Below are 144,179 nucleotides of genomic sequence, written 5' to 3' on the forward strand. Positions count from 1 at the left end.
TTTAAAGCTATATGAAATTTAATGCTTCCTTTGTATCCTAATATATTTTCCTTTCAGAGTATGTTCACTTTGCTTTCAATATTTGCTGTAGAATATGTTTTTAAATGTCTCAGAAATAATATCACATCACTTTAAACTCCTATGTCTTAAGCACATAAAATATTTTCAGGTCTCTCCCTATCTTAAAAAAAGTAATTCTTCACATTCTCATTGGAGTTCCCCCATTCTGTCCCCAATAACCAAATGTATTTATTTTATCTGTTTCACATCCATATTCTCCTGACTTTACTCTTTCACATTCTGGTTTAAAATACCTTTTTTTTGTACATAGCAGATTCTTAGTTGGGAAGAAAAAAACCCTTAAATGTCTTTACTCTTATTCCAGGAACTTTTTAAGAGACAGCAACTCTTAAATAGAATGTGTCAAATGTAAATTTACATTTAGAACGTTTTACATTAAAACACCATATTTTACCCGATAACCCAAAATTTTGTTCTATGATTTTGTCCTAATCCTAATCAAAACCCTACATTAAGGGTTAGACCTCAAATACTTACCTGTTCCTGATAGCAATCTTTTCTCTGAAAACTGAGCAGACTCTAAGTGTGTGTGTGTGTGTGTGTGTGTGTGTGTGTGTGTGTGTGTGTGTGTGTCCTTGTTGCAGGAAGCAGTAGTTTGCAGCAAAGCCCTCAAGAAAAACTCCAAACTCTACCTGTAGGAAGTTAAAGCGAATCACATTTAGATAAAGACGGTGGTGATTCTGTTTTAAGGAGAAAATGGCTCACTACATGAGCCAGTGTGTGGCATGAGTAGATAGAAAAGTCTTCAAACATTGTCTTTTGACAATAATACATTTCCAAGAATCTTGTCAATATTAGGAGATAAGTATTGCATTAAGTGCAAAGCATAAAAGACAGCTTTTTCACTCTGTTATATGAGTGAGTATAAACATAGAAAATGCATATATAGAGAGAAACAGAGAGAAAGCTGAAATGATTCTAATATCACACACACACACACACACACACACACACACACACACACACACTTCCAAGATTCTCAGGTACAGTCCCTCTTCTGTCTGCAGCGGGGATGGGGGTTGGGGGGGAGCCTACTTAGAAGACTTTGTTATAATTGAAATACGAAAGCCCCATTACCCAAACCACAAAAGTATAATATTCACTTCTCTTAAAATATTTCTCATCTCCAAATATCCAGAAAGAATCTGTGATTTTCATAGACGAAGGCTGCGAGCAGGTTGAAGATGAAGTTGTATTGGATCTGCATCTAAATTTGTTCTTAGCTGAGGAACTGAGGCAATTCGAAGAAGGAAAAGAATACCAATCACAGTGGGACGAAGCTCAGCTAGACTGGGTTTCAAGAACATGGACAAGTGGAACCCAAAAAACAAGTATTTCATGTTAAAGATGTGAACTTCTATGCATATGTCTTTTAGAACTAATGAAGCAGTTTGGCCAGCAGTGATGTCATATACCATGATGAGTTTCTCTGATTCAAGTGGCTTGATTCCCATATCATAATCATGTCTAGCTCAGTTACCTTTTTTTTTTGGGGGGGGGAGTTAGGAACTAAACCCAGGGCCTTGCGCTTGCTAGGCAAGCGCTCTACCACTGAGCTAAATCCCCAACCCCTCAGTTACCGTTTTTTTAACACACCGATTACATCTAGACTTAATTGATTCCCTAAATATTTCAGAAAATCTATCATTGACCCCATTTTTGAAATAATAAAATGTTGGTTTGACAGGTGAAAAGAAAAAGTTTCCCTGTGCTCATAGATTGAGTGTATAACAGACTTTAGACTCAAACCGAACCCTTAAGCTACCCAGTTTGGCTCTAAAAAGAAGTGAATTCCATAAGATATAGTTTCACAATTAACTAATCTAAGGTTTGAAAGTAAATGCAGTCAGTGCACATGTGCCAACATCAGAATTTGGAAAGATAAAAGGGATCCCTGCTGCCCTCACTTGCTAATTGTGAGCAATTACAGTACAAAGAGTGGACTCCACTGAGTGACTAGTACTCTGCACTGCACGGCATTAAAGAGGACTGTGACTCCTAAAACACCTCAGCGCGGGTGCCATTCAATAATTACACTGGCAGCGGTTCTGTAATGAGCACTTACTTCTCTCCCTCCAATCAATACAAATGCCTGTCAATGCAAAACAGCTACGCAGCCTTCCAATCTAGAGAGTAGAATGCAATCCCAAGCTGACAAGAGTACCTGGGATATATTTTAGCACACTGCTTATTTTCGAAATGCATTACTGGTGTTACTTAACATGCATAGAGGGTGGCCTGCATGTGGGGATAATTAGAGTATTGGACACCTCAAATAGAACACACAGATGCCCTGCTGTACTGATAATGAAAGGTGCTATCAGAAGTAAATCACAGCCAATTAAGACATAAAAAGGGACATTACTAATGCTTAATTCTGGCTGTGTCAAGAATCTCTGCTTTCCTGTATTGCTGATAGCACTTTTGCCTTGACCCTTACATCAAAGTTAATACTCTCCATCACCTCATACTAACACTACCCGGTGGAAATGTGCAGTTGTGGGAGTAGGTGTGTTTGTGTGCACGTGCATGCGTGTGTGCACACACATGCATGTATCTACACATGTGCATACCTTCATGCATACGTCTATGGAGTCACAATAGTCTCTTTATGTTAACAGATCGCTTGATTTTCACTTGGCTCACACTGATTTCATTGTTTTTAAGTTTTTTTTAATCTTTATTAACTTGAGTATTTCTTATTTACATTTCAAGTGTTATTCCCTTTCCCGGTTTCCAGGCCAACATCCCCCTAACCCCTCCCCCTCCCCTTCTATATGGGTGTTCCCCTCCCCATCCTCCCCCCATTACCGCCCTTCCCCCCAACAATCACATTTACTGGGGGTTCAGTCTTAGCAGGACCAAGGGCTTCCCCTTCCACTGGTGCTCTTACTAGGATATTCATTACTACCTATGAGGTTGGAGTCCAGGGTCAGTCCATGTATAGCCTTTGGGTAGTGGCTTAGTCCCTGGAAGCTCTGGTTGGTTGGCATTGTTGTACATATGCGGTCTCGAGCCCCTTCAAGCTCTTCCAGTTCTTTCTCTGATTCCTTCAATGGGGGTCCTATTCTCAGTTCAGTGGTTTGCTGCTGGCATTCGCCTCTGTATTTGCTGTAATCTGGGTGTGTCTCTCAGGAGAGATCTACATCTGGTTCCTGTTGGCCTGCACTTCTTTGCTTCATCCATCTTGTCTAATTGGGTGGCTGTATGTGTATGGGCCACATGTGGGGCAGGCTCTGAATGGGTGTTCCTTCTGTCTCTGTTTTAATCTTTGCCTCTCTATTCCCTGCCAAGGGTATTCTTGTTCCCCCTTTTAAAGAAGGAGTGAAGCATTCACATTTTGATCATCCGTCTTAAGTTTCATTTGTTCTAGGCATCTAGGGTAATTCAAGCATTTGGGCTAATAGCCACTTATCAATGAGTTCATACCATGTGTGTTTTCTGTGATTGGGTTACCTCACTCAGGATGATATTTTCCAGTTCCAACCATTTGCCTACGAATTTCATAAACTCGTTGTTTTTGATAGCTTAGTAATATTCCATTGCGTAGATGGACCACATTTTCTGTATCCATTCTTCTGTTGAAGGGCATCTGGGTTCTCTCCAGCTTCTGGCTATTATAAATAAGGCTGCGATGAACACAGTGGAACACATGTCTTTTTTATATGTTGGGGCATCTTTTGGGTATATGCCCAAGAGAGGTATAACTGGATCCTCAGGCAGTTCAATGTCCAATTTTCTGAGGCTCCTCCAGACTGATTTCCAGAATGGTTGTACCAGTCTGCAATCCCACCAACAATGGAGGAGTGTTCCTCTTTCTCCGCATCCTCGCCAGCATCTGCTGTCATCTGAGTTTTTGATCTTAGCCATTCTCACTGGTGTGAGGTGAAATCTCAGGGTTGTTTTGATTTGCATTTCCCTTATGACTAAAGATGTTGAACATTTCTTTAGGTGTTTCTCAGCCATTCGGCATTCCTCAGCTGTGAATTCTTTGTTTAGCTCTGAACCCCATTTTTAATAGGGTTATTTGTCTCCCTGCGGTCTAACTTCTTGAGTTCTTTGTATATTTTGGATATAAGGCCTCTGTCTGTTGTAGGATTGGTAAAGATCTTTTCCCAATCTGTTGGTTGCCGTTTTGTCCTAACCACAGTGTCCTTTGCCTTACAGAAGCTTTGCAGTTTTATGAGATCCCATTTGTCGATTCTTGATCTTAGAGCATAAGCCATTGGTGTTTTGTTCAGGAAATTTTTTCCAGTGCCCATGTGTTCGAGATGCTGCCCTAGTTTTTATTCTGTTAGTTTGAGTGTATGTGGTTTGATGTGGAGGTCCTTGATCCACTTGGACTTAAGCTTTGTACAGGGTGATAAGCATGGATCAATCTGCATACTTCTACATGTTGACCTCCAATTGAACCAGCACCATTTGCTGAAAATGCTGTCTTTTTTCCATTTGATGGTTTTGGCTCCTTTGTCAAAAATCAAGTGCCCATAGGTGTGTGGGTTCATTTCTGGGTCTTCAATTCTGTTCCATTGGTCTATCAGTCTGTCTCTGTACCAATACCATGCAGTTTTTATCACTATTGCTCTGTAATACTGCTTGAGTTCAGGGATAGTGATTCCCCCTGAAGTCCTTTTATTGTTGAGGATAGTTTTAGCTATCCTGGGTTTTTTGTTATTCCAGATGAATTTGCAAATTGTTCTGTCTAACTCTTTGAAGAATTGGATTGGTATTTTGATGGGGATTGCATTGAATCTGTAGATCGCTTTTGGTAAAATGGCCATTTTTACTATATTAATCCTGCCAATCCATGAGCATGGGAGATCTTTCCATCTTCTGAGGTCTTCTTCAATTTCTTTCTTCAGAGTCTTGAAGTTCTTATTGTACAAATCTTTTACTTGCTTGGTTAAAGTCACACCGAGGTACTTTATATTATTTGGGTCTATTATGAAGGGTGTCATTTCCCTAATTTCTTTCTCGGCTTGTTTCTCTTTTGTGTAGAGGAAGGCTACTGGTTTATTTGAGTTAATTTTATACCCAGCCACTTTGCTGAAGGTGTTTATCAGCTGTAGTAGTTCTCTGGTGGAACTTTTGGGATCACTTAAATATACTATCATATCATCTGCAAATAGTGATATTTTGACTTCTTCTTTTCCGATCTGTATCCCCTTGACCTCCTTTTGTTGTCTGATTGCTCTGGCTAGAACTTCAAGAACTATATTGAATAAGTAGGGAGAGAGTGGGCAGCCTTGTCTAGTCCCTGATTTTAGTGGGATTGCTTCAAGTTTCTCTCCATTTAGTTTAATGTTAGCAACTGGTTTGCTGTATATGGCTTTTACTATGTTTAGGTATGGGCCTTGAATTCCTATTCTTTCCAGGACTTTTATCATGAATGGGTGTTGAATTTTGTCAAATGCTTTCTCAGCATCTAATGAAATGATCATGTGGTTCTGTTCTTAGTGAAGCATTCACATTTTGGTCATCCCTCTTGAGTTTCATGTGTTCTGTGCATCTAGGGTAATTCAAGCATTTGGGCTAATAACCACTTATCAATGAGTGCATACCATGTGTGTTTTTCTGTGATTGGGTTACCTCACTCAGGATATTTTCCAGTTCCATCCATTTGCCTATGAATTTCATAAAGTCATTGTTTTATAGCTGAGTAATATTCCATTGTGTAGATGTACCACATTTTCTGTATCCATTCCTCTGTTGAAGGGCATCTGGGTTCTTTCTAGCTTCTGGCTATTATAAATAAGGCTGCTATGAACACAGTGGAGCATGTGTCTTTCTTATATGTTGGGGCATCTTTTGGGTATATGCCCAAGAGAGGTATAGCTGGATCCTCAGGCAGTTCAATGTCCAATTTTCTGAGGAACCTCCAGACTGATTCTTTCTCCAGCACCATGCTTACCTGCCTGCCACCATGCTCCTTGTCATGACGATGGTGGGCTATACCTCTGAAACTATAAGCTAGCTCCAATTAAAGAATTTCTTTTGAAAGAGTTGTTGTGGTTGTTTTGTCTCTTCACAGCCACAGAACACTGACCAAGACAGATGGAAAGATGTCTTCTTCAAAGACATGAATTAAAAATATGCTTTAGTAGATAAAGAAAAAAGGAAAACAGAAACTCAGTGTCTTCAATAAGCATAGAAAATATCAAAGCAGGAGACATTTAACCCTGATCACCAACACTGGGGTGCTTCCCTGTCCAGACTTCCCCATATCCCTTGTCCATCCTTATTCTAAAAACTCTAAAGACAGCCTGGGAATATGGAGATTCTTTCCCTATATTCAATATTTTTCAATATTTTTCAATATTTTCCAATATTATTCAATATTTTTCAATATTCAACATTTAAAAATTAACTATGAAATGTAAGATCAAAAGAAATTAAGTAGACAGTATAATGATTATCTGAGGACAAAAATAGAAAATATTTACAGCTTTCTTTATTCATGCCGTAGAGCAACCCTCATAATGTTAGAGAATGCCTTACTGGTTATATTTTTGTCACCACCTACATGTTTGATTTGTACTCACTTTTGAGTCTCTGTTTTCTCTCACCTCAGAGAATCAATTTTAGTTTGAAATCTGAGTTTCTCAGATCCTGTGGATCCCCAGTTACAAGTTAAAGTGAACAACTCCCTCTGAAAGAGAGGAAAAAAATGTTCTATATGAATCCTTACCTGCCTATGTTTTCTACATGTCACTGTACTTTCAACTGCAGAACAGTTGCTGATTTTCCAAAACTTTGGATATTAACAGGTCACCAGTCTGTGTCCTATGGCTAGAGGACAGAATTATAGCAATGCCTGTGTCTTTGTGCCAGCCATATACTTGTAGCCTGCCTCTCACTTGCAACAAGAGACTGTCCATTTCTTCAGCATTTTGTAGACATCATTTGAAAGTAAAAGACTTCATTTATACCTGTGCCAAAAGGGTGGACTCCCAATCTCTAAGAGCACCATCCTTTGTGTAATTCTCCATTTGCTTCCTCCCTAATATGAGTTTGGTGGTTATTCTCAAGGCTGCTGTTTCTTTCATATCACTGGTCTCTAAAGCCACCAACCCTCACTGTGATCATGTTTCACAAGTTAGCTCTGTGCAGAGAAGGTGGCATCACATTTTCACAATCACTGATGTTTCTAATAACCAGTGCACCTTTGACCCATTGTATAGCCTCTTAGGTCCACTCTGGTTAAAAAAGGAAAATACTGTTCTTCCTAGCTCTTCTCTTTTTGGATTCTGTTCCTGCTATTTCTACTTACTTGCTTTCTCTGCACAGGTTACATCGATACTTTATTGGATTTTCACAGACTTATGACTGAGTCACCACACACAGCCTCTAACTAGAGGGCAATAAAAACTTTCCCACAACCCTTTATTCCCAAGGGACTCAACATCATAATTTACTAGGTTTTAGTAACTCTAAACCTGTGCAAGTCCAAAGTATGTTTGAAACTCAATCACATACTAGAAATCAATTCCAAGATTCACACTCCTTCAAGATTATATTCTGAGAGTTAAGAAAAGTGGAGTATTCTCTTGGAGATGGGGAGGAATAGGATGAAGAACTGTGGAAGAAAGGACAGGGGGGCAACAGTTTGGTTTTAAATAAATAAAATAATGGAAGAAGAAAAAGAAGAAGAGGAGGAGGAGAAGGAGGAGGAGAAGGAAGAGGAAGAGGAAGGAGAAAAAGAAGATAATGAGGTAGTGAAGTTGCAAAATGATGTGAAGCTATGGGTAGTAAACACAAACACAATTATGTGTATAATACATTCATAGCACACACACACACATATATATCCATCCATACATATATATATATATATCCATACATACATACACACACACACACACACACACACACACACATATATATGAATCCCTTTCTAGCCCACTGTCTAAAGGTAGCGGGGAAAGATGGTAATTAGCACAAGGGGATATAGAACTGTTTAGAAGTAGTTCTTTAGGCCAATTCTAATCTCCATTGTCAGGATACCAACAGTCCAGTTCAAAGAATGTCACCAAACAGGAATCAGCAGCAGTGGCATGATCCAGCAGAAACAGCCAGGCCTACGCTAAATCTGTACAAGTCAGAAGGAGTGAACAGAGCCAGGAGAGGTTCTCTGCCATGCTTCTCTCACAAAGTGAAGATCAGCAAGCACCCTGTGACTGTCTTTTGCATCCTATAAGAAATAAAGATTATACTATAAAAGTAAGAAAAGGCTGTGCCACATCCCTAAAGATCACAACGAAATAAAAATATTGTGTTTCTAGTTTCTTCATTAGTTGGTTAAAAAATGAATTTAATGTCATTTCTGTTCTTTAATTTTATGTCACACAATTGATGTATACAGGAAGAGTTAGGTTATCAGTATTCTATGGTAGCCTAATTTTATATACATATAGTTATATAGTTATATAGTTATATAGTTATATAGTTATATATAATTGCTTTGTAAATGTTTTCCCTTTTATGAAGTATATAATGCAGATATATATATTTATATATACATTCATATATATATAAACACACTACACAGTTTGTATCTATATTTGGTAAAGGTCAAAAAGCTAAAGTATGGGAGCTGGAGAGACGGCTCAGTGGTAAAGGATATTAGCTACTCTTCAAGAGGTCCTGAATTCAATTCACAGCATCCGCATGGTGGTTCATAACCACCTGGAACGGAATCAGATTCTCTCTTCTGCTGTTTGTGTAGAGAGAGCACTCATCCACACTAAAAAAAAATCTGAATTATGGATCTAGAGAAACAGTCTCTACAGCTGCCTAGCCAATCAGTAAATTCCAAGTTCATAGAGAGACCCTGTCTCAGGAAAAAGACAGGAGAATGAAGGAATATCCTGATTTTTGCATTATAAGCATGACACATGAGCACACAATATCCATTCACACTCATACACTAAACACACACTCAGAATATAAAGTGTGAAATATCTTTATATAGAAGAAGTAAAAAAGTTATTATTAGCATAAATGTCAAAAACAAAATAACTTGTTGTTTTCAGTACCACCAATTTAAATTAGTCCTGTTATCAGCGTTGTAGTGTGTGAGCCAGCGAAGATTCTTTTACAGTGCCTAAATCACAGGAATGTTTTTAAGAAATGAAGTACAAGGTTGTCGGTCTGCATTTCTGCCTCACTGTGTCATAAAGCCACAAATATGCTACTCAGGGGAGGCAAAAATGCAGGCGTGACCAGGGGCATGTCTGTCTTGCTGCTGGGAATTGGAGTGTCGCTCAGGGAAGGCAGAATACAGACCAGGATGCGGGCTCCAGCCTGTCTTTCTCCAGGTGAGAAACAGAGGGAGAAGGGATGGATTCGGAGGTTCTCAATGTCCTGCGTATGGAGACATCACCAGGGACCAGGGGGATTTGAAAATAGGGATCTGTAGGCCTGAGCAGAGCCCAGGACTGAACAGAATCCAGGTTTGGCTCTAAGTGAGAGCCAGAAGTATGGAAGGACTGGAAGAGGGGCCTTCTGTGGAACATTTAGGCATCTCTTTGTGGTCAACCCCCTTCCCAACTCCCATTGTGGTCATTGAAGAGGGAGATGGCCCTTGCTTATCTAAACTGTTTTATTCAGGGCGGATGAGGATGCATACATCTTACTCAGGGTAAGCCAGAGAGTAAATCCTTTTGCAGAAAGGGTTGCCCAGGAAGAGAAGCTCATTGGATAAACACTTGGGGACCTATCTAGATACCTCATTAGCTTGGAGAACTTTAGAATTTTATGCTACCACATTGGTCGTCACAGACATCTTAGTGAGGTGTCATGGTCATGGGATGCAGGACAGGTAGTCTGACCAGGAGCTGATTCTAATGTCTACTGCTCTTAGTAATAAGCTTTCCTGGGGCTTTGAATCTGATTCCACCCTACCAGTTCTTCTATCTGGTAGCAGGGTTCCACTTGCCCCACACAAGGCAAAGCATGATTTAGAAGTGAAAAGAGTAAATTCAGGCACAATTTTAAGATGAGCAAGCCGTATCTAGCAACTACTAAGTTTTAAGCAGTATTTCAAGGTATATAAGTTCAAAGAAATACACAGAGTCACACTTTCAGTCCAAGTTAAATTGGTGAAACACAGTAATGTTATGAACATTCTAGGGAGGGATGGGGGTTGGATAATCATCAATATTGTGAAAATGTGAGTTAATAAAACATTATTTTGTTACAAAATCAAGGCAATTGATGCACTATAACCTTTTCTTTTTTCTTTTTATTTATTTATTGATTGATTGGTTGGTTGGTTGATTGAGGCAATAGAAGAGAAATCACCAGAATAAGAAAATAAAGGAATATAATTATAAGACAAGAACAATAACACCATTGTACTTTCCAAAGCCAGGGTGTTTCAAGAGACTTTGATTTAGACATACACAAGGAGGAAGGCCGTGGGGAGATTTGGTTTTACTGTGGCTACTGGCCAAGTGTTTTGACAGCCTCTTCCTTGTACAATATGAGTGAAAAGTAATTTGCATAATGCCAATAAAGGGATGTTCTACTTTGGAAGTGCTGTGAATAGTGACCTTTCTACTAGTACAAATGACAAAGCACTTCACAAATAAAACCCTGCAGTCAGAATAATCAATATGAAGTGATGGTGTGGGAACGAAGGGGGACAGGCAAGAGCAGTGGGGAGCGGTTGGCAGGGATAGAGAGCCACTTCAATCTAACAAAGCAGAAAAGCAGCTATTGGATTAGCTGCCGTCTACAACTAGTGGTTTCTTTTCCAGCGCCGCACCCTACATGTTCTTTCTCAAATGTGTCAATTCGTGAACAATACTGATTTTGACATTTCCCATAATATGGAATGGCTCGAAAATCATTACAATCAACAATGATTACAATCAACTGTGTGAAATGGCTAGAAGATGCTTAAATGCCTTTAGTGCCAGCTTCTTGCTGGTGGAAGCAGACTTCAGACCATCTCTAACCTCTGATTAAGCCATCACTTAATGCATTGTAGCTGGGACTCTGATTTACTAGAAGCATGGAGAAAAAGGAAAAGGGAAAAATCCGATGTTTCAATAAGAACTGACACGATTTCCTTACGTGTTTGTATATTCTGTAAATTCACTTCAGCAATGATGCTCTGTGTTGACAAGACATCTTCTTGAGTCAATATTTCTGCAAGATTATATGGGCACTGTGATTGTTTCATCCATTGAGTAGATCTGAGAATATTATCCCTGTGTGGGAATAAATTACAATAAGTTCATATGGAGTAGAGTTATATACTACTACCCAGGAAGATATGAAAAGCTGGGTTCTGTATAGTAGAGAAAGTCATAATTTTTATTCAGTCTTCCTAGGACTTCCTAGCCTTTGGGAATAAATAGCTAAATCAACACATGGTTGTTCTGGCTTGAATAAGATTCACCTTAAAGAATTAATATTGAGCTCTTGATGTGGAGCCATTTGGAAATGTTGGAACCTTCACAACCTGATAGCATTTGGGGCGTTGCTTTCTGTGCATCAGTGCAGACCTTCTACCTCCATGTCTTCTAGTTATGATGTGCTTCCTTATGCCAGATCCAAAAGCAGTGAGCCAAACAGACATTTCTTAAAATTTACAAACTGACATGCCCCAAATAAATCTAACCTTTCTTCTTATTTATCTGATTGTACCAGGAGTGTGAACCAAGAAGAAATGCATCATCTCTATCCCAAAGTAGGTTTCATTTGTACACATACATTTCACTGATATAAAAGAATGCCTGAGGGAAAAAATCTTGTGATATTTTTGCTCATAGTTGCAAATACTTCAATCTCTGTCTAGATGGTTTCATAACCGTGGGCTTCAGTGAAGCAGAATATCACAACAGTAGGAGCATATGGCTGAGGAGATAGTTCACATTAGGGACTGGGAAAAACAAAGGGAGAAAGATAAACAAGTGGCTTGGGCCAAGATATACTCAACAATACAGTGACTAACTTCTTTTAACCAGGACCTCTACCTAATGGCCACTTTATCTAGGAAATCAGCACTTGATTAATTGTTTACAGTAAGAACCTTTATGATCCAAACACTTATCGATAGTTCCAACAGCTGGGAAGCCAGCCCTTAGCACTTGAGCATCTGGGGACATGTCAAATCCAAGCTACAGTAATTTAGACCAGCCAAATTCAGCAAATGGGAAAGGGAAAGCACCATTAACAAAATTTGAAGTTCAGATAAATAATAAATGTTTTTATCGTAGAATGCCACGTGAAATATCTGATGTATGTTTTTGTTACACATCTAATCATTCTGAAATTCAAGGTAGACATAATAGTCCATTGACCAAGTAATCCTTATATGAATTTTCAATTTCTCTTTCATCCTGAGGATGTTATCCTAGTCAACACTTAGTGTGTAGCCAACATCAGTGGTTGTAAGTTGACATTCCTGAAAGTTTTGGAGGAAGGTGTCTGTCTTAGAGAAATTCACATGCAGCACTGGAAATCTTAAAAGCAAAAAGGAAAGCTTTCAAAATAAGCCATGGCAGTTATAAGACATTTATTCCTGCAAAATTACCAAAGATGCCTTAACTATGAGGGTCTGTTACTCATTACTCTTTGATGAAATATCATTTGTCCTAAGGAGGATATATTCCATGGTCTTTGAAAACCTATATAAGTGAGAGTGCCCATGTTTCCATATATGGCTTCTGGTGATCATGTATAAATGACTCTTGTTAGACCAACAAAGGAAAGGAGGACAGTGCTGTTCTATTGCTTAAGCTGAACTCCATGATTTCAGTGAGTAGTAAACTAGATGCAGAATTGCCTTGTGTCTGTAGTACATGAGGTGCTTTACCTGGGCATTTTTTTCTGCTGGTGATATGGTCTGCTACTCCAAACAATTATAGTTTCCATTTTGTCTTAGTCTAGGGCTAGAGAAAAATAGACTGTATCCAAATACCAGGAGAAAGAAACTAGTGTTAATCTCTTCTGTTCATTTAGCTCAAAGTACAGAGGCTCAAATGATTTCAGTAAAGAATAGAGGTAACATCAATGAGTGAAAATAATGCGAGTTTCTTGTCACTAAAGGGTACATTCTCTGAAACCAGGACATGTGGCTCAATAGCAAGTAGTTCTCCAGTGGGAAAGGTATCCCAGTGTTTCCCATAGGGGCTGAGAAACTGAGTGCTCAAGGACTGGTGCTGTGACCTGATGAAAGGCCTTCAACTCCAACCTGGGTTCAAGGTCTCTGTCTTTCCTCTGAAGTGTTGGGGAAACCTGTTGGTAACTTGTCTTTATCCCTTCCTCTCCAGAAAAAGAACACAGTAGCCTTCAATCTGTTTACTGAAGTTACATTAACATGATAATGTTACATTCATGCTCTTGGGAGGAATTTTTACATCCTGAAATTTATAATTATGTTGAGAGCCATGAAGAACTTTGTATTGGTCCTTTGCTTCTTCTTTGTGCCCATTCATCAGCCATAAACATAAGAACAATAGTTCGAAATGTCTATATGCTGTTTCCCTTTCCCTATGTGGAAATGAGGTGCGTTTCAACCACATAGACAAACTTTAATTCCTGTACATTGATATGGCTCTCATTTCTGCAAATTAGTAAATTCTGTGTCCTTTGTCCAATAATCTTTTTGTTGCCCTTGTCTAAGATCTCTGTGACACATATTCTACACAAACAGCGTAAGGATGGATGATTCACTTTGTCTCCTAGTTTAAGAGGGTTCAGTCCCCTTGGACTGGATGAAATAGTAGAATAGAGCAACAATTCACGCCGTGGTCCGAGGAAACAGAGAGGGTTTCTTTTGTTCACCTTTTTATTACATCTGGAGCCCAAGCAAACTAAGGATCAGGTTTTTCTACCTACCACTTGTTAACCCTCCTTGAGAAGGCTTTCACACACAAACCCAGAAGCGTGCCACGCTGATCTTTTACATATGTCACCATCCAGTCAAATTGACAACTTAGATTAAATATCATAATTTTACTTCCAATACTGGTGTTATGGAAACTGCAGAGGAACCATTTGTTCTTCATTATATCAACAATTTCCATTATTTAATGAAAACTGGATATTCATAACCAGTTTGCTTACATAAGCTCTGCCCCTTTCTCAGTCTAGCTCAAGAAAATATAACCAATGGCAGCTGTCTCATTGAAACCTGTTGTTGATTGATAGCTATTAAAAATCATATTACATGCCTTTCATGAACTCACAACAGCTGTGGTTATGGGCATAAGACCTACATAAGATCAAGCCAGTCAATATTTTAGCACAGACAGGGAAAGGATTTGTGAGGTCCTACCTTTAACTGAGAAAATGTTGGCAGTTACTGACTTCTGTGGGCAAGTCAGTTTCTTTCAATTATTTTAAATTTAAAAAAATTTAATGATAGGACCCATATGTGATCTTATACATAAAAACCTATAAGCAGCACTGACTATAGTCAGTCTGTTATTAAAACAGTAAGAGAGTTCACGAAACAAAGATGCAGAGTGTTAAAGAAACAGTTCAATGGTTAAGAGCAGTTATTGCAAAGGACATAGTTTTGGTTACTAGTATCCATGTGTGTAGCTTAAAACTTCCAGTAACTTTAGTTTCAGGGGATCTTGTGCCCTCTTCAGGTCTATGCATGAACCAGTATTGTGCATGACGAATATACACAGACAAAATACTCATACACATAAAAATTTAAAACCTTTTTAAAAATTGTGGAGTATGTTACAGGTTCTGGAGGAGTTGAAGGGAAAAAGGATGATGGTTGTACTAGAAATACATTCTATTCATCTATAAAATTACCAAAGAATAAATAAAAATTAGGAGAGAAAACCTGTATTCTAGAAAAGGTTACATAATTCAAGAAAGGAAAAGAAAATCAAATCTCTTTGTTCAAGAGACTTAGAAACATGTAAGGTTAAGGAAATATGCTAGAAGAAAATTGTATCTCTTCTCAATCTGGAGACATGGATGTAAGCCTCCATGTTGGTACTATGAATTTAATTCAGGTCCTTTGGAACGGTAGCCAATGCACCTAAGCACTGAACTCTTTCCCCAGTCCTTTAGGAACATCTTTATCCCAGGCATTTTGTTATGTTACAGAGATGACTAGGACAGAGCCCAACGAGCCTCTAGACCTTGAGTTTTTTCACTTGATGTCTAGCTCTGAACTTTAGGTCATTTAGCACTTACTTCAGAACCATGCATATGATTTTCATGTGTTTTCTCTAACTCCAGTTCTTTGTCTTTTAAGCTAAGATATGGTATGTGACTATTGGTCACATATTTAGCTTTCATTCTCATCTTTTCTATTATTAGCCTATAACAGTATGCCACATCCATTAAATGCAGCTTCAGTTAAGCAAAAACATCAATGTCACATGCATAGGTGCAATAACACAAGTCATTGTTAACCATCTGATGGGCAATGTTTGAGGAACAGAGGGATACAACATATCTACTTTTATTTTCTGTGAGAATTAGCTATGACTAGTAGTAAAATACTATAGAATGCAACTATAGTACTCATGGAATATTCAACTATGGTTCTGGTAATGAAAGAACGTGCAGGAAAGTGATGACCACGGCGGGAGGTGGGTCAGTAAACTCTGTAATGTCAATTGACATTCATGTGATTGAATGAGACATGCAGGAAGTATAAACAGGTGTGTAGAATCCCTGAATTCTGGAAGAGAATTTTAATTTTAACTTGTGTGTCCATGAGATTGCCATTTGAAATTGGGCACAGGATGAGAAGAGCATTAGCTACCAACTTTCGGCCAGTTTTAATTCAACACCTTCTCTTATGAGTGTATTCAAACCATGAAGCAAAAAACATTAAGTTGTAAAGAATCGCTTAGTGTATCTTAATTGCAATGTGTTTAACATAACTCTATAAATATGTAGAATATTCATATAAGTTTTAGGTCCATGTAGTTTTATTAATTATCCCTTTGTGAACATTGTGTTTTATATGGAAGTTCATCTGAGACATTCGCCATCATATACTGGGATTTTACACATGCAGAATCAACCATTTGTCCAATCTGTGAGCTAAATGGAATAAAGTAGAATTGCTTATATATGTTGTGCAAATTTTCTATCATTCTGGAGTTACACAGCTTTGTATTTAGAGAGGAAATTTGAAATAATAAAATTATGCAGGTGATAAAGGCAAGAGAATGTAGATTTCAAATATAGTATTGCTTAGGATTTGTAAGAGAACCGAATGATTAAACTGCACTATTATAAATCATGCTTGTACTATGCAAACAGCTTCAAGGTGACTCATGGGTTATTGTTGTAAGAAAAAAAACCCTTGACTCTACCTAGCAGCCACCCTACATATGTTTTAATTTCACACATGCTTTCATCTCTATGGTATTTTTGAGGACATTTTAAAAGAGTGCTGCTTTTAAATTCGAAATGCTAACATCAATCTCTCACTTGTTTTAAATGAAATCATTTTATACCTCTTCAACTAAAGAAAAGCAAGGCTATATGCAGTTCCTTAGGACAAAGCATGTTAGCAAAAGTTGTTTGCTACAAGCATTCTTGAAACAGTTCAGTTACAGCAACCCTGTCCAATAATACTAACCACAGCAAAACTATGAGAGGTGTCCGAACTGGCAGAACTTCTTTCAGTTAGAATGAGTAGTTTTTGGAAACAAAAAACCCAAAGCTTCATGTGTGTGTGTTTGGGGGGGGTGTACAATTTGTAAAATTTAACTTCAGACCTAATTTTCTCCCTCCCTTCCTCCATCCCCTCCTCCCTCCCTTCCTCCATTCTTTCCTACTTCTAAGGAGATGGGTATGCTAAAGCTTTGGCCGTAAAGATAGCACCACAGGAGAAGGTTTCCAAACAGTCCACAAGATGATGTCATGTATGGATTAGATAACATTCCAATTTCTGAAACGTTGATGGATAACAATGATGTGAAAGACGTACTTCTTATTGTGTCAAATACATAATCAACATTTGACCCTTGGGTGATTTTAGGTAAGAAATGCAAATGCCATGACACACCAGTACTACATTGAGTAGCTGATCAGCTCAGTGGACCATTGCAGACATTGCAGATGTTGTTCCACTGGAGTGGACAACTCTTGGCAGAGCCATTCTGCTAATGCATCTATAGTTAAGTTCACTGGTGTTAGAGTCACACCGCCACTTTGGTGATCCAGCCTCCATAAAGTTGCTCTTGCTCTCTCTCAAGCTTCAGATTTTTCAATTGATGATGTAGATATAGGTAGAGTTAGAGATAGAGACAGAGATACATAGATAGATAGATAGATAGATAGATAGATAGATAGATAGATAGATAGATGATAGATAGATAGATAGATGATAGATGATAGATACATGATAGATAGATGAGAGAGAGACAGAGAGAGATAGATAGATAGATAGATAGATAGATAGATAGATAGATAGATGATAGATAGATAGATAGATAGATAGATAGATAGATATAGATAGATAGATGAGATACACACACACACAGAGAGAGAGAGAGAGAGAGAGAGAGAGAGAGAGAGAGAGAGAGAGAGAGAATCAACAGATGCAAGTAAGGTACGAGTCATTGTTATTTTTCTGTACATACACAGTCAAAGTCAACTTGGAACTGTAGTTAAAATCTAGAAATGTCAGATTTCCCCACACAGCAGTTCATTATGTTTCCACATTTTCCTGTTTTGTTGCGTTTCCTTTTCTGTTATCTTTCCTTAAGACTCTGTAGCTGTTTGCTTCGTTGCTCTGAACCTTGGGGGATGTTAGCAGATTAGGTTTTTGTTACCCATCTTTTTGAAACATGTGTTCTCAGACCCTCAAATGTAGAATTGCATCTTGCTTTTTTATTGCCAACTGTTTAAAAAAAAAAGTTGATTCATTTAACTGACCACATATGTTGTTCGAATGAGGCTCTCACAATCCTTGAGAACAAATAAAACCTTCCAAGTTCTGTGGCTGTACATTCACCAATGAGCTGGCTGTTTGCAGCTTGACTTACATTAGAGCCACCTCAGCATCCAAGATGAGAATTCGAGTGCTCAGGAATTCTAGTGATTGTTCATAAATTTTGCAGAGACATTTTGGGTTCAGAGTTAATGGACCAACTCTGAATGCTTTTTATCATTTCTATCTGCCGAAGATAAATTATCATTCTGAATGCCCCCACGAAATACTGATGCTGGTATTTTTGGTTCAGTTTTAAGTTAGTACTCCCTCAACCCTGTTTCTAGATGCAGTATTTAAGAGACTATAAATTCATGTACTCTTCCTATCTGCATTTTCTATTTAAAATTCTCTATCTATTGCTTTTTCAATTAAAAAAATAACCTAAGTAACAATGTTATATTTGTTTCCTAAGCATAACTGGAATGCCATCAATTATGTAGTTAAAGCAATAGATGTATGTTGTGTTACAATTTTAATACAGACATCCAGTCCTCTCTTCTAACGCTACCCTAGATGGCACAAAATGACTCTAGACTTGCCCTGCTACATGTCTGTCTTTATGTCAAAATGGATTCGAAACCAAAATCGTTCAGATTTCATCTAATTCTGTCTTCAGAGACCCTAAGTTGTACTCTGATAGTTTGAGGACTAAAGCTTGAATTAGGAACACATAAAGTAACTGAGCATCTAATTTTATTTGCGCTTTAAGTGCTTTATCCCAGCAGACTAATTTCCATACGAGTCTCTGGCATATTGATGCAGCAGATAAGAAGGCTGAAGATGTCTAAGGGCTCTAAGTGATATCCAGAGAAGCACAGGGACAGCACTCACTAACTCTACTGTGTTTGCAAAAGTAGAAATAGATCTCATCTTTTCAGCGGAGAGGCTGAGCATCACACTGTACAGCAGCTCTGAAACATTACAGCCAACGGGAAGCAAAGCCTACAACACCGATGGCAGAACAAGGGCCTCCCTCAGTCTGGGTAAAAGAGGGCACTGTTTGATGAGTGAAGATCTAAACTGCGGTTAAAAAAAAAATGAGTGCATGAGCACGGGTGCAGATGAAATACATTGTTAATTCATTAACTAAGTTGTTAAATCATCTCATTTTCATAAAGGTAAGAATTTACTATAAATTTCCATCTCTATACCTCTTACATTCCACTTCCACACAGTACAGTCATTAAATTTTAAATTATTTTGGGGCTGAGTAGATAGCTCAATGATTGAATGCATTCCTGTTCTTCTAGAGGATACAGGTTTAGTTCACGGAACCCACGTGGCAGCAAAAAACCATCAGCAACCCCAGACTCAAGGTTTCCCATTGCGTTCTTCTAGCTTCCGCCGGCATCAGGCATACAAATTGCAAATAGACATACATGCAGGCAAAACAGTCATAAACATAAAAAGTTACTAAAATACTAAGTGTTTACCCCTTACATTAATAGGTAGGATATAGTGAACAGTCTGGGACAAGGAGTTTTATTTATATTTTGCTATTAATAATGGCTGCATTGAGAAATAATTATATAGATTATAAATGTGCGTTTGTAATGACACATGCCTATATGGTGGCCTAAAAACCATGTATGCACAGAAATTATTAGCATAGCATTATATCCCTCTATGTTTGTTGAATGACTTAGATGACTTACCAAAAAAAATCATTATTTGCCTGCCTTTATTTTTTTTATAAGCATTCATTCACTGAGCATAAAACCTGAACTGAAGAACAAAAAAAAAGAGAGAGAGAGAACAAACAGAAAAGGGAAACCCTGAAAACAGAAAGTAGGAAAAATGAGAAAGACAAAGGTAGAAAGGAGAGAGAGAGAGAGAACGCAGAATGGATCAAAACGACTGCAGAGCCTCCATTCTCTTCACCGTGTGATGCTGCTATAAGAGAGGTGATTCTTATTAAAACACTCTTTGTCAAACCTCAGACACATTATGGACTTTGAAATGTTCTTTCTTAATACAGCATATTCAATTAATGTGAAATAAGTGATTTACTAAAGAGGAGGAAAATCCAAGAGTCTGAATCATGACAAGAAGTGCTAAATTCTATTGGCTTATTTTGACTGCATTTGCAAGTACCTGATGGAAATGCTCAGATCAGGCATCTCGGCATCTGAGGCTTCCTGTTGATTGTGTGACAGAGTTGCCAGGCACATAACACATTTGTTTTACAGCACTGCATGATGAACTCACAGTGTTTAATCTCCAGGACTGAGAGTCCTTAATTTGTTCTTTGAGGAACAGTCTGTTTTCATCAAGAGACACGCTTTAGTTGATCAAGCAGTTCTACAGAGAGTGCAGTAGAGAAAAAGAATCAGGGGGTAAGGGTGAGCAAGAAAGGGTCCACCTAGTCCATGAAACCATAGCAGTTTTTATTTCCCAGTAAAACATGTGTATTAATTTGTGCATGAAGTTTCCTAATATTCCCTCATCCAACACAATAAAATCCTCCAGGCCAAAGAGAAGGGGAAGCAACAAGCATGGGAAGAGACCAGTGAGCTAGCAAGGAACACTCATTCAAAGAAAGGAACGTATTTGCCTAAGAGATCTAATACATTTCAAAACGACTTTAGTAAAATAAAGATGCTTGTTTCACATTATTTATCAGAAACTGTCCTAAATGTAGGTTAATATGAGGGATAAGAATAATATATGGATGAGAAATATGGCTTCTCTTATTAGCATACAACTTCCCCTTTGAGAATATACCCTGAGGCACTCATTCATTAGACCTCTAATCTCTCTGGGGCCTCCAGTCAATTGAGGGTTATCTGCGTCTTCTCTGACTGAACCCTCACATGGTAGTTCTCTGCTGTATATGTGTTGGGGACCTCTTATCAGCAGGTGTATGCTACCTGGTTGGTGAGCCAGTGTCTGAGAGATCTTGGGGTCCAGGTTACTTGAGACTGCTGGTCCTCTTACAGGGTCATCCTCCTCCTCAGGTTCCTCCAGCTTTTCCCTAATTCAACCACAGGGGTCAGCAGCTTCTGTTCATTGGTTAGGTGCAGATATTTGCATCTGACTCTTTCAGCTGCTTGTTGGGTCTTTCTGAGGGAAATCATGTTAGTGTGAGAGCTAGTATTTTCCCACCAGCCTCAGACAGCCCCTCCCATCCAGGAGGAAGTGCAGCAATCACTCCAGGGGCAGTTCCCAGAGGTGGCCAGGAGCCCTGTCCTCACAGCAGGACTATCTCAACTTTTATCTAAAGCAGTGCATTTCAAGGACCCCAGCCCTGCCCTGGATTGGAAAGACCTAAGGGTCAATTGAGCTCACCAATCCCCCTATGCCCAATCTCCATCACTGTAACCTGCCCTTTAAGGAATGTATAAAACTGCACTATCAGATTGTTTGGGGCTCACCTCTCTTCATTAGGTAGGCAGACCCCAGCTTGCTGGAATAATAATAATCCTCATGCCATTGCATCATCTCTGGTCTCACATCTCATTCAGGGGAGTCTCCTGCTAATTAAGACTCAGGTCCAGTCTTACAATTAATTAAGACTCAGGTCCATATTTGTGAGTGCTCCATAGCCTCAGTAATGGTGTCAGACCTTGTGGGCTCCCCTTGAGCTGAATCCCCTTTGGGCCTGTCCCTGGACCTTCTTTTCCTCAGGCTTTTCTCCATTTCCATCCCTGTAGTTCTTTCAGACAGGAACAATTATGGGTCAGAGTTTTGACTGTGGGATAGCAAACCTATCCCTCAACTGATGCCCTGTGTTTCTGCTGAAGGTGGGCTCTACACGTTCCCTCTCTCCACTCTAGGGTACCCTCTTTGAGTCCTGAGAGTCTCTCACTTCTCAGGACTCTGGTACATTCTGGAGGGTCCTCCCATCCTCCGTCCTTCCAAGGTTGCCTGTTTCCATTCTTTTTGCTGGCCCTCAGGGCTTCTGTCCTTTCCCCCCATATTGAGTGGGGAAAGAGTTTAAGATTTTAAAGGAAAAAAATACCAAATATATCTACAAGCCACCAGTTGACATGTAAGTATGGCTGGAGAAAAAATATCACTGGAAGAATAAAGTGTTAGGGGCAATTAGTGACTATGGAGAGAGAATTACTTCAGGAATGAGTCTACTAGATTGCTATCCAATACTATGTATCTGTATCTATATCTATATCTATATATCACTAAATGGATTAAAAGCTTATATTTATATATTTATTCATATATATGTAACAATGTTAATTAAAGCAAAATGCCATGGAAAGCAGTAGCCGAAGGGGGTATAACGGTGATTAGAGGGAGGGAGAGAAATTATATAATTTAATTAAAAATAAAAATTTTAAATGGAAATAAAAAGTCTGAAGATGGGGCAGTGAAGAAATCACTTTAAGTCTAAGTGTAGCCTATCTGTTAAACTGTTCTCTTTGTGAAGACCCAAATTACTGGAAGTCTAGACTCAGCCTCTGTTGAATAACAAACAGACATAGAGAAGAAAACTGATGTTCTGCAGAGGCTAGAAAGTGAGGCAGAGATGTCACAATAAAAGGCAGCAACAAAGGAGTTACAGGACTCTTGGGGGATCAGTAGTGAGATAGAACTGTAAGATGATCTATAAGAATGCAGGGCAGCCAATGAGAACCATTGCTCAGTTCTCTCTCTCTCTCTCTCTCTCTCTCTCTCTCTCTCTCTCTCTCTCCCTCACCCCCCCTCTAGCACACACACACACACACACACACACACACACACACACACACACACCACACACACACAGTAAGGAAATGAATAAATCCCATAAAGAAAACCAAGCATATACAAACTAAAAAAAATGGATGAAATGAATAGATCCTTTTAAGAATGCAAAGAAAACACAAGCAGTTGAAAGAAAATATTCAAGACCTGAAGATGAAAATAGAATCAATAAAGAAAACAGGAAATTCTGGAAGGAAAAACTTGGAAATTTGAACAAGAACAAGAGAGGAAAGCTTCACCAACAGAATACAAGAGATGAAAGAGAGATTCTCAAGTGTTAAAGATACAATAGAAGAAATGTATACATCAGTCAAAGAAAATGTTAAATCTAAAAATCTCCTGACACAAAACATCCAGGAAATCTGGGACACCATGAAAGACCAAACCTAAGAATAATAAGAATAGAAGAAAGAGCCTTAGCTCGAAGGCCCAGAAAATATTTTCAACTGGAACAAAGGAAAAAATTGTTCTAATCTAAAGAATGCAATGCCCATAAAGGTATAAGAAACATTCAGAACACCAAGGAGATTGGAGCAGAAAAGATGCCATAAAATAATCAAAACACTAAACATACAGAACAAGGAAATGATATTAAAAGCTGCAAGGGGAAAAGACAAAGTTGCATATAAAGGCAGACCTATTAGAATTATAGCTAGCTTCTCAGTGGAAAGAGTAAAGTCTAGAAGTGCCTAGACAGATGTTCTACAGACTCTGGGAAACCACAAATGCCACCCTAGACACTTTATGGTCAGCAAGATTTTCAATTAGTACAGGGTGGAAAATAAGATATTGCATAATAAAGTCAAATTTGAACCCTACAAATTTAGCCCTAACAGGAGGAAAATTCCAACCTCAGAAAGTTAACTACGTTCTTGAAAACAAAAGAAGTAAATAGTCCCACATGAAAATCACTGCAAAAGCAAAAGAAGGGAAATAAACACAGCGAAAAATAGAGGAGAGAGAGAGAGAGAGAGAGAGAGAGAGAGAGAGAGAGAGAGAGATCTTATACTAACAACTTAACAGCATGTCCAAAATCTCTAGAACAAAGAGCAGTAACCATACCCAAGAGAGGTAGAAGGGAGGAAATAGCCCAACTGAGGACTGAAATCAGTAAAATAGAAACAAATAGAATAATAAAAAGAATCAATGACACAACAAGTTTGTTTTTTTTAAAGAAAATCAATAAGATAGACAAATACATATCTAAACTAAATAAAAGGCAGACAGCATGCCTAAATTAACAAAATCAAAAATGAAAGGGGGACATAACAACAGACACCAAAGAAATCTAGAGAATAAAAAGAACATACTTTAAAAAAAACTGTATAATCCAACAAACTGGAAAATCTAAAACAAATGTATGAATTTCTCAATAAGTGCCAATGAAAGACCCAAGCATAAATCCACATACCTATGAACACATGATTGATCATGAAGAATTCAGAAAGGCACACTGAAAAACAGACAGCATCTTCAACAACCGGTGCTGGTCAAACTGGATATCTATTAATAGAAGAATGCAAATAAATCCATATTTATCACCTTGCAAAAAACTCAAGTCTGAGTAGATCGAAGACCCCAACATAAAGCCACACACACTGAACCTAATAGAAAGGAAAGTGGGGAATATCTTTGAATGCACCGGCACCGGAAAAGACGTTCTAACTGAACACCAATAGTGCAGGCATAAAGATCAACTACTAATAAGTGGGATATCATGAAAATGAAACGTTTCTGTAAGGAAAAGAATACATACAAACAAAAACAGCAGCCTACAGAATGGACCAAGATATTTCCAACTCCATGTCCAATGGAAGACTGATATCCAAAATAAACAAACAACTCAAGAAACTAGATATTAGAAAACCAAACAGTCTAATTTTTTCAAGTGGAGTACAGATCTAAACAGAGAATTCTTAATATCAGAATCTCAAATGGTTGAGAAACACTGAAAGAAATCTTCAACATTCTTAGCCATCAGGGAAATGCAAATCAAAACTACTTTGACATCCCATCCTACACCTGTCAGAATAGCTAAAATCAATAACACAAGTGACAGCTCGTGCTGGTGAGGGTGTGGGGCAAAGGAGCACTCTTCCAATGCTGGTAGAAATGAAAACTTATACAGCCAATTAGAAAATCAATAGTTTGGTTCCTAAGAAACTTGATAATCAATCTACCTCAAGATCCAGATATCCCACTCTTGGGCATATACCCAAAGGATGTTTTATCCTACCACAGAGACACTTGCTAAACCATGTTCATTGCTGTTCTACTCATAATAGCCAGAAACTGGAAAAAACCAAGATGTCCCTCAACAGAAGGAGAAATAAAGAAATTTGGTTCATTTATACAATAGGTTATCATTCAGCTATTACCAAAAAAATAAATAAACAAATAAATAAAGTGACATCATGAAACTTGCAAGCAAGTGGATTGAACTAGAAAAAAATCAACTTCACTGAGGCAACCAACCGAGACCCAGAAAGATGAATATGGCATGTATTCACTTATAAGTGGATATTTGCCATTAAGAGAATGATAAATAAGCTACAATCAGTACATGTGAAGTAGTTAGGTAAGTGGAGGGGCCTGGGGGGGGGCATCCAGAATCTCCCTGAGAGGGGTAAATAGAATAGATGTCATGAGGCAGACTGGGACCAGGTGGTGAAGGAAGCTGGACAATCAGGTGTAAGGGAGATGAGTTGGATGGAGAGAATGCAGCTGGAGACGGCTAGAATTGTTGGGCTTTTGCTGGGGTGGTGTGGAATCTTACTGCAGGGAAAGTGCCTAGAATATATGAAGGTGACCCTCATAAGGACTTCTAGTAATGGGGAATAATGATTAGAGAACCATGGATATCAAGACAACCATAAAACCTTCAACCTATAATCTGTCTTACCTGCAAAGTATGCTAAGGCAGTGGCGGCACAGAATTTATGGGCTATAGCCAGCCCATGTCTGATTTCAGTCAAGGCTAATGCCCCAAAAAGGAATCCATCACGACACTGTTGAGGTAACCAAGAACCAGAGACTGGATAGCCAGAGCCCCAAGGTAAGACCAAACACTACTGCTAAAAAAATAAAATAAAATATTAATAATATAATGCCCAATTATGTTCTGCTATCTTTTGACCTCAGCATGCACATGCACACATGCACACATGCACATACTTTCACAAACATTAGCAGGCACACAAACCTGTACTGCATGCACACACACACATGCATATATATATATATTCAATTTTATACAAATACAGAGATGATCAACTGAAAGGAAGTAAACTAGAGGTGTTGGAATTAAAACAGGGCTCCTAACACCCTGGGTAATTGCTTCACATAATTTTAACAAACATCAGAAATTAAAATTCTATAATATACTAATGAACATTCATACTCAGAATACACACCAGTGATTATGATGGAGAAATACAGGGCTTCCATTCAAACCTGAGCAGCTTGCCAAGTAAGATCATACCTAGTTTCCATCTACCATAGATTAAATAATAGTTTATTTGTTAACTTGCCTCTAAATTCACATACATACCACTGTCATGGAATACTAATTCAATTTAAAATGAACTAGATGTGTAATCAAAGAAGATGAAACCAAATTCTAAAATTTACTCCTAAGTTTTTTAAAGGTTAAATGAATCAAAATAAATCAGAGAAGCATAGTGAAGTTTGCTCTCAATCGGTTTCCAGGAATACCTGTGCCTAGGAGACATGCCATCAGTAAGATAACATTCGTGATGTGAACATAGATCAGTACTGTTCATACTCTACTAAACACAGTTGCTATTCTCCCTTGTTTATACATGGGGTTTAGTATGATACTATCTAGAGGTCTTGATCAGGTTTATTTTCTCTGACCATTAATGAACTAAAATTCAGGAAAGATATCGTAAGTGTAACAGAAAGTCTTAGATGCAGCAGAAAGCGGTAGATAGCGCCATCCTCCAAAGAGAGACTTCTCTTAGGGGTGAGAAAGTACACACACAGCAAAGAATACAGAGAAAAATGCCATCTGCCAATCATACAGGAAGCAGTTGCACTGTCTCTTTTTGGGGTTTGGGGGACTTAAGGGTCTTTGAGGAGGTCTTTCTTCTCAAGTTTAAGGTTGGTCAGTTTGAATCCAGACAGAAAGACTGGATGTTCCTTTTACCTAGCAATAATCATTGTGCTTTTCAATGAGTTCTTTATAACCATAGAAGTTTATTTTAAGACTTATTGAAGCCTGTAAAATTTAGATATAGACAAAAGGGAGAGAGAGGAGAGTGAAATCGACAGACAGAAAAGGGTCACAGTATTAAACAATACAAGCACACACACAAACCTATACTGAATGACAATCTACCCATTTGCCTTGACTGTACAAATGGTAGCATTTCAGCCAAAAAGCTTCTAGTTTAATCTGAAAAGAAATGAGTGGGGAGAAATTGGGAATTTCTTCTGAGCAACAAATAATCTAGACCATTTGAGGACCAGCGACAATCTGGAGACATTTTTGCCATAATTTCAATAAAATTTTGTTCTGTTACCAGAAGTTTAAGTTATAGTTATATATGACATGTGGTTTTCACTTTTACTGAGATGTAGGGTCTCATGAGCCTTTCTGACTTTTCCTACAGACTCATACAGCTATGGAACAGTGCTCTTATAAGAATGCACGTACCTTTTAAAAGAAGTAATTTATACTTTCTCAAACATTATTACTAAAAACCTTAACGTTTATTTACATTTTAAGGTGCTTTGTGTAAAACTAATACATATTTTCATTCTACTTCTTAACCATTGTGTCTAAACGTAGAAAGCAGAATCTGTATTCCCAGGGCATTCACAATCAAAGGTTAAAAAAAATCCCAGATTATAGGAAACATAATAGGTTTATTTCTTCAACAATACTTAATATGGGAGGCTCTTTGTGAGGAACAGCTCATACTAACCCTACTTCCCATTGCCAACACCTGTTCATTTGATAGAGAAATTTAAAGCACACAGTTGAAGATTAATATCTGACCGCAGCCCCTAGTATGAGGTATGCATCCTATGACCTGTCATTTTTGTTTCTCTTAGAAATTGTATGTTGAAAACTTAACTCTCAAAGTAGAGATATTTATGGGGGCTGGGGTTTGGTTATTAGAAGAGAGCTCTCACAGATAGAATTGATGTACTATTGAAGAGGCCAAGGAGAGAATTCTTACCTCTTCTTCCATGGGGGTTATGAAAAGCATTCCATCTATGAACTAGGGAGGGATTTCTTACCAGACACCAAATTGTCAGTGCCTTCATCTTTGATTTCTCCAGAACCGAGAAAAGAAGGAGAAATTCTATCATGAAAAAGCTTTTCAGCTCATGGGCTGTCTGAACAAATTAAGACAATATATCAATACCAGGTTCTTTTGCCCATTAGACTAAATAAGTCTGCAGCATTCGTTCTTGTCTGTCCTCCAGAGACACTTAGTCACAACGTGTTCTTGTTTGATAATGTGTTTTCTGATCAGAAGGTGATCTTTCTGTTCAGTTTCTCCTGCTCTCCCTAAAGATACCTGGAATCACCTCATCACATTACCAGTGATGGTGGACCACCTCTGTGGATCTTCTTTAATAGGAAACCAAACTAAAGCAGTAAGTAGATGGGTTGCTTTTAAGGCACTGTACTAGAGCCAGCAATTTTTCCTTCTGTAGCCCCTTTCCCCTGGTTTTTAGCATCAAAGGTAATTATAAGTGCTATTTATATTGTAGGGACTAAGCTAATTATTGGGTTCTTATTATTTAAAATAACAACATTGGTCATTCATCTAAAATATCCCCTTTAATGATATTTATGTATTTCACTTCATTTTGTTTCAACTGGCATAATGTAAAGGCGCCTATTTATAGGACACACAGTCATATTTGACACATTCAAACACATAGATACACATTCAAAATAATGATTAGGTGATGGTATTAAAATGCCCTCTTTCATCTTAAACATCGATCTCTTTATGTTATGAACAGCAAAATTTCTCCATCTGGCTAATATTAGTAATAATAGTCATCCAAACTAATTATTCCCAAATATTATACTATATTCATGGAACACTCTATCTTTTCCTCTTTCCCACTATTAAATATTTTCATTCCCAGTAATTCTATGAGATCAGCTTATTTAGATCCTACCATTGAGTGAGATCAGGTGAATACCTACACACTTTGTGTGTTCTGTTCTAAAAATACCTCAAAAGCACACAATCTCTATTTTTCAAATCCTCATAGTCTGTAAAGGCAAAACAGTTATTAAATGATGACTGACATTACACACAAATGATTGAAACTCCCCCAACAAATAGTATTGAAATACACAAGGAATATGGCATCTTTTTTATCTCCATGTCCATTTGTACTGTTTTATTATGGCCTTCTTTTTCTTGTGCAATCCAGAGAATGATAGAAAATATCAATAGCAATTGATATATTCTTAGGTAGCATTCTGAGTAGATTCTAACACATCATCTTTGAAATGCATTATGACACATCTTACCTTGGACCGACACCAGGCAGAAAACAGGAAAGAACCAACACAGTCCACCATCACCACTAAGAAAACTGCTGAAACTCCCAATGGCACAAGAACAACATTCCATAGGTAGAAAACACTTATGGCTTGTTTGTGTTTTAGCTTTATGTATTAGTGAATGAAGATTCATTCACTAATAGTAAAGGTTCTAGGGAACATTCTCTTCAGCAACCAGAAAATCTCAAAATCTACATGAATTCATGTGAGTAGTAACTTTCCAGATTATCTGTAGTTATTCTTATAGAATTAGGTTAGATAAGTAACAGACACACAGACACACAGACTGACTGACAAATGAGAGAGAGATAGATGATGGATGCATACATACACGTACACATAGATGAATACATAGATACATGATAGATTAATAGATGTAAGATAGATGATAGATTGATGATAGATATAGATAGGCAGACATACATGCATACATGCATACATGCATACACGCATACATACATACGTAAATACACAGATGGTAGATACATACATACACATAGTCATTTACATATACATATACTAAGATATATGCTGAAGGATATAGAAGACCAAGAGTAAATTCACAATTCTTTGCCCACCATTAAACATATGAGCAAAATTAGAATTAATTAAAAACAATTAAAAGTTTTTGTCCAATTTATCTATTTTCACTAATTTAGCTACTTTGCAATGTATATCTTGTTGGAGATTGGAAGAAATAGATCTCTTGCCATGAAGAAATCTATTAATACTATCACCATTGCTTTAATTTTCTTTTGTGTTGTTGTAATAAATACCATTGTAGAAAGAAATTTCAAGGAAGGAAGGGTTTATTTTATTTTACATTTTTAAGTCACAGTCCATCATGGAAGAAAGTCAGGAAATGGATTCAAACAGTAACTCAAGCAAAAACCTTGAGGAATCACTGCTTATTGGCTTCCTCTTGGCCTTTGTTCTGGGAGGTCGCCCTCTTCTTTCTCTTCTTTTAAATTAGATGTTTTATTTATTTACATTTTAAATGCTATCCCCCATTTTGGCTTTCCCTCTGCAAACCCCCATCCCATCTCCTGCTTACCCTGTTTCTATGAAGGTGCTCCCCCATTACCATGCAGCACCACCCTAACATTACTCTACACTATGGCATCAAGTCTTCAAAGGACCAAGGGCCTCCCCTCCCATTGATGGACATGGCTCTTTCAGCTCCTTCAGTCCTTCTCCTAACTCCTCCATTGGGGTCCCTGTGATCAGTCTGATAGTTAGCTTCCAGCATCCACATCTGTATTGGTCAGGATCTGACAGAGCCCTTCAGGAGACAACTGTATCAGGCTTCTGTCAGCAAGCACTTCCTGGCATCAGCAATAGGGTCTGGGTTTGGTGTCTGCATGTGGGATGGATCCCCAGGTCGGGCAGTCTCTGGGTGGCCTTTCCTTCAGTCCCTGCTCCACTCTTTGTTCCTGTATTTCCTTTAGACCTGATAAATTCTGGGTTAAAATTTTGGAGATAGGTGGGTGGCCCCATCCCTCAACTGGGGGCCATGCCTAATCTCTTGATATGATCTCGACAGGTTCTCTCTCCATTTTGTGGGTTATTTCAACTAATGTCATCCCCATGGGGTCCTGGGAGCCTCTTGCTTTCCTGGCATCTGGAACTTGCTGGTGGCTACCCCCAGCTCCCCATTTCCCATTGCTACACACCTCTGTTCAATTTCCTGACCCTTTGTACATCTCCTCCTTCTCCTCCCATACCTGAGAAACACTCCTCCATTGCTGGCGGGATTGCAAGGTGGTATAACCACTCTGGAAATCAGTCTGGCAGTTCCTCAGAAAATTGAACATAGTGCTACCTGAGGACACAGTTGTACCACTCCTGGGCGTATACCCAAAAGATATACCAGCATGTAATAAGGACACATGCTCTATGTTCATAGCATCCATATTTATAATAGTCAGACACTGGAAACAACCCAGATGTTCCTCAACAGAGGAATGGATACAGAAAATGTGGTTCATTTACACAATGGAATACTATTCAGCTATTAAAAATGACTTCATGAAATTCACAGGCAAATGGATGGATCTAGAAAATATTATACTGAGTGAGGTAACTTAGTCACAAAAGAACACACATGGTATGAAGTCACTGATAAGTGGATATGAGACAAAGGGCTTGGAATACCCACGGTACAACTCACAGACCACATGAAGCTCAAGAGTAAGACCAAAGAGTGGATGCTTCAGCCCAACTTAGAAGGGGGAACAAAATAATCAAGAAAAGTAGATGGTGAGAGGGACTGGTAGGTCTTCTTATATTGCCCACACTCACTTCCTAAGAATGGTGCTACTAACATGGTCAAAGGTTAATCTTATTGAGGCAAATATTCGCATGAGAGTCCTTCTTCCTGTATAACTCAGGGTTCTATCAGTTTGACAGTAAAAACTAACCAGGGCAACCACAATTATAACTAAAGATAACAATTTAAAGTTAAGAAATACTGGAATCTAGAAAAAGGAGAAAAATGACTCCTACTCTGTCATAAAAGGAACATTCTGCTTCCATTGAGTATTTAATACTGAACTGTTGGCCAGATACAACCTGAGTTTGTACTTCTGGGTTAAGTGTTAAAGGGGCAGAAAGTTGAAACTCATTTAGCAATTTCATAAATTAGACATTGAGAAGAATATATTGAGATGACCACATTGCCATGAAAACAATGTAAATAGTGAAATAGAGAACATGAAATTAATCCTTCTTGTCCCATATAATTTGGCTTTAGACAACAAGAAAATTAATCTAGCTACATTTACACACACACACACACACACACACACACACACACACACACACAAATATGCCAGTTATTATAATTCACAAAATCAAGCAAGAGCATCTTAAGTCCCTGTGCAAAGTCAGATATAATAAGTAGCTTCCAAAGACAGCCTTAGATATGTACAATAGACACACAAAGAAGAGGTTCATATCTCAAGGTATTCTATGTCTTTGCGGTATTGCTAACAAAAGGACAAGCATTATTTAGAAAAATATTATCTTTTGTTTTTATTATTCCATTATACATATCTATTAGAAAGCAAAAACACACTCATTTTCATCTATTTGTAAGACTCAATATAGTCAGACTCTCAGACACTATATACTTTGCACAATGTCATGTTGGTATTTCCAAAAGGGCAGACATTTATTTGAAACTCTCAATGTAGATGTAATTCAGGGGAGTTAATTGTGTGTGTTGAGGTGGGGGAAATAAATAACAGGCTTAGCAAATTTCTCCAATTTGTACTAAGTAAAGGGAAGTGGCTTGGATTAATGGCTATGTTGAAGTCAATGTCATCTTTTTTCCCTTTTCAGTGTGTTTGGGACTTCACACTAGGCTAATAAAACGTTGCCTGGAAGCCATCATTAGAGAAACTGCTTTACTAAATAAGAATGTAAATAAGAAAGCCACAATTTGCAGTGTATTGATTGTTTTAAGGGATTATTTCAAAGTACAATTTACATAAACTAATTAAGGACAAACCCAACAAGCTTGCTTCTACCGATAACCCCAAGCCATGGGTTCCTATCCTGCAGAGCAATAGTGTAAAAGTTTGTGGCAGCCCTAACACAAACACTACAACAAGGATTCTATTCCTCAATGTTGATATCATATCCACTATACCATACGTCCAAAGTAAACACTGAGACTTCCCTACAAACAAGTATATATGTATATGTGTATAGATTTTGCTAATACTTACCAAAGAAGAAATAAATATACATTATTTGGTTCCTGTTTTCTAGATCCTGTAAAAATATTTTAACTGTCCAATAGGAAATAGTGTAACGTTTTTATTTTATTTACAAGATTTTTTCCTCTATCTTTATTAAATTGGGTATTTCTTATTTACATTTCAAATGTTATTTATTCTCTTTCCCAGTTTCCAGGCCAACATCCCCCTAACCCCTCCCCCTCCCTTTCTATATTGGTGTTCCCCTCCCCATCCTCCCCCCATTACCATCCTCCCTCCAACAATCCTGTTCACTGGGGGTCCAGCCTTGGCAGGACCAAGGGCTTTCCCTTCCACTGGTGCCCTTACTAGGTTATTCATTGCTACCTATGCAGTTGGAGCCCAGGGTCAGTCCATGTATAGTCTTTGGGTAGTGGCTTAGTCCCTGGAAGCTCTGGTTGCTTGGCATTGTTGTTCATATGGGGTCTCAAGCCCCTTCAAGCTCTTTCAGTCCTTTCTCTGATTCCTTCAACGAGGGTCCCATTCTCAGTTCAGTGGTTTGCTGCTGGCATTCACATATGTATTTGCTGTATTCTGGGTATGTGTCTCAGGAGAGATCTATAATCTGGTTCCTGTCGGCCTGCACTTCTTTGCTTCATCCATCTTATCTAATTGGGTGGCTGTATATGTATGGGCCACATGTGGGGCAGGCTCTGAATGGGCGTTCCTTCTGCCTCTGTTCTAAACTTTGCCTCACTATCCCCTCCCAAGTGTATTCTTGTTCCCCTTTTAAAGAAAGAGTGAAACATCCGCATTTTGGTCATCCTTCTTGAATTTCATGTGCTCATGAAGGGGAAGGCTCTGAATGGGTGTTCCTTCAGTGTCTGTTCTAAACTTATTTACAAGATTTTTAATAGTAAAGTTTATTTTAAAAAGAATATTTTCAATGTTGTAAATTAAAACATCGCAAAAAAATCAGAACTTTGAACACAAATGCTCTTCTCAAGGAGGAAAAAGAACCAGGAAAAAAGAATGAAAAATTGAAGGCAATACTAGAGCTTATAACTATTAAAGAATAATTTTCAATAAAGTTTTCTTTGGGGGGTTGTAAATTTGAGCCTGTCATGGTGTAGTTACTCTACAGTCAAATTCTGGTGGTTCTGTCCAAGGTGGATTAAAAACGAGGAGAGAATTAAGACAGCACTTTTGAAAACAGGATTCTACTAATCAAGCTATTTGGTTGGGATGCAGACAAATGTATCTGGTGCCTGTCCTTCCCAGTACATTCTTGTTACAGAACAAAGTGATTTGTTAAATTGGGGACAGAAAACAACCATCACACAATGTAACAAAGACCTTCTCTTGTCAAGAAGCTGGCACTGGACTTATCAGAATCACAGGCCACTAGTAACTAAAGTCCACGTTCAATGTATTTGTTTTAGCCTCTGGAAGCTCCAAGTCATCGATAATTTTTTTTGGTTCTTTTTTTTTTTTTTCGGAGCTGGGGACCGAACCCAGGGCCTTGTGCTTCCTAGGTAAGCGCTCTACCACTGAGCTAAATCCCCAGCCCCATCATCGATAATTAATATGGATAAGTCTACGCATTCTTAAAAAGTATGTATTTTCTAAAACCACCTAATTTTCCTCTATTTTGGTTGCTTTCTTGTTTTAATCTGAGCTTCAGAGGAGCCCACACAGCATCCAGAACAATATGGAGGCAGGAAGAAATTGACTCACTGGATCCGATCAACTTGGGACAAACGATTTCCACTAGAGGGAACTGTCCTGATAGTTTGTCTATAACTTAGTGCAGTGGCTGTTTCTCTGAAAGAGTGCCTTAGTTACAATTTCAGTTGCTGTGAAGCCACTATGACCATAGCAACTCTTATAAAGGAAAACATTTCGCTGGGTCTGGCTTACAGTTTCAGAGGTTTAGTCCGTTATCATCATGACAAGAAGCACAGTGGCCTGAGGGTAGACATGGTCCTGGAGAAGGACTTAAGAATTTTACATCTTGATCCACAGGCAGTGGGGAAATATTGAGAGCCACTAGGCCTGGTTTTGAGCTTCTAAGATATCAAGCCCAACAGGTAATGACACATTTCTGCTATCAAGGCTACACCTCCTAATAGTGCCAACTCCTTAGGAGTTGGTGGGGCCTATTTTCTTGCAAAGCACTATAGAGAAATAGAAAACTAGATGACAAGCACATTAGCAGTTCACACTTCCATTTTTTTCTCATACATGTGACCAACTCATTAGTGAGTAAAAACTCTACATATATAGGTTGGTTGGTAGCATGGCTGTCTAGCTTATGGTCCAGGATTTGATGTTCACCTGGCATGAAACAAAGCCTGATGATGAATGCCTAGACTCCCAGAGTGTGAAAGGTGAGCAGGAAAATGTATTTAGAGTCCTAGAACATTCTGCACTTGAGTTTCAAGCGAGCCTGAAAAGCATGATATCCTGTGTTATCAAAAACAAAAAGAAGAGGGAAAAACAAAGAATAATATGAAGACATTCTACAGAGAATATATTTTGAGGCTTTAAGTATAGTCTCTTCTGGCATTGCTAGAATCATAAAGGACACAGTCAGGCCATATTACTGTCAACGCCAGTAAAATTGCCAGTGACATGGACACTTGAGTTGTTGAAAAATGTACAGTGTCTACCCATTCTTTTAACCCAACATTTGACAAAGCTTTCTGAATATATTACATATGGCATGTATCAACTTCTGACATTTGGCCAATGATGAAGGATAGAAATTCAACTTGGAAAATTAGATATGAAGGGCATACTAACCCATTAACAATTTTTATTACTTACCATTAGCAACAATACACAAGTAATTTAGTGTGACAAAATTAGTGAAGAGATTGAAACCATTGTCACCATTAAATTTCTATGAGGGAGTTTAGTGCAGAGAAAGATAAAACTTTCAGTGCTTTCTGGAGTTATGGAGGGGAGCCTTGTCAATGCTCTTCCAGGGCCTCGATATATACATGCCATAGTCACAGAAAATAAAGATTGTATCAGTCAGAGAAATGTAGTGTGTTACTGCTAAAGCAAAGTATTTTCATTGGACAAGCAAGGCAGCAATAATTAGACAGCATTATTCATCATGTTCTAGGACTGTTGAGTCCAGCCAGAGAATACAAAGAACACACAGACAGCAATTACTTTCTTCAAGACAAAATTATCCCATTTTCAGTTTCTGCAAACCAAAAAGAAATCAACAAAATCTATAGTGGCTTGAAAATCAAAATACCCCCAAAGGCAGTGTTGTAAAGGTTTGGACCCAAAGTACCAATTTGTGTAAGGTAATGGAGCCTTTAATAAGTGGGGCCTTGTGGTAAAAGCGTTCTTGAAGAAGACATTAGAACCCTAACCCCTGAGTGAATGTTCTCATGTGCTCTTTTCCTTCTCAACCCTCCTCTCTCTTTCCTTCCCACCCTCTGTTACTGCCTGTCTCCTTCTATCCATCCGTCCCTCAATCCCTCTATCTAGTCTCTTCTTCCCTCTTCCTCTGTCCATTCATATCCTCCTCCTTTCTCTATTTCCTTGCCATCCTTCTCTGTCAAATTCCTATCAATAGCATATTCTGCTACTCATTGGCCCAAACCAGCAAAGCTAAGTGAAACGTCAGACATCATGAGGCAAAAATGAATGTATCTTCCTTTACAGTTGTTGAGACTGTATTGAGTTTGTAAATTGAGTAGGTGGACTTCTGTCTGATAATACTCGTCTACTCATGAACAAGGTAGATTATGCCATTTAATCAGGCTTTTCATCATTGAGACATCTCTCATTGAGTTTGCAAACTTAAAATAGTTTAGTTCATAATAATAGAAACTTGGAACCAACCTCTTTTTCCTCCTTCTATTTGGAAAACACTTGAATTTCAAACCAGAGAATACTCTCCTGAATTCTTATTGTTTTTTTTTCATATGACACCAATCTCATCAGCACACATAAACAGAGCCATCAAATTAATTAATTAATTAAGCTGAGGATGATTATCATTACTGTTTAGAATATGACCATATCACTAATAAGAGATAATAGGCAATGATTAGCCAACAGTATTCAGACTGAAAAAACAAAAACAAAAACAGAAGGGTCATTTGACTTAGGTGTTTTGGGGAAGGAAGAAATGGGTTGGGCATGTTCTTATTATTAGAACATGATGCTCCCAATAGAATAGAACTTACTAGCACAAGGCAAAAGCTTTAGATCGGCCCTGCCCCATGCTGCAGATGCCCACAGTGCTATGGAGCTCTTGAAGTGTGTCTAATGCAACTGAGAAAGTAAATATGAATTGTATTTAACTTTCACTAATTAAATTTTAAATTTAAGTGGCCACAGGAGGCTATTAGAGAGTGGGAAATCACTGAAGCTTTAGCCGAGAAAGACAGAATGCAAACTGATTTTAACGTACGTGAATTTGGCAGCATTGTTTAGGGACTTCTAAAGAGAAGTGAGATGGTCACCCAAGAACTTAACTTGATCTGGAGAAATTGACATCTCTGAGAAATTGATACACTGCCAACTACAACCATGATGGGCAGTTCTACTCAGTTAAAACTTCACATTAAATGTCTCTCAAGAAGGCTCCTAAACTAGTAGAAATATAGTTCCCAGCAATCAAAACCTGGAAGCATCCCAAATATCCATCAAATTTTCACGCCTATGCAAACATGTATTGTACTCAGCCAAATAGATGTGGTTGTTACAATACACATGATAGTGAGTAAACAAAAACAAAATATAAAATACATAGTGCTGTAGCATACATAAAATATAAGTGCAGGTTGACAAAGTTGATTATCCATGTGCATAGTAGAACCAGAAACACAAGTAACTAAGTGGAGAAGAAGGAAGATTCCTTCAAAAGTGGAATGAATGATGTTGCTCTGTGGGCATTTATTGGGCAATTAGTAAAATGGCTACTTCCTGATTTAGGTGACAGATTTATAGATGCTTACTTTATAATCACTTATTCTACTGGAATGTGTACTCTACACTTTTCAAGGTGTGTAGCCCAATAACTAAGGAAGATTCTTTGAAATAAAACTAAAATGGTAAGCATTAAAATCATTAGAGAAGACCAATGTAAAACCATAACCTCTAATTTTTGTACATGATTTTGATATTTGTCATTCAAGACTAGAGTGAGGCTGGTTTACTTCTCTCATATTTAGGCAGTCTTTGTGACTTACATGGGGTCTCAGGTGTCAGTAGGCAGACTGCATGGAAAAGCTTTGAAAGCGACTGCATGTGGAGGCTTGATTTTCTTACAGCTGTTTTGGAAGAAAATGGATCCACTCGATGCTAGACACACTGGGCTTGGTATTTCTTCCAACCCCAGCAAACCATCAAACACTAGACTAGAAGCCTCGGCTTCCCATGAACTACTTGACTACATGAAGGGGATAGCCTAAGACACAGGGAGGAAATTCCTGCCTAAGCATAGCCCACGGAATGACCAAATACAGTACATTGGCAAAACCCAGACATTTCAAGATTTGGGTTACCTAGGTAACAGGGCAGCAGGACATTTCTCTTTCAACCAAATTTTAGCTCAGTTGATAAAGGGCTCTAAGTCCAAGAGTTTTGCAGTAAAGAGAAAAGACACTGAAATACATAATTTCTATTTTGTGATCCACATCTTTTTTTTTTCCCGGAGCTGGGGACCGAACCCAGGGCCTTGCGCTTGCTAGGCAAGTGCTCTACCACTGAGCCAAATCCCCAACCCCTGTGTTCCACATCTACCAACAAAAGACAAAGAATAATAAGAGAACTCAGACTAGCCTATTGACTAGCTACAGGCAAGAATTCTTCAGATGTCTCCTTTAAAATAGAATTAGGTTCAAAATGAAGATGAGTTTCAACTTTGAAAGTCACAAAGAAGTTCCACAAAGAAGTCAAGAAAAAAAAATAGAGTATCTGGATATGGTGGCTCATGCTTGTAATTCCAGAACTCAAGAAACCAAAGCAGGAAAAAGCAGAGAATCCGAGGCCAGTCTGGGCTACACAGTGACTTTAGAAGAAGAAGAAAAATCCAAAAGAAAAGAATAAATGGAGAGATATAGGGGGTAAAGAGGGATGGTAAGTCAATAATTCAAGGAAAACATTCAGGATGGAGCAGGGAAAATATTGGCCAGATAATTTGCCATCTGATGCTAAACATCACTGTGATGATGTCATATCTTTGAAACAGTATTTTGGAAGTGGTTGTGCTATACTTCACTTATGAGCAAATCTGTAAACCCCATATATTATTTAAAGTATAGGTATATGACTAAATAAATGGAAGGATATACCTTTAAGCCATACATGAGTTGAGGACAATTTATTTTGCTGAAATGTTAAACTTTCACCATATTTTCTTCACATTTTAATATTTTCATTAGAGATTCTTATTGCCTTCCTTATTATAATGGTTCATCAACTGAATAAATGACTTGCTAAGGCATTTATTTGTGAGGCATATTTTCTTGTGCGTTCTTAATGTGTTTTCTTGTGCGTTACTTACAAAGAGGATACCCTGAGTATGGGTGTCACCATCTCACAGCCTAGGGCCAAGTATCAGAGAAGGGGAGAGAGAGAGAGAGAGAGAGAGAGAGAGAGAGAGAGAGAGAGAGAGAGAGAGAGAGACAGTGACAGAGAGAGACAGAGAGAGACAGAGAGGGAGAGAGACAGACAGAGACAGAGACACAGACACAGAGAGAGACAGAGAGGTGGGGGGAAATGAGATGAGAAAACGCCAAATGAACCTCAAAATTTTGCCTTCCCTGTCTCCTGATAGACTCGTATGTGAACATGCAGCCTCACACACCTGCAGCCACGCTCTCTCTGCTTTGATGAAGTTCACTTTCAACAAGGAACAGAACACCTTTGCCTTCGTGAAATGGCTTCTTGTCAGCTATTTGCTCACAGGAATTAGAGATGTAACTATATATGCATTATTTTAAATGGTTTATTAAAAATTTAAAGGGCTGTTAAATTAGGAGGTAAAGCAAGGTGTCATAGAATGTAGAGTCTGATGACTTGAATTCAATCCCTGGAACCCATTTTAAGATGCTGGAAATAAATGTGTCTTCTGTTCACCTGGAGCAATTGTCATCTCAGAGGCTTTACTGCTGAATAAGCTCAGTGTTTCTAGTTCTTTCTGAACTTTGGTTGGCTGATTCGACTCAGCTGTTCTGAACCAAATTCTTCAAGCTGACTGATTCAATCTGACTTCTTTACATCTGTCTGAATTGGTCTGCTTGAGCTCAAACTCTAGCAATCTGTTTTAATCTCCTGCCTCTTTCTCATTCTTTGACTATTCTGTCTTCACATACAGCCTGTCTCTATAAAGCTGTCCCAGTAAACCTACCTCTGAACTCCAGGAACTGAACTGCCACCAACTCAACTTCCCTGCACTGCCTCACTACTCACTCTTGAGTGCTGGGTTTAAAGAAATGCACCGCCATGTCTGGATCTTAGTCTGTCTTTCTTTCTTTCTTTCTTTCTTTCTTTCTTTCTTTCTTTCTTTCTTTCTTTCTTTCTTTCTTTCTTTCTTTTTTTTTTGACCTGGAACTTGCTCTGTTCCAGGCTTTCCTTGAACTCCGAGATCTGCTTGCCTGTGTCTCCTGGGTTTACAGGCATGTCTGGATTAAAATCTCTGCGAGGTCCACCAAGTTGACCTCTCATCTACACAAACAAGCTGTCGCATGAGCGCACCCCACTTCACAAATCACACACACACACGGAGAGAGAGAAGGCAAGAGAGGGGCTGAGGGAAGAAGGGAGAGAGACAGAGAGGGAAGCTAAATTGTATTAACTTATTTATTTTTATCATTGCTGTATAGCCTAGCCTTAAATTTGTGATTCTTGCCCTCCAGAATGTTAGAATAATGGATGTGAATCAGCGTGTCCAGAACTTTAAGCTTCATTCATATGTATGTATTTGCATATATATACATATATTAAATTTTAATAGTAACACACACTTGTGTGTGTGTGTGTGTGTGTGGAGAGAGAGAGAGAGAGAGAGAAAGAGAGAGAGAGAGAGAGAGAGAGAGAGAGAGAGAGAGAATTTTACTCTCAATTTTAAACATGATCATACTAATCTGAAACCAAACAATTGCCTGGACATCCTGCAGATCCTGAATGTACCGATGCAAAGACAAAGCTATGTTCCCTGTTGAAAAATGCACAGACTGAATCAGCAGAAGTCTTGCAACAGGCTGCCTTGCTTCTGGAAGCACCTTTAATACCCCTTAACCATGCACGCTCTTTTCCTCTCCTTTATACCAATTTTAGAGTATTCTTTCTTGCTGTAGCCATCACTGTTTCCCCTCTTAGCTAGGTATACTGAAGGTAAACATTGCTTGTTATTGATTCTTCACCAGAATCTGGACCTAAAATAATCATTTCAGTAGATACTCGGTAACTTTAAACTTCGGGATCCAATCTTACAACTTCAATCAGTAAGATCAGCTTACTTCAGCATGAGCACGCGTCTGTAGGTAGAAGTGAATTTAATTTGGCTAAAATGTTCTGAAACCTATAGGTGTTGAGGTTTGGTCTGTTTCTATGTATTGGCATACTAAATTCTGTCTAGTTGTCTCCAAGTAAATTCCCAGATTTACCAGCTTTTGTTGTGCAAATCTCGTTCCTGAATTTAAAAGTATTAGTTTAATAAAAATGATACAGCCATTTACTGGAGGGATTAGAAGTAGATGGGTTTGGAGTTACCTGGTTGGGGGGTTGCAGAGAGAGAAGAAGAAACACAGAAGTTTAAAGGAAAGAGGAGGAAGCTGCCCTGAGAGGAAATGGACCAGCATATGGCTAGGAGAAACAGAAAGTATATGGGATACAGCTCTGGGGAAGTAGCCAGGCCAACAGTTAGAAAAGTAGACTAGGGGAATGCCAGGGTAGTGAGGTGGGAGTAGGTGGGTGGGTGGGGAAGCATCCTTATAGAAGCAGGGGGAGGGAGGATGGGATAGGGGGTTTGAGGAGGGGAAATCTGGAAAGGAGATAACATTTGAAACATAAATAAATAAAATATCCAATAAAAAAAGTAGATTAGTGTTACCCACAAATAACTGTCAAAGCCAAACAAAATAACAATAGTCCGAGTCACTTTCATTTGTAAGCCAGACAGTTCAACTACATAGGGGCAGTGGCACTATGGAGAGAAGGTTTGCAAAGCTGTCTGTGCTTATGGTATTGGTATCTCATAAAGTCTAGACGTATTTCTCCAAAATACAGAACGGCAGTTACAGGAAGGAGAGAATGTGAACCATGAAGTGTTGGAACCACTGATGAAAACACAATGGAACTTAGAAGTGACTAGAATGTCTTAAAAACTGATATTCAGGCAGTGTTGTGCAAGGCTGAGGAGGGGCCCTGGTTTACCTGAGGAACTGCAGTGCTGTGTGCATTAGCAACCACACTCCCTGAGAGTCTTCCTTTGAGCAGAGTTATCAGTCACAGCCCTGAAGACCTTAGATTCGTTCACTTTTATCACTCATAACGCATGCCTTTAAAATTTGTCTTATATATTTACCTAGCTAATATTTCTTGATTTGACTTTTGCTAATTTCTGTATTTTCCTGTAAGTAGATTAGCACCACCTTTTTAAACAAATGAAGATATATATATATATATATATATATAGTTTTAATGAAAAAAATCTTTATTTTAAGGACCAAATGAAAGAAGAACAAAGAAACAGTCATTATTTCTAAGCAATATAGCTTTTGCTGTTGACGGACATTAATAATAACAATATTTAAAGTATATATAAATTGTATCTTTTGAAAAGTCATCACAAAACTATTCTAGATTACAAAAATAGGAGCTTAACTGTGCACACAGGTGAGTAGACAAAAACATCGGATTAAAGCTACTGCCACAAACAATTTAGAATTTGTCGGTTTGTTTACAGGGCTGCTTCCCTGTGTACGTCCTGGGATGACTAAGCCTTACTAACCACACGATAAAATCATCACCGTTTCCAGCATCACGGTGCCCTGATGTCTAACTGAGGTCATCCATTAGGGTTTTTTTCTGCTGTACAGACGCATGCGTTTTGACATCATTACCTACCTAAAGTGTTGTCAAAAGTCATAAATATTGTGCTAAATCAGAAACCATAGGTCTTTTATTATTAAACTGTTGTTCACGTGTGTGAGCATGGGCATATTTCTATCACCTCGGAAATTTAAATAAAGCATTTAGAATAATAGATAAAATGAAAACTAAGGTCTGAAGAAGACTTGCTGTAGCCTGTTATACTCCGTCCTCCTTGCTGGTTATTCAGTATGCTCACTCTCGTGTGTATAATTTCAGATCAGTCGTGAGTGTGCTTTCATTGGCTGTTATCAAAATTTCCAGTGATAAGACTCCACAACTAAGTGGACTTGCTAAATCAAAGGTAGTGGTAATCACAGAATGTGATTCCAGGTTAACAAAAGCAACCTCTCAACCTCTCAAAGCAGCGTCTTCAACATGTACACACATATTTTTACGTGCTAAATCGATCCAGTGTCCAGAGTTCCCTGTATTTTATGAACTTTATAAATTTCTGGAGATCATGTAAAATTCTTGTCATATGTCACCGAGGTAGGTTAAAAATAACAGTACAGATATCAAAATTGTGCTCCATGCAATATTTTAAAAATAAGACATTCACATACTTAACATAGCTTTCCCAAGCTACCTGCTCAGTGACACAAGCTATACAATGAGGGCGAGAGGCTAGCATGGGGATTTAGGAAATATTTCTGCACTGTTCCATTCCAAACTTTAGAGGCTATTAATCTGGATCTCATTAAAGGTGTCGTTTTTATCATAAATGTGAACCAAAAACTAAGTTTTAGTATCTCTAACATCAATATATTTTTAGTAAACACACTGTAGAATAGCTGCTGTTATTTTTTTAAACCAGTTCTGTTTGTTTTTTTTATTTTAAATTATGATTTTTTTTTAAAATGCTAAGATTCAGTCAATTCAGTCATTTCAGGGGCATATGGAAGTGGCAGAATAGAATGCTTACCAGGTCTCTCAGAAGTATCCCCACATTTGTTATTTTATTTACTGGCTGATTCCTGGATGACTTTGTGGTGAATGGCTTAGAATAGAAGCGAGTGACATTGTTTGGAAGGTGGAAAACTGCAGCATTTAGTGGCAAGAGAACAGACTCTATCAGTACCCAGCTCAGGAAGAATGACAGAACAGGCTAAACATTATAGACCCGAGATACTTTCCTGGACCCGGAAGGAAAAAATGTGGGGCTATGTTGATGGAAGGCCTGTATTGACGTGCTAAAAAAAAACTGTCCTGACAGCCCATAAAATAATTAACCCTAAATGCCTAGGAATAAGTCCGCCAGGAATGCTGACCGTTGCTTCATTTTAAATTCTGAATCCGAAGTCACTGTCAACCCAAGTGTCTTTCTCTCCAGTCAGTACTACTTAGCACACGCCAAGCATTAAGCCACTTTCTATTTGTCCACCCGTGACTGTGTCACGGGCCTCACGATACGGTTCAGAACAAATCTTACCTTCATCTATTTCAAGTGGGATCCATACCATCTCCTAATTACTAACCCTCGCGTCATCAATAATGCTAAGTGTTACCCGGAAGATTGTAATGTATAATGCAGGCACCGATATTCGAAGAACCCCGTTTGAAATCTCAATCTTTTTCTGCCCCTACTAATGGAGTTAAGATGATTAAATTGCGAACGGCAGGACTGCAAGGTGATGTTTTGACAAAATGAGCTTGGTTGTTTGGAAGCAGCCCCGAAGCAGTCACTCTGAATCGGGGCCTTGTGAGTGTCTCTGTAAAGCAGATAGAACTTCATGATATATTTAAATCCTTTTCCGCAAACATTTCCCTGATTTGTTGCCAAGCCATCACTGAATTTAGTAATCCAGACAGATTACCAGAGGGGGCCTATTTTTAGGGTCCGTCTGTTGCCGTGGCCGTTGCAGCTGATCGGATTACGGCTCCATCCTACCCATGTAGAACGCATTGATGCTTCCAGAGAAACCTCACTCCACTCCTGTAATTACAATGTCAGACTCTGAGCTGGATATTTCTCTCTGAATTTATTTTGTAGCTCTGTTGTGGCCTAACGGTTATTAACTCCTGAGATGGTGTGTTGTCTTTTCCCTTTGCTCTCTGCCACTTACATTCTCTCTCTCTCTCTCTCTCTCTCTCTCTCTCTCTCTCTCTCTCTCTCTCTCTCTCTCTCTCTCTCTCTCTCTCTCTCTGTCCTGTTGGAGGAGAGTAGGTGATAGTAAATTCATGTTGTGGGTCACAGAGGACATATATAATTTTTCTTAGAGGGTAGAAAAAAAGAAGACACCCAGCCCCGCAGCCATGGCTGTCTTCTATAAATGACAATACCGCCATCTAGTGATCACAAGGCCAACATTCTACTTTTTCATCAGATGAATAACGTGGTTTCTTCAATTTGTCTCAGAAGGAACTTTGCTTTACCTTGACAATAAAATGTTTTCCTAAGAAGAATGGCAATTCACCAAGTGACATTTGCTCCAAATTCATAATTTTGTCCATAAAAGGTAGGAAAAAAAGAAAAAAAATGACACAGCGTTAGAGGGAAGTTTATCTTTCCTAACACTGCTTAAACAAAGTTTATCTTTCATAATAATCTTAACCATGATCTTTACAAGCACTGTAAGTCAGGCAGTTAGAAAATTAAATGAAATAAACAAAAGTGAACTAGTTCGCCGGTTTTGTATTTGGTCGAGAAATAATTACCCAATAAATGTCACATCTTTTCTTAAATGATCTGTCGTCAACATCCCAGCTTTCACGCCAAAAAAAACTAATATATATATTATGCACATGTAAACAAATAAACATTGGCATACAGGAAGAAATAAGAACTAGATCAGATTGCTGATAAATATTTTTTAATAATTTATCATAACCATACTCTTCAAGCTGCTGTGGTATGAAGGCAGTAATTTTAAAATCCTTTAAAAAATATTCTTGATTTCATTATTATTATTTGTTAATGCGAATTCAAGATTGTTTTATCTACTGGTCCAATTAAACAGCTTATAGTACCAAGTGTATTGCTGTCAACAGAGGAACTGTCATCAGGACGCAAGTGCCCAGCTCAGCCACCAGGGGGCAGCACTGTACTAGTTCTGAATGATCTGGATCGGTTTCCTGAGCTTTACAGCATCCCAGTTTTGCTGGTCTTCTGAGATATACTGTCCCTTGAGAGGAGCCCAGAATGCTGGTTGATAATTGTAAAACTGAAGTATGTAAAGTATTTTCTGAGATTAATATTGTAAGGTACACACATGCACGCACGCATGCACGCACGCAGAGAGCACGTGAAGATTATCTACAAATTTGAATGTGTTTGTAGCCTTGATAACCTTTTTATCTTTCTTATGACCAAGTCCAGTGACTTCTCATTGCCCTCCACTTTCTTCCCTTTTATTTTCTGTTTGTTTCCTTTTGTACTTGGAAGTGAATTCATTCTAGAGACAGATATCAGATATCTAAAGAGAGCTATCAGAAATACACAACGAGGGGCCCAAGACATAGCAATTTCTCAAAGAATCTCTGCTGGGAGAAGAAAATTTCTGCTCCAGTCAGAGCAATAAACACTCTTCTCTCCAAAACAGGAAAGAGATTTGCAACCTTCCAGAAACATCAATGGGTCAATAGTACATAGGGCGACACCTTAGCCAAGACTACTTATATGTGACTATCGCTGGCCCACTATTTAAACCTTGCTTCAGAACTTCAAAGATATATTCGAGGGAGCCATTGGATCTCTTTATCCTTCATCCCAATGTGTACCCATTAACAAATTCTCTTGTTCTGCTTTTTGCTATTATTTTGATTCTTTTGGTATTATAAAGGACAGGTACTTTAGCCTGACTACTTGGAACACACGCTGTGACCCTAAATTCTGTACACTTTTGTCTCTTAATTTTTCTCTATTTTTGCTTGCTCATCTTTTCTCTTTTTATTTTCTTCTTTACGTATTCTCTCCCAATGCTTTTTACTTATTTATAAATAACTCTAATGTGTTGATTTTATATTTATTTATTAATATAATAAACATTATTATGTATATACAAATATATAATAAATGTTCTTACTAAAATAAAATATAATAATTTATTTATTGATAAATAATATTTATCTGTTAAGAAATAATTTTAAAGATTACATCATTTAACTTTGCTCTCCTCTCTCTCGCTACCTAAGTATACAGATTAGTAAACTGAGAAATGGTTTGGTCAAGCGAACTTTCAAAGTACTAATTTATAGTAAATTTTTAACACATACTTTGTAAAAGATGAAACTGGAATAAAATCATTGGGATTCTAAAATAAAAGACAGGGTATGAACAATTTTTTGTTTTATGATTTCAAAGATGATAGTCGATCACGGAGAGGAATGCAGGTAGCTACATGGTGGCAGAAACATATGTCTGATGACCACCATCTTCTCAAAAGTTAGTATAGCACTAGCAGAGACCAAACTAAAAGTATATGTATCAGATTGTGTAACTCGAAAACTTCTGGAGGTGACTTACTTCCTCAATCAAGGTTCTGAACTCCTTAAAGTTCCACACGCTCCCAAAACAGCGCCACCTGCTGGAAACCAGGTGAGCGAGCAGGGGGCCTGTGGGGGATTATTTCACACTCAAATAAAACAGTATACACTTTTTAGAAAGGTGCTGTTAGAGTCGCCTACTGACTGATATGTGTTCATGTGGTACTACAATGTGTGCAAACACATCTAGGTAATGAAGAGACTGTATCTTGAATCTGGCATCTGCTGGGAGACATGAAGAAATCAATCTCAAACTGACCTAGGATCTTCCACCCTGCTGGCTAATTTTGATAACGCTGTAAGGTACCACACAGGCTAATGGGTAGCACAGATATTGAGCATCTTATACAGTCATGGACCATGTATGCTGCAATATTAACCTACCAGGCATAATGTGTTCACTTGTATAATAGTGGCAAAAGCTATTAGGGAATAACCAACTACTTTCTGATTGGGTTTAGGCCTGCTCCACAGAAGAAAATGTCTTATCTGGGACTTTAATTCTGATCAAAAGATCATGGCTGAAGAAGTCCTATTTTTCTAGCATACAATTTGCTATTATTGATTTATAAAATGGCTATGTTTTCAAATTGCCTTCTAAATATATATTAGTGTAATCATAGATTTTTAGCTGTTATCAACCTTGGTCAGAAAAGTTGTTTTGTTTGTTTGTTTGTTTTTATTGTTGTTACTGTTAGGGGGTTTGTTTTTATTGTTGTTACTGTTATTGTTGTTGTTGATGGGAAGTTCATTTGCTTTTGTTTTTGTTTGTTTTTATTGTGTTGTTAGTGGGTTTTTTTGCTGTTTGGGGTTTTGTTTTTGTTTTTATTTTTTTCAGTGATCAAGCAATACGGTGACACATAAACTGGCCAAAGTGAGCACTAAATGAGTACTCAGGGTTAAATTTGACACCTTTAATAAACCTCACAGACCCCACCCATACCCCTTTTCAAGGCTCAATGAACACTGCAAAAGAGGAGGTGAAACGAATATAAGAGCTGGAGCATAGGAAAGAATGCTGTCAAATGTCTCCTGGACACTACATGCTATAGCAATTATGAGTTCAGAGCAAATTTGGTACTTCTCTTCAGAAGATCTACATGAGATCAAAATTCTGCACAGCCTAAATTCTGGGATGGATGAAGATGTGGTTTCCAGACCACACCCTCTAACGAGAAGTCATTGGAAGTTGATAGAGTCAAGGGAGGGAGAACCACCGTTTACTCCCCATACCTATGCACATGTGGAAAGTACTTTTTAGATATGCTGGGTTATTAAAAAAAAGAAGACATAAAGTCGTAATATGCTGAGGGATGTAGTAGGAATTGGAGAGGGGAAATAGACATGGAAATAGTAACATTCTAATTTACACATCTGTAAAATTTTCAACGAAAAAAATTCATAAAGAAAGGAAAACAATAAGTTGAGAACATGTCCTGCAACTAATAAATATATACACAAAATAAGTATTCAGCTTATTGCCTATCTGAACTGTTGTTGAATTCAATTTGCGTGTATTTCTTGTACATTGTAGTTTTTCTTATTTGTTGTGGTCTTTCTGTTTTACTATCCTTCGTTTCATAAATTCTAAACATATTAGACTTTAATAATTTTAATAGTATACATTAATCTTGCATTCCTCCACTATGCGTCCATTCAGATGATAACTCTTCTTGAAGTGATTTGTAGATAAAATAGCAAACTTGGTCAATATCAATGCTAGTCATGTTGCTATGACTTTGTAAGCAAATATACTTGGTTTGACGGAGACATGACTAAGGGTTGGATATACATGGATCTGCTGAGACAATGGATGAGAAGCTGGCACGTGGATGTGAGTCTAGAGCTGAACCTCCAGGGCATGATGGAGGGTCCTGTCCCTGCCTCAGTGAGAGAGGTCGTGATAGCCATAAGGCATACTGGCAACACCTGTGCAGAAACTCAGGCCAAGGGTGATGTGATTCACCTCCACTGGGATACTACACACCCACAGGCCCGACAGGTCTGAACTGGAGTTATAACCTGCACCTGCCTATGAGTACAGTCTATTACAGGAATCATCACATGTCAGGACAAAATTCAAACTCACCTCACTGAAACAAACACTGCGCAGTGGCAGTCTGTGTTATCTGTAGCATTTTCATTTCACTTTCCCTTCGACTTCTCAATTTGTTTTCATGGTTCACCATTCCTCATGATATATCTTAGTAGTTTTTCTTTAGTTTTTGATTTGATGATGAGGTCTTATGACTAGCTTGCATGTCTCTGTGCCCATGTTTCCTTTGTTCCTCATTTTATTCCTAATGTACAAGTCAGCTATGCCATCTATTTCCTGACGTCCCCATCCTCATCTCCTCCCTTTCTCTTTTCCCCATTCCCTCTTATTTTCAATACTAAAGTCACCATTTTAAGTGATAAAATACTCTACCATCCTTCCTTATGATTTCTCTTCCATTCCTAACCTTAATAGCAATAAATACTGTTACCAAAAATTAGAGGAAACCCAACTAGAGCACTATATACTACTATGGGAATAGGGCCCTTTCTTGGGGTTCATGATCACTTAATAACAGAATTTAAGAATGGACTCAAGTGGAAGTGTATGGATAACTCGTTAGTGCTTGAATTAAAAAAAATAGGTCAGGAAAGTTATAAATCTAAGTAGCAGCTCCAAAGAGGAGATGGGAGAAGACAGGAGAAGTAAATGTCACCTGAGCTAAGCTGGCACAGAAGTCAGACATGTGACGAACAAGCAGCTGCAGGGCAGTGAAGCACTCAGTGTTAGAGGAAGAATAAGCAAGCTCCAAGTACCAGAAGGAGCATTTTCAGGCTCTGGCCAGAAAAACAAATGGACAAATAAGCACAGAGTGAGAAGAAAGAGAAGAAGAAAGAGGAAATAAAGAAAAAGGAGGAGGAGAGAGAGCAAGGAAGGGGAAGGGAAGGAAGAGGAGGAGGAGGAGGAGGAGGAGGGGGAGAGGAGGAGGAAGAGGAAGAGGAAGAGGAGGAGGGGGATGTGGAGGAAGAGGGGAGGGGGAGGAGGAGGGGGAAGGGAGGAGGGAGAGGAAGAGGAGGAGGAGGAGGAGGAGGAGGAGGAGGAGGAGGAGGAGAAGAAGAAGAAGAAGAAGAAGAAGAAGAAGAAGAAGAAGAAGAAGAAGAAGAAGAAGAAGAAGAAGAAGAAGAAGAAGAAGAAGAAGAAGAAGAAGAAAGGTAAAGTTACACCTGTCTGAAGCATGACTTGCCCAGAAAGTCAGTCTAACCCAAAAGAACCTCGTGGCCATTTGTAAGGACTGTGCTAAGAGGGTGCGTATTCTGGTAAGGAGAAGTGCATTATTTCATTAAGGATTAATTCTACTTCCTCTTGCTTTAGTAAACTTTAAAGTGGACCTACCTTCCTAGGGATGGTCTTCCTTTCTGAGCAAGTAGTTCCTTATCCAGCTCATTGACCTTCCTAACAGGAATGTTGGGCCTCTACCTCGGTCAGGGATTTTACTGTCTTGACTAAAAGGAAATTGTCTTTCAGAACTGGGTTTTGACAGGTGCTATGTCAATGATGTGTAACTATTCTACTATCCCTGTTCTTCTATGTTTCTCCTCCCAAGTCATTAAAGTTAAAGCAGTCATTTTACCTGGATATCACAATATTTGCACATTAGGACTATCCAGCTGTTGTGATGTGTGTACAGTCAAGTCTACTCTTGGCATGGTGTTGACAATTGTACCAGGCACTCGGACCATGTGAACTGAGAGTTTGACTATTGGATTCCTTGGGACCATTGGGGTAAAAGAGAGTAATACAAAATACTTACACTTGAATAATGTAGTAAGTTCTTCAACTGAAAGACAGGAAAAAATAAAGCACTGCTGTATATGCCCAAAGGTCTCCAAGGTAACATAGCAGAAATACATCACTGCAGCTCTGTTCACGACAGCTAAGCAAAGGAGCCCGCTGAAGTGTTTGCCAACAGATGAACGGTAAAGAAAACGTGGCACAGTTCAGTCCCCAGCATCACAAAACTGCATGATGTGACCTCCTGCCATCCAGTGAGTGTCAGAGAAGTGAGGAAGGCCCAGAGTTTGGACTATATAGCAAGTTCAAGGCCAGTGTCAGCTACATGGAACCTTTTCTCAGAAGATAAAGAAAAGGAAGTAAAGATAGAAGAGAAAGTAGAAAGGAAAGAGGATGAGAAGAAGGGAAGAAAAGATGTGATACATACATGAACTTGTATCTAACTTCTTCTATCATGAAGAACAAACATATGTTTTTAAAACATGATTGCAACAGAATTACCATAATAAATAAATTAGAGAAGACTAAGGGAGACTAATGTCACATTTCCTCACATTTGTGGAGTATAAGTTTCATACAGATATAAAATCGTGTATAACTGTATGACACAAAAGTAGAAAGGAATTGTTTAGGAAACAAAGGAATCATTTCTCTCTCTCTGTGTGTGTATGTGTGTGTGTGTGTGTGTGTGTTGTGTGAGTGTGTGTGTTCGCACGTGTGTGTGTGCACGTGTGTGTGTGTGTATGTATGTATTTATGTATGTGTGTGTGCAGGCACACGTGTATGTGTGCCTGTGTGTGTGTGTGTGTGTGTGTGTGTGTGTGTGTGTGTGTGTGTGTAGAAAAAGGACAGAAAATGGGAAATGTTAAAATGAAGAGATTTGAAATAAATGTACTTGAAAATTTTATGTTCTAGACTTACAACTTTTATGACAGTCTGAAATTGTTTAAAATAAGAAAAACAAATATACTGTTTGGATCCTAATACTAAGAATAACTACTGACATTACAACTTTCATCAGTGGTCAGCCATTAAGAGCATTGGCTGCATTGTTAAAGGACCTGGTTTCGATTGCCACCGCATGGTAGCACTTATCCTTTTTTAACTCCATTCCCATCTAATCTCATGCCTTCTTCTAGCTTCCTCGGACACCAGGCATGTATGTATATGATGAACAAAACTGCATGCAGGAAAAAGCCTGCTTTTTTATAAAATAAAAATTAGTATATTTAAATCATCATAAATGTCAAGTTTTGAATAAAAATCTTCAATAAACAATGGGATTGAATCTCATGGGGGTATGGTAAAGAAAATAAAAAATTCCCTTCAACTTTTAGTTCACAAGGAGAAACTTTAAGTTGGTGCCTGCCAAATTTTTGTGTAGGAAAATGGGAATGTTCATCCAGTCCTCTCCCAATCTCTATGAATATTGCGATAAACACATGCAAACTGGTATTACTTACAAAGTACAAAGAAGAAAAGATGATACCAATCAGTCACATAAATTTTGGACTTTCTACAGCACTGAAAAACCACTTCTATTCATGGAGAAATTAGAATATAAAAAGCAATTAAAATTATGGACATTGAGAAAATGGTGAACATTATTTCTTCATGTGGTTCACCGAAGAAACCAGTTAAATCAGAGGATGAAAGATGTGGAATACGGGACTTCCAGTCACAGCACTCAGTGAAAGCTGAAGCTAAGATCGCCAAGCCTGGGTCCTTGAGCTGGCTATCCTATGGCCCCCCAGGTCATGCTCAAAGGAAAATGGGAATCTAGAGCTATTCATTCAGCCTCAGAGGCAAACACAAGGGGCATCAGAGACACTGTGCAGGGCCTTGCTCAAGCTTGAACCTTGATGGATCTCACGGTTAAGCACCTACAAACTCCCTGTTATGACCAAGAAGTAAATCCCGATGTGTTCAATAACAAGACACAATAACAAGATCAGAGTTTCTTTCACAAGGACCCGAAATCATTTAAAAATACAGTCTACATTTAAATATGCAAATGCAATTATCAGAGAAACTCAAAATTACGATATAATTATCAGACATTTGTAGAGCAGGTAGTGTTAAAGAGAGAGAGTAAGATTCTGTCCTCATCTTTTACAGTCAGAGCCTTAGCCTATATATACTGTATTTAATTAGCAGAAATAGATCTATAGGCTTTTTGGAAAAAATTAGTGAGTTCCAAACCTCAAGACTATCAATATTTAAAATGTATTAGCCAATGTGGAAAAGACAAACTAGGAAAAGTAACAAATGAATCAAAAGAATTCCATATGTGACAAAGGGCAATTTTATATGACATTTATTACTCTCTCAGTTTATCATGTCCTTATTTACTTGCTCAAAAGAAATTACTATAAATACTATCTGTATTCCCTAGGATTTTGTGAGTTACTTTATAATCTATTTCTAAAGAATAAGCCAAGAAACATATTTGTCTTTTATTTTCGCAAACCTGAAAAAATAATTATTTTTCACTACAAAGAAAACACACAGTGTTTGGGGCAGGTATTTGAAATGTAAAGTACCCTGGAAATAAGCAAAGAGAATGATTAGTTAATTTCATGAACCCCTAACAGGCACGTTTCTTCCCTTGTATTCCCTTTCATAGCTCTTTCTAAATCCAGTCTCTTAGTATCAAACATATACCTTTGACTCCATGACAACACTCTTGAGCATTTAGGAAGCTGCCTTTCATTATGACCCCACATTGGACAATCTGTGTGAATCCAAGAGGCAGCACAGGGCTCCCAACACCAAGCAGGAAGCACTCATCCAAAGGATTGGTTAATAATAGTTTTACTGGCACTGTACCCGTGGACACCCGGAATACTCTGACTGTGTTCATGACCAGTTCATTTGTTGGCATGGTTGCTGTTCTTGCTGCCTTTCTCTTGGTTTCTGCTGTGATGATCAAGATAAGCAGTGGCCATGCGTGCCCATCTCCCACAGATCTATTCCTTTCAATATCTTTTAAATACACTTCCAGATCAGAGAACCCAGTAGGAAGGACAGAGGACCAATAGAGAATCAGACCAGAGTCTGGGGAGATAGAGGAGCATCATAGACCTGAAAGTGGCTATAATTTGATGATGAGGTCACTGGTGCTTGGTCAAGATCATGTAAAGGGAAGAGCATAAGTGGAGAAAAGGAAAGAACCAAGAACTCTAATCTTGTAAGAGTTGTGAGGAAGAAGGAGATAAGAGTGACTAATGTGGTTTTAAATATTTTAACATCATGCAATGAAAGCATTAGATAGGGAAAGTTTTAGATACGAGTTTATTAATAATTTATTTCAAATAAAATAGCACGTATGTAGAAACCGTAATTTCCTATTTCAGTAGTGCACACATGAATGTGTAATTTAGAGTTAATGCAATAAACAGTGCAGTAGGGAGAAGGACTTGCTGTGCAGACTCGGCAATCTGAGCTCAAACTTCAAAGTGAAAGAAGAGAGCTCACTTTCAAAAGTCATCCTCTGACCCCAGAACCTCTGATCCACATTCATACACATACATCATACATTACATAGCACATAACAATAATGAATACCTATTTCAAGTTTAGTGCATAAATTTTCTCCGCTGTCAGTTTTCTATAGTATTCTTTCTATAATGAGATCTTGCACTTTCCATAGATACTTTTAAAATATGTCTTGGGCTAGATTGTAAACCCTAGAGAGACAGAACAGTTTTCCTAGTTCTTTTGCGCTTTATCGAGTATGTCTTTATACTAGAGGAAACTCTACAATCTCACCACTAGATGGTAGTAAAGATCGAAAGATGGATGAACACAGGGGCAAGTCTTTGAACAGAAGTAATCATTTGTAAATACATTTTAAATGTGTCCAACTGAAAACAATATAAATAGCACATTGCCCTAATATGTATCTAGAAAATGTCTAAATATATGTACTCTCCTAGTACTAGCGTTTAAAGGTGAATTACCTGGAAAATATAGTGAAAACTTTGTTGCCAAGTTACTAAGATTCAAAACTTAATCCTCATACTCATGTGACAATCCTGTTGTCATAAACCCCTAGGGAAAAAACTTACAAGCATTTTGTACTGAGAGAGAACTGTGCCTAAAACAGCATAGCTTAATGCTTGCTTGCCTTTCTTGTTGCCACAAGATCACTAATGTTCAACGGTAGTGAATTTTTCTCAATTTGTGCCTTAGCTTTTCTCTTTGTAGCACTTTTACCCATTTTCCTGTAATACCTGGATAAAATAAACAACATTAAGAAGTTATATAGTGATTCTAATAGAAACTCTGTAATTAACTATATTTAGTATTATATTTTGGATATTTTCAATAATTCACTAGTTCCTCACTTTACATCAGCGTTTTATTCTGGGAAAGTAAGTCTTGCTCTCAAATGTATGTAATAACCTAGTGAGTTTTAGTTACTGTCTCTGCACTCTAGGTAATTCCACGTACTTTGACCAGAATTCTGAGATCATGTAGCACTTGGGTGAACATGTTTACTGACAAAAAAGAATTGTGGCATTCAGTTTAACAAATTGTTTTCAATCTGTTTCTGATGCCTTGTCCTGTTGAATACCATGTGATGCATTTATTGCTTAAAATTGTATTTTTTAATTTTTATTTTATGTGCAAGACTATTACCTGTGACATGTGTATGTAGTTCATGTGAAGGCCAGAAGAGGGCGCTAGAAGCACTGGTATTGGCATTAGATTGTTGTGAGTTTCCATGGGGGACTGTATTGGTACGCAGCTGTCTCTACAACTTGTCTCAGTTCTAGAAGCTGTGTTAAGTTTTCTTTATTTTCAGTTAATATTAGTCACCCTCAGATTTCTGATGGGGTTGAAGACTAATTATAGTCTCATAGCCTACCCAGGCTATTTAACATTGAGAAAACATGTTTGATTGGATAGTTTTCAGATAGTATACAAGCTAGCCAGGACCTAACATATGGATTTTAAGCCTTTCTTAAGTTAGAATAGATAACAGAGTGTTCTTTTTAATTGATAAAAATGATGGACTCGGTGGTGGGTGTATTTTGTTCTTTATAAATTACAGAATGGTAATAGTTATGCTCACTTTCTATCTGAAAGAAAGGAGCCTTTTAATTGGACAAAAAGGGGGAAATGTAGATTGCTGTCTGTAAACAAGTGAGGGCAGGTGAAAGACAAGGCTAGAGCCTGTGATTGGACACTGGGAAGGAGGGCGGGCTGAGAGTTTTTGAGAGGCGGGAGAAGTAGGAGGGAGAATGGAAGGAAGGACGATGGAGAAAGAGGACGACCCAGACTTGTGTGGTTTTAAATAGCCACCGGGAGCTGTGAATATCATATTAGGGATGGATTATTACAGGACTATTTGTCCGATCTAAGTGGGCAGCTTATATCAATATCAATTGGCTCTGAGTTTACTGTGTGGACATTTTATGGGTTGAGAATTTACTGATAAATTACAGTTGGAATCTGACTGATAAATCACAAGCCTCTGGTGTTTTGATTTTATCGGGTTACAGGGATTTGTGACAGCTAACCATGATATGGGCGGTCACAGCATGGGGCAGCCATGGAGGCCATGAGACCGCTGGGGCCAGAGAGTAGCCAGAGTTAGCATGGGATAGTGCTTCTTTTTTAGTATTTAACACAACCCCAGGTTTTCTGTAAGAGCATCATGTGCTCTTAACATCAAAGCCATCTCCTCAATCCCTTAGTAACTTTCTTAGCATACTGTGGTATACTATGCAGTAGCCCCATACTAAGTGAGACACTACTAAGTTTGCAATTTTTCAAACTTAGAAAATTCTTCAATCTTTACCTAAAGATAGAAAAGAAGCAATAAATACATATAAAGTAAAGACCATCTGTAATGGTATGAGAAAGGCCACGTTCCATTGAATGCATTAAATCACATAGAGAAAGAAGAAACAGTGGGCATCTTGACTGCATCTAGAATCAACTAAGCATGAGCATCTGGGTAAAGGGTTTTCTAGACTGGCTCACTGGGCAGTTCTGCCCTAACCTTAACTATGCACACCTGCTGGTGCAGCCTACAGAAAAGAACACAGAAAAAGGAAGCCTTTGCTTTGTGTCTCACTAGCAAGTTCATGTACACTGCTCCTGAAGCATTCTTTTGCTTTGCTGGGGCTAGAACCTACTTCTTCAGGGTTCCAATGTAGACTGATGACAAGCAGCAGTCTACGACTTTTCTGGAACTTCAGCACAAGGTTAGACAAGGATCTAGGACTGCCAGATCCTTGGCCTTTCCTTCATAAGACAGCCATTGTCAGACTACTTAGACACAGCCTGTAAACCACCACAATACATTCCTTTTAATATAGATATACTACCTGTTTTCTTCCTCAGAACACAGACCAACACCCTCAGCTAGCTTTCTTATTTATTCCAGGCCCACCTACCTAGAGATCATACGGCCTATGGTGAGCTGAGTTCTCCCACATTAATTCAAAGACTTGATCACAAGCCAATCTGATCTGACCAATTCTTTTTTCCCTCCCCATACACCCCCCCTTCCCCTACACTGGGAGTCAAACCTTGGCAAGACCAAAAGCTTCTCCTTGCATTGGTGCCCAAAAAGGCCATCCTCTGCTACATATGCAGTTGGAGCCATGGGTCAGTTCATGTATAGTCTTTGGGACTTCAGTCTCTGGGAGCGCTGGTTGGTTGGCATTGTTGTTCTTATGGGGTTGTAAGCCCCTTCAGCTCTTTCAGTCCTTTCTCTACTTCCTCCAGTTGGGGGTCCAGTTCTCACTTCAATGGGACCAATTCTTTAGCTAATACTCTTTCTTCAAAAGTTACTATAGTTTGTGTCAATTTGACAAAACTAACTATCACATGTGCCAAACTATGTTTTTTCTGACATTTCAAATTATTCTACGACTTTACCGTATTATCCCAGTATAAATAAGACAGAATGTTCTCTCTCTCTCTCTCTCTCTCTCTCTCTCTCTCTCTCTCTCTCTCCTTCCTCCTGTGCTGTGCCTCATCTTCTCTTTCAGCTTTCTCCTCTGTCCTGCTCTTTTTTTCTTTATTTTCATTTGAAAATAAGCATTAAATACAGCCTTTTTATGAATTGTGAATAAGGTTTGCGCACACTTCTTTGATGATTTCTTCAATTTTTAGTAGATTTAGAAAGACTAAAGTAGAGCCCAAGCTTCCGGCAACCAAAAGACATACATGTAGATGGTAAACATACCACACCATGGAATAATGTCATTTAAAGATATAAGAGTTGAAACATTTGAAATCTGTTAGCTGGCTTGTATTCTGCCAACACAAATGTTCCAGTGCTCACACGGTCTCCACAAAAATGCTGCCATGATCATTGTTTCCAGACAGAGGAAAGAGTATAAAATTGTATTTCCATTGCACTGCCCTAAACTGTCTTTTCACAGAGGGACAGTTTGGTTAATGACTCAGCCTGGGGTTATGCCTGAGTTTATGTAGACTTCTCCTTGGGGCCTCAAATAGGTGCAGTTCTCTCCCCCCATCCCCTCTTTGTTTCTGTGTGTGGAGTGTGTAGTTCAATTACATAATTAATTAAGCTGAAATCACTGCTAATTGCATAAAATCTACACATGCATGCCAAAATCTAGGAGATTCATATGGAATTTTTATCATACAAATAAGAAACAAATGTTATACTTACTTTAACGAGAAAATAAGTCCATATGTAAGTGATGAAGGCTGGCGAGAAGGAATCCATCCGCATGTCCATTCCAGTTGCTAGAGTGGTTTTGGGTCATGCAGCTGACACTTTCGTGCTAGACATGAAAGGCTTCCTCTCTGTAATCTCCTCTGTCTTCCACCAGGTGGGCTCCTGCTTATCTCACGTCAACCATGTCCAGGCCTCACAAATGCCTCTGTCCACTGACAGTGTTGGGTCTCTGATCATTTGTCATGTGTCTGGACATAGACAGTGTCTTACATTCCCTTCCCTAGTCCCATATCTATGACATCTCTGGATTCTCTCTGGATTCAACACCCTTGGCAATAATAGTGCCCTAGCAGTTACTGTTATGTAAATACATTCATCATTTTATTACACTTTTTATCTCGTATTCAATATTTCCACTTTCTTCTGTTCTTTTTTTTAATGTTCTTCCTGCTCCTGCATTATCCTTATTTGCCGTCCATATTTTCCGAAAAAGACAAGGGATTCCACTACAACTATTGGATTTGACAATCTGTAGAAGTAAGAACATAGATCATATAACCCATCACATTTTACTAAAGATGAAAACTCGCATCACATTTGTCTTCATAGTAATGGAAAATGGCAAGATCTCTCAAATTATAAGCCGTGTCCCACATGATCATACTAAAGGACAATCTATTGCTTAGAAAGGCGACACAGCTCCAGACAGTGGAAGCCTATGTTCTAATGCCTACTGAGGGGCTTCTGGATTATAGATGCTGATCTGCTTGTTGTATTTTGTTATTTATAATCACCACTGACCCTCTTTCACGCTCAGACACAGACTGTGAGAGACTGAGGAAGGACTCCATCAATGAGAAGGACTGCATTGTGAATCAAGCGTCCAGACTAAATGGATTCCATCTGTGAAGATGGTGGTTAGGGCTGGTTTTCAGTCTAAGAGGTAGGCGGGATGGTAAATGCAAAAAGACGTGTTGTTTTCATGCCAGGACCAGTCGAAGGATTTGGGAATGTGGTTCCTTTGGCTACTGAGTCAACAATCAAATCTGCACTTGCGTGTGACTGGCTGCACTCGCGGTTTCCCTGTCCTAGTCCTACTTTTGTTTTTCTGGCCCAGATTGTAGCTTGCACACAGAACAGGAGAAACTTCCCTTCTGGAACAATCTATAATTTTCTAGTCCATTCAGTGTGGAAACAAGTTTAAGCATCTCAGGGTCTGTGGTATCTGCATCAACAAGTAGATATGTAAGGACTGACCAATTATACTGGTTGACCTAACATTATAAATTATTTGTTTATTTCATAACAATTTTTTCTTCAATTTCTCTTGCTTGGTTTAATATAAAGTGTTCTTTTCAAGTTCTTTTATTTTGGGATATATTTTTTTTAATTTTATTATTTAATTATTTTTTACAGTCCAGACTTTATCCACCTCCTGGTCCACCCTCTGACTGTTCCACATCCCATACCTCCCTACCCTGTCTCCACGAGGATGTCACCACAACCGACCCCCAGCCCACCTGACCTCCCCACTCTCTGGGACCTCCAGTCTCTTGAGGGTTATGTGCATTTTCTCTGACTAAGTCCTCTGCTGCGTATATGTTGGGGGTCTCATATCAGCTGGTGTATGCTGCCTGGTTGGTGACTCACTATCTGAGAGATCTCAGGGTCCAGGGTAGTTGAGACTGCTGGTCTTCTTATAGGGTTGCCCTCCTCCTCACCTTCTTCCAGCTTTTCCCTAATTCAACCAATAGGGTCAGCAGCTTCTGTTCATTGGTTGGGTGAAAATATCTGCATCTAACTCTTCCAGCTATTTGTTGGGTATTTTGGAGGGCAGTCATGTTAGGCCCCTTTTTGGGATGACACCATAGCATCAGTAATCACAACTTGGGGCCTCCCCTTGAACTGGATCCCACTTTGGGCATGTTGCTGGCCTTCCTTTTCCTCAGGCTTTTCTCCATTTTTGTCCCTGCAGTTCTTTCAGACAGGAACAATGATGAGTCAGAGTTTTTGACTGTGGGATTGCAATCCCATCCCTCCACTTGAAGCCCTGTGTTTCTACTGGAGGTGGACTCTACAAGTTCCCTCTCCCCACTGTAAGGCATCTCCCTTTGAGTCCTGAGAGTCTCTCACCTCACAGGTCTCTGGTACATTCTACAGGGTCCCCCACCTCCTACTTCCCAAGGTTGCCTATTTCCATTCTTACTGCTGGCCCTCGGGGCTTCAGTCCTGTCACTCCCACCTAATACCTGATCATGTTCCCCTCTTCCCCTCCCTGTCCCTGTTCCCACCCAGGTCCCTCCCACCCACCATCCTCCTGTGATTGCTTTCATCTCCCTCCCACGTAGGAATAAGGCATCCTCACGTACTCTGTACTCTTTTTTGGCTAATATCTACTTATTAGTGAGTACAATCCATGCATGTCTTTTGGGGTTTGAGTTACCTCATTCAGCAAGACATTTTCTAGTTCCATCCATTTTCCCGCAAAACTCATGATGTCCTCATTCATAATAGTTGAGTAGTATTCCATTGTGTAAATGAACCATGTTTTCTGTATCCATTCTTCTGTTGTGGGACATCTGGCCTGTTTCCAGCTTCTGACGATCACAAATAAGGCTACTATGAACATATTGGATCATGTGCCACTGTGACGTGGTGGGGCATCTTTTGGGTATATGCCCAAGAGTGGTACAGCTGGTTCTTCAGGTAGATCTACTTCCAATTTTCTGAGGAACTTCCAGACTGATTTCCAGAGTAGTTGTACCAGCTTGCAATCCCACCAGAAATGGAGGAGTCTTCCTGTTTCTCCACATCCTCAACAACATATGCTGTCACCTGTGGTTTTGATCTGAGCCATTATGATTGGTGAAATGTAGAATCTCAGGGTTGTTTTGATTTGCATTTCCCTGATCACTATGGACTTTGAACATTTCTTTAAGTGCTCCTCAGCCATTTGACTTTCCTCTGTTGTTAATTCTCTGTTTAGTTCTCTACCCCAATTTTTGATTAGGTTGTTTGGTTTCTTGGTGGTTAGTTTCATGAATTCTTTATTTATTTCGGATATAAGCCATCTGCCAGATGTGGGATTAGTGAAGTTTTTTTTTCCAATCAGTAGGTCAGTGATTTGTCCTATTGTCTATGTCCTTTGCCTTACAGAAGCTTTCCAGGTTCATGAGGTCCCACTTATCAATTCTTGATCTATGAGCATGAGCCATTGAGTTCTGCTTAGGAAATTTTCCCCTGCGCCAACGAGTTCAAGGCTCCCACTTTCTCTATTAGGTTGTGTGTATCTGGGTTTATATTGAGGTCCTTGATCCACTTGCACTTGAACTTTGCGCATGGTGACAAATATGGGTCTATTTTCATTTTTCTACATGCAGGCAGCCAGTTAGACCAGCACCATTTATTGAAGATCCTTTCTTTTTTTCCTTTGTGTATTTTTGGCTTCTTTGTCAAAAATCAAGTATCCGTAATTGTGTGGTTATTTTTGGGTCTTCAATTCTATTGTATTCATCAACATGTCTGTCTCTGTACCAATACCGTACAGTTTTTATCACTACTACTTTGTAGTATAGCTTGAGGTCAGCAATTCCCACAGAACTTCTTTTATAGTTAAGAATTGTCACTATTCTGATTTTTTTTGCTTTTCTGTATGAATTTGAGACTTGTTCTTTCCATGTCTTCCCTACAGATTCAATTTCTTATTAAGAGTCAGCCACTTTAGCACTGTTGAATAAAACTTTTACAGAATTCTAAAGAGTTTTAAAAGTATTGTTTGATGAATGGACACAATAGCTTAGAAAAGGTAGTTTCTCTTATGGGCAGCTAAAGTGGTTCAAATGAGAATCCCCTCCCCACTTAGGCTTATATATTTGAATATTTGGTTCCTAGTATTAGCCCTGTCGTGGGAAGGATTAGGAGATGTGGCCTTGTTGAAAGAGATGTGTCAACTGGGAATGGGCTTTGACATTTTTTTAATTGTATTTTTCAATTTACATTTTAAATGTTATCCCTTTTCCTGGTTTCCCCTTCAGATATCCACTATCCCACCCCCTCCTTTTATGAGGGTGCTTCCTCACCCACCCACAAACTCCTTCCCACCTCCCTGCCCTGACATTCCCCTACACTAGGTCATCGAGCCTTGACAGGACCAAGGCCCTCTCCTCCTATTGATGCTTGACGAGGCCATCCTCTGCTACATATGCATTTGGAGCCATAGGTCCATTTCTGTGTTCTCTTGGGATGGTGGTTTAGTCCCTGGGAGCTCTGTGGGTTTTGTTGGTTGATATAGTGTACTTCTTGGGGTTGCAAACCCATTCATCTACTTCAGTCCTTTCTCTAACTCCTCCATTGGGGACCCTGTTTTCAGTTCAATGGTTGGCTGCGAGCATTCATCTCTGTATTTGTAAGGCTCTAGGCCCAATCTCACTCCCTCTGCCTCCTGCTTATGGATCAGGTGTATGCTCTCAAATACACCACACCTGTTTGCTCCCTACTATGATGGTCATGCACTCCCCCTCTGAAGTTGTAAGCAAGCTCCCAACTAAATTTGTTCTTTTATAAACTGCCTTGGTCATGGTATCTCCTGAAATAGAAAAACAACTAAAGTGGTAACCTAGCAATGAGTAGAGATTTAACAGAAGCATGGTGCCAGTATCACTGTTGTGTGACTTGTCCTAGAGACATGTGAGTAAATGTCTTTGTACCCCAGATGGGACACTGAGGACTACCAAGTGCACCAAGGTCTAGCTTACTCAAACAGTAAAATTTCATGGGTCACTTACAAGGGCATGAGTGACTCAAGTGAGGGCCATATTATGAAGAAAACACTACAGTGCGTGTGAACACTTTCAACATCTGCAGCCCTGGAGCGTGTTCATTTTTGTCTACTTCTTAGCAGTTTTTCACTGTTTTTATATCCTAGAAAAGGGACATTGTGACTCTTGGAAGTCTCAAGCACTTTTGTTTTACTTCATGGTTTTGTTTACTGTTTTAGTCTTATGAGCATCCCTCCTGCCTCTCTCCCAGAGGTAATGTATCAAGGAAGAGTTGCTCCACAACTCTTATCCCACCCCGACCCTCATGTAATTCTAAACACTTAGTGTTCAAAATCCCTTTTCTCCTCCTTCTTCTTGGCTGACAATATTTTGTGGTGGATGTAGAGTAATACGCCATAACTAATCTTCAGGCAATTTTCATGTACCTCTGAACTGTGAGATTTTATGCCCATAAATCAAACATAAAATACTAATACTGACACCAACTCTCATTCTAAAGTAGACACTGACAAATGATAATAACATAACACTATTTTTATAATTCTAATTCTGTAAAGGATATTTTAGTTTTGGTGGAGGATAAGTGCATATAATATATTCAGTACTGAAAAAGTAAAATTTGATGTAAAGTTTTATAGCCTCCACTTTGGCAATTCTAACTATTAATAAATTTATTAAGTTGTATGAACTTTGAATATTGTTAATTTTAGTGTGTTTTTGTTTTATTTATTTGCAAGTATTTTACAATCCAGTTTATGCATTTTAAATGAGGAAATACAATAATATGTAGACCAAAGAAGTCAAAAACCCCAGATGTGGGCAGGTGCACACCAAATGTAGAGATGATGCAACAGTAATGTTGGTAAAATACACACAGCTCCAAGAACAGGCTGGCCCAAAACGAAAGAATCAGGAGTGGGGGGAATAAGACTACGGCAATCTGTCTCTTCTTCTGCAAAAGTTCTATAAAAAAGATCTTCTCTTTGTGTGTATGCATGTGTGTGTGTGTGTGTGTGTGTGTGTGTGTGTGTGTGTGTGTGTGAGAGAGAGAGAGAGAGAGAGAGAGAGAGAGAGAACTAATGACAGTGATGATCAAATTTCATTCGTAATTCATTTAATGTTTTCTTTAACTGTGTTATTGTATCTAATGGAAAGCAGTGTTGGGTGGGAAAGTACCATGCACCTTCTGGTGTTAATATAGAACATCTAAACAGTCCAATAAGAACAGAGATGCTAATTTAAATCCAAAATGCATCATTGAGTATTCTAGTCATTGACTGTAACACATTGTGATTGTAGTCATTGCACTAAAGAATGTGTGCTAAGATAGAGAGAGATAGATGTAAGTGGATGACAATGAGTGTTTGCTTATGGAAGTGGAGAAAACAAATGGGGGCAAAGGTCCGAAGTTAATTGACCTCAGCAAATCAGACAAAAAGACTGTGTGTTTGTGGTGTGGGCTGAGGTAAGATTTCAGAAAATACTAGAAAAGGGACTTCTGGAATATCAATGGGATTAGCTAATAGGTTACTTATGCCAGATAACAGCAATCTACACCAGAAACTCACCTTCTTCAACACAACCACACCTGTAATTCTTTCTAAATAATTCCACCAACTCGGGGCCAAGGGTTCAGGCATATGAGCCTATGGTGGACTTCCTCATTCGAACCTCATTAACCATTGTTAATGCAATGCCATTGTGTTTATGTATCACTTTTTTCATTATCCATCCGACTGGAGAAGGATGTTTAGGTTGTTCTATTTTCTACCTATTGTGAATAGAGCAGTAATGAACCCAGCTGAGCAAGTTTCTGTAGTAACATATCAAGTCCTCTGAAATACACAATGAACACATCCCTGAGCTATGTAATGGTGGGTTTACTTTTAGACTTCTGAGAATTCTCCACATTGATTTCCATAGGGGTTGGGCTGATTTTAGTGTTACCTACAATGAATTATGATGCCCTTTTTCTGTGCTTCCACACCAGCATTTGCTATCATGTTTATGCAATATTACTTTGGCCATCATTATTCAACTCAGATTAAATGTCAGTGTTGTCTTTATTTTAATTTGCTTTTACGTTTTTTTTAAAAAAGGAATACTCTTTTGTTTTATGAAAGTAAACTAAATTCTTTTTATAATAGCACTGTTTAAAACGTCAATGATTACACCAAAATATGCTACTACTGTGAGGAAAGTCTTATAAAGTTTAGATATCATGAGTAGACATCATATACTTTCAAAGGGCTCTTAATTTGTCTTTCCCCTAGTAGCTAATGTTATCAAACATCTTAAAAAGTTAATCTATAGCCATTTTTATTTCTTTTTTAACTCTCCATTCAGACCTGCATTCTGTTTTTAATTGGATCATTTGCTTTCTAAATTTTGTGTCTTTTGAGTTCGTTTTATATTCTAAATGTTAATTCTCTAACAGATGTACATCTGGCAAAAATCCCCTCCACCCTGTGATCTTCCAATTCACTTGACGGTTTCATTTGCATACAGAAACTTCTTAGCTTTCTGAGGCCCAACTTTTCAACGATTGGCCCGTAGGTCCTTAGCAAATAAAGTGCTGAGAGGGTCTTTCTGCACCCATACCTGATAAGACACTGCCTGTATTCTTCCCCTAGCAGTCTTGTGCTTTCTTCAGATTTCACATTAAGTGCTTTGATCCACGTGGAGCTCAAGTTTGTTCAATGTGATAAATGCATGGCTGATTTCATCCATTTACATTTGGATAACCAGGTGTGCCAGCACCATTTGTTAAGGACTCTGTCCTTCTTACAATGTGGATTTTTCTGCACCTTTCTCAAATATTGGGTGGCTGTAATTTTGTACCTTAATAATTAGATGTTCTGTGTTGTATCATTGATCCATGTGTTTGTAGGTCAATACAAGGATGCTTTCACTATCATGGCTCGGTAACTAGCTTTCCATCTGGTATGGTAATCCTTCCAGGTTACTTCTTACTACTTAGGAATATCTTGGCTATCTTTAGCCTTATGTGGTTCCATGTATATTTTAGGAGGTTTTTGTGGGTGGTAGTTTGTTTTGTTTTGTTGGGGTGTGTGTGTGTGCGTGTGTGTGCGTGTGTGTGCGTGTGTGTGTGTTTCTGTTACAAAGAATGGAATGGAGACTTTGACTGAGTTTACATCATTTTGTAAATTGCTTTGGTAGGATGGGTATTGTCACAATATTAATTCTACCAATTCATGAGTTTGAGAGGATATTCCTCTTTTTAGTATCTTCTTCAATTTCTTTCTTCTGATTAAAAATTTTGCATGTAGATGTCTTTTAGCTCCCTTGTTGTGGTAAATATTATTTAGGGGTTTCTGCCCCATTATAGATTATTTAGTTCCCAAATAAAAGACATGAAACCTTTATATTTATAATAAGCCTTAAAACCACTAGAGCTAGGACGATATCAACCCTCTATGCTATTTCTGTTTAGTTCTCTGTCAATAACCTTGATTTGTTATTAACTTCTTGTCATAACTTGTCATGTTCTTCCTAGGCTGGTCCTACTCCAATTGGCCAGCCCTTATGGACATGTTCCTTCATGATCCACCTACACGATGGCATCTTCTTCTTTCTGTCTCCTCTCTTCTCTCCTCCCTGGTAGCCTCTGCCTCAGACCCGAAGCCTGGGAACCGAAGCCCTTGCCTCTATCTTCTGTCCAAGTATAGGCAACTTTATTCAACCTAATTTTAAATTAGGGAGCAAGGTGCTTAGCATCATTTGTTGTGCGTGAGGATCTCCTTATCCCTGGAGGCAACCAGACCTTGGGGGCCAGTATTTAGCTTTAGGATACATAGCAACAGACCAAACTTCAACACTTCCTTGTTAGGTTTATTCCTAGATTGTTTTTTAGATGTTATTATGAATTATACTGCTTCCACATGTCTTTCTCAGCCTGTTTAATATTGATATTCAGAAAGACCATTGATTTTTGTTAATTGATAGGTGTCCTGCTGATTTGGTGAAATTGTTGGTTATTTAATGAAACTTTCTGGTAAAGACTTTGATGATTTCAAAAATCACAAAATTATCTTCAAATGGGGAAAACTGACTTTTCTTCTTTTTTTTTTTTGCACTTTTTCATTTTTATTGTTTACTTTATTTATTTACATTTAAAATGTTACTGCCTTCCTAGTTTCCCTTCCACAGACCCCCTATCCCTTTTTCCTCCTTCCCCATACACCTACTCACTCCCACCTCAGCCTCTTAGCCTTCCCCACACTGGGTCATCAAGCCTCCACAGGACTAAGGCACATTGCACTTTTTTACTCAGAGTTTTGTATTTTCAGAAAACTTTAAAATTATGCTCCACTTTTTTCTGACTTTTCTTCTTAAACTACGCCATTAGATATATACACACACAAAAGAAAATCATGAAAGGAGAAACAATGACACACCAATTGTCTTATAAAATTGTTTTATTTTAGTCTATGTAAACTTCTTTCTCAGGAATGGTACCAAAGTGACTTGCTTACAGGGATTTATAATTTGGGATAAACATAATTAACAAAACAAGTATTTCTCTATTGTACAGATGAATGATCTAAAACATATTTATAGGCTACATTATTCAAAGAAGGTAATTAGACTTACTGACAAAGCAACTTTCCTACTTAAGCCTTGCAATAGGAAGAAAACAACGGCTAAGAGATGTTCTCCTCGGAATCTTACAGAGCAGTTGGGATGTTTAGTTTCCTCCACACAGAGCCACCAGGATTTTTTCATAGTCTCCTTTGGTTTCATCCTGTTGGTGCAAAAAGAGAATATATATGGCATGTTGCAAAATCATGAGGAATGCAAGAGATTTTAATTGTAGAAGTAGCATGGGACCTGTAGAGTCGTTACAAAGCTAGTCATGCATTACAGTGTATAATAAAGCTATAATTTAAAATCTAAATTAAATGTTCTCCAGAGGAGAATCAGAACAAAATCTACTCTGAAATAATTGTTGTATATTAGAACAAGTTATCCTAAATATTAATATATTATATAATTAATTGAAGTGTTTTATAATTTAATATCCCACATAAGAAAATACCTGAATCACTTGACAAAATGAGTAAAAGCTATAGGTCTATAATGTTCTCATTTGAACTTCATTTATTTTAATTATCAGATACAAATAATGTGAATATAAATGAAATCTTTCTATAGGATCAGCCTCCTTGACTTTTTGTAACATGCTATTTTCTAATACCATAATACATGACTTGAATATATATTTTGAACATTTCATACAAAAATATAAAGTACAAGTAAAACACTGAAAATTAATTTTAGTACCAAACTTATAATCCTTCAATTTTTAACTACAAAATAAATCAAGACACATATCAATAGTGCCAGGAACTCTTAAATATTCCAGAATTATTTATGCACAAAAGACTAGACATTTCTATATGGTTGAAAATGTACTTAGTTTTTTTGGTTATCTAGATTTAATTATGTAAAGTTTAATTTATTTATGAATCATTCATCCTAAGAAGCTCGACTATTATTATATATACTGTTTTTAGCTGTAGCATATCACATTAGCTCTAATCTTGGAAAATGTTGCATAAAGAACTTTCTTTTATGAGGTGCCATTATAGAAAATACAACATACCAGGATGGCTTGGCAGAGAGGGATTCCGTACTTCTTCTGGTAAAATACTTTGATTTCATTCATGTCAATTTCCGAACGGGAGACCATAATCCTGATCAATGTCTTATGGCGAGTTCCAGCACCCTATGTAGACAGATCATGATTTCACGACATGTAGGAAAGCACTCAACGAAGGTACTGGATCTCAGATTTGATGGCCAGTGCTTTTATCTGCTGAATTATGTCACTTGCCTGAACTTAAGGTTTTAGATTATATCCCAAAAAGCACTAATGACTTCTGAAACTTGGCACATATCTCCTTATTTCTTACCCAGACATTTGCCATTACTTATCTTAATATTACACAGAAAAGAAAACAGTTGGCATGGGGGATGGAGGGAAAATTCATTAATATTCAAGTATATTGATTGTGCCTGCCTGAATTGATAAAAATGAGAAACATGCATATCATTTCACAGAGCTCCTCAATTAATCAAGTTGTTAGCTCTTTCCATGGCTGTCTCTGTCTCTTAAGGCTCCCATATACATGGGTTACAAAGGGAAGATCTTGTCATAACTCCTGTCTTCACATTACAGAATACAAGTGCTGGGGCAATCTGCTGTACAGCAACCTCCTTGCTTGATGATGTAAAAATGAAACGGTCCGAGTATCTCAGATGCATCTCAATACCACCTTAGACTTCTCTAATCACAGAATGATATTTTAAAATATCACTGAGTCTACGGCATGAAAGCCATCGTTAGCAAGTCAAAAGAAAGCTAGAAAGTGGAATACTATAAAGTTCTCAACCTCAGTTGACATAGGTTATTAAAAAGGGAATTGTACCACTCTTCTCTTGGTGATTTGGGTGTTAAGTAAATTGTAAATCACCAATGGACTTCTTGCTAGCTCACCTCATAATCATATTTACATATACCTTTTCTAAAAGTGCACCGAATCCAACAAGCTTATTCTAACGCAGTAGCGTGCTTCCCTTCAAAATTGAATAAAGCAATAATTTTCTGCAAAGGAAATATATATAATGCAATTTTCAAGCAAAAAGATCTCTGCTCTTCTATTTGCAGGTGATTTCTCCTTTAAATAAAGTCTCCAAGCAGAGCAGTACCTTCATGGCTTCATACAGTTTCTCAGCAAAGAAAGCTGGAGTGCTGGTGGCACACTTCACTGTAAGAGATGCAAATTTCAGTTGAAATATTCATCACAAAATCAACATACATATTTAAAAACTAGAAAATAATTTTGTAAAATGAGTTCTGTCCCTCTGCCTAATGTAGGATGTTTAGTTTATTAGAAGACAGAGTCACTTTCCACAAAATGGTTTTCACCATTCTTTTTCTAGTCAATATACAGTAGTGACTCTACCCTGAATATACTCTCCTCTCTGTGGGCTTGGGGAAACCAGTATAAAGGTCAGGCTTCTTAGCTTCTTAGAAATTCACAACCATGGCCTACCTAAGCAGTGTATGTCTCTGGGAGACACGTAAAAGATTCATATTTTTAGAAATTAACCGACACCTACTAAATTAGTGTGTCCAGGACTTGCTCAAGACTATACAAGTGATTACACAAGAAATTCAATCTGTTTCTCATGGTGACCATCCATAGTGACCCAGGAGGTGTGTCCTGCTTGGTGCATTGCCTTATAAACAGGGGTTCAAAAATGTATTCTGTGTATCCATATCTTAAAGAACATCTGTTTCATTAAAAAGACTTTCTTAAGCCAGGCAGGGTGGAGTACAGCTTTAATCCAGGCACTTGGGAAGCAAAGGCAGGAGGATCTTTGTCAGTTCAGGCCAGCCTGTCTAGAGAGTGAGTTACAGTTACAGAACAGCCAGGGCTGTTACACAAAGAATCCCTGCCTCAAAAACAAAAGAAAAGAAAAGAAAGAAAGGAAGAAAAGAAAGAAAGAAACAAAGAAAGAGAGAGAGAAAGAAAAAGCCTTCCAGTTTATTATTTCATCATCAGACTTATATTGCCTCACAGTGAATATAGAGGCAGAGATGTATCATCTCGGGAATTCTTTTCTGATATTATTTTTTATAGAGCAGCAGTGAAATGCAAGTGCACCAGTTCAGGTTTGAAGCTTCGCCTGTGCTACATACCAATGGTTGTGAGGCACTTCTCAATGTCACCCTTCAGTTCCAGATCCAGGGCTTTGTTCATGTCATGTTGACTGTACTTTCTATAATTCTGAAACACTGAATGGGAAACTGAAGTTAAGATTTGTGCAAAGCATCCTGTCTACTAGTAAACTTTAGCAAAATCAGGCTAACTGACTCAAGAGCCCCTTGGGTACACTGAACTCACGTGTTGGAATTCAATAATGAACTTTGCATTGCTGTTCTTACAGTCTGCCTTTCCAAAAGATTCAGAGACTATGTCTTAGCTCTGAATCATTGGGAATTTGGAGATTTTTTTTGCTCTCTCTTGTTTCTGGACCAACTACACATTCTTCCCTTCATTTAGACCCTCTGGGTGTCTTTCTATCTATCTATCTATCTATCTATCTATCTATCTATCCATCCATCCTTCTTTCTTTTCTTCTTCTTCTTCTTCTTCTTCTTCTTCTTCTTCTTCTTCTTCTTCTTCTTCTTCTTCTTCTTCTTCTTCTTCTTCTTCTTTTCTTCTTCTTCTCCTTCTCCTTCTCCTTCTCCTTTTCCTTCTTATTAGTATTAGTATTGTCTCATATGTCATTCTTTTACTTATATATCTTGCCATACTACTCCAAAACTTTGGATGAATAGAAACAGTAAAAATAAGTTATGTTCCCCACTCCAAAACAGGAAATAAGTTCTCAGTGGTGTGAATGGTAGCATATCAAAGCTGACCAACAGGCATACAGCAATAAGTGGGCAGTATCACTAAAGCCATTTGATAGGGAAAGACCCTTTCTTTCTTCCCTCTCACTTGTCCTCCATAAACACCATGTGATCTTCCCCAAACACAATCCATAAAAACTAATTTCTTGTTACCTTTCCGAAGATGAGGATAGCTTCTTGTGGTCAAAATTGTATTGAACACATTCACGTCTGTCCCCTTTCTCCTTTCTCCAGCTTCATACAAAGCCTGTCAAGAAATGGATAAGTAACTATGCAATGAAGGACATACACATAAAAGTGTTACATTTAACAAAGGCCATATAGGCAATTACTCTGTACTTGGTACAATCAGAGTAGGCAGAGTTGGCCTTTCTTGAAAGTGAGGACAGGGCAATAAAATGAGTAGTATCTCTCAAGGTGTTTTATAAACATGAAAAACTGAGGCTATGTTTTCAGAATATCTTTTTGCTTATGTAATTGTTTTAAAATTCTCTGTATAAGGCAACTCAAGGGATTCTTAAAACAGACTTGTTTTTTTTTCTATTCTTTATTACTCAAAGAAATTATTAGCAAGTAGTATCAATAAATCAAAAATCCAACTGCTGCCTGGGTCTTGCATTTCCCCTCTATCAACACATTTATTTGCTCCGGAAGATATTGATACTATGATTTTTGTACTGAAATTTCAACTCTGAAATTTGAAAGCTGTACAGTCTTAGAAAATAATTTAAATACAATTATTCTCCTTTGTAAAGAAAAGTAATGATCCTTGTCATTTTTGTTACAGGTATGTTCTACAAAGTCTAAAACATTAATTCCTATCACAATCCTGAGCCATGCTAACCATGTAGTCTCTGTAAATATGTATGAAGGAAATTTCTGGAAATTGAAAGATATTTACAAATATAAATAAAAGTAATTTTATTACAGGCAATTACACATCATTAGTTTTTATATGTTTGCACAATTTCTATTAAAACAAAATGTTCAATGTGTTTCTTGGTTTCACTTTACTCAGCAATAATTCCCTTTCCGAGCTGAGCATAACAATGATTGCTTTTAGTCCCAACAACCGAGGGAGGAGGAAAGAAGGTTTTAAATTACACTACCCACCAAGAGGTTGGGCTTACATATAGTTATGTTCTTGCACTCTAATGTAAAAACTTGGAGTGTTCTCAACACAACAGTTATTGGGAAAAACAAATGTTATTTAAGTCATCGTTGCTTTTCTGAATAATAAGATCAATTGGAAGCAAAAAGACTGTATTTTCTATCCCTGGGCTACACGAATCTGTGTCTAATTAAATGAAGAGTATGGAGCCATTGGCTTCTCAGAGGACCCGAGATCTGCTTCCACATAAAGAGAGTAAGAAGGTAGGAATGTCCTTACTTACCCTGGCATCTGTATCAGCCAAATCTTGATTCACACTCATATCCTCACAGCGATCACCCTGAAAAAAGTACACCGATATATTGTAAAATTTTCCTGTAGGATGTAACCACATGATATACTTGATTCTCTTAAAATCAGACGATAACCTTGGAAGAAAACGAGTGAAAAAGCAGTGTCTATCCTCTCCAGTAATGTTGCACCGAGGAACACGAAGCAGAGCAAGTTCACGTGAGCTCACTTAGACGTGCTTCCTAAAACACCCAAACCCACAGGAGCATACAGTACATTGGTGATGGACAGAGATAGTAAGGTGGGGAACAGAGGTCTGGAGGATGCTGAGGAAAGGGCATGGTCTCTAATAAACAGGAGCACAGTGGGGCATTACTAAACAGTAAGGGAAATGTCATCTGTATCATAGTCGATGTTCTTAAGTGACCAGAAGATAAACTTTAAATGTCTCAACTAAAAAAGTGGTAGGAAGTTAGAACACAGAAACATTATTTTACGCCATTAATTAAACAGCATATATATCAAAATATCACACTGTTCCCTCAAACACATACAAGTATGGTTTGTCAATTAAGCAGTATTAAATTTTAAGAGAGAGTTTCTCATTCCTAGAAAATGATCCCAACTCTAAGACTTTATTCAGTATAATAGTAAAGACATTTCCAGAGCAATTAAGCTATACCTTGGCGAGAGCAAGCAAGGCATTACGAAAGTCTCCAGATGTGTCCGAAGTGATGTCTTTGGCCAGATCTCTTTTCAGCTCTAGGAAGTAAGAAAAATAACTTTTGTAATTAATTATTTAAAAATAATGATGCAAATAACAACTAATACCTTACATAGTTGTCCCAGTTTATCAGTTTCAAGGTTGAATGACTCGTGTTATGTATTTCTGGTGACTCTATTCATATCACATGTAAATCATGTTACACGTGTTTTATGAGAATGGAAAAATGAGAGCAGCTGAAATGTTAAGACTATAAAATACTTGTCTACAGATCAATAAACAAAAGCTGAGCAATGCTGTGTATGAAAATGCAGTCACACAAAGTTTCTAACAAGAAGGAATTGCTAAACACACATTACCAAATCATTTTGAAACATACTACGTCACAATTTAATTTGCTAGAATGAATAGAGCAGCATTTAAAAGGAAAAGGGGGCAGTACACTGGCTATTTATTGATATTTGATATTTATGTTACATGTTTCAATGGCATGTATATATGAAGCTATTTAAAACTCACTTCTATACACATCCACTTACTTATCAAATGTACTGCTTTAATGAAAAAACTGCCTGAATTTATAATGAAATAGATATGGTGCCTTAAGCTGTTAAGTCTTTAGGATCATGTGGAAATGTGAATATCTACCTTTATAAAGTTTGTTTCATCAAACAGTTTAAGAATTGGACTCTTGAATTATTACTGACAAATGGCTGTAAGGCAAGCATCAGTTCTCCAGTAAGAACTGCAGAAAATGGGGTTGAAAACTTTCTTCCTCTGACTCATGTGCTAAATTGAGAGCAATGTGAACTGTTGTTGCCCCATGCATGATCTGGTGAAAGAATCAAGTAGAAAGATTCTTTACAAAGCCACACATTAGTCTAACAAAAGAAAAACTGCCACCAGCTCAGACGAACATGAAAATCACCAGAAACCAGAGGAGCTCCACAGTGCTCAGTGAAGAATGAATCATTGACTAAAAGCCTCACAAAGGGGCTGGAGAGATGGCTCAGTGGTTAAGAGTACAGACTGCTCATCTATAGGTCCTGAGTTCAATTCCAAGCAACTGGGAGATATAACTATTTAAAAACAATCTCCCACAATGGATTAAAAAGATGATCAGAAAGTGTCCTGATCAGAAGTACTTATTCTAATTATTCAGTCTTTTCAAAATAAAAGACTCTGGGTAGTTCAGAACAGTAGAGATGTTTTTAGAAAGCTATGTAAGTCCAATAACGTTCTGATTCAATTCTCTTTATAGCCATTTGTGCTAATTGGCTCTAGAAGACCTTTTCTGTTAAGGTGCAAGTTGTAGGTGGGTTGGGTTGGGACGCATGTTCTCTCACTGCCACCACACCCTGCACTCCAGGGATAATTGCACTGAGATGGAAGGGACCATTTTAGAATGTAGACTTTTTCTAAATCATACACAATCACCACCCATAGCTGACTTTCAAAATGTATATCTATCTGATTTCCTGTCCAACCGAGGCACTCAAACACTGGGCTGACCTTCTCTGTAGACTCTAGTAATCTCTCTGATTTGCTGGTTAGATCTTGTTGTCAAAATCTCAATGAGAGTGTCTTCATCTGTTCCAAGTCCCTGAAATCAAAGAAAAGAAAAGAAATACATTTAAATTTTTTTTTATACTCAATTCATTTTGTCCACACAAAGTTTGTTGTAATTTGTCATTTGGAGAAATTTGTCTGTATTTTTAAAAACTTATAACGTCTTTCTTAAGCAAAATAGGTTTATGTTCAGTGTTTAGGATGAAAGGTAAAAAAGATATACATTTGATTTATGCGTTTTAAAAGCATGAAAAACGTTAGTTCAAATAGTTATTTTTTTCATGTATCTACTGATTGATTCGTTAAATGATTAAGTTGCTCAGTCATTGAATTGTGACTGATCGGCCAACTTGAAGCAGATAATGAAGCCTCAGCCATAGTAACATTCAGATCTGTACTGCACAATTTTTTTAAGAAAGTTGTTTTTCACTAAAAGAGTAATTTAGGGGGCTGGTAGAAAGGCTCAGCTGTTAAAAGCACTTACTCATGCAGAGGACACTGATTCAATCCCTCTCATCCACATAATGGCTCACAACCACCCATAACTCTAAACACTAGAGGATCAAATGCCCTCTTCTGACCAAGAGTGCCAGGCACACGGGTGATATATAGACATGGATACAGTCAAGTAAAACATCTGTTCAAATAAATCATCTTAAAAACTGCCGGAGCCTGGAGATGGGGTTGGTGAGAAAACTTTACCTTCATGGCAGCACGGAGTTCATCTGCATCAAACTGAGCTGGGGTCTTGAGCATAGCCAAAACAACCTCCTCCAGGTGGCCCGTAAGGGCTTTTTTCAAGGTTTCATCCAGGGGCTGGAAAAACCAAAGAATCGTGAGTTCCTAACAGTCTTGTACCTTATGACACATCTCACTTCCATTTTTTTTTTAAATTGCACCCAGTTAAGAACAAACTATCTATGGTCCCACGAGAGATATAAAGCTCACTTCCGACATGGAGTTGCATAAAATATTTAGATTTCTTCATAAAGCAGCTCATTCTAGTTTTAGTGACATAGCAAAAAAAAATGCACTTCAATAAGCACACATTCTTTGTGTCTCCATAGTAACTGTGATGGCTATTTCGCTTAAACTGATGGTTCGCCTCCATCGTCGAACTTCACCTCTGAAAAGCCTTATGGCAAGATGGCCAATGTTTGAACTGAGTAAATTTGCTAAAAAGTGATCCTATTGCACCAAAGGAGACAAATCTTGTGATTCCCACTTCTGAGGTAATGGGCTAATGGTGTTTAATATAGAAAGAGCTGGGGACTGTGATTCAGAAGCACATTGAAACACGAACATGAGCAAACTGAACATGGAGTTCATCACTCTCCTCACCTTCCCAGTCTCCTGTAAGTATGCTGCCTTGATCTGCTGGCGCTGAGCATTGGTTCTCTTGGTAAGGATGTCAATGATGGTTGCCTCATCCACACCTAGAAATAAAAGATTTTAAAAGGCTTTAACATCGGTTCTCTCAATCACCAGCAACTGGCAGAAAGCGATTCGTTATCAAGGCGGTACTCAGGGCGTATTCATAGCAAAGCTGGGAAAGAGAATTGCATCAGCCTAGAAAATGATCAAATGCCTCAGCATGTATCAAACTGGAGAACATAAGCCAACACCTCAACCATTTGAATGGGAAATGAAAAGCTAATTAATAGTTTCTGGCACTCCCGATACACATTCAAACCCTCAATGTGATCGCCGATGCTCATTTAAGCCTTGATTTCTACTAGAAACAGGCTGGTAAGGACATCTGTTATAGCAACAGAGATTCCAAACTTTCCTAAGTCCTGAAAGAAAGGACATCTTACTCTTTGGAGGCAGAGTCTAACTCCACAGCATGTGGAGGCCTGAAATGGCAACCCTCCTGCCTCGGCCTCTCTAGAACTGATGTTGTAGGTAAGAACCATTGCAGCTGACTAAATTTTTTTATGTCCCCAGCATAAGACTGCATCACTCCGGTTTGTTTCCCAGTAACTGTTCAACATTTCTGTGAAATGTCCAGGAGAAGATTCTTCTATGAAAATCCACTCACCTTTAACCATGATAGCTTTGTGCAAGGCAGCAACATCCGAGGACGGATTGAAGGAAGGGTAGGGGCTCACTGCTGATCCAGGACCACCTTTGTAGGATTTTACAGCTTGCTATGTGTGCAAGAAACATGAATTAGTCTTCATTCATTCATTCATTCATTCATTCATTCACTCATGTGTTTATCTATTTTAACATGGTAACTACTTCGTAATATTTAGACTACTTACAACATATTCCTGCTCTTGCTTTTCAATATAGCAGGCCTGCTTGAGGAATTCTGATACCATTGCCATTTTTAATAAAGTATCTGGAAAGAAAATGAATTGGCACTTTTATATAATAAAATCAATACCCACGAACACTTCCCTTTGCACTTGAGACACTACAACAGAAAGCAAACTTCCCCTTATTTGTCCTGTCTTTGGTGTATCACAAAATGTGCAGTGTTTATATTTTTTAAAGACTATTGTTACTATTAAAATGAAACTCACAGCCTCTACTCAGGAACGAACCATTCTCTTGGTCATTCTAGTACTGCCCTCTACGGTCCAGAGACTTATAGCATGTAAGTATAGTGTCTAAGGAGAAGGACTGTTGACCACTTCTCTGATCTAAATCTACAAACCCCCAGAGATGCTTAGCAAGGAAAATGCAAAAGCTTCGATATGTCTTCCTTTGCCTCAGGGTATCTAAAGCTGGTCAGTGCTCTCTGGTTGAAAGCACAAAGGCTAAGGAAACTTCTCATTAAAGTGCTGCTTCAAGAGAGGCTTTCTTGAATTAAGTCAAAACAAGTCTGGTAGAAAGCTTCAGAGAAAAAAAAAACAGAGGGAAGATTTGTCATATTTGAGAGGCAGCCTAAAGTTTGCTAGATGAAGAAATGATTATAGAAGTGGCAGCAAGGCATTTACATGTATGTCCACAGCTCAGGGAACCAGCATTCTGCGTGTGAATGGGAAGAGTGATCCCGTTTGTATTTTAGGAGGAACATCTTTTTTACACCTTGGAGAATCACAGTAAATGGTGAAGACAAAGACAAGACCATTCAGTATGCCATGCAAGCATCTGTGTGGGCTCTATCCGGGCCTGTGCCAAAGGCATGTCTAGAGAAAACGTACTTTCTTCTATGAAGTAAAATAATCTGGAACCATCTACGGGACTGAATCAACTTAAAACTCTATGCATTTCTTTCTCACAAAATGCAACTTCCTTCCCTTTCTTCTCCTTCCTTTCTTTTTTCCTTTCTTTCTTTTTCATTGCTTGGTGTAAAATTATATGAATAGATAACTGCCTTCACATTTCTTCCCATTTGAGCAGTTTAAACATTATTCTTTTATGCATACACACAAATAGAAAAGAATTATTTTATCATTGTTTTGCCTGTTCTAACAAGAAACATTTGAGCGGTGCTGCAGTATGCATACATTTTTGGCAGCTATCATAAAGGGTGTCTCAAATTGCCTGCATAGCTTGCAGCCTAGTGATGTTTGCATTCAATGGGACAAAATCTTTTTGAAACTTAAAATATGCTAATGATTGGTCTGTTTTCTTTACCAACACAAAATACCATCGATGATTCCTTTTGTCAGGGTCCATATTTTTTTTTTGAACCTAGTGTTCATCCTCTACACTTATTTATCTCTGACACCCTCTGAAAATTGCTCAATGAATGCCTTTGAGGGAGGGTGGAAAGATAATCTCGGGGATTTCAGTTCATGGTATGTAGCCATAAAACTTAGGAAGAGTAAAATTCGTAAAGCTGTCCCTTACTAGCATGTCCAGATAAAAGTGTTTCTGCCTCTCTATCTGCTAGAAAAATGATTAATTTTCAAGTAATAAAATTGGATACCAGAGGCAAATAATACTCGAAACAGAAACAGTCTGCACCTAACGATGGAGCTTGTTCGAATTGCTATTCTGTCGTTTGTGTGGAGAGCATTCGCCAAAGCACTGTGTTCATTCCCACACCAATGCCTTCACAGCTATCCCCTAGGTAGACTCATGACAGGCAATCACGCACGGCATTGTACTTCCCGCTACAGTCAAATCTGGTATGATTGCTGTTGCCACACAGTATTTCACATTTTGACTGCCAAGTTGGCACACCTACAGCTTCACAGCTCTTTTGGCGATGTTTCAGCAGTCTGAGTCGCTATCTTGATGGCCGCACCCAAGCCCTAGGAAAATGGAATCTTCAAAACGAACGATCTGATCATTTGTTTTAAAAACAACAACAACAAAAAAAATCAGTACTCTTGTTTTCAGTTAAGACAGAAAACGTTCTTCAAGCTGGAGGAGAGTCTAAAATCAGAGGTGAGTATGGCGACTGCATACTGATCTTAGGACGTTTATGAAATCTCGTGCTTTCACGGTTTTAGAGCTATTTAAAATAGCTGCACAGTGCACACGTTTCTTCCCGAAAACTGAGAAAGCTTAATGAAATACGACTCCGTTAATTATATGGTGCAACAGAACAAGAAGCAGTAGGTTGAGCAACGTACTTGACAAGAGCGTCTTTAGAGAAGACGGCTCTGAACGTGCATCAGAATTCTGAGCATCCTCATCCCAGCGTGTTCTATGTGCACAGGCCAGAGCAAGGGTCCAGAAAAGCAAAGCTTACAGAACAGAACAGTCCCCACGGATGTCAGCAGAAGAAAATGCCTTCTAGAGTCAGCTTCTAGCCCTTAGCCAAGTTTAAGGACTGCAAAAGGATGTCTTTTGCTCCAAAGAAAATTTATTTTATCACAGCCTGCTAAGTGCCAAAGATATTAACCTTCATTAACAGAGCGGCTTACATGTGAAGCACTTACAGACGGCACCAGCAGAATGTCAGGCAGAGTCATAGCTGAACTTCTCTCCCTACTTAGCACTTAGATTCTTCACGGAGACAAACTTCATTAAATGGAAGATTTTGTTTCTTCCAGCTTATTTGTTTTAATATAATATTGCTTTATCTCAACACATACTCCAATTAGTTAGCAATAAGTTTTCAATCCAAGTTAATCTCCAGGACTAAATGAGCTAATTAAAAGATAACCTACATGGAAGTTGATACTATTTCACACTTTTTCTTTATTTGACAATTTTTGCCTGTGTGAATAGGCACTACCTATTAATTTCCCCTTATGTGTAGATTAAGTGGGAAACATCTAAGAATTAGTCTTTTTGTGGATTTATATGTCAGTCATCTTCATGCTTTTTTCCTGAGTATCATGGAAAGTGACTTCCAGAACCTGTGTGGAAAGCAGCTGAATTTCCTGGTTTACCAAATCTTCCTGCTTTCAACATTATTTCTGTGTTAATTGCAAGGCACAAACTGAAGAAAATCTTGTTGAGTAACTTACTTATTAAGACAGCAGAGTGTCCCCAGAGACGACAGCTATGTGGCTTTTCTCCTGGTTACAGGCTAGGACCATCAGTTTCACAATGAGAGTAGCAGCAATCGCTAGCCATGTTTTATTGACAAAATAATTTTGTCACCACCCTCATTATTTTATATGTGGTGTCCTTTTCAGACATCCTGCAATTAGTGTCGGTAGTCATAATATAAACGTATGCTTTCTGACTGCAAAATACTGTATATGTCTTTAAATTATTGAACAAAGAGATGAGAACAAGATCGGCACTATTTTCAATCACTTGAGATTCAGATTCATGACTAGAGAATCCAATGGAGACTCCATAGTCCTCGCTGCAGCCTGAGGATATTATTTTCCCGTGTTTTTGCCTTGCGTACAGTTCTTCCTTGCATACGTGTTTTGTAAGCCCTTCCCACAACTACCCACATGAAGCAGATAATTAGACTGCTCAATGGCCACATGAGAAGATAATTAGAATATACAATGACATCACTTCAAAAAGCCATTTAGCCAAAGGTGGCTCCTGGAAATTTTGCCTCAGGCTTCTGAACAGGGAGTTTCTGTTGCCTGGAATGCTCTGACCTCATCTACACCACCGTCTTTTGACTGACTCACTGCTATTTGATGAAGACTAAGCTAAGGCTTCATTACATCTCCCTGTTGCTTTCACTGCTACTCAGCTCTGTACTGGGGGAACCTTTGAAAGCATCTTGTCTCTACCCATCCAATAGCCTCATGCCATTATGCATTAGGTCTTCGTGTTGGGATCTAATCCTCCAGCAGTCTTCCCAGAAGACACAGACCATTTCCTTGGCATCTGCATTACCTCATTAAGTACCTGGAATTCTGCATATCCGTAAGTATTATGAATTATTACTAAATAAACAAAAAAGCTTATTAAATAACCAAAGAGCACATAGGGAAACAGCTCAAATTAAACCAACAAATTTGACCCATAATGATAATATTTTAAACCGAAGAATCATGGTGCTGTAGGCCTTCTCTCTCTTTTTTTTTCTTTTTTTTTTTCTTTTCTTTTTTTCAGAGCTGGGGACCGAACCCAGGGCCTTGCGCTTGCTAGGCAAGCGCTCTACCACTGAGCTAAATCCCCAACCCCTCTTTTTTTTTTTTCTTTAACCATAAATTTGACTTCACAAAAAACAAGAAACTTCTTCAGGCCATTTTAATTTGTAAAATGAGAATGGTAAAATAGTCTTTAGATCCATTCTACCTCCAAATCACCTATCTTACATTTCACCTTGAGTCCAAAGAGGAGTTAACCTAAAGGAAAAAGGTATTAGATAGATTGGATGCTTAATTATTCTGATCAGTGTGTGCAAATTTGGAGGGAAAAGACTTTGAGAATTGTTCATGGTTCATCACTAAAGATCCGTAGGATTTCTTTTCTTTTTTCTTTTTTCTTTTTTTTGGTGTTGTTCTGACTTTAAATGTGTAACAAATTAATAGGTCTAGAGGGCACTAAGTCAGCCTGTCCAGCTGATGTTGTGTTCAGAGATCAACGCTGTAGAAGTTTTTGATGGAGAAAGTATTTTAGCAAGCATCTGACTTTTGCTGGTTCCTTAAGAGTATTGCTATAGTCTCAAGAGCAGTGGTCTCATATGAGGTATGGAGAAGGTGTAGGTGTGTTTTCTGGGCTCTGGTAACCGCAGAATTTCTGAAATGAGGAAGAGGCCATTTCAGAATCAGGAAACCAGCATTTTACCACATTCGAATCAGCTGAAACAGGCCTGAGCTGCAGCTGGCAAAGCCCAGGTCCCTGCACCGTATTAGGGGCATTGATTTCTCAGGATTCGTACAACTGAGGCATCTATGGCAGGAAGAAGCACATTTTTAATTGGCACGCATAAAATCAGAAGATAAAATGTTTCATTAACAGCTTTATGTGAGCTAAGACTAAGTCTATGAAGTCACATTTGTAATAAGCTGAGTGTGTAGTTAGGAATCATTCTGCTCTCACTTTTGCAATTTGATCCAGCTTTAAGTTTATTATTTTTTGTTTGTCTGTTTCTCTGTTTTTTTTTTTGGTTTTCCTAGGAATTATCTCCTTGTCTTATGTGTCCTCAAGATGTCACTAGGGAGAAGAGTTTCTGTAGGGCTCCTCAGGCATTCCGTGGGATGATTTATCTGACCTCACCCTGGAAAAATCTGCTTTCCACTTAGGTTTTCAAACGCTCACCAGAAAAGCCTGTCTATGACACAGAGAGTACAGGGAGGGAATGTGGCCACTCCCTGTTTAAATGAGTCGAGTAACAAGCGGACCATCTTAAACTATGAGTAAACATAACATTGATTCAAAACGTTAATTAAAAGGGTCATGGAGATCATGCTGAGGCTGGGATTCATTTCGTTTTAATAAAGAAAAATATTTCTAGCTACGAAAGCCTTCTATTTTGAAGAGTTCTTGAGAATTTTCCACTTCTAGTTTCTCTGAGACCTCACATGCCTCCCACTCCAGCACTGGACTCACACAGAACTCACAGCTCTTTGAAAAGCCTTTCCAAAGAGGAGGAAAGAAAACCCTCTCTCTAAGTTTGCTAGAGCCCCCTTTCTCTTTCTTCCTTTAGTAACTCAACACCAGGACAGTAAACTTGCCAGTTAGGGAACGCATTTCTTAGTTAAGAAAGGAAAAATTTTATAGTTTGCAACATCTACATTACAATTACACACAGTATAATTTTGCAGCAAGATTTACTGAGACATTAAATGCAAGAAGTCATACATCCTGTCCTTGAATTCAGCCGTCAACAGCACTTCCTTATAAAGCCCCAGGCGAAGCAAGCCAGAAGTTCTTACCCGATTTTGTAGTTTCTACAGAAAACAGAACTCTGTCAAACCAAAGCTAAGCCTTACCTTTGTATTGCCTTGTCTTCCAGGGAACTGAAGAGAAGCTTTGCTCAGATGCTTTCGGACTGGAAGTGGAGGGCTGGACTCCTGATTTTATAGGATATGAACTGAAGCCACACCTAGCAACCAAAGTTAGTAACTGGCTGTCTTTGTTTGAAGAACTGGCTCGGGCCTGGTCAAAACCAAGGAGAAACAAGTCTTGCAAAACTACTCCCGGAAACAACTCAGCTACAGAAAGAAAAAGGAATCATGGATTTTCCCCCTGCCTTTCCTTTTGAGGTTTTATTCCTCCCAGGAATGGTACAGTGCAATTGAGTTTCAGCTATGTTGAGCTCCCTGCCCTATCTTAAGGAATTTATTGGACCTCCTTTAAAAGTAAGCACATTAACCCCCAAAAGAGAATAAAATTAGGCACATTAAATGCAAAAAATAAAATAAAAAGCACATTAACCACAAAACTAACAAAGAAAAGGGAGAGGGGAGGGGAGGGGAGGGATTGATTTCAGCCCTAATGCTTACTACTTCAAGACTTAGAGGGATTAATTAATTACTCTGGATTCGGTATCATTTTATATGGCGAAGCTATATCACAAAGGCTCTACTTATTTCCAAGAAAGTATAGACAATTGAAATAGAACTTATTTGTAGGTTTTGAAATGATGCTGTAATGAGTACTTTTCTTACGATTCACCAGCTATGCCCCTGCCTTTCAATCAAGCCTTTGGAACTGAGGTAACTAAGGAACAGGAAACACATGAAGCTCCAGTTTTCTTCAACATTTTCAATAATCAATGCTAAAAATGCAAGTGTAATGACATTTAATGAAAACATTGGCACTAAAGAGGAGCCTCTTTTCTTAAATTTTGAATAGACTCAAACCACAGAGGCAGAGTATGAATCGAGCCCCGGTGTGGTAGAAGAGTGGAACAATAAGCCATGGCCTGGACCTCTGAGCTGTAAGGATTAGTGGGATGGCACCTACCACACAACAGGTGCCATCAGAAATGTCCCAGCTAATGTAAAGAAGGGAACGTCAGTGTGATTCACTTCATTCTTAATAAAATCTTTAAAACAAAAAATAGTTGTAGCTCTTTTCTCTGATGTTGCTTGCATTGTACTTTTAAAAAGTAACTATTGTTTTATTTTATGTGCATTGGTGTTTTGTCTACACACATGTCTGTGTGAGGGTGTTGGATCCCCTGGAAACAGAGTTACAGTTGTGAGCTGCCATGTGGGTGCTGGGAATTAAAACTGAGTCCATCCGGAAAAGCAGCCAGTGCTCTTACCTGCTGAGCCATTTTCATACTTCGTCCCTTTGTCCCCTCTTTACTTCCCCTGGCTTTCAGACAATTATATATTTCATGTTGATAAAAATCCACAAATGATTGGATAGTAGTTTCTCAGGAAGCTGCTTTTCATGTGAGCATAATGACCTGAGTTTGATCCGGAAGCTAAATTTACAAGCCTGTCCTGAAGGCATGTGTCACCAATTAGGAGAGACAGAGACAGATGGACCACTGAGGCTTATTGATCACTGGTTCAGTCTAATTGGTGAATTCCAAGCTAAGTGAAAGACTCTGTCTCAAAAACCAACCTGACACCTGAGCCGGAGCGTTGCCTCTCACTACCATAAATATATATACACAACACACACACACACACACACACACACACACACACACACACACACACAATCATACACATAAACACAATCACACACACACACATGCACAATCACACACACACAATCACACACAAACATACATACACACAATCACACACAACCATACACACATATACACAATCACACACACAAACACAATCACACACACACACATCAATCAATCAATCAATCAATATACCAAAAATGATAGCTCATACCTGTAATCTTAGATGTGGGAAGGCTAAAACAGCAGGCTACCCATGACTTCAAGGTCACCCTGGGTTACAGAGTAGCTAATAGTCTAGCTTGAACTATAGTGTAGGATCTTTAAAAAAAAATTAACCAACCAACCAACAAACAAACAAACAAACAACAACAACAACAAATGGAAGACAGAGGACAAAAAAAAATAAAAGAAAAAGTAGAAAGCCAATGGAGATACTATCTTAAAATTAGAAATATTTATGACACATTCTGAATACTCCATGTTTATTTCAAGGAAGCCAATGTAACTTTAAGTACTATGGCCATTTAATGTAAATACTTAAGAAAAAAAACCAAATTAATTTTGATACATGCTGCATGTATATGTCAAAAATAAAAATCAACTAATTGACTAGTAATTAATATGACTGGCATAATGGGAAATTGATCCTGACAGATGCAAACTGGCTTCTCAGCAGCGCATTTATGTTGTCAACTGAGGAAGGAAACGTTAATGACAGAAACTCTAAGTAATTTCCACGTTTATCTATTTTTATTTATACTAGCTTTGGTAACAGGAATATTGCAGCATTCATGCACATTGAAACCCTTATGAAATAAAAACATCTGTGCATTTAAAATGGAATTAACATTTTAAATGTTAAAAAAAGCTGGCTTAGCTTCCCCCCGCCCCCTAGGGCATAGAACAAGTCAAATGCTTTATATATTTGAGTTTGGGATGTATTAGGAAACTCCTAAGAGCAAAGCTTAACCCAGCACTTATTATGGTAGAATTAAGGGAAAAGTCATGTTTAAAAATAATACTTCCCAAAATAGTTTCTATAATGTGAAGGCAGGAAACGCTCAAATGTAGAAGGTGGGAAAGATTAGTCATGTGGACTGGGATGTCCTGAGAAGATGGAGTACTGGAGCTTTTGCCAGGACACTGTTATTGCCTGGTCCTGGGGAGAGGATTTAAGAAGATCACGACCATACGAAGGATGTTCCCACTGACCCCCTAAGAGACAACCACGGGTTAAACCGTCCATGGGAGTGAACCACAACCCCAGCCTGAAAGCTATGACTCACCAGTCCTGCTGCTGCTTGAAGGCAGTGAGTCACCAGCCTCACCTACTCGCAAACAGCTAGAACGCAGAACACAGGAGGAAAAGGCAACGGGAGACTTAAGAGCAGCCCACATGGGATACTTTTTCACAGCTTATTAATTTCATTTCCTCTCAGGTAAAGTCTGACAAGGAAACAAAGTCATGGGGGTGGGGCGGGGGGGAGGATGGGCTTTAGGGCGAGGCTTCCTGACTATTGTTGAGCTCTCTTTGGAAGATGGGGTGCTTATAGAATCACAATGAACACAACGCATACCCCAAAATCACCACAGCCTCCTCTCCTGTTTGTAGCCAATGAAAATCATTGTTTCCATTTCTAACATTGACATAAAGTAGCCTGGGGAACTGACATTCCAAACATGTTTCCCTTATCTTCTAAGTATGTCAAATACAAGGCAAATAGTTCCCTCTGTTTTTCTCATCCTATTCCTCCCTCTTCTCATCCCTCACAGAATCAATTAGTGAAGTTATTATTAATATTGTTATAACTCAGTTTTATGAGCATCACATAACAGAAAAAAACTTTAACCTAATAGAGAGATCATGTCACAAGTACAGCTAAGACCTTGGTAGGGCCTTTTCTTTACCAGACCTCATTTAAGAAAGAACACAGCTGAGCTGCGTGCAAACAAGTTAAAGAAAGAAAACTTCATTTAAAACAAATCTGAAGAGGAATGAGTATTTTCAAAAAGAAATCTGTCAAAAGGTCCGTTCATAAATTCTCTTCTTTTTCTAATCTGGACTCAATAAAAGAATGAATTCCCAACAACATGAGCCAGGCTTTGATCATCTTAAAACCAGAAAACAAAAAACAGAAAAGAATCTAGTTTGTCATTACAGCTGGGTCATGAGAAGACAACTGGACTAGAAGGCTGAGATCCACAGAGAGTAAATCGTTTCAAAATCGAGATCCAAATGAACAATGACGAATGACAGATGCTGAAAAATACAAAGCAAACAGCAAAACTATTGAGAGCCAATAGGTGGCTCAGTGGTTAAGAGCCCTGACTGACCTTCCAGAGGTCCTGAGTTCAATTCCCAGCACCCACATGGTTCACAATCATCTGTAATGGGGTGTGGTGCTCTCTCTTCCGGCACTCAGGTACACATGCAGATAGAGCACTCATACACATAAAATAAATTTATCTTTTTTTTAAAAAAAAGTCCAAAACATAACGAAAGAGAATAGAACAACACAAGAGAAATAAAAATCACCCTGTGTTGTGTTACCCTGCCAAATTTTGTTTTACAATGCTATGTTATAAATCTATAATTTATTCCAACTAATTGTTATTTTTACAAGTATTGAACCCCAAAACCTATAATCTTAGCATTTGAGAAATAAAACAGAAGGTTTAGGAATTCAGGGTCATCATCGGTTACACAGTGAGTTCAAGACCAGCCAAGATGTGAAGTTAGATGGTAAAGTGGACTCACATACAGCTGTGTTCGTCTTAACACAAAATCTAAAGAATGGAATTATACTGAGTTTTTGTATTTGTTCAAAAGTTGAAAAATTTTAACTTTTCATCAATGGGGAGAGAATTGACAAACTTAGAATGAACTAGAATTAGGATGAACAATATAAATAATTCTTAAAGATATAAAGTCATTTGAAAAGATCACATGGCAAAAAAGAAGTAGGCTATTACTGAAAAAAATTGAATTATCACAAAAATACAGCTCAGTGGTGAAGCCCTTGCCTGGCATACGTGAGGGGCTGGGTTCCATCCTTAGTGCACGGGTAAAATTCTAAAAGTAAAACAACTTGGACTTCAGAATTGGGATCATTGAAGTAATATATCAACAGTATAATTGAAAAAGAGACTTGGCAGCTGTGGATCCAGTATGACCCTGAGAAGAAAAAGGAAAGATGTAGAGTTCGAGTATGGCTTTTTCCACACATTTACATATTTGTCATCTTTAAAAAACAAACAAACAGGGGCTGGGGATTTAGCTCAGTGGTAGAGCGCTTGCCTAGGAAGCGCAAGGCCCTGGGTTCGGTCCCCAGCTCCGAAAAAAAAAAAAAGAACCAAAAAAACAAACAAACAAACAAACAAACAAAAACATTCTGAAGCCATGCAACATTTACTATGTTTTGCTGTTGGATACAAGTGTTTATTACAGTTTTCTCTGTTCCTTGCCATATCTTATAAAATTCAAAATTATATATAATAAAGGAATTACATATCCAATATCACTTTTCCATGCAGTATATTTATGAATCCTAAGAGTATGCATATGATTGTTATGAACATTATAATTGTGTGCACATTATGTTTTCAATTAAGATTTCTCCATGGCTTCTCTTCAACAAGTAAATCCCAAGTTGCTTAACGTGCTTTTCCTTCATTGAGTACAGGCAGCATTTACCTGTAACGGATATAAACTGTGCTGCTATAGACACTTGGATGCCTATCTTTGACACTGTTTCCAGGTAACGGGTTATGTCTATATACTTTCAACTTTAGTCAATACTACCACAGAGATTTCCAAAGCTATTGTAGCAGCTTATACATCCAATCAGTAATGAATGAGAAATCTGGCTACTTATTAGCCATTATTTTACATTAGGTATTCTGCTGTTGTGACATTGTCACTATTTGTCATGTTTTTCTCCAATAACTAATCAAGCCAAGCACTCTTTGACCCAGGAACACATAATAACTACATATGTCATTGACACTTACCATTGGCTATATTCTTTTTATGAGTTGGCAGTTCATGTTTTCAGCAATTTCTCTTATAGATTGTATTACTGGTATATTCAGAATGGTTTATGCAATGCTCACAAGCTCATAACGCCTTTAACATTAGCAGTGAGATTGGCTGTTACTCTTGTTGAGACTAAGGTGTAAGTCTCGGTGTAAGGTTCGGGTTTTGAATGTAGATATGGATAATAAAAGTATATTCATCTTGTAAAAGCTCACTTTCCCAGGTAACAGAGGGGATGTAGCCCCAGGCCTATAGGACAGATGGGGAAAGCAGGTTCTCTTAAGTACATTTCAACTTGATCATGTACCTTCCTCTACTGTTGTCTCAGCAGAGGCCACATTCTCAGTGTTTGATGGCCAAAACCACCCCAGTGTCTCAGGCCTGAGCATGAGTCTCACTGACAAATTATCATCCGCAACTGAGAGCACTTTCAAACAAGATGAGGCTTGAGAGTTTTTTTTATCTCCAATGTTATTAGTTATTTTTTCTGAAACCTAATATTTTATGACATAAAGCAAGATAATTTAATAATAATAATAGTAATAATAATACTATTAATAAACATAATTTAATTTCTATTGAAATTTATTGATGTCCTTAATTCATGATATTTTACATCATTTTAAATTTCATTCATATTTTAAGGGAGTATTATATTTCTTTTTTCCTAGTAACATAAATCAAATTGCTACCAAATAAATATAACTAACACACATGTACTAAATTTTTCTCTCAATCTCTGTACATTTCCTATTCCATATAAAAAATTAAAAAGAATATCAGGAAACATAAAAACTTTCTTCTATGGGGAAGCTTAGGAGATGCCAAAAAGTGCCACGATGCTTTGGTTATTAGCACTCACAACCAGGACCAGGCTAGAGTCTGCAACCTTTTAGTGTCCTTTAATGCATGAATGGGTTATCATATTTCCACCATGTACAATTTGAATCCATCATATGCAGTGCTAGGATAAATTTCATTCTAATAAATTTAGAGGGAGAAAAATAAGATATGTTTTAAGGTCAAGAGGCCAAATTCAACTTTTTGATCTACAAGAACAAAACTGTTATTCAAATCCAAAATTGTGGAATTCCAACCTTCTTATTGGTAGCTTAAGTTCCATAGATTCTGTAAGTTCCTAAGTTCCATAAATTCTTCTGTAATATTTAATATCTGTTCCCTTTAAAGTTTTTCTCCATAATATTCCAATCTACTTGTGTCAGAATCTTTGATTAAAAATGAGCAAACACAGAAACTCAAAGCAGACAGTATTTGTTTGATCAACAGATATTTAATTAAAACATTTCAACTAGCATATATTAATGCTACGAAATGATGAGTATCACTAAGACATGAACTCATATGCGCAGTTTAAACTTTCTGCCCACAGTCTTCTTGTACCCACTTCTCACTCATACGATTTCACTTCCTTCTTCGAACAGTCCCTTTTCTACTTTCAGGTCTACAAGTATACATTTCAAAAAAATAATCTGTATGCAGAGATAAAATATGCAATACTCAGACTGAGTACTCTCAAAATTAAAATGGATATTAAGTTAGATATTGACCCCAGCACTTGGTTAACTGAGGTAAGACTGTTGCTTTGAGTTTGAGGCTGCCCTGGGCCATGTGGCATAATTGTTTCAAACCAAGAAAAGACATAAATTAGGCTATCTTAAGTACATATTTCTATTGGAAGAACTCTAATATGGAAAAAATACAAGTATAGGATGAAGAATTTCAATAGTATGGCTTCTGCAGACAGTAAGTGATAAGAGGAATATTAGGGTGTGAGTGGCCAGGTTCCTATTGAGGTAATAAAATTATTTTGTGTGAGACTATGATGAGGTATACACATCAAACATTCAGCAAAACACAGAACATGGAAAGTGTGTCCAAACGAAAGTGGGGCTGACAGTTCATGATACTAACACTGGTTCACAAATGCACAAATGTTCCTCATCTATGCAGGAAATCTACAAGAGGTGAGACCAGGGCAATGAATGCAGCAAATTCTTTGTATTTTTCTCCTCAAGTTATCTAGAAACCTATAGTTTTTCTTCAAAAAACTATAGTTTCCGAAAGAAAAAACATTAAGTTGGTTGTATTACTTTTAAGATATATTAGTGCCATATATTACCAATGTAATAATTAAAAGTCTTTTTAAAGTTCACAGTTTAAAAAGCTATGCATTTCTTTTATAAGACACATGGTCAGTTCCACTGGTTCATGCTACAAAAAGAGTTGGACTTCCAAAGTTAAGGAATAATATGTAAGGGGTTGGGGATTTAGCTCAGTGGTAGAGCGCTTGCCTAGCAACCACAAGGCCCTGGGTTCGGTCCCCAGCTCTGAAAAAAAGAAAAAGAAAAAAAAAGGAATAATATGTATTAAAGGGGTAAAAAGTAATTTGAAATATTTTCATCTAAAGTGATTTTTATAATAAACTGGATGCCACATTAATCCATACCAAAATATAAATCTAGATGGATTTAAGGCAGAAATGAAAGTATGTAATATGAACATTATATATTATCAAGAAGAATAATTTTGGGGTGGGAAGAACAGAAAAGAATCTTGAAGAAATATGCAAATAAACAAAATTAATAAATTCTGTCTCAGCTGCCAACTGTCTTTCATGCACTAACAATGTCCCAACATCTCTTAAAAATTGATACTGAGTAAAATAGCAAACCAAAGAACAAACATGAGCAAAACATAAACAGTTGGGAATGCAAATTCAAGTAATGAAGTAAACAAAATCATTAAAATGTGCAATAGTGAAGGAAATACTGGTCAAAGTTATGATCGCAGCCTTAGGGCTGGAGAGCGGGTTCAGCTGTTAATTTCCTTGGCTCATCTTGTAGACGATCCAAGTTTGGTTCCCAGAACCCATGACAGGAGTATGTCCTTCGAATTATAGAGGCCTGGAATCTTCTAGCACGCACTAGCACTTGAAGGTATATGCATATACTTGGGCACATGAACATACACATAGAAATAAATACACATTTTTAAAAAGAAGTGAGAGGAATAGAAATTAACAAAAACTCTAGACTAGTGATCATTCAAGACTTCCTGTTCAATTTTTATAGCAAGAATTAGTTAAAGATTCCCTTAGAACTCGAGATGTAGCTGAAATAGCAAGCTGTCTAAAGCCATGGATGGATTTAGACCCTGAAGGATAATGTTCTACACACTGCCTGTGTTTGTTTTCTTTTGGCAACCGACTGACAAACGAGGGTAGTTGAGAGGCATGGGTGGTAAAAGGAAAGCCATACTGGGAAAGCAAGGCAAGTGTCAGGCAGACTCAAACAGTAACCTGAGGGTGAACCAGTCTTCAGTTCCACCATCTGCAAAGCTCGTTCGCTGCTTAGGACGTCACTGACTTCAGAGAGTTTGGAATGTTGCAAATCCAGAGTCAAATTGTCATAGGTCATTTTTGGAGCCCTCTTAATAGTCATTTCTTGCCCTCCTCTGTGCCTGACCTAACTACTTCATGACTATTAGGTAAGTCATTTAGAATGTACAGACAGAGCTCTAGTTTCTAACCAGCCGATGGCTAAGTAAAGACTGAGGCCTACAGCAGAGGTCTCCTGCTTTACTTTAACCTGACTTCCTAAAGTTTGTACCTGAATTGGGTTTGGCCTAATGCTGCTTGTGTTCGAATGTTAATTTTGGTCCCCAAAACTGCTTACAGGAGTGTCTGCATGAAAGACACAGAGGGACCCTGCCCACAGTTGGTTCTGATTGGTAAATAAAGATGCCAGCAGCCAAGGGCTGGGTAGGAAGACAGAGGTGGGACTTGTAGGATTCCAGGGTTTGGAAGAGAGAAGAGAAGAAGCAGCAGAATTACTAGGAGAGGGCCATAGATGGACCAGCCATATAAGAATTCAGGTAAGTGGCCCTAGTGGCCACTCCCCTAATTGGGTCTGGGGTAGCAGAGACAAAATATAGATTAAAAAAAATTTTAACTGTGGAATACCAGAGAGGAGTGTTTGCTAGCTGAGAGGAAGTTTAGAAGTGCCCAATCATTAAGCTAGTCAAGACATTGTGTGTGTGTGTGTGTGTGTGTGTGTGTGTGTGTGTGTGTGTGTGTGTGTTTCATTAGAGAATCCAAGAAGCTCTTGGGCAGGTGCACCCTTGGGACCCAACCATAGGAAGCACAGAGAAGGTTAACTAACCTCCTGCTACATGTATCAATGTATTTGAAAAGTATCTTGATTTATAACTCCCTTTGACTCATTACTATAAGAACTTCATTAAACTGCTTTCACATTGAACCGTAGAAATTGGGGTGACCTAAATTAGTGTTCTCCAGGCCATGGTCACTCATAGTTGATTACAGAATAAGATTTCTTATCCACTTTGAAATGAGACATGGATGTTTTGCATCAACGGACGGAAACGACGTGGTCATATTTTCAAAGATTTCAAAACAGGCTGTGAATTTAGCAACTGAGATGGTAGACCTAGAACCAGGAGAAGAAAGGGTTGAGAAGTAAGAGGAGCTTATGTGTTCTGCGTGATCATCTCCCTTCTGTGGCTATCAGAAAGTATCCTGACCAAAGGCAACTTAGGCAAGTTTTTATAGTACAATTCCAGGTTACAGTCCATGATGGCAGGGAAATTAACGTAGTGGCACAAACTCTTGATCACAATCCATCCACAGTCAAGTACAATGAGAAATGCAAACACACACACACTTGCTTGTTTGCTCTCAGTCAGATTTTTCATTTCTTTCTTTCTTTTTTAACTTTTTTATTATATATATATTTCTTTACTAAATTTCAAATGGTACTCCCTTTCCCCATTTCCTGTCCATAAGCTCGCATCCCCACCCCCTCCCCCATCGACCTCCCTTACCACCCCCACATTCCCCTGCACTGGGTGTCCAACCTATTATTTAAACTGGTTATAATCCCTTGACCAAGGAAAGAAACCACCGGCAATGGGTTTAGTCTTCTGACATCAAATAATAATCAAGAAAATCTGCCACAGACATATATACAAGACAGTCTGATCTAAATAATTCTTCATTAATACTCACATTCCCAAGAGATTCCAAGTTGTGTCAAGATGAGTGTTAAAACTAGCCAGCACCAAATACTGAGGAATGGGATGTCAGAAAAGACCAGGGAGAAGAGAGTTACCCAACAGCCAAAGGCGATGGCTCAGAGAAACCCTTCCCTTACAGCTATGAGAAGAAACAAATCCTGCAGGTTATGGGCTGTGTGGAGTTGTAGATAAATGTTTCTGTAACACTTTAGGAGGCAATAATAGGTCAGAATGTTTCCTCTATGAGGCACTTACCTTGTGACATTTGCAGAATGAGAGGTACAGATTCCCCAACATATTCATTGATGTGCATCTCCAGAAATGTGTAGGCTGCTGAAGGGAGTTTCTTACATATATTTAGAGGAAAGAGATTATTCATTGTTCTTGTAAAGAACAAATGGAAAAATAACCCTTTACTTTCCACCTTTTGGTATCATAAAAAATACTTATCGTTGAATATGTTTTCTAGAAAATGGCTACCTTAGATTTGACAAGTTCCTTATAGCAACTCATTTTTATGTTTACGTTTGAAGACAAACACACTATAGTTTTATGAAGTCAGGTGAGTTAAGTTTTACATAACACACTATCTTTTAAAAACATAACAAATGAGGACAGAAAACGTAGACTAATTTTAAAAGTTAGATAACTCAGGAAATCTCAGAGTGTCATCACAGTATCTCAAAAGTATTGGAGATTACATCAGTGTCACTAAGTAGCCCAGAAAATGAATTATCTTAACTTCTCAGGTGTTTGTGTTTTTCTTATATATCCATACAAATGTGAGAGAGCTTGAGGCTGCCAGAAATGAGCATCGAAAGGGGAGGGCTTATGGTCTCTTCATAAATATGATCATCGTTAAGCTTGAAGCCAAACATGCAAATTCTAACATTTTCCCTAAATCTGATACATAAACAGGAATCTTTTTGGAGAAGCTTAAAATAAGCAAAATGTGAAAACAGGAACAATTCTAAATTCCACCTGTGATTGCAGGGTCAGAACAGGAGTGGAAAATTCAAATTCAGCTTCTGGGTTTACAGGAGGCCATCCTGAGAATTAGAGTCTTAGGCTCCCAGCGAGCCCCCCTCCCCATCTGAAGCTCTACCTGCCTCCTGGTTCAGGTTTTGCATTTTTAACAGGTGGTGGCAGGTGCTTGCAATATGCACATTGAAGTTTAATTTCCATCTGGGTGAACAAGAAGTCAGCTGCCTGGGGCAAGGGCTTATTTGCTGTGGACACAAGGAGGTTTGCTTAGAGAATGGCCAGAGTAAAGAGAATAAAGGCTTAACTGGGTAAAAAGGGAACACAGAAAATTCCTTGGGATTAGAAACGATGTGTTGGGCAAATATTCTTTACAGCATTTGATATTTGCAAGATGGAAATGAAATTCAGATCAGAAAAACTGTTTCATGTACTTCTTAAATCTCAAGGTCTCCTGAACTTTCTTGAAACTGAAACATCTAAGTTACATTTATATGCAGTTCGAGAGTACCAAGTCTAATGTAATATAAGATATATTCTTTAAATAAAACTCTATAGACTGAGTTTTGTGAAAAACACAATACATTGTTGCAAAGAGTTATTTTATAGTAAAGGACACTTATATAAATAAAGCTTTCTGAGAAAAAAATCAGAGAGGAATCTATTTTGTGGACAATCTTCCTCTACAGAGCTACAAACCTTGGAAGTCTAACTGCAGTTTAATGAGTCACAACTTTAAAATTTGCCCAGAGGAGGCAAACTTGTGGGAGACTGCATAGTTCTGACTAAACCCAACCAAAAGAAAAATAACACCATGAATAAAAACAAAACTGCACATACATGAACTGAAATGTGAAGTCTTAAACACCACACACACAGACACACAGACACACACACAGACACACACACACACACACACACACACACACACACAGACACACACACACACACACCTCACTTTTCAAATTTCTTGTTTCTCCTTAAGGAAGAGTAGATAAAAGTCACATTTTCCCCAAGGGAGAACACTCTGAAAAAGCTGCCATGTTTAGTAAACAATGGCACTCATTCCAGCTATTGCAACACAGCACTCTTTATGTCTGCAAGTCATACAGAAGCTAAGAGACTTTAGAGTGATTACTAGGGCAGGACTCTGGCTGACTTCATTCTTTCTTTGCTGAGCCCCTTTTTCTATTTTAAGAGTTAGCTAAAAAGCCAATTCTCCTCAGACAACTTGCCAATCAACAGGAAGATGTTCTTGAAAGCAGACACTTCATTGGATCTTGGACACATAATCATTAGCTAGAATTTCAGTCTATTTCTTATTGTCTTTCTTCCCCACTAGATTTAATCTGTTTAGAATTCATTCCTATTCATGCCTACATTTTCAGTTTTCAAAGAAAAAATTAAAACATTAGGTTAATGGCTTTTGTAAGCATCCACATCCCTGTCCTTTGTGGTCATGGTATAGAGGTCCTGGCTTGTCCAGGAAATGGCCACGGAAAGAAAATCTTTAAAAGAGCTACTGTCTTGGGCTGTATTAACACACACTCTTAATATCAGCACTTGGAGGCAGAGACAGTAGGATCTCTGGCACTTTGAAATCATCCTAGTGCACACGGTGAGTTCTAGGGTAGCCAGGGTTACACAATGAGTCCCTGTCTCAAAACTTAAAACTTCAAGACATTGTCAATATGTTGAACAAAAATAAAAGTCAAGTTGAATACCGATATCCTACAAGAAGAGCAGTTGTAGATGCATAGAGAAGATGGATTAGAAGATAGGACACCTAAATCTAGCACTAGTAGTTTCAACAACACAGCTTTCACTGTGAACTGAGTTGTAATAAATAACTAATGAGGAAGGTAGAGAAGTGGTTTCAAGAGAGGTGGACGATCTCTGCAACTTAGATAGCAAAGAGACCACAGCAACTTCCTGGGAGAAAATGAGAGCATCATTATAACTGGAACGTAACAGTTTTAGCGGATCATACAGCAATATGAAGAAACAATTGCATTATACAACCTTAGGGAAACGTTCGAAAACATTAGTTGGCATCTTTCATGACTCAAGGTTTAGATGCTCCCAGATTATTTCGAGGCCAGAAATTAGAATGCCGTTAGAAGTTTCATTATTTCCCTCTTACTCTGTATTTATCAGACCAAAAACATGGCAGCCAATATTTCTGTTCTTGCATTCCACAGTGACACATCTCCTGCTTGAAAAATCAAAAATAAAATTCCAAACAAGTTTTTGGTTGGTATTGTGTAGATAATGACTTGTACCTGGAACCAGCTGTTTAGTTTGGCTCTAGAAAGGATAGGGCTGGTAACACACAGAGTGGTAGTCACTAGCACAGCTACTTGGAAGGTTGATGTGGGAATAAGTCTCTTTAAAAAAACAATATGAAACCATCCCTAAAAATAAGCAAAAAATGGATGAATGCTTAGTAAATATACAATGAACAAATGCATGTCTCTCTTTCTCTTAGAATGAGTTCATTTGACAGGATGTCAGTAGTAATAAATAATCAGACAGGACTATCTGGTTCACCCACCACTAAAGGGAATCAGATATTTCCTGAAAGGAAACTTTTCATGACTCTTGGAGCTGTCCCATAATACAATCTAAATCCTATGATTAAGCAACAGATACAGAAAATATTTATCTGTGCAGTCCGTTGGAGTTTTGGTATCTGCATTCAAGCATTGTTCTCCCTCTTTTTTTTTCCTCTTTGAAAATTAAATCCCTCACTGTTAGTGATCTGATGACAAAGGTGAAGTATGACTTTCTGGTTTAATAACCTGCTGTAGACATGTTATTTAAACAACAACCTTGGTTGTGACCAAATGGGGTAGAGAATGATCTCATTAAAAGTAAAAATAAATAACTCTGGGTATAATTAAAAGGAAAGGCTGACTGGAGATAGCAGGGCAGGTGAAGAACTAAGCTATCAAGGACAAAGACACCACTGTTGATACCTGCCTGGATTGGACAGGAGGTTGAATGGATACTTGGGGTTGGTGAAAAGCTATTTGAAATCAAATGAGTGAAGAGCGAGTGCCATAGAAACTTGAATTATGTCTCTTTGTTTCTTCAGTGTTCTGGGTCCATCTCCCATCAAGCAACCATCTTTCTGTACCCATGATTCTGAAACTCTGAAACTAAACTTTACATGGCACTGTGCCCGGATGGACAGGTGGCAAGGGAATAATGTATTAGTGTTTTCATTTGGTTGACTAGCTGCATTCTTTGTGGTTTGAGACAGAAACTCAGCAGATCTCACCCTCTGGTGTGTACTCTCGAATACTGAGTTCCCTCAGGCAAGGATGAACTTCCCGACAAAGGGCACACGAAGGCCAAGTCAGTACAGCTTCTTCCCATAAATGTCAGGCTGTGAACAACTCCCCCGGGTCCTCTCTAGAACAGATATATAAATCCTGTATAATAAGGTTTGGTAACGTACATTACAAAGCTGAATTGGCTCTGTGTTGCTGTAGAGCAGGTGAATACGTGGAAGTGAGTGTTTATGTATATGTGTATGTTATTATATTCACCCTGGACTAAAGTTTTTGACAGTGATGGCTCAGATTTTTTTTAAATATATGTCACAAACGAAGTTTATCAATATTTAATTGAAAGCAGTTTAGGCATGCTAGAGGACTAGGCCCATCATTAAATCTCCATCACAAGACATGGCTATCCCAACCTTTTTTTTTCCCCCCTTGGCTCTTGCATGGATACTTTATTAACACTCTGCTGGGCAACACTGTATAATAATTACAAAAAAGAGAACGTAAGAATTGATTAAGAACCACCAACGCTAGATAAGATTGATGAAGCTAAAAAATGCATGCTGAAAGGGACCGGATATAGATCTCTCGTGAAAGACACATCCAGAGCATGTCCAATACAGAGGTCAATGCTAGCAGCAAACCACTGAACCCCCTTGAGAATGGCACCCCCTTGGGGGGAATTAGAGGAAGGATTGAAAGAGTTGAAGGAGCTTGCAACCCCATAAAAACAACAATGCCAACAACCAGAGCTTCCAAGGACTAAACCACTACCAAAAGACTATACATGGACTGACCCAGGGCTCCAACTGCATAGGTAGCAGAGAATAGCCTTGGTGGGGAACCAGTGGAAGGGGAAGCCCTTGGTCCTTCCAAGGTTGGACCCTCCAGTGCAGGGGAATAGAGGGGGGGGCAATAATGTATAGGGGGAATACCTGAATTGGGGAGGGAGATGAGAGGGAATGGGGGCTTATGGACAGGAAACCGGGAAGGGGAATAACATTTGAAATGTAAGTAAAGAAATATATCTAATAAAAAATTTTAGAAAAAAGAAAGTTAGCCTTAAAGTTTGGATCAGAGACTGAAGGAACGGCCATTCAGAGCCTGCCCCACATGTGGCCCATATATATCCAGTCACCAAAACTAGGTAAGATTGGTGAAACTAAGACAGGAACTGGATATAGCTGTTTCCTGAAATACACAGCCAGAGCATGTCAAATACAGAGGTGAAGACTAGCAGCAAAAAACACTAAACTGAGAACGGGACCCCTGTTGGAGGAATTAGGGAAAGGATTGAAAGAGATGAAGGATCTTGCAAGCATAAGAACAACAATGCCAACCAACCAGAGCTTCCAGTGACTAAACCACTACCCAAAGACTATACATGGAGTGACCCATGGCTCCAACTGCGTATGTAGCAGAGGATGGCCCTGTTGGGCACCAATAGAAGGAAAAGCCCTTGGTCCTGCCAAGGTTGGACCCCCTCCCCCGTTGCAAGAAAATGTCCAGGGGGGTAAGGTTGGGTGAATTGGGAGGGGAACACCCTTATAGAAGAAGGTGAGGGGGATGGAATAGGGGGCCTATGTCTGTGAAACCAGGAAAGAGAATAACATTTAAAATGTAAATAAAAAAAATCCAATAAAAAAAGGAAGTAAGCCTAATCATGGTGTATATTCAAACAAAATAGAATATAAAAATTGTACCTGTTAGAATATGAATTATTTACTAATAATTTGTTATATTTATAAGAGAACTCAAACAAGGAATATTTAACCTTATTTTCGTTTTAAATAAAATATGTGCATTTATAATGCATCCTTATTGGGTGGTATCAATAAAATGTCTCTGTGCCAGGAATTCTGTCACTGTGGCAGTGTAGGCCCTCCTTGATCACTTGAAAACGTATCTTTTAACCAAGTGTCTTTTGAGCTGCTGCTTTTTAATGGCACTAAGGACAGAGGCTGACAGCCTCCTCAACCACGTCACTATAATGTCTTTTAAACTGAAGCTAAAGAAATAAAATTCCTCTCCCCTATCAGTCCAGAGTGAGGCACTCAATTTATTTTACATATTCCTGCTGATAAAGCTTCTAACAGGCATTTATTTCATTCTCATAATTATACACTGAGGAATGGCAGGGCATAGAATGCTGTGCACATCTCAAAGCGAGGCTGAACTCAGTTACTAGTGTCCTGACTGGCATCCAGTTCTACCTTTGAGGTCAGCATTCTTTACCATGTTGCCAACCTGAACTGAGCTACTCAAAGGTACAACATTATATTGAAAACAGCTGTGTATGAAACAAAAACCCTAAGCCCAGCCCAGGTAAAAGGACGCTAGTGACTATGAACATACAGCTACCTGGGAAACAGCATGGACACTCCTATACCTACAAACCCATTCATACAGTCATGAAACCACAGGTATGCACTCTGATCCCCTCTTTAGGAGGGTATGGAAAATTTTAGCAGTGCGCTTCTAAAACACTCAGTTTTCTTTACAGTTCTGGACAAACCAGCTTTTCTGGGTTAGGCACTCAGAGCATGTTCATGATTTCTTTCTTTTCTTTTGAAAACTTTTCTACCTCTCTGTGATTTTTCATGCCCGTCATCTGAAACAGAGCATTAGCAATGGTGACAAATCAACACCGTGTTCTTTTCTGTGTTCTGACAATGAAAGAAACACAAGTGATGCGTAGACCCCAAGCATGCCTACTCTTGTCTGTTGGGGAAAGCTTCTCTGTGGAGATTGCTCTTGACCTCTGTCATTTTAAAAATAGAACTTTTCTTACATTTCCAATTAATTTCTGAAGCTGTTTCATTCCTTTTACCATACAGTTCTTTGGTAAAATATTCATTCATTACGGTTTTTTTTGGCTATATTCGTTGATGTTACAAATGCTACATAAATGCTTTGATTTCAATTTCCTCAGAGTTCTTCAGAAAAATAAATTCACGGACTATATACACAAATCGGTGTGTGTGTGTGTGTGTGTGTGTGTGTGTGTGTGTGTGTGTGTGTGTTCAACTAGTTTATGAATCCCAGGAAACAGTAATAAGTAATCATTGCTGCTAGGAACAAATGTGATATAAATGCCATTATCTCATCTTCAGAACAGACAGTCAGAAAGATACTGAAGCACGAATTAAGAGATCTAGAGAGAGAGATTATGGTTGACTTAAATCTCATGTTTTAAAGCACAATCAAATACAATGAACTCCTAGGTAAACACCATGACACGCTATGCTTGAAACATATATTAAATAATTAATACCGATATTGATTAGAATTAGTATTTTTTAATTTTCCAGAAATTTAGAAAATCCTTTGGTATGACTTTTTTTTTAATATCAAGGATAAATAGCAACATAGTAACTTAGTACCAAGGCAGTACTAAGAATTTCAAATTAAGGCCTTGCTAACTACTAAAAATGAAATAAAATTAACTTTCAATGTTCCCCGGATAATATCAGATTAAAAATGGATAATTTCAAAGGCAATTTTCATAGATTTTGCCTTTGAAACTGTAGGTATTGTGTTTTAAAATGAGTACCACGGTATTTCTCCTTAAGAAGTTAGTATGAGAAAGAAAAACAAGAAAAAAAGAAAATCTCTGCATTCATCATTTTCAAATGAGGTGAAATTTAGAAATTATGCTGTAGATTGGTGGTTCTCCCTAGCTGCAGTCACCGGCTTCTATCTTAGCAATGTTGCAATTATGAACGGAGAAATGTTTCAGGAACTCTGTCATATGATACAATGTATGCACCCAGTCCCAGTGAAGTGACTGCTCTCTGAGTATACAGTGGGACGTGTGTGGAAACGTAGGAAGTTTCATTCTGAAAGTACACTCTGTGAGAGTACATAGCTGCGCCGCAGCCAGCTACCTCAGGTGTCACAGACAGCAAGGTCTGCTTTGGTGAGAAAAGAGGCGGAACACCTTCTGGGTACAGAAGGTGGGTCTTGTTACCATTGGCTCATCAGGGCGTGTCCATAGTCATCTGCGGAGTCAGAGCTGTATCACACAGACTCAAACAGACTCAAACAGCAAAGTAGTTGCTGGCCACGGTCTGGAATATCTTAAGAAAAGAAAACCTCGAGATGCTGTGCTGGGTCCAAAGTGAATCACAAATGCTCAATGGAACGCATAGGTCATTGACCCTGCACTGTTTTTATGAATTGTTCAGAGTCTGAAGCAAATACGGTGCCTCATCTACCCTTTTACTCTTTTACAGACAGGAATGAACCCATTCAGCTAGAAATTAACATCGCTCAAAGTCCAGTACAATAAACACTACACCATGTTGTATTTTATAAGATTATACTCTAATTCAAGATATTAGATAAAAGCAAGAATAAACCAAAAAGAATATTCATCAAAAAGTTACAATCTAGTGCAGCACACACATTCATACATGCTTATTTTTACCATTTTGCATTTTGAATAATGAAAATAAAGTTATTTGAGAAAGAGTTTCATATGGGGAGGGTTTCCTCATGCATCGGTGTCTCTGAACCTCATTTTGTGTTTTTAAAGTCATATGATCCAAGAGACAAAAAGAGTTGACATGTAATCTAATTCCCCCTTTAAGAGCATGTCCCTTCAAGAAAGTAGGTTAGATTGCACCTTAATAAACCAGCAGAAAACAAGTAAATTATTTCTTATTCCATTTCTATATTTTGCTATAAGCTATTACCAATCACCTGGAAAATACATAACATTTTGTTGACAGAAGACTACAGTCATGCTTGGTATCTATGAAGGACAGACTCTAGGATCCCCTACAGATATCACTATCAAACATCCCACGTCCTGTATATACGTTTGTCAAGCAGACATAGACCATCCCCCAACACATACACACACCTTCCTCTAGTTTTGTTACAATGTATCATAAAATGTAAATGCTATGTAAATCAATATTATATGCTACATTTCTCAGGAAATAATCACAGAGAACTCCTTACATGTTCAGGACAGATACAGTTTTCGGTTTCTAAATATTTTTATTCACCATTGGTCAAATCTATGGATATTGAAGATATAGAGAGGGTCAAACAGTCTAGGTTATAAATCAGGAACAAAACTAGACTGAAATAAAAACAAAAGGATCAGAAAAACATTACCAAAGACTGTGTAAGATCTTAGATGGAGAAGGCAAGACAGGCAACAGCCTGAGATTTTGTAAGTGAGGTGTATTAACACCAGTGACTGGAACATCTGCAGAGCCCCACGAGTATTTCCTCTGAGTCAAGGCACTTCCTGTGTGGTTACCATAGAAATAATTATACAACAGGACTTAGAGTTTCAGAAGCAGGATAATCCTGAAGCAGAAGCACCATTTTCTAGGTTTACTCTTAGACCCTAGAATTTCAAAGCAGATGAAAAAATCTAACAGCAGTACTGAACATTTAATAAGGGCTCCATTACCAAGCCAGGAAGCATGCTTGAGTGGGAAAATTTAGTGGCTCTGTTCCAACCTCCGAGTAATAGCAAATGTCGGAAGAAACAGGAAGTCAGGCCAGTCAAGAACGAGATGGGCTGATTTTAATCAAGGAACTAGAAAGAAGTATTTCTTTGAAGGTATGATATCAATCTTCAAATGAACTTTTTTGTTTGGAACATTCAAACATTTAAAGACATCTTTTTGCTAACAGCATATCCACTTTGATTATTTACATGCACGTTTCTATTCTTGAAAATTCTACATGTGTAGTAAGTGTAGAGACACAGACAGGCATTTGCGCATGCCTGCGCATTTCTGAACACATACACACACACACACACACACACACACACACACACACACACACACACACACACACATGTTCCATCTATCTTTGCTCATGAGAACGACAGTATTTTTGCTTTTGCAATAAATTCTGTTATCTGGTACACGATCTCAACAGTCTTTCAAGTCTAGCTGGGTTAAGACATGTTGATAATAAATGTCCTCATGAAACATATAATCACATTCCTAGTTTGGTGTGGTGAGTCATGGAAGGGTCATCTGATGGCAGCAGCGTTCTATTAGACATTGTAAACACTGAATGACAAAATTACTGTACACGAACTTAAATTTCAGGAGTGCATTTTATTGCACAGGCTGGTTTTTCTTTTTTACTTATCTGATGCTGATAACTTAATTTTCAGGCTGCAAAGCAAACAACTAGCTTTATTATGTGTGTTTACACATTCCCGCTTATCATTCCATAGTAAATCTCCTATCTAATTAAGCTTATCTCAAGGATTTAAGGTGATTCATCCAATTAAGGAGCTGATGTATGAGTGTTGTAATGTTTACATTTCGATTACCAGTGATACACATGGGCATGCCATGCTTAATAAACGGAAATATTAAAATAATAGATGGAAAAATCCTAACAAATAATTTGTTAGACGTCGAGCACCTTAACAAATTCCAAGGCATAAGAGATTATGCAAGGGTCTAGGGGACTATTTAGCAAAACTGACTCTTTTAGACATAAATGAAAACAACCACTCCGAGCTGGGCAGTAGGTAAGTAAGGTGGAACATTGTGTAGAGAATGGGTAACTAACCAAAATCGGGGACCCCCTGAGGATCTTCTCTTGAAATCTAACACACAAATTACCACTCACATAGTGGTAGAATTCTAAAGTATTCCAGAGTTGAGACTGTATCAAGCATACGTGCTGAGTTTAAGTTTAAAGTGTAAGTTCAATGTGAAATATGTCAAGTTGTATGTCCTGAAATCTCTGCTATACACATTTCCTGTAGGTAGGCAGGGCCTTGACCCCCGATGCTCAAGAATATTGCTCTCCGTCCCAGTGCAGACCTGGCCAGCTTAGGGGTAAGAGTGATCTCAAATCCTCCAGTTAACAAACTCAGCTGGTGTTACATAACAGAATAACTCCAGCATGCTGTTTGCTTCTCTGGCTCTTTTGAGCTCTTACTTAAAATTCTGCCAAGGCATTTCTGTCATTTCTATTTAATTTAATGCGTGGCTTCCCTTTCCCCAGGCCCAAGCTCATGGTAAGCATCCAAATCAAATATTAGAACTATTCCTTGTACCCTTGCCAGGGAGGTTGCAGTCATGGGCTGAGGATTCCTTACTGACAAATTCTTACTTACCACATTCATCTCTCACCTTCCTCAACCCTCAATCCTGTCTAACATGATCATGATCTACTCTTGGACATGCGCTTATGATTCTCTTTGCTACAAATTAATTATGTCTTGAATTTCCCTTGGGACGTAATTCCGTTTTGTACTTCTCTGATGTACAAGTCTTCGTCCTAGTTATAGAACAAAAAGGTAGATAGGAGATGGATTGAGATCAGGTATTAAAGAGGATAAATATCTTCTAGGTGTTCCACTGGGTTGAGCATTGGCACACTTACATGCCAGAGAAGGTTATTCTCCTATCCAAACGGAGTAAGTGCCTCCTGTAGGTAAAGAGATGGCAGTGGGCTCTCCTTCTGAAGTATGCACATCTATGGTTCTCATTCAGCCTTAGTGGTTCACTCCTATAGTTGTATTCATTGAGCAACAAATGCCATTCTAACAAGAAACATTAAGCTCATGTATACTTGTATGATGTTTAGAATAAGTTCTACCATTTAATCAGGAGTTCAATCTATCTTTTCACTGTAAAACTACAGACATACTTACATGGTGTGTTGAAGCCTTCTCACTTTTACAACTTCATCCAGTTGGTTATTGACAAATTTGTTGGTGTGTCAATTTCCTTCTCCTGCAAAACGCAACATTTAGCAACAACCAAGCCCTGTCAGTATCCATCCCTTATTTCAGAAAGGCTTGGGTGTTGAAGTAAGGTCTATTGCTATATATTGTAATGCTAAACTCCACACCCTTGTGCAAACCTTATTCCTTGGTTCAAAACTATTGGTTAAATAAAATTAGCTACAGCAAATTACTGGAGGGATTAGAGATAGGTGTGTTTGGAGTGACCAGTTGGAGGAGAGACAGAGAGAGGAAGCCCCTAGCAGGGGAGATGAATGATAAGCACATGGCCAGGTGAAACAGCAAGTATCCAGGGTACACCGCTGCGGAGGTAGCTGGGTCAGCAGTTAGAAGAGTGGATTAGGGGTTGCCTTCCCAGTCACTGTCAAAGCCAATAAAATAACCATAGTCAGGGTCTCATTTATTTGTAAGCAAGTATGGGATAAGCTTAAATTGGTTGAACTATACTTGGGGCCTCATTATAAAGCCAATGTGACTGGTTATCTTAACTAGACAGGAGATAAGCCTCTGGATGTATCTGTGAGAGTTTTTCTAGATGGGTTAAATGGAAAGACCCATCATGCCACAGCTAAACTACTGGACTGCATAAAAAGGAGAAAGAAAAATGATTACCAGCATTCATTAGTTTCTGTTCTTCACTGTGGTTGCAATATGACTGGGCCACTCAAGTTCCTACCACCACAGCATCCCCACCATGATGGGTTGTACCTGCAAACTCTGAGCCAAAACAAACCTTTCACTCTTTGCTTCCTTAAATCATTTTGTAAAGTAATTTGTAACAACAGCAAGAGAAGTGCCATATCTCCTGGAAATAGAATGACAGATAGTTGTGAGACTCTGTGGATCTGGGAACCAAACCTGGGTCCTTTGCAAGAACAACTGCTTTGAAACACTGAGCCATCCCTGTACTCCACTGAAGAACTTTCCTAAGAGTTTATTTGTCTTTAAAAGTGGAATTATATTGCTATCAAACTGCAAAATAATCTGTTTCTGTGATCACTTCCTAAAGATTGTTTCCTAGGACCATGTGGAGATGATCTGTTTCACTTGGGTCTCTCACCAGGTATTTTAACATTAAGAAAAAAAGGACACAAATGTGGTGGTATAAAGGACAGAAATGTAACTAATCACCTCTTGTGTCTGGAAATTCCCAACCAAGGATCCGACTGGTTCTCTCCTGGGCTGATTATATTTTTGTTACCCTTTGGCTGGCTTTTGCAGTCTTCTTTCTACGGATGCATCTAATTTCTGACTCTGTCTCTGCATGGGTGTCTCTGCTTTGTGTTGCTGTGATGGCGTGATGTCTACTTTAGTATTATTGATGAAAGGAAAAGTATCAGCTCAAGACCCCACGTTCTCAGCACAAAGGTGATTTATTTGTTCCAGAGGGACAGAAAGAAGGCAGGGAATCAGACACAAAGACAAAAGATAGAGGGCAAGGAAAGAAGGAAGGAAACAAGGGTTATTTGGGCAGAACTGGGACAAAGGTCTGCCCCTGGGTATTTAGGAGAAAGATAGAGTACACAGGAAAATGGTAGTTTACAAAGGTACTAGGGGAAATCTCATGCTAGGATAAGGTACTCTTTCCTAATTGGACATGTTAACCAAGTGAGACAAAGGGGGCTCTCAATTTCTGAACCTCAGTTCCCCAACAGCTGGATCCTAGCAGCCAGCCATGGGAGGAGGAAGTAGGCAAGCAAGGGAGTAGACCCTAGGGGCCTGCTTTAGGCATGCAATCCAACGGCCTTCAGTAAGGCAGAGGGAATGGGAAAGAAGGGCAAGGCTGGCCACTGACATGCTCAGCAGGCTCAGGCTGGCCAGAGTCCCGTCAATTAGATTCTGATTTCCTTTTTCAAAAAGAAAAATTATTTATTTTTATGTATGAGTACTTTATCTATTTATACACTTTCATGCCAGAAGATGGCATCAGATCACATTATAGATGGCTGTGAGCTACCATGTGGTTACTATTGGTAACTGAGAATTGAACTCAGGATCTCTGGAAGAGCAGCCAGTGCCCTTAACTGCTGAGCCATCTCTCCAGCCCCAAATTCTGATTTCTTATAGGGACTCACCAGGAATTAAAATCATAGTCAAACACATAAAATTCATATCCAAGTCTGAAGATTGACTGCAGGAGGAACAAATGGACTGATCACATAGATGACGAGACTTCTTTGACTCCATGAAAGGCTAATAATACCATCTGGTTATATATGATGTTATGTTTGCAAAGATGATGAATGTAACTTCTTACTGAAATGATATGCTGTTATACAACATAGAGCTAATGTTTCTCTTAGTCAGTGCTTATGAGACCTCTGTATGATTGCCTTTACCTGAGATTATGGTCTGACATATCTATTGCCTACCAGAAGAATTGACTTACTAGTGATCCTTAAGTCACAAATTATTGTACCAAATGCCTTCCTTATGTGCTTAGTGAAAAACACCAGAATGGTAAGCTAGTCATTAATATTTAAAAAATGAAATGGGACTATGGAGTTTTATTTTAGAAAACAAAAGAAAATGAGAAATGGGATATAGAAATACATTTTCTTTTTCCAAATTAGTCAGACAATATGTACATATTTACAAATTCAGTTGATTGGGGTTTTGTTGTTGCTGTTTTGATAGGCATAAGAATGAATGTAAATTCACTAGTACTATTGTAGAAAAGGCAAAGTTCTTTTTAATGTGATTTACATGAAAACATTTGTGTAAAAGAGTGAATGGATTATCCACAAGAACAATCTATTTGGAGGAAGCACTTATATCCAGTGAATGGGTGAATGGAAAATACTTTACACACACACACACACACACACACACACACACACACACACACACATACACACACACACACATTTAATTCAAAATTGCTTTTACACATGACCAACTAGGAAGAGAATTAGAACATATACTATTCTCATTTATTTTGTTTAATTTTTCATTGCACTTGACTACCTTATACCATATACAGTACACAGAAGCTTCTCTGATGAGTTTTGAAAGATATAGTCTATAAGTATAACAATGAGTCATCAGGAGTCATTTTAATATTATGTCCAGTTAAAAATGTTTATTTGCTTTGTTGAGAGAGATTTTACTCTGTAGCTCAGATTGTCTTGGAACTCAGGATGGCTCTCTACTCTTAGTAATTCTCCTTCCTCAGCCTCCTATGCTGAAAGCCTGTCCAATTCTTTATTATTATCTAAATCTCCATTCTCTGTCATTCTTGACATTCCTTGAAAAGATGGTAAAGCACATATATCATATCAAGTCATTTTTCCTTAAAAAATCATTTGTATCAGCTCCAAAATTTAGAAACTATTCTTTCTCCATGTGTGTACATGTGTATACCCATGCATATGTGGAGACACGACATTTATGTCGTGTGTGTCTTCCTCAATCACTCTCTACTTGACTGTTTTGGAGCAGGGTCTCTCACTAATTTTAGAGATGGTTGACTCAGCAAGCTGGCCAGTGGGCTCCCAGGAATGTTCCCACCTCTGCCTTCCCAGACAGGGCTTAGCACTGCTGAAGTACCTAACTTTCTTTCTTACTAAGCCATCTCCTCTGCCCCACTAGCAATGATTTCTTAAGCTTAACTTATAACTTCCCTTTGTTTAGAAATAATTTCTTTAGTTCATGTCACAAATTATTGTTTTTGTTGCTTGTTTTTCAGCAGAAAGTACATGTTAAAGGTTTAATTCTTTAAGAAATAGTTTTATTAATTCCCTAAAAATCTCACATATTGTGTTTTGAACATATTTGCTGTCTCCTGACTCCTTCCACACCCATGCTCTCTCCCTTTCCACCTAATTTTGAGTTTCATATTTCTTATCTGTTTGTTCCTTTCTCACAGAGAACTGTTTCTGTTCCCCAAATACTCATGGGATTAAAGCCTTCCAAGGTATATGGTTGACATACCAGAGGTCACGTCTTTAAAATAATGGATTTACCTTTTCCGTGAGCTAATAAACGCAATATCTCCTTGTCTAGCTGTGGGATTTCAGCTTCGCTTTAACCTGAGTGCTGGGATTTGTCTGGATGAAGCTTGTATAGATGTTGTACTTGTTGTCATAGTAACTCTAAATTTATATTCGCATCTTCTTTGTGTGTGAGTAATAGTTTCCTTTATGTTATTAGCTATTTCTGACTTTTAAAACTTTTTCATTCCCTTGAATACCTATGAGGGATATGATATGACTGAGCACTTCATAGGAGTAGTTTAGCTGGGTCCTCAGGTAGTACTATGTCCAATTTTCTGAGGAACCTCGAGACTGATTTCCAGAGTGGTTGTACCAGCTTGCAATCCCACCAAAAGTGGAGGAGTGTTTCTCTTTCTCCACATCCTCATCAGGATCTGCTGTCACCTGAGATTTTGATCTTAGACTGGTGTAAAGTGGAAACTTAGGGGTTTTTTGATATGCATTTTCCTGATGACTAAGGATGTTAAACATATCTTTAGGTGCTTCTCAGCCATTCGATATTCCTCAGTTGAGAATTCTTTGTTTAGCTCTGTACACCATTTTTAATAGGATTATTTGATTCTCTGGAGTCTAATGTCTTGAATTCTTTGTATATATTATAGACATAGCCCTCTATCGGATGTAGGATTGGTATAGATCTTTTCCCAATTTGTTGATTGCTGTTTTGGCCTACGGACAGTGTCCTTTGCCTTACAGAAGCTTTGCAACTTTATGAGCTTTGCAAATTTACCATTCAATTTTTGATGCTAAAGCATAAGCCATTGGTGTTCTGCTCAGGAAATTTTCCCCTGTGTCAATATGTTCGAGGCTCTTCAACATGTTCTCTTCTATTAGTTTCAGTGTATTTTGTTTTATGTGGAGGTCTTTGGTCCATTTGTACTTGAACTTCTTACAAGGAGATAAGAATGTGTTAATTTGCATTCTTCTACATGCTGACCTCTAGTTGAACAAGTACCATTTGTTGAAAATGATGTCTATTTTCCATTGGATAGTATTAATTCCTTTATCAAAGATTAAGTGACCATAGGTGTATGGGTTCATTTCTGGGTCTTCAATTATATTCTATTGATCTACCTATCTGTTTCTGTCCCAATACCATGAAGTTTTTATCACGATTGCTCTGTAATACAGCTTGAGGTCAGGGATGGTGATTCCCCCAGAACTTCTTTTATTGTTGAGAAGAGTTTTCAATATCCTGGGTTTGTGTTATTCTAAATAAATTTGAATATTGCTCTTTCTAACTCTATGAAGTATTGAATTAGGATTTTGATGGAGATTGGATTGAATCTGTAGATTGATTTTGACAAGATGACCATTTTTAGCACATTAACCGTACCAATCCATGAGCATGGGAAATCTTTTCATCTTCTGAGATCTTCATCGATTTCTTTCTTCAGAGACCTGAAGTTCTTGTCATTCAGATCTTTACTTGCTTGGTTAGAGTCACACCGAGGTATTTTATGTTATTTGTGGCTATTGTGAAGGGTGTCATTTGAAGGCTACTGATTTGTTTGAATTATTTTTTTATCCAGGCACCTTGCTGAAGTTGTTTATCAGCTGTAGGAGTTTTCTGGTGGAACTTCTGGGGTCATTTAAGTATACTATCATATCATCTGCAAATAGTGATATTTTGACTTCTTCCTTTCCAATTTGTATCCCTTTGACTTCTTTCTATTGTATAATTGTTCTGATTAGGACTTCAAGTACTATATTTAAGAGGTAGGGAGAGAGGGGGCAGCCTTGTCTAGTCCCTAATTATCGTGGGATTGCTTCAAGTTTCTGTTCATTTAGTTTGATGTTGGCTACTGGTTTGCTGTATATTACTTTTACTTTGTTAAGGTATGGGCCTTGAATTCTTGATCTTTCCAAGACTTTTTATCATGAAGGGGTGTTGAATTTTGACAAATGCTTTTCAGCATCAAATTAGATGATCATGAGGTTTTTTTCTTCCAGTTTGTTTATACAGTGGATTTCATTGATGGATTTCCATATATTGAAATATCCCTGCATCCCTGGGGTGTAGCCTACTCGATCATGGTGAATGATCATTTTGATGTGTTCTTGGATTCAGTTGCAAGAATTTTATTGGGTATTTTTGCATAAATATTTATAAGGAAAATTGGTCAGAAGTTCTCTTTCTTTGCTGAGTCTATGTGTAGTTTTGGTATCAGCATAACTGTGCCTTCATAGAACTAAGTAGTATTTGTTCTTTCTATTTCTATTTTGTGGAATAGTTTGAAGCGTATCGGCATTAGGTTGTCTTTGAATGTCTGATAGAATTCTGCACTAAAACCATCTGGTCCTGGGCTTCTTTTGGTTGGGAGACTTTTAATGACTGCCTCTATTTCACTAGGGGTTTTGGGATTATTTATATGGTTTATCTGATCCTGATTTAACATTGGTACTTGGTATCTGTTTAGAAAATTATCCATTTCATCCATATTCTCCAGTTTCGTTGAGAATAGACTCCTGTAATAGGATCTGATGATTTTTGGAATTTCTTCAGTTTCTATTGTTATGTCTCCATTTTCATTTCTGATTTTGTTGATTTGGATAATGTCTCTGTGCCCTCTGGTTAGTCTGGCTAAGGGTTTATCTATGTTGTTGATTTTCTCAAGGAACCAGCTCCTCGATTTGTTGATTCTTAATATAGTTCTCTTTGTTTGTACTTGGTTGATTTCAGACATCAGTTTGATTATTTCCTGCTGTCTACTCCCCTTGAGTATATTTGCTTCTTTTTGTTCTAGAACATTCAGACATACTGTTAATCTGCTAGTGTATGCTCTCTCTAGTTTCTTTTTGGAGGCACTCAGAGCTATGAGTTTTCCTCTTAGCACTGCTTCCATTGTAGCCAATAAGTTTGGGTATGTTCTGCCTTCATTTTTATTAAAATCAAAAAGTCTTTAATATCTTTTTTTATTTCTTCCTTGTCCAAGTTTTCATTGATTAGAGTGTTGTCTAGCTTCCATGTGTACGTGGGCTTTCTGTTCTTTTTGTTGTTATTGAAGACAATCCTTAATCCACAGTGATCAGATTATTTCCATCTTCTTGAATCCATTGAAGCCTGTTTTATGGTCAATTTTATGATCCATTTTGGAGAAGGTACCATGAGGTGCTGAGAAGTTATATTCTTTTTCTTTTTAGGATGAACTGTTCTATAGATATCGGTTCAGCCCAGTTGGTTCATAACTTCTGTTAGTTTCACTCTTTCTCTGTTTAATTTCTGTTTCCATGATCTGCCCTTTGATGAGAATGGGGTGTCGAAGTCTCCCACTATTATTGTATGATGTTCAATGTGTGCTTTGAGTTTTAGTAAAGTTTCTTTTATGCATGTAGGTGCCCTTGCATTTGGAGCCTAGATGTTCAGAATTGAGACTTCATCTTGGTGGACTTTTCCTTTGATGAGTATGAAGTGCCCTTCCTTATCTTTTTTGATAACTTTTGGTTGAAAGTCAATTTTATTCAATAGTAGAATGGCTGCTTCTTTCTTGGGACCATTTGCCTGGAAATATTTTTCCCAGCCTTTAACTCTGAGATAGTGTCTGTTTTTGTCACTGAGTGTGTTTTCTTTATGAAGCAAAATGCTGGGTCCTGTTTATATATTCAATCTGTTAGTCTATGCTGTTTTATTGGGGAATTGAGTCCATTGATATTAAGAGATAATAAGGAACAGTGATTGTTGTTTCCTGTTATATTTGTTGTTAGAGGTGGAATTATGCTGTGTGGCTATCTTCTTTAGGGTTTGTTGCAAGAAGATTACATTCTTGCTTCTTCTAGGGTGTAGTTTCCCTCCTTGTGTTGGAATTTTTCATCTACTGTCCTTTGTAGGGCTGGATTTGTGGAAAGATATTGTGATAATTTGTTTTTCATGGAATATCTTGGATTCTCCATCTATGTTAATTGAGAGTTTTGCTGGACATAGTAGCCTGGGTTGGCATTTGTGTTCTCTTAGCATCTTACGACATCTGTCCAGGATCTTCTAGCTTTCATAGTCTCTGTTGATAAGTCCGGTGTAATTCTGATAGATTTTCCATTATATGTTACTTGACCTTCTTTCCTTACTGCTTCGAATATTCTTTCTTTGTTTTGTGCATTTGTTGTTTTGACTATTATGTGACATCAGGAATTACTTTTCTGGTGAAATCTGTTTGGAGTTCTATAGGCTTCTTATATGTTCTTTAGGTTAGAAAAGTTTTCTTCCACAATGTTGTTGAAGATTTTTACTGGTCCTTTAAGTTGGGAATCTTCATTCTCTTCTATAGCTATTTTCCTTAGGTTTGGTCTTCTCATTGTGTCCTGGATTTCCTGGATGTTTTGGGTTAGGAGCTTTTTACATTTTCTTTGACTATTGTGTTATTGTTTTCTATGGTATCTTCTGTCCCTGCGATTCTCTCTTCCATCTCTTGTATTCTGTTGGTGATGCTTATGTCTATGACTCATAATCTCTTTCCTAGGTTTTCTATCTCCAGGGTTGTCTCCCTTTGTGATTTTTTAAATATTTCTATTTCCATTTTTTGATCCTGGATGGTTTTGCTCAATTTTTTAACCTGGTTGGTTGTGTTTTCCTGTAATTCTTTAAGGTATTTCCTCTTTATGAGCTTCTACTTGTTTACCTCTGTTCTCCTGTATTTCTTTAAAGGAGTTATTTTTGTCCTTCTTAACATCCTGTATCATCATCATGAGATATGATTTTAAATCCAAATGTTGCTTTTCTGATGTGTTGGAATTTCATGTATTTGCCTACTGGGAGAACTGGGTTCTGATGATGCCAAGTAGTCTTGGTTTCTGTTGCTTAGGTTCTTTTGCCTGCCTCTTGCCATCTTGTTATCTCTGAGGTTAGTTAGTCTTGCTGTCTCTGACTGGAGATTGTCCTTCCTGTGGGTCTCTGAGCCTGTGATCTTAGAACTGAGAGAGCTCTGGGAGACCAGCTAGGGCAGTTTTGGGTCTGAGAGCTGTGGGACAGCTCTCGGTGCAGATGTACACCATAAGGGTCCTGTCCTAGGCCACCCTATAGCTTCTGCACCCTCTGTGTTCCATGCATGTCTCTCCTTGGACAGTCAATGGAGAGAATGTGGGGTTCCACCTGTGGGCTTTGGGCTTCAGAAGGAGAACACTCCTGATAGACCAGCTCTCTGTGGACAGGTTTTGGGTCCTAAGAACTGTGGGATAGCCTTAGCTGTGGGCGCAGATGGAGACCTCGAGAAAATATAATTGGGTAGTTTCAGATAGTGTACAAGCTAGCCAGTACATAACATGTGAATTTTAAGCCTTTCTTAAGTTAGGATAGATAACAGACTATTCTATTTAAATGACAACATTGATGAACTGGGTGTTAGGTGTATTTTGTACTTTATAAATTACAGAATGGTAATAGTTATGCTCACTTTATATCTGAGAGAAAAGAGCCATTTAATTGGGCCAAAAAGGGGGGAAATGTAGATTGCTCTCTGTAAGCAGGTGAGAGACAAGGTGAAAGACAAGGCTAGAGTCTGTGATTGGACAGGGGAAAAAGAGTGTGGGCACAGAGTTTTTGAGAGGTGGGAGAGGAGGGAGAAAGGAAAGAAGAAAGATGGAGGAAGAGAAGGACGGCCCTGGTCTATGTAGCTTTAAATAGCCACAGGTAGCTATGAACATCATATAAGGGATGGATTATTATAGGCCAGTTTGTCCCATCTAAGTGGGCAGTTATATCAATATCAATTGGTTCTGAGTTTCTTTGGGTGTTTTGTGTGTTGAGAATTTACTGATATAAATTTGACTGATAAATGATAAGCCTCTAGAGTTTTGATTTTTACCAGATTATAGGGATTTGTGATAGCTCATCATGAGATTGGTGGTCACAGCAAGGGGCTAGCCATGGAGGCAGTGAGACCACCACTGGGGCCAGAGTTTAGCTGGCACTGGCATGGGATGGTGCATCCTTTTTAAAATTATTTAACACAACACTGTAGCTTTTGTCCTTATTGTGCACTGTTTGCAATACTCAATAATACAAGATATTCCAGGTGTGCCAGGACACTCTTGTAACCAAAGTCATGTAAAGCTCCTTCAGAGAACCTACTCTACAGATAACTGATAACAGATAACCACTACTTTTTACCATGATTTCTTCAAGGTCATGGTACTTCCAGAAAATAACAATTCAATCTGATGTGTACCCTAGATTCAGTGAAAAACAACTATTTCATTCTATTGTTTATTATAAACATAATGATTCTACTAGAATTTCACTACATTTGATGATCAATCCATATAGTCACTTTCTCCCTTGTCTTTAATAACTGTTCTAGCAACTGTCTCTCTATCCTCCTCTTTGCTGTTGCTGTTCCTACGATACAGTAAAATATCAAATTGTTTTCCTAAAACTCTACATTATAACGCTCTAAATAAAATCATCTTTAAACCTCATTAATTGTTCAGTTTTGATTATGTCATTTCTTACCATGCGAGGGACATAGTTTATACTTTTTAAGTCATAATCATGTCCATTTGGTGTATTTATTAATCATATTGATTCAGGAATAAAAAATGGTAAATAATTCCTTTGGTAGGAGGTTGTATATTTGATTTTAACTATAAAGCATTGATGCCACCAGATATTTATGAAATTAAGTCAGAGTTGAATATTTTTCATAAATAAGTCCTATTGACATAAATGGGCATTGAAGGTGGTATGCATATTGTTTTGAACAAGTTAGAAACATTTGGAAGAGGGAACCTCAGTTGAGAGCTTGACTCCACAAGATTGGTCAGTGGAAAAGCCTGTGGACTATATTTTTGATACATGATTGAAATGAGAAGGCCCAGCTCACTGTAGGCATTTATGTCCCTGAACAGTTGGTCCTGGGCTGCATAGGAAAGCAGGCTGAGCAAGACATGGAGAGAAAGACAAGTACCACTCTATGGCCTATTTCAGTTCCTGCTTGGAGTTACTACCTTGACTTCCCTGGATGATTGACTACAAACTGTAAGATTAAATAAACTCTTTCCCCCAGTTTGCTTTTATGTTTATCATAACAATATAAACCCTAACACTGCGAGATAATGGAAGAACATTAAGTACCATTGAATCTTGTAATGCAGGTAACATATTAGTTTTATATATATGGATGTAATAGAGAACCAGAAAGTTCACAACAGCAGTAAGTATAAATAGACTAATTATGAAAATAAGTTCCACCCACCAATATTATCTCTGGGTTCTGTTGCAGTGAGGTAAAAGTCTCCTGATGTAATTTTCATTTAAAAAAAGGAAGATGACATAAAAATCTTCTCTGACATCATCAAAATCTTGAGGGTTACATTACTAAGTTGAGGAATTTCCAAATGGGAAAAATGATGCGCTAATCATTTGCTTCCAGAAAGTAAATATGCTGTAATTCAAATCTGGATTTAAGTATAGTGGCCTTACAAGCTCTTAACTCTTATCACCTGTGGCCAACTTGGATTAGTCACCAAACTAAGACGCTGTTTCCGGGATGTGAGGCAGAGACTGTCTTCTCCCTGACCTGTCAGCAAACCAGGAGTAAAGGTGCATGACTGTTGCCTGTGGGAAGGAAGCATTACGTCATTTTTATGATATCTCAATGACTACACAATGCCTAAAACCTATGCATTCTAAAAGCAGGATAATGTGAGATTAAAATTCTTCTTTCACGTGATATCATTGGCTTTGATATTATTTCATGATTGTAACTCTGTTTACACATAATTTAAGTATGTGAGTACATAAAAAAATGACTTCAGTTATTGTACAATCCTTTTAATTTTCAAAGGACTTAATGTTTAAGTTTAAATTTTGCCTATTTATTGAGTTAAATGCAAATATTCATTATATCAGCTGCTTCTGAGGAGGGTTACAAATTTAAGAATTATTTTCCCCTTTTAAAAATGAAAATGTATATTTACAAGATATTAGGGGCTTGAGTGTTGGGATCCAGCCTTGACACAGGATAAGAGTCCTCAACTGGAAGGAAGCAGGGATATATGGAAGTCACATAATAAATAAACACAGACCTCCTTTCTGGTACAAACTGGCAGGCATTTTTTTCAAGGCTTAAAATTTTCTTCTCTTCTCTCTCTCTCTCTCTCTCTCTCTCTCTCTCTCTCTCTCTCTCGCTGCTTGAGATTGCACACACTCTGCATTCTCCTGCACATTCTGCTTTTTTCCTGTGAGCTTTTCCTTCTCAAACGCCCACACTTCTACACATCTCTGTGTGTAGCCCTTTCACTCTCTCACACACACACTCCATGCACACCTCACATTCTCTTCACTCATTCTTCATATTCTCTCTCTCTCTCTCTCTCTCTCCCTCTCCCTCTCCCTCTCTCTCTCTCTCTCTCTCTCTCTCTCTCTCTCTCTCTCTCACACACACACACACACACACACATTCTCTCCACATTCATTTCACATGCCCTCAGCCTTTCTCTTGCCCCAGTCTTTTATTGATACTCCAAAAGCAGGTAGAAAAAAGGCATTGTATAATCATTGCCAAATCAAAGTCAAAAGAATAACCCTATCCCACAAAGAATTAAGAATTAGAATTGTTCTGCAAAGTTTCAAGCTTGCCCTATTCCCAGGCCCATGGCCAAAATAAAAATAACTTCAAACTTATTATTACTTAAATTTTAACTTTTGACTCAGAGCACCGAGGTCAGCCTCTTGCATTTCCTTGTGAAGCTCTAATGATAAATGACATGGGCAAAGCTGCCAGGCAGAGGCCAGAAAGAGTCAAGTTAACCCTTAACTCAGTAGCTCCGCTAGCTTTCTGTTTCTGCACATCGAACCCAATGACTCTTCTTAGAGTTTTGACTTCGTTTTACTAGTGTAAGATTTTATGTATTCCATACTTGCTTATCCAGGAACGACTCTCAAATGTTGTGCAGAACTTATTTCATAACTTCAATAATTTTTTCCTTTCTTGGGGTCCCGATGTTGGCTCTAATTCATTTTTTAATAATTTCTTCAAACTTTCTTTGCAAATCAAGCATTAATCTGGAACTACCATTGTGCAGCTATTGCATTGTTTACAAGATGAGAACACACAGCATGCATCTGGGCCATTAGGGCTGCTCTGTGCTGTGCCTCTAGGCCTCAATTTTTAATTGTTTAAGAATCATAACATCAAGGAACATCTAGTTTCACAGAATTCACTAGAGCAGAAGGAAAAATAGGAAAGCCGTATATAATAGAATAATTATGGACACCAAGACCAACTGAAACAAACACAAATGAAATCTATACAGCCATTGTCCAGGGTTAAGGTTAGGAGAAATGGGAACAACTGGTTTTTTTGGTTTGTTTGTTTGTTTGTTTGCTTGTTTTGTTTTGTTTTGTTTTACAAAGAGCTGCTTTTGGCTACTGAGATGTCTCCATCCAGCCTATTGCAGGCAGTCCCTCATTTCAGATGGCCACCCCCCTGGAGGGATGCGTCTCCTGCTTCTCAGAATCCTAGACACCATCCTTTTTGACAAGGAGCTGCTGTGGGCTTTTGAGATGTCTCAATCTGCCTACTGCTGGCAGTCCTTGCTTGTCACAGTATGCTGTCTCCAGCATTTGAGGAAGTTCTGTGAACCTCTGGAGGAGCTATGCATTACCTTAAAAGGCTTGGCAACAGAGTCACAGGCACTGGAAGTCTACCCTGGATGCTCTCCTGCTGGGAATTGGCCTTCAGAAACAAATCCTGCCACCCTGATGAGTCATGACATTAAAAATGATGATGAAAATGGACTGGGTTTGCCATGATTAATTGCTGAATGGGTTGAAACTCAATAGTTTCAATGCAGAAGCTAGAAGTTAATGTTAACTTTTAAAATGGTCTCTATACTTTTAGTACATCTTCAATATCATTGCTTCAAATTGTGCCCATTCTTTTACTTTCCTAAGAATTTTCATACATGCTTGTGTAACACAAGAAATGAACACTAATTCTATGACCAATTTTGTTTTTAAGATTCATTTACTTATTTTGATGCCTGAGTGCTCTATCTGCCTATATATCTGTGTGCCAGATTCCATTGTAGATGGTTGTGAGCCACCATGTGGTAGCTGGGGAATTGATAGAAATAGAATATGTAGTAAAATTGTATCCTATATAAATGATTCCCGAATGGCATAGCGAACTGTGACAGTGAAACGCATTTAGAAACCTCACCTGAGGAGTATGGGAAATGTTATTTTAGTCAACTGTATTTGATTTAACAACTCTGCAAAGCATAACTCTTTCAGTGTTCCAGTGAGCATCCAGCCCCTGTTAGTCTGTAGAACCATCATGTAAAGGTTCTTGGTTTGGAAGCTGCTGTGTTGGGAGGAGGGAGATGAAGATGGTGTCTAACCTCCTTGACGACAAGGTATACAGATAAGGAGTGGACTGAGCAACAGACCTTAGACCTGCTTTCCACATTCTCAGTCTGAAACAGCTTGGGGGAATACGATTGCATCCTCTGTCTGAAAGACTGTGGATTACAGACACATCCCTCTACTGGGATACAACACTTAAAAGCAGGCCTCTATGCTTTTTCTTCCACTGTTGTGGCTACTACTATTCTAAAAGAAAGAACAAGAAAGTTAAAGACAACTAGAAATGGGTCTATAAAGCCCAAAGTGAGCTGTCTGGAAAGCTACTGGGCTCATTCACATGGGTGTATGGATGAGAGGGGAAAGCTGTATGATTAAGTCCTGTGATTTGGGGGTTGGGTCCAAAGCATAGCCCAGCCATTATTTACTAACAGCAGAGTGATATAAGAGTTCCTGAACGAACGCTGCCTAAATTTTGCAGCTAATCCATTCAGGAACAGACTAGACCCCCATCCTTACTTCTTCTGCTTTCCTATGAAGACTACACGAACTTTTTCCCACCTGGTCAACAGGTATGTTCATAGTAAGCCTGAGTAACCATTTTTTCACAGTTAATAAACTATTTTTAGTTAGCCAGATTTTATTTAACGGACTATTCCTGGTAATCTTGATTATCTGAGATTAATCCAAGAAACCTACCCTGTGGAAGGAGAAAACCAGTTCCCTCAAATTGTCTCTAGAAATCTTCTTGAGTAATCTGCATGGCACAGGCGCACACACACACACACACACACACACACACACACACACAGAGAGAGAGAGAGAGAGAGAGAGAGAGAGAGAGAGAGAGAGAGAGAGACAGAGAGAGAGAGAGACAGAGAGAGAGACAGAGAGAGACAGAGAGACAGAGAGACAAAGAGACAGAGGCACATGCACGCACACACACACAGACAATAAATAAAAAATAAAATCTAAAACGTTGATATTCCTAATTGTGTATTCTGCCACATAGGAAAGTATGTAAACATCTAAATACCTTGATTCTTTTTTTTTAAGATTTATTTTATATACATGAGTACACTGTTGCTGTCGTCAGACACACCAGAAGAGGGCATCGGATCCTATTACAGATGGTTGTGAGCCACCATGTGGGTGCTGGGAATTGAACTCAGAACCTCTGAAAGAGCAGTCAGTGCTCCTAACCACTGAGCCATCTCTCCAGCCCCAAATACCTTGATTCTTTAACAAACAGACCCAAGGGTAGCAGACAAGAGAAGAGAGGAGCCACTTTCCAGATCCATATAACTCCTCCGCCGACCTGTCTACCTCATTTATATTTAAAACCAGTATATAGGCCCTTGAGACAAAACTAAAATATTTTTGGGTTATAAATCATATAAATCACCCCAATTCTTGACACAGCATCTCGTTTTTCATAATATACAATCTACTGTTTATAATATTAATATGTTTATTTCTTAATATTCCCAAATATTCATAAGTGACAGGGGCTCAGCCTCCATGAGACATGGAAATTTCTGTATGACATATTCCGAGTATCATCAGGGTTCTAAAACTATCTTAATATCTGATTGTATGTTCTGTGTAATGTTAAATTACTTAAGGGGACATATCTATCTTTGTAGTGTGCAGTCTGAACAACAGGACCTTGGCGTGTGAGGGGAAGGAAACTGAGAGTATACATTTACACTTTTCTTTGAATTTTGAGTCCCTGAGTTTCAGTCAGGATGTTAATAACATGTATGACTCAGAAAGTCTTTTATCCCTCTCAGGCAGTGAGTCAAAGTGAGTGGGGCATTGTCTAGAGCCAAGCATACATAGCCACAAAGAGAATCCTGAGCCACCAAATACCCCCTCTAGAACCCAGAGCAGCAAACAATGTGACGTTTGAAATCTCTAAGTCTTTAGCTTATTCCAAACTAAGAGCTTTTCAACCTATGAAGTTCAGGTGTGTCGTAAGAATGTGGAAACACCAGTCATATTCTAAAGCGACTAACAATAATGAAACCTTTCCACCTTGTTTATATTTTTTGAATACTTTTGAACATATTAGTCTTTTAAATATGAGGTCTTCAAGAAAAATGTTAGACAAATATTCACCAACTCTTTTTTTTTTTTTATTTCCTTGGTCTTGTAAGTAATGAGTGCGAAGGAAAAACTGAGGTTTTCAATATTTAGGAGCTCAGGATCATCTTCCTGCAGTGGCTTCTCTTGGTCAGGAGTGTGAAAGGACAGAACAGGAGAGATATACTGGGTGTAAGAAGAGAGAAAGAGGGACAAGTGGGACTGACCTGCTCTGCTGTGATGAATGGTTTAGGATACGTGAAGAGAAATTTTAATGTTGGATCATTTGTTACATATAAAAATTTTCATTGGAAAAGAATTCAGTAAAAACGAAGGCACCTCTTTCCAGTCAGAGATGAGTTTTCTAGAAATAATCTAACTGAAATAAGCTAAGGAGGGACCAGATCTAATTTTTCATGGAATATTTAAAATTTCTGTAAACCATGTAGCTAATAAACACATGCTTTCCTCTTTATTTTTCCTTTTAAGATTTTTTAAAATGTTTATGTGTATACTGTAGCTGTCTTCAAACACCAGAAGAGGGCATCAGATCGTATTACAGATGATTGTGAGCCACCATGTGGTTGCTGGGATTTGAACTCAGCACCTCTGGAAGAGCAGTCAGTGCTCTTAACCACTGAGCCATCTCTCCAGCCCAGCACATGCTTTTCAGTGACAGGTGAAAAATACAAAATTATAACAGATTATAGATGACTCTTGCTATTATTATTATTATTATTATTATTATTATTATTATTATTATTATTATTAATGTTATTTGTAATTAGATCTCACCCTGTGGCCAACACATCTTACTACTCTCATTTCAACACCATCCTTTTTAATTTATTTTTCTTTATTTTTACACTATAGATTTTATTCCTCTTCTGGTCCACCTTCGACTGTTCCACATCCCATACCTCCTCCCTGCCCCCCTCCCTCTGTGTCCATGAGGATATCCCCACCCCACTCACCTCACCAGACCTCTAAACTTCCTGGGGCCTCCCATCTTTTGAGGGTTAGGTGCATCGTCTCTGACTGAACCCAGAGCCTGGAGCCCTCTGCTGTATATGTGTTGGGGGCCTCATCTCAGCTGTGTATGCTGCCTGCTTGGTGATCCAGAGTCTGAGAAATCGCAGGGGTCCAGGGTGGTTGAGACTGCTTCTCTTCCTACTGGATTGCCCTTCTTCTCAGCTAAGTGTTTTAATTACATTATTTAATGTAGTGTTCTGGGGACAGGAGATCAGTTCTAGCATCTTTACTGCCCGTCTCCCTTTCAATATTAAAGGGGAAAACTAGTCTAGTTATAAGAACTGGCTTTGTCTTTATAGCAAAGAAAGAAGCACAGGCTGACCCTATGAAGGAGACAGTGATGCATTTTTGAAAGTCAATATTTAAGTTGGACATCATGGTGCTTTGAATAAGAATGGCCCCTAGGCTCATATATTTGAATGCTTAGACACTAGAAAGTGACACTGCTTGAGAAGGATTAGGAGGTATAGCCATGTTGGAGGAAGTGTGTCACTGGGGATGGGCTTTGAGGCTTCAAAAGCCAATGCTAACTCCAGTTTTCTCTCTCTCTCTCTCTCTCTCTCTCTCTCTCTCTCTCTCCTCTCTCTCGCTCTCGCTCTCTCGCTCTCTCCCTCCTCTCCCTCCCTCTCCCCCCTTCTCTCTGCCTGAAGATTAGGATGTAGCTCTCAACTCTTGCTATAGCATCACGTGTGCTGTCACTTTTCCGTGACGATAACGGACTAAGACTATGAAACTGTGAGCAAGCCCCAATTAAATGTTTTCGTGTATGAAAACTACCTTGGTCATAGTCTCTTCACAGTAATGCTGCATTAACAAAGACAGACGTCTATGTGTATTCCACAGAGTTCTATGTTTAATGGATATTTGGGTTTTCTTGTTTATAACCTCAGTGCTCAAATATTGCAAACTAAGCTGGTTAATACCAGTTTGAAATCAGTTAGTGAAAAAGAAAGTAACAATGTCCCTCCCATTTCTGATCTTCCACATTATTATTTTATTTTATTTTTACAGAAAAACTATCAATGTGGGCAATTTGGCATATATTTGTACCACTGAAACGACCAGGTTGCTTAAGTCTCAAAACAGAGTATCGCCTCTATTAGTAACAAGACAAAGGGATGTTGTGGAGGACTTTATGAATAATAAGCAAAGTATTTTATAATCATCATCTCTAAAGGCATCAAGAAATAAAATTCTATAAATGTGACTATAAAATTCTATTACCCATGACTGGAGGCTGCAAATCTGAAACATAGAGAGGTTTTCACCTCAGCAGAGATGTGAATGAACAATGCAAAGGAGGTTGCCTGCTAGCCCCAGCCCGATGAGCAAAGAAATGCTACAGATTCTAAAAATCATGCAAAACAGGAACATCCTGGGCCACGATATGGAATCACTAACTATGGTTCTCATCCTCCTCTGGGTAGAGCTTATTACCACATCTCTCATGCAAGGTTGGTTTCAGGTTAGAACTTGATCTCTTCCAGGTACACATCTCTGAGTCCTTTTCAATAGAAGTGACCTGACATTGAGAGGTGGGAGTGCCTTTTGTGCATAGATTTGGCATCAACAGTAATCAGAGTGGGTTTTTTTGGGGTGGGGAGTTGTTTTTACAGGACAGAATTACATTGTCAGCAAAAAATAAAGAAAAATTACAACTGGGTACAAAATGTGTGACTTTTATTCACTTCAGATCAACTTAGATGATAAACTGAAGGCTAAAATAGAAAGCACATATATATATTCTTCTTGATAACGCTAAGAAATAAGGGGGGATATGGGTTTTGCATGAGAGCAGCCTCAAAGACTCATATATTTGAGTGGGCAGACGCCAGTGGTCGGAGGTTAGGGAAAAACTAGGAGGTGTGGCCTTGTGCCTTTCAAAAGCCTATGTCGTTCTCAGTTAGCTTTCTTCATCTCCTACTCGCTGTTAAGGATGTAAACTCTCAGCAACAGCTTCAGCGCTGTGCATGCCTGCCTGCCTGATGTCATGGTCCCCACCATGATCATCACAGACTCACTCTCTGAAACTTTCAGTCCTCAGTAAACTCTTCTATAAGTTTCCTTGGTCATGGCATCTTATATCCGTGGCAATAGAAAAGTAATTAAAGACAATATCCTTCAGTTTTCTTTTAAATGGGTAGTATTCAAAATGGGAATTTTCTTCTTTACTGATAAAGTATAAAGATGGTAAGAATATAATACTGATAGAAGTAAATTTGATGTGAATGCTTCACTCCTTCTTTAAAAGGGGAACAAGAATACCCTTGGGAGGGAATAGGGAGGCAAAGATTAAAACAGACACAGAAGGAACACCCATTCAGAGCCTGCCCCACATGTGGCCCATACATATACAGCCACCCAATTAGACAAGATGGATGAAGCAAAGAAGTGCAGGCCGACAGGAACTGGATGTAGATCTCTCCTGAGAGACACAGCCAGAATACAGCAAATACATAGGCGAATGCCAGCAGCAAACCACTGAACTGAGAACGTGGTCCCTGTTGAAGGAATCAGAGAAAGGACTGAAAGAGCTTGAAGGGGCTTGAGACCCCATATGAACAACAATGCCAACCAACCAGAGCTTCCAGGGACTAAGCCACTACCTAAAGACTATACATGGACTGACCCTGGACTCCGACCTCATAGGTAGCAATGAATAGCCTAGTAAGAGCACCAGTGGAAGGGGAAGCCCTGGGTCCTGCTAAGACTGAACCCCCAGTGAATGTGATTGTTGGGGGGAGGGCAGTAATGGGAGGAGTATGGGGAGGGGAACACCCATAGAGAAGGGGAGGAGGAGGGGCTAGGGGGATGTTGGCCTGGAAATTGGGAAAGGGAATAACAATTGAAATGTAAATAAGAAACACCCAATTTAACAAAGATGGAAAAAAATTTAAGAAAGTATTACAATGAAAAAAATTAAAAAAAGAATTAAATTTGATAAATACGGATGTTTAGCTCTAGGAGTATAAGATGGCAAAAATAAAATCCCTGAAAATTCTCTCATCTCTGGCAACTATAAAAATGATAGACACGGGAGGGATTGATAAGTCTTCACTGTCTTCACTACAATTTTATTTCACGGTCACACTCCAGCTTTGCGAAGTCTCGGCAACAGATCCGGCATTGAGCAGTTTGTAAGGGGAAAACGAGCTCTAAGGAGGTTATCAGCAACCCAAAGTACAAGCTGAAAAACATTGAGGCACTAGTAATAAAATTCAGATTTTCATCAGTTTAAACCTATTTTATGGGCTTTAATTTTTTATTGTTTTTTTTTAAATTTCATTTCAAATGTTATTCCCTTTCCCAGTTTCCCGGACATAGCCCCCCTATTCTATCCCCCTTCCCTTCTTCTATAAGGGTGTTCCCCTCCTCAACCACTTCTGCTTCCAGTCCCCCAAGATTCCCCTATACTGGGGAGAATCCAGTCTTGGCAGACCGAGGGCTTCCATTGGTACCCAACAAGGCAACCCTCTGCTATGCAGAGGAGTCATGGATTTGTCCATGTGTACTGTTTGGATAGTGGTTTAGTTCCTGGGAGCTCTGGTTGGTTGGCATTGTTGTTCTTATGGGGTTGCAAGTCCCTTCAGCTCTTTCAATCCTTTCTCTAATTCCTCCATCGGGGTCCATTCTCAGTTCAATGGTTTCCTGCTAGCATTTGCCTCAGTATTTGACATGCTCTGGCTGTGCCTCTAGGGCTTTAATTTTTATTCATGCATCTCCCTCTCCCTCTCCCTCTCCCTCTCCCTCTCCCTCTCCCTCTCCCTCTCCCTCTCCCTCTCCCTCTCCCTCTCCCTCTCCCTCTCCCTCTCCCTCTCCCTCTCCCTCTCCCCCTTTCCCTCCCTTTCCTCCCTTTCCCTCTCCCTCTCCCCTCCCCCTCTCCCCCTCTCCCCTCTCCCCCTCTCCCTCTCTCCCCCTCTCCCCCTTTCCCTCTCTTTCTTCCCTTTCCCTCTCCCTCTCCCTCTCCCCCTCTCCCCCCTCCCCTCTCCCCCTCTCCCCCTCTCCCCCTTTCCCTCTCCCCCTCTCCCCCTCTCCCCCTCTCCCCCTTTCCCTCCCTTTCCTCCCTTTCCCTCTCCCTCTCCTCCCTCTCCCTCTCCCTCTCTCTGTCTGTATATATCTCTGTGCAAGTGCACGCTGTTGTTAGCAGAGACCAGAAATAGGATGTTGAGCCTTCTAGAGCTAGGGTTAGAGGCAGATGAGCCACTTTGGGGGGAATGGAGGAAACCCTTTATAATATGTAATATTGATATGAACAAGGCCACATGAAAGACCTGAGGTGGAAATTTCTGGTTTTTCTAACAATTCAGTTGTGTCATGTGATGTTCCTAGAAGCTGTCTTGTGAGAGGGCCATGTGATGTTTTGCTAACAACAGACACTTGCGAGAAAGAATATAAATGGAACTCCACCGGCAAACAGTGAGAGGATGCTCTCCATTTGCTGGCATTTGATGGTCTTCACTCTTCTTTGATGGTCTTCATTTCACAGAAGGAAATGTGCCAAAGAACTTTTCCTGGAATTCTGACTGATTTTGTCCACTTCCACTGACTTGTGCCAATTTGGGGGAGACCCGCCATTTCTGTTGGAGTGAGTCACCACTACTGATTTGTGTTTGGAGTTTTGTTATTGACTGGACTAAGGGTATCCTCACAAATAAAGTGGATTTTCCCCAAGAAACTACTTCTAAACAAGTCCACAAACCCTTTTCCTATTAACCTTCTTTCTCCCATATCTATGGTCAGTGGGAAAGAAGGGAGGTTGAAGTATTTATGAACCCTAAATAACGTAGCCTTTGAAAAATCTGAGCATACAAGGGCCAATGCCTCAGACACACAGGAATTTGGTAAAGCTTTCCACAGGGTAAGGCTCAGAGGGGTGGCAAAACCTTCATCTGGTCCTAATGGAAAAGTTGGCAATGTTAACAAAAACTAGCAACTGCCATTTCCTTTTACCAGATGTTTCCAGCCTGAAACTGCTGCTTACAGAGACTGATTATTTAGTGACACTAATTAACCCCTCCCTCTGTGCTGTGCAAAATTAACTCCTAGGTTCCAGGTTGTTGAGATAGTTGGTGCTACCCTACCAGAATATGTAAATTCCATCTGACCTCTGCTTTTGTGTATGTGCTTCTGTCCATCCTCCACCTCTTACACCCCAGTTAGGTTTCCAGGGCTCATCCTACATTGGCACAGGATACAGCACCACCTACTGTGCTGGGAATCACACTTGGATCCTATAGAAGGGCAGCAAAGGATCTTCAACACTGACTTAACCCTCTAGTCCCCAAAGCCTTGTAGTTGTCGTTGTTGTTGTTGTTTTGGAGACAGGGTTTCTCTTTGTATCCCTGGCTAGACTTGAACTCACAGAAATCCATCTGTCTCAGCCTCTCAATGCTGGGATTAAAAGCATGTGCCAACACTGCCTGTTTACCAGAGCCTCTGTGTCTTTTTATTTTTATTTTATTGTGAGACAGAATTTCATTACGCTAGCCTGGAACTGGAAGTTGATAAGTCAAGACAGACCCTCATACTCCCATGCCATTCGCTCTTTCTCACACTAGTGGCTGTGTCACAATATGTAAGTTTCTGTTCTAGAATCCTTCCTACCTGCCTGCTGCCATGCACCTATCATGAAATTCATGGACTCTTACCCTCTTTAACTGTAAAGCCCCGTGCCCATCCCTGTAAGAGCATCCTCACTTGGTTGTTGGTGCTGAGAAACCAGCAGTGTAATCTCAACTGCCGGATAAAACCCCTAATTCCAGCTGTATAATATATGTGGTGTCAATCTATCCCAATATGTACACCCTACCTGACCTCTGTGTTTGTGTATGTATTCCTGTCAATTCTCCTTTCCCTCACACCCCAGTCAGAATTCCAGCACCGGTCCCACACTCACACAGGACCTAGAACCACCTGACATGTTGGGCTGCTTGTACTGAGAAATCAGAACTGTAATCCCATGTCATAATTAAGCTTTATAATGTTGAAATCATTTTTAAAAAAGACACATCTTGAAAAGAATAATACAATTCTGCTGGATTGAAGTACACTTATAAATGTAATCAAACATTTTTGTCTGTGAAATTTAAATGTTTTCATGCATTATATATTAGGCTAAGACCAATAGAATGTAGATCTTATTCATTGGCTTGAAGGGCATTGTTTACCGATAACAAAACATTTGCTTTGGCAACATTTGAGACAATATTTAGGTCATTAATCATATAACCTTAATGGTAATATTGCTATTTCATTACGAAAATAAAAATTTCCTTTCAATTCAATTGTTTGAAATTATGATACATATTATTGATCATAATTACTGATTATTATTGATGATAAGTATTTGATCAATTGTGAGGCTCTCTAGACTTTAGCATAGGCAATATGGCATTAAGCTTTCAGTATGTAGCAGACCCTAAATTGATGTAAAAGTTGTGTGACTTGACATCGGGAGAATTGGTTCAGAGATGTGAAGGACTCACCTACATTAGCAACTCATAGCAAAAAGCAAGACATGGGATTAACAGCAACAACAACTTCTTCTTACTCCTCCTCCTCCTCTTCTCCTTCTCCTCCTCCTTCTTCTCCTCCTCCTCCTCCTCCTTCCCTCCCCCTCCCCCTCCCCCTTCTCTTTCCCCTTCTCCTTCTTCTCCTCCTCCTTCTTCTTCTTTTGTAATTTGGAGCTTTAAGGAGTCCACACTGAGAGTAGGAAAGCTACTAAAATTAGTCATTTCTGGCTTCTTTTCATGGACAAGGTCTCCATTGGGAGGGCCTAGTGCACTGTGGGTAAGGTTACCCCTGAAGTACTGAATAACTACCTGAGCTGCTTAGAACTTTCAAAGACCTAAATACTGGAGTTAACTCCAATACTAATAATGGAAACAGATATTTTGTTTAGTGCCGGGTGAAGTTCCAGGTAACTTCTCACAGCACATTGGAAATGCCAGTAACTGCGAACCTGGTGCTGTGTGGTCTCAGCATATCTGAGCCAACAGATGCTTTAAGTAATCTCAAGGTTTTAGGGTAGAGTTACTGAAATGGGATTTGAACTCGAGCCACCTGACTGAGACTTGTGCTCTTAGACAATGTCCAGTGCTGCCACGGCATGACTTTAGGAACTTGAGGAATTAACCCATGAAAAACCACACAAGAGTCTCAGCCTCAGGAATAAAATTCCTGAGATTACGCTTCCACCCTTGAATTTACCTTGTTACAAACGTGCTCATTTTGTGTTACTCGAAGTGTCTCAGTCAGGTTTGCTGTTGCTGTAACAAAATACCATAACCAAAAGCCACTTGGGGAAGAAAGGGTTTATTTGAATTATGCTTCCACATCCCTGTTCATCATTGAAGAACTCAGGGCATAAACTTTCAACAGTGTAGGAACCTGGAGACAGGAACTGATGCAGAGGCTATGAAGGAATACTGCTTCCTGACTTGCTCGGTCTACTTTCTTATAGAATCCAGGACCACCAGCCAAGGGGTAGCCCTACTCATAATAGGCTGGGCCCTCCCACATCAATCACTAATTAAGAAAATGTCCTACAGGGTTGCCTATACCTGGATGTTGTGGAGGCTTTTCTCTACTGAGGCTCCCTCTTCTAAGGTGACTCTACCTTGTGTCAAGCCAACACTATCAAAAACAAACCAGATCAAACCACAAAACAAAACCTGCTTCTAGGTTCCTGCTCTGTTTAAGTTCCTGCTCTGACTTCCTTCAATGATGAACAGCACCAACTATTAAAGAAGAATCAAAGCATACAGCAATGAGACCTTAAAGAGCATTGTAGTTTTAAGTAACCAGTAAAAAAATGTAGTAGTACTTTGCTATCTTTAAGATATCTTTTAGCCTAATTTACATGATATAGGCCAAGTTAAACAACGTTTATTAGACGAATTTACCATGATGTTTACTTGGTGATTATATATTACATAAATATATTGAAATTTACCTAAATAAGCAAGTAAAAAATTGTCGATATAAATAGTAGGATATTTAAGGTAAGTTTATTCTAAGATAGTCATATCAGAAATTACATTAAAACATCTATGAAATGTTCATGACCGAGAGTTACACTTAAATGAGGCTTCTTATTATTATTTATGTTTTTATTAAAATGTATTTTGGAAAAACTATCCAAACATTAAAGGAAAGTATCAAACAATTCATCCTCTATTTTGAATAAACATGTGAGTTAATGAAAGCTGTGAGATATTGGTTTCAAGAACTTGGAGAGGGGTGGCTGGAGAGATGGCTTCAGCAGTTATGAGGGTGTGCTCTTCTTCCAGAGAACCAGCATTCAATTCCCAGAACCCAGATCATGTGGTTGTCAACTGCCTGAATTTCCACCTCGAGGCAATCCAGCTAACAATGTCTTCTGGCTTCTGCAGGCACTGTACTCATGTGAAAACACCTAAACATAGACACATACACTACTGAAAAATCTTTAAAGGGTCCTTCTTCATGACTCAAAATGCAATAGAAGACATTTTCACTTGTTGCTATTATAACTATTGGGCCCAGAAATTGCCTCACAAACGGACACTGATTTCAGTCAGCCAGGGAAAGTTTATTGAAACACACACATCAGGACTGGTTGAGCAGGGTCATGGTCCAGATTCAGGAACTGAATTGTGATCCTGAGTTAAGGTCCTACAGGGTTTTTAAGCCCCCCAATACACAAAAATCTGTGCCAAGTTATTCCACCAATCAGGACTTAGGGATGGGGGATTTCCTTGGGAACATGTGTTTTACACTTATCCTCCTCCCATTGCTTGGGGTATTCAACCGTGGCAGGGGACTTGACTTATCTAATATTCATGTCCTGACTTATCTACCAGGATGGGACTTGTCTATTGTTCATATCTAGGATATCTGTTTCCAGAGAGGTCTTGGGAACTTAAACTTTGCTGGACCATTACCTAAAATGGAAGTCTTATTCCAAATACTTTCTTATATTGGTGCACGAGCTTCTCTTACATTTGGGTCCATCCCAGGGGAGCTTATGCCATAAAAGCTTGTACGTCAGTTCAGGAAGTGTTGTTGGGTGGTTGGTTGTTCTGGGTCCAAGCTTATTTTGGGAAGCTATACAAAACAGTTCTATTGGCTTTTACTATGATTGATTTCCAACGGCACAGACATATCACAGTATGTAATCAGTCTTAGCATAAGAAAGTTTCCTATAGCAGAAATGTATGAGAAAGTTTCCTTATAATGGCAGGCTAGTCAGGTAACTATTACCTAGGCCTTAACATTTCACCTAGACTTTAAAATTCCATCTAGGCCTTAATATTTTACCTAGGCCTTAACAATAACTACAGAGATAATACCATTAACAAAATCACTGTGGTGATATATTACACAGGTTATTTAATGTTTGGCCCCACATTTGTGCAATTCTCTCACTATTCCAAAGCAGTTTAGAGACCCTGGGTTACTTTACATTTTCAGAACATTCTGCTTTAGACCATACCAGAGTGGAGCAAAACAGAATTTAGGCTTTTCAAATGAATAAGAAAGATATTTTGGAAGATTTCAATGATTTTAATACAAAAAAGTTGCTATGAAATTAAGCCAGGTTTGGTTTTCAAGTGCCGGACATCAGAGTGAGGAAGAGAAATTGACTGTATATTCTGAGAATCTTCTGGAGGTTGGATGAGAGTATCTGATATGAGAAGTAACTTAAGAAAATAGATATGGAAATTAGAATTAAAAGTCCTCATTTTAAGTGGCAATGTAACCACTTTTAGTCACTGAAGACTTGTCATTTTTTATCTAAAGAGTGAGAATTTAGGATAAGACAAACTATGAGCATGATTTTTCAAAATTTAGTAACATCAGAGATACCAAAAATCAACTTTGATATTCAAGGGGGTAAACCGAGGCAGCCAATAGGGTTCTGTACTTAGAGCTGCTGAAAGGAGCCTGTCCAGATTTTGACAGGGGCTGCTGTCTATGGCAGCCAGTGGATAGAGAAATTATTCAGCAGACTTTTCTTTGAGGAAACAAATCTTAATTTATTGGGGCTGGCACTCTCTATGGCCAGGGAAAAACTCTGAACTCTTTTAACTCCATGGGGCCAATGAGAAAGAAAAGGAAAGAGAGAAATTCATATATCATCCACACTCAGTGGGTAAAGCAAAAGGCAGACTTCAATATCTTCATTATATATATATATATATATATATATATATATATATACACACACACACACACACACACACATGCATACAGACTGACAGACAGACATGTACAATTAACATATGGAATGGCTGGAGCAAAGTTCCAACAAGAAGGTGCTGAGCATTTCACACATATACATATACATGTATGTACACATACTAGGTGGGTGGATGGAAAGAAGTTCCAACAAGCAAAGTACAAGCATTTCACACACACACACACATACACACACACAGTTGATGGGTAGAAGGAACAATGTTCTAACATACACATATGCACACATATGTGGAGGGTGAAAGGAACAATGTTGTAACAATTTTTCTCCCATAGCTTACACACCCCAGAAAAATCTTTTAAGCAATACAATTACAATGTCATTATGATCAAGTTTTCTTTTGGTGAATGACTATAAAAAACAAAATTATTGGGGTTGGGGATTTAGCTCAGTAGTGCGCTTGCCTAGCAAGCACATGGCCCTGGGTTTAGTCCCTAGCTCCGAAAAAAAGAAAAAAAACAAAAAAACAAAAAAATTATTCCCAAGAACTCATGTACATTCACAACTAAGCAACTTGTTATAGATTAACAAAGTATGAGCAAGCAAGTTGGTTTTCTCAGCCGGTTTTTCTTACTGACAGGCAGAAATTTACAGTTACAAAGAAAGCATGAATTATTTTTTATTATCTTTAAAAATAATCTTTAAATAATAAAGAATCACAAATCTAAACGTTTATATAAAAATCAGTCATATCTTCCAGTTCTTTCTCTGATTCCTTCAACGGGGGTCCTATTCTCAGTTCAGTGGTTTGCTGCTGGTATTCGCCTCTGTATTTGCTGTATTCTGGCTGTGTCTCTCAGGAGCGATCTACTTCCGGCTCCTGTCGGCCTGCACTTCTTTGCTTCATCCATCTTGTCTAATTGGGTGGCTGTATATGTATGGGCCACATGTGGGGCAGACTCTGAATGGGTGTTCCTTCAGTCTCTGTTTTAATCTTTGCCTCTCTATTTCCTGCCAAGGGTATTCTTGTTCCCCTTTTAAAGAAGGAGTGAACCATTCACATTTTGATCATCTGTCTTGAGTTTCATTTGTTCTAGGCATTTAGGGTAATTCAAGCATTTGGGCTAATAGCCACTTATCAGTGAGTGCATACCATGTATGTCTTTCTGTGTTTGGGTTAGCTCACTCAGGATGATATTTTCCAGTTCCAGCCATTTGCCTACGAATTTCATAAAGTCGTTGTTTTTGATAGCTGAGTAATATTCCATTGTGTAGATGTACCACATTTTCTGTATCCATTCCTCTGTTGAAGGGCATCTGGGTTCTTTCCATTTTCTGGCTATTATAAATAAGGCTGCGATGAACATAGTGGAGCACGTGTCTCTTTTATATGTTGAGGCATCTTTTGGGTATATGCCCAAGAGAGGTATAGCTGGATCCTCAGGCAGTTCAATGTCCAATCTTCTGAGGAACCTCCAGACTGATTTCCAGAATGGTTGTACCAGTTTGCAATCCCACCAACAATGGAGGAGTGTTCCTCTTTCTCCACATCCTCGCCAGCATCTGTTGTCCCCTGAGTTTTTGATCTTAGCCATTCTCACTGGTGTGAGGTGAAATCTCAGGGTTGTTTTGATTTGCATTTCTCTTATGACTAAAGATGTTGAACATTTCTTTAGGTGTTTCTCTGCCATTCGGCATTCCTCAGCTGTGAATTCTTTGTTTAGCTCTGAGCCCCATTTTTTAATAGGGTTATTTGTTTCCCTGTGGTCTAACTTCTTGAGTTCTTTGTATATTTTGGATATAAGGCCTCTATCTGTTGTAGGATTGGTAAAGATCTTTTCCCAATCTGTTGGTTGCCGTTTTGTCCTAACCACAGTGTCCTTTGCCTTACAGAAGCTTTGCAGTTTTATGAGATCCCATTTGTCAATTCTTGATCTTAGAGCGTAAGCCGTTGGTGTTTTGTTCAGGAAATTTTTTCCAGTGCCCATGTGTTCCAGATGCTTCCCTAGTTTTTCTTCTATTAGTTTGAGTGTGTCTGCTTTGATGTGGAGGTCCTTGATCCACTTGGACTTAAGCTTTGTACAGGGTGATAAGCATGGATCAATCTGCATTCTTCTACATGTTGACCTCCAGTTGAACCAGCACCATTTGCTGAAAATGCTATCTTTTTTCCATTGGATGGTTTTGGCTCCTTTGTCAAAAATCAAGTGACCATAGGTGTGTGGGTTCATTTCTGGGTCTTCAATTCTATTCCATTGGTCTATCTGTCTGTCTCTGTACCAATACCATGCAGTTTTTATCACTATTGCTCTGTAATACTGCTTGAGTTCAGGGATAGTGATTCCCCCTGAAGTCCTTTCATTGTTGAGGATAGCTTTAGCTATCCTGGGTTTTTTTGTTATTCCAGATGAATTTGCAAATTGTTCTGTCTAACTCTTTGAAGAATTGGATTGGTATTTTGATGGGGATTGCATTGAATCTGTAGATTGCTTTTGGTAAAATGGCCATTTTTACTATATTAATCCTGCCAATCCATGAGCATGGGAGATCTTTCCATCTTCTGAGGTCTTCTTCAATTTCCTTCTTCAGTGTCTTGAAGTTCTTATTGTACAGATCTTTTACTTGCTTTGTTAAAGTCACTCTGAGGTACTTTATATTATTTGGGTCTATTATGAAGGGTGTCGTTTCCCTAATTTCTTTCTCGGCTTGTTTCTCTTTTGTATAGAGGAAGGCAACTGATTTATTTGAGTTAATTTTATACCCAGCCACTTTGCTGAAGTTGTTTATCAGCTTTAGTAGTTCTCTGGTGGAACTTTTGGGATCACTTAAATATACTATCATATCATCTGCAAATAGTGATATTTTGACTTCTTCTTTTCCGATCTGTATCCCCTTGACATCCTTTTGTTGTCTGATTGCTCTGGCTAGAACTTCAAGAACTATATTGAATAAGTAGGGAGAGAGTGGGCAGCCTTGTCTAGTCCCTGATTTTAGTGGGATTGCTTCAAGTTTCTCTCCATTTAGTTTAATGTTAGCAACTGGTTTGCTGTATATGGCTTCTACCATGTTCAGGTATGGGCCTTGAATTCCTATTCTTTCCAGGACTTTTATCATGAAGGGGTGTTGAATTTTGTCAAATGCTTTCTCAGCATCTAATGAAATGATCATGTGGTTTTGTTCTTTCAGTTTGTTTATATAATGGATCACGTTGATGGTTTTCCGTATATTAAACTCGAGACCCCATATGTACAACAATGCCAAGCAACCAGAGCTTCCAGGGACTAAGCCACTACCTAAAGACTATACATGGACTGACCCTGGACTCTGACCTCATAGGTAGCAATGAATATCCTAGTAAGAGCACCAGTGGAAGGGGAAGCCCTGGGTCCTGCTAAGACTGAACCCCCAGTGAACTAGACTGTTGGGGGGAGGGGGACAATGGGGGGAGGGTGGGGAGGGGAACACCGATAAGAAAGGGGAGGGGAGAGGGGAATGTTTGCCCGGAAACTGGGAAAGGAAATAACACTCGAAATGTATATAAGAAATACTCAAGTTAATAATAAAAAAAAGAAAAAAATCAGTCATATCTTCTTTAAATCCTCAAAATGCATATCTACTTATTAGCAACTCTTATTAAACTGTATCAGGAAGCTGAGGGCAAGCCTCAATGAGAGTCACGTCAGCCAGTGCTGCCATTGTTCTTGTTCCCTGACCGTAAAATGTCCTACCTTAACTAATAAGAGTGTGTCTTTCTGAATGTCATATTGTTCCCTAAGATTTTCTACATCAGAGTCAGTAGCAAAAACACTGAACCTAGCTTCACTATCAATATTATTTTTCCAAATGCTTTCTAAGGGTGGTGTAGATAGTTCACAATCTACATCTAGTTTGTGGATTACAAGTTTACAACCTAAGTTCTTTCCTAGGGTGGCGGTCGAATCTTCTCCCGCAGCAGCGCCTGAAAAGAGATCAAGCACTATTACTGTGAGCACCAGAGATACTGCCCAGTGAGAGACTGGAAGACCCTTGGAATTTTTATACAATTCTGAGAATAAGAGGAAAGTGAGGGCAGCAAACAGAGCAGAACTCCACGACAGCATAAAGTCCTCGGGATCAACTGACCAAGGCACACCCATCGTGGCTATGCTAACTGGTGGGCTGCATTTCATGAGTTCTAAAGCCGTTTGTCACTCCTGCTGCATGGTCCTCAGCACAGATAACTCTGCATTTTGGCTTGATATAGCAAACGGCAAACCTGGAAGATCTGTACACCATGCACTTAGGTGTTGACTTCAGACCCAAGCCCACCTTAAATTTTATTAGGTAGTCATTTGAACTTCTACTTTTAATTTATTTATTAATTAATTCATTTATGTATTTGGCATGGACAAAGGATATGAAACAAATGCAGCACAAACTCAAGGTTATAATCAAACAATGGGTTTTATGAGAAAGGAAGAACAGAGGAACTGTTGAACTTCTCCATTGTGGTAGTGTTAAATGATGTAATTGCTAAGGATTTACAATTGATCCAATTTAGTGTCTGGTATTCTGGTCGATTTTCTATTAAAAGCCACAATGTGTATTATAATGGTCTCCGTGTTACACATTACAAGGTTTAAAACTGTCTATGCCCCTATGACATAGTTAGCAATAGTGTCTACATTTCTTTTCTTTAATCTCCTCTCTCTTTCTCTCTCTCTCCCTTTCTCTCTGGAACTAAACACTGTGACTGATTCATGGATCCTCACAGAGGTTATATCATTTGATAGTGCTAGGTGATGGCGCTCCCTACTGGCCAAAGCATCCCTGATCCTATGTATGGTAGGCCACAGCCCTCAAAATATCTTCTGGGAAGGGCTTTGTAGATCTCTAATTGGAAACAAAACTAGACAAAGAAAGGATTACATAGAACCCACCTTAATCTTCATTTCCGTCCCATTCACATAATCTTGACAAGGTCTAAGAAAAAGAGAAGGAAAATAACGTGTTCAAAGGTATTCTTGCATTCGCATAGAAGTAGTTCAATTATCTATGCACACAAGTTTTTACTCTAAGCCTCTATGACTGTATTTATCAGCAAAGAGTGTGCTGAAACAAACGAGTTCAAATGCAAATAAGGTTTTCAGTCATTTTTTCTTTCAAACTATTTCTTGAGCTATTAAACTAATATGAATTAAATGTGTTCTTTATGAGGGGCACTGTGCAAATGAAGAAAACGTGATAGATTCCTGACTTCACAGAGGTAATACTCTAGGGAGGAAGGGGAATGCTCACCTTAATTCATACTTCCCTGGAATGACTGGTCTACAATACATGTTACATAATTTCCAACGAGCTTTAATCATTTCCTCTGTGACGTTTAGCTCTATGAACCTTTAGATATATGACATTTAGATATTTAGCTTAGCACTGCATAGAAACAACATTTATCCGGTTTCTTAGCAAACCCATGGCTCTCTTCCCAATTTCCACTGGTGATTTCAAATGAGTCCCAAAACAATGAAAGGGGAGAGACGCTGTGACATTAAGAGAATGCTACATGAAAAATGTGCCAATCAGTGGTGCTTATGACTGGAAGTCCATGCCAGATATGCCTCCATAAAAGACAGCCAGTGAGAGATCATCCAATCACCCACACAAGAGTCATAATTTTGATGACATTTCCCGTGCCCTCATTTACAGGGAATGGTGGAGAAATACCAAGTAATGCATGGTTGTCAAAATCCCCAGAGGCTTGGAAGGGGCAAGGAAGATAATCAGAACAAAAGTCACGGTACTGACTCTGATGTGGGTTTGTGTTGGAGGTGACCTCCCGCCAGGGTCCAGTTGTTAAGCCATTCAGATGAGACTTTTGAAACCAAAAGCTAATCTCTCCAAAACTGACTGGCTTAGGAAACCTTCACTTAATATGTAAAAAACTGGTCACAGGATACTGTGTGGTGGCCATTTCTTATGAGAATATTGTTTATTACATCAATGCAGCTTAACTGAGGCGGTGTGTGCATGTTCATAGATGTGCGTGTTCGTGCGTGTGTGTGTGTGTGTGTGTGTGTGTGTGTGTATGTTTGTGTGTGCATGAGAGAGAGAGAGAGAGAGAGAGAGAGAGAGAGAGAGAGATCACATGTCCTCTGTTGTCACAATCCACTGTAAAAGTGACTTAGAAATGAACGTCCTTAACAGTTGGTCTCTCTCTCTCTCCAATAAGAGATGTGCTGAGGTTTCATGCTATGGACTGTGTTCCAGCGGCAAGCAGCAGAGGTCCGTCTTTAGCTAATGCAGGTGAGTTTTATTTTTTAATGAAAAATGTTTATAAATTTGTTTTGTGTCTATGGATGGTTGGCAGAGAGACAATAGGGGAGGAGTCGTTAGTAAATATGGGGGGGGTGTACACGGCAAAAACATAAACAAGTGAAATCTGCGAACTTTACTTTCAGGTTATCTTCTTATTCAGTGACCCATGGCAGGACCCCAGAGGAGCAGCCGAGCCACTAAGCCTGATTGCCAAGACTCCAGGGACTTGGACCTGAGTGCAGACAGGAAGGGGATGAAGAACAGACAAACAGGTAGACACAGGGAAAGCTGAGATCAGTTACTCTTGGCTTGGAATGGAGGAGACCCATTGCCACAGAAGCTCAGCCTCTGTATTCTATGAAGTTGAAAAAGAGGTGGGGTTACTCTGAACAGCCACACTAGGCATTAGGGTTAAGTCCGTAAGATAAACAGAGAGGCAGGGTTTGTGGAATACAGCTAGGAAAGTCTTCAGGCCGTGCAAATCCAGAGGAAAGGCTTTAGTGAACAGTTTCTGCACACTGTAAATATTTTCACTGGTTCCCTAAGAAAGGCTTTTCTATTTCTCTGTGAGCTACATCCCAGGGAAAGGTTTTTATATTTTACCCATGGGTTCAAGGATGTGGGGTTCTTACCGTGGCCATGACTACCTCAAGAACATACAGTCATTTAGGATTTCACTCACTTGGGTCTTCCTATGACTGATGAGGCCCATGTAATAGAAGGAGAGCATTGACTTCTGCAAGTTGGTATATGATTTGTGTACCTGCACTGCCATACTACGTTTTCACCTATCCAGACTTGCAATGCACAGGTGCATGCGCACGTGCACACACATACACACATGAGGACACACACACTATACTTTAAATGAGTGGATAAGTGAATGTATGAATTGTGCATTTTGCCCACCAACTAGTTTGAGTGCACACCACAGCTGACTGCTTTTCATGACTATATTTATTCAGTGGATACTCCAGCATGATTTTTTTAATATCTCATGGGCACTTTAAAATTATAACACTAAAGTTGATTATGAAGTATCTTTTCCTGTCATATAAATAAGTATGTTCAATGATAAAAGGAAACATTAATCTGATGAAAATTGCATTCTTTTCTCCTCTTCTACTGTCGTCTTGCAATATCTACAGGTTCTGACAAAAGACAAAGAGCTTGTGGGAGAAAAAAATCCTATTGAACACTAAAAAGAGAGAAGAGGTGGCTATGAAACATATACCTGACTCTTCATAGTGTTGCCTGGAGAGAGTCATTAAGAACATTATGTGTACTCTTGCCATGTCATGACCAAATTACATTTCTAGGTTCCATATTTGATTTCCACACCTTTCAGCCATGGTATATGAAGTAAAGTGTTAGGTTCCAGAATAGAAAAAGAAAAGGAGAAGAGTCTTTTACATTGGATATTTTATGTGTTTACATTTCAAGTGTTATCCCCTGTCCCAGATCCCTCCTCTCCCATTGCCCCTCCCCCTGCTTCTATGAGGATGCTCCCACTCTCACCCACCCACTTCCACTTCAACACACTGGCATTCCCCTACACTCAGGAAATGAGCCTTCACAGGACCAAGGGCTTCTCCTCCTATTGATACCAGAAAATGCCATCCTCTGCTACATATGCAGCCGGAGCCATGGGTCCCTCCATGTGTACTCTTGGGATGGTGGTTTAGTTCCTGGGAGCTCTGGGGTATCTGACTGGCTGATATTGTTGTTCTTTCCATGGGGATGCAGACCCTTTCAACTCCTACAGTCCTTTATCTAACTCCTCCATTGAGGTCCCTGTACTTAGTCTGGTGATTAGCTGCAAGCATCTTCATCTGTATCGGTAAGGCTCTGGCAGAGCCTCTCAGGAGACATCTAGAGCAGGCTCCTGTCAGAGAAGAATCTCAAGAAAAGATTGTAAGGATGCACTAAGAAAAGGCATGTAGACCAGGCGTAGTGGTTCAGACTTTTAATCTCAATGCTTGAGAAGCTGAGATAGGAGGTTCATGACGTTAAGGCCATCCTAGGGTACATAATTAGGAAATCTCAAATAGAAGAAAGAAAAGAGAAAAGAAAAGAAAGAAAATGAAAGGGTGCAAATCTATCATGCAAAAGAAAAAGGAAACTAAAATCAAACCACGACTCATTCAAAATTAATTCGGTCAGAGAGATGATTAAGCTTAGCAACATTTGAGTCAGGCATGGGTAGAGTGAAGCAGGCTTGTCAGTCTCCAGGAGAACTAGGGCTAGAGTTAACTATAATGGCAGCAATTCTTTATTTGTTGTAGACAACAATGTATTGTATCCTATTGGAAAATATCAGGGGAAAGTGGACCCAAATAATGGAAATGCTTATCACCGACTTTTGGCATCATCTCATTGCACTAAATGGGAGTGTCTGAAGAAACACACAATGAAGAAAAAGGAGGAGAAGCAATGCCTGCTTTGTCATTCAGTGTGTGAAATTGTCTTGACAGATGGAGGGGAGTCAGCTTAAAAGTATTGCCTATGTTAATGGGCACATTGATCTTATAGGCTGGTTCATGGGAATCTCAGAATCCCTTATTTTAGTTGGAGGCTAAAGGAAAGTTTCTGTACAAATACACAGGTATGTTCACCTACTCATATGTAGACACCACACACACATACACACACACACACACACACACACACACACACACACACGCAAACATTTTGTATGGTTCTTAATTTATGATAGTTTAAACATTAATGTCACCCACAGTTGACAATGTTCTAACTGAAAGGCATTTAATACACCAAATCTACTGTGGATATCAGAAGAATAGGCTGTAGCTCATTGCTTGTTTCCTTTCACTATCGATCCTGTGGCTAATTGAGACATGAACCTTGATACTACTGCCCAACCCCAAGGGACAGCATCATGCTACTGCATCTGGCCAGCTCCAGGAATAATAAAACTTCAAAGCACGATTCCTCCTGGATATCTGTGACTGTTATTCCATTGTAAAACAAATTAAGTCATCAGAAATCAGACTAATCTATATATTCTCAGACAGATTGTGGAATAACTCCAAAATAATTTGATAGTGATCTTAACCAAAACCACCTTCTACAAATATTTCTCCCTTAAGCTATTTGAAGTAAAATATTTTTTATTCTTGTGACTGGCAACATATTTTATATAGTATACACTCATATTTTATATCTGTTTTAATTTATTTTTTCATTGCTATATATTAATTGAACACAGAACTAGGTTACATAAGCATATTTCACACAAGCAAATAATGTACTCTGGTCTTG

General features: G+C 38.6%; 1 protein-coding gene and 1 long non-coding RNA gene across 3 annotated transcripts; one reads left to right on the top strand and one right to left on the bottom strand.

Moving 5' to 3' along the window:
- The first annotated feature begins 9,316 nt into the window (after positions 1-9,316).
- On the top strand, positions 9,317-78,124 carry LOC148007874 (uncharacterized). The gene is made up of 2 exons (XR_015648078.1): positions 9,317-9,398; positions 77,042-78,124. It is a non-coding gene; the product is annotated as an uncharacterized LOC148007874 (long non-coding RNA).
- On the bottom strand, positions 68,255-84,302 carry Anxa1 (annexin A1). 2 transcript variants are annotated; one of them, XM_087633124.1, is made up of 14 exons: positions 84,242-84,302; positions 80,122-80,188; positions 78,242-78,321; positions 78,016-78,124; positions 77,316-77,410; positions 76,677-76,790; positions 75,918-76,008; positions 74,364-74,443; positions 73,674-73,730; positions 72,433-72,526; positions 71,563-71,658; positions 70,566-70,624; positions 69,460-69,582; positions 68,255-68,598 (listed from the first exon to the last, which is right to left on the bottom strand). In XM_087633124.1, the coding sequence occupies exons 3-14, from the start codon at positions 78,305-78,307 to the stop codon at positions 68,542-68,544; spliced, it is 1,041 nt and encodes a 346-aa protein (XP_087489250.1). In that variant the 5' UTR covers positions 78,308-78,321; positions 80,122-80,188; positions 84,242-84,302; the 3' UTR covers positions 68,255-68,541.
- Positions 84,303-144,179: the final 59,877 nt, after the last annotated feature.

The sequence above is a fragment of the Rattus norvegicus genome, chromosome 1 (genome assembly GCF_021556685.1).
Source record: "Rattus norvegicus strain SHRSP/BbbUtx chromosome 1, alternate assembly SHRSP_T2T, whole genome shotgun sequence".
NCBI classification, from domain to species: Eukaryota; Metazoa; Chordata; class Mammalia; order Rodentia; family Muridae; genus Rattus; species Rattus norvegicus.

Coding starts and splice junctions, on each gene's coding strand:
- Anxa1 (XM_087633124.1), bottom strand. CDS start 78,307: ATGGCAATGGTATCAGAATTCCTCAAGCAGGCCTGCTATATTGAAAAG. Junction 77,411..78,015: donor CAAAGCTATCATGGTTAAAG/GTGAGTGGATTT, acceptor TTTTATTTCTAG/GTGTGGATGAGGCAACCATC. Junction 74,444..75,917: donor TACTAGAGTCTACAGAGAAG/GTCAGCCCAGTG, acceptor CTTACTTCCTAG/AGCTGAAAAGAGATCTGGCC.